Here is a 140,905-nt window from a genome sequence, read left to right as displayed (position 1 = left end):
ACTATCTCAATGGGTTCCACGTGGCTGAGGCTGCGATTAACTGCCACCACCCCTCGCGCACTGCCCGAATCTCAACTCCATCCGCCCCAGGGCTTGCGCGTGGGAAATCACCCGCCTGGCGCAATCTCTCTCTCGTGTCATCATCGACTCCTTCGTCCCGCCCCCAGCGGTGGAAGTGTTGTTTGAGCTATAAAAGTTCGAGGACGAGCCCACAGTCGACACTCAAACCCGAGGATAATTTGCGAAGAAGGACTTGAAGAGCGCTTGCTCGACACAAACTGCGACCACAGAACTCCAATGGCTGCTTTCACCTGCTTCATGGTGAGTACTCGCTCACTCACTCTCTCGCACACTCACTCACTGACCCACTAACTCACTCACGCACCCACTCACTCACGCACCCACTCACGCACTCACTCACTCACCCACTCACCCACTCACTCACCCACTCACGCACTCACTTACTCACGCACCCACTCACTCACTCACTGACCCACTCACCCACTCACGCACCCACTCACTCACTCGCGCACCCACTCACTCACTCACCCACTCACTCACGCACCCACTCACTCACGCACCCACTCACTCACCCACTCACTCACTCACGCACCCACTCACTCACTCACGCACCCACTCACACACTCACTCACGCACTCAGAAATACCAGAGACAACGTGGGCAGATGAGACGCGGTTTGAACGTGAACACTCAACGCGTCCGTCAAGAGGAGACGCATGCCGGACGGCGGCGGCGTGATTACCGAGGAACGGGCTGAGGTTGTCTGTTCCTGCCTCTGCGTTGTGCGCCACTCTCAATGCATCGGCAGCAGCCCAGCTGCGGCATCACCGCGCAATGTCTGTAACGACTTGGGACCGTCTCGTTGCTTTTAGATCAGAAACATCACGGGTCAAAAAGATTCGTGGTGTGTGGTAGATGTCTCTAACGACTTGGGACCGTCTCGTTGCTTTTAGATCAGAAACATCACGGGTCAAAAAGATTCGTGGTGTGTGGTAGATGTCTCTAACGACTTGGGACCGTCTCGTTGCTTTTAGATCAGAAACATCACGGGTCAAAAAGATTCGTGGTGTGTGGAAGATGTCTGTAACGACTTGGGACCGTCTCGTTGCTTTTAGATCAGAAACATCACGGGTCAAAAAGATTCGTGGTGTGTGGTAGATGTCTCTAACGACTTGGGACCGTCTCGTTGCTTTTAGATCAGAAACATCACGGGTCAAAAAGATTCGTGGTGTGTGGTAGATGTCTCTAACGACTTGGGACCGTCTCGTTGCTTTTAGATCAGAAACATCACGGGTCAAAAAGATTCGTGGTGTGTGGAAGATGTCTCTAACGACTTGGGACCGTCTCGTTGCTTTTAGATCAGAAACATCACGGGTCAAAAAGATTCGTGGTGTGTGGTAGATGTCTCTAACGACTTGGGACCGTCTCGTTGCTTTTAGATCAGAAACATCACGGGTCAAAAAGATTCGTGGTGTGTGGTAGATGTCTGTAACGCTACCACAGTTGCTTAGCAACGGACAAGACGCTACACCGCGCACCAGACATTGAGAGGAGGCGTGCGATGATGCCTATGGCACGTGCTGTGTTTGAACAGACATGGCGAGTAACTTAAATGCGTTAAGGGAAGTAGGGTACACAACAAGAACATGAACAATAATAGTTGGAGAAATTCAAAGTTAGATTTCCTGCGCATGTAATGATTGAACAAGAGACTGAATGTGGATGTGGGTTTGACCGGGGACATTCGAGGCTACCACGATCAGCGGGGCGAGGCAGCGATGTTCAGTTCCTCGGAAAGAAGTTGCAACAGCCGCAATGCGACGATCACAGAGAGAACTCCAACGTAGGAAGGCCGCCATCCCCGATGTCTTTGAGACAGGACGCGGATCACGGAGAGAGGGAGACTGTGATAGCTGTTGAGTGTTGTTTTAAACCACGATTGAGCCACATGCGTTAGATACTGGTAGCTTTGAGTGGTGGCACAGTGGTTAGCGCGCCGCGCTACGAACCCAGCCATCTGAGTTCGATTCCGGACCATGGCTAACATCATGCTCGAGAGAGTCGAGAGTGGCTCTCTCTGTGTGCTCCCCAAGCGGAGGCCCTTCCGCCAGCGTTGACGCGAGCCAGCCATTGCAGGGCCGCGCCTTTACGGTCACTGACCGTTGCTACTGCCCGCTCCCTCCTCCGCGCGTGCAGTCGGCGTCTCTGCTGCTGCTGGTCGCGTGGGCCGCGTGGGCCGTGCCCCGCGCGGCCGCCTCCCCGCTCGCCGACGGGCGGTGCCGCGCCGAGGTGCCCAACGAGCTGCTCGTCAAGCGGCTGCACGCGGTGCCCGAGCGCCTGCGCCTGCTCGAGGTGGCGCGGGCCGCCGCCGCCGCCGCTGGCTCAGGGCGCGGCGGCCACGGAGCGGCCGGCCACCACCACCACTCGTGCCCGCGATGGACCCACGGCATCGGGCAGAAGGCTCTGACGAGCGAGCGATCCCTTTCGCCGTGGACTTACCGGTGAGCGAGCCACTTTGCACGCACGCACACACAGGAAAGGAGTTGGGAAAAAAACATCCAAATGTAGGGCCACAGAACTCGGGCAATCGTCGGCGCCGGGTGTGGCTGCCTTCCCGCTTGCCAAATTCACTCTACAAATTACTCGAATGGGATTTCACAGATTAGCCTTGCGCTAGGAAAGAAACATTTTTTTTGCGCATGGTGGAGAAATGTTCAGGAGTTAAATGGCAATGTCGGCGCTTTCCGGCCACAACGAGAGGGCATCAGGAGAGCGTTCGTGTCGTGTTCCTCCTCCTTCGATGATGATGATGATGGTCCAGTTTGGCAAGAATGGCATTCTCATGTCGTGTCTTTAAGGCATCACTCTGCACAGTATCTCGATGGGTCTTTATGTTTCTATATAGGCATCTACCTCTGTGGTTCTCCATTAGGCTATATGTATCTCTGTGTATCTGTTTGTACCTCTATAAGGTTTACTATATGGTCAATAGTTTTAGATGCATGGCCACAACCCCTTTGTGCAGTGGATGTGGTGCAGTATTGGCCTCTTGATGATATTCTGATGCAGTGGATAGTTACACCTGCGAGTGGTAAGTGGGTGAGTAGGTGGGTGAGGAGGTGAATTGGTGAGTTCGTTGATGGCTACACCGGTGTCTTCGGGGGTTAGGAGGGGGAGGAATTTCCAAGCCATGGATGTGCGCGATGACATTCGGCCGTTGAATGACGGCGCCGATACCAAATGTACCAAACGATAATGAATGAATATCATCACCACAGCATTGACGATCGCCGGTGTGCTCCCCCCGCGTGCCCCGCAGGCTGAACCGCAAGGCGGACCGCGTGCCCGAGGTGCTGCCCGAGGCGGCCTGCCTGTGCGCCGGCTGCGTGGAGCCGCACTCGGGCCGCGAGACGCACAGCGTCGTCTCCGTGCCCGTCATGGGCCACGTGCGCGTGCTGTACCGCGAGCGGGCCGCGTGCGAGCCGGGCCACGCGCGCTACGAGGAGCGCTGGGAGGAGATCGCCGTGGGCTGCACCTGCGTCGTGCCCAGCCTGAGCGGTGCCGGCAACTGACGGGGACGGGGGCAGTGGAGGACGCGCGGCGGTGGTCGTGACAGCGCCGGCGACATCGACGACATCGGTAACATCGGCGCCAGCGACATTAGCAACGTCGACAACTCCGGCACCAGCAACAGCATCGGCAGCATCAAGCAGTAGCACATAAGGCCAAAGTCTCTGAACTTTAACACTGAGCCAACGCACGCGGTAAACATTGAACGTTGGGCCAACGTTGGTCCAAAGGTTCCAACCGCATGCCAATGTTTGCCCAACGTTGCACGTTTAACTGGGCAAACACGGGCTGCGTGTGCACGTTGGCACCAGCGCCGCAATGCATGGCGGTACACCCCCCAGGATTCTTTGCGGTGACGCTGCGGGCTGCGTTGTAAAATTTTCGGACCCAATTTTAGATCCGAGGCCAAATCTCGAGTTCTATTGGCAGAATCGAATGCGTTAACAATCATGAGAGCAATTGTGTACTCGTTAGAAGTGTGTATGTGTGACGTACATCGTGAGATATGTACGTAGTGTGCCCCAAGTATATTGGCATTTGTTTAAATAGAATGACAGCCACAATCTGAGTGGAGAAGACATGCGCTGCCAATGAGTATACACAGCGCCTGTCTGCTCCGCTCTGTGATTGTATTATCGCATGATAGCTGATGGTATCCTCTACACAGTACTAGTCTACCCGTCACGGTAGGCGTGGACACCGCTTTGAATCATCACGATGCGCTATGCACCGAATCTCGCGATTTAGAATCAATATTCTTTTCCCTTCCAAATTCGTATTTTTTTGTCCGCGATGGGTTGAGACGCGAGATGAGAAACCCCACGCAGCCACTAGAGGCCGCTAACGATCACCAGTGTTTAAAAACAAGATATTGATTCTCCAATCGAATAACTGAATCTCATCGGGGAGGGGGGACGCTTTTGCACGGCGTACTCGGTGCTGAATATCTGTCCACCCCGACCCGAGATGTGGGGTAGGTGGCATGGTGGGGGGGGGGGTGGGTCCCGGCTCTGTCCGGCTCTGTGAGCCGCTGAACACCGCCGCCGCCTGCCCGCTGTCTCGCTGCTGAGAGTGTCCACACTCTCTGCTGTCTCGCTGCCGAGAGTGTCCACACTCTCTGCTGTCTCGCTGCCGAGAGTGTCCACACTCTCAGCAGTTTCACCGATTCCAAGAGACTTCTCGGTGGCTGTGCCACTTCACAAAATGTCGTGCCATTTTGGCATCTCGCTTTTGCGTCAGCTCCGTCGAGGCCGTCAGCGTGCCACCACCGTGTGGTTGACTTATTTCACGCTTTCGGAGTTCGTGTTTCACTCTGTTGTTGGGTTTTAATCCCAGACGCCCGTGTTCACGAGTTGACGGAGCGCTGTGTATTCGGTGGGGGGGGGGGGGCACAGTTTGTGGAAGATAGCAAAATGTGGACATTTCCCCACTCGCTCTTGGTTAAAAATGTTTGTTTACAGGTAGCCGGTGGTCACGTGGTTTACAGGTAGCCGGTGTGCACGTGGTTTACAGGTAGCCGGTGTGCACGTGGTTTACAGGTAGCCGGGGTGCACGTGGAGTACAGGTAGCCGGTGTGCACGTGGTTTACAGGTAGCCGGGGTGCACGTGGTTTACAGGTAGCCGGTGTGCACGTGGTTTACAGGTAGCCGGTGTGCACGTGGTTTACAGGTAGCCGGTGTGCACGTGGTTTACAGGTAGCCGGGGTGCACGTGGTTTACAGGTAGCCGGTGTGCACGTGGTTTACAGGTAGCCGGGGTGCACGTGGTTTACAGGTAGCCGGTGTGCACGTGGTTTACAGGTAGCCGGTGTGCACGTGGTTTACAGGTAGCCGGTGTGCACGTGGTTTACAGGTAGCCGGTGTGCACGTGGCTGCTACTTCGAATCCAGCCCCGTGGAGGCAGCAGGGAGGGTTGGTGGATTCACGCCCAGACGTTGTTGTGAAACTCCATTCCCGGTACAGCAAAGTACAGGCGACTCTCCGCGCGTCCCTGCTCACTGGGATTGAGTGTTGCGCCTTTGCACCCCGTGGGGTCTTTTTCCCGAGTGCTCTGGTTGCCTCGCACTAATTAATTGGCTGAAAGAATTATTAATATGTAATAGAGGACCGCAGAACTTGGGCAATTGTTGGTGGCGCCAGCCTGGCTGTACGTGGTTCCTCGGCGATTGTGAGAGATGCAATTTGCTTAGAGCAGCGGAGTTGAAGAGCCCGGCTCTCGTGTGTGTGGCCACTTGGGTAGCTGGGTCACACGGTGTCCGGTGTCTTTGCCACGCAAGCAGTTTGCACTGAATTGTGGGTTCACTTACCACAAGTCCGCTGTAATTTAAGCAGGGAGTTACCCATCTACTGTTAAGTTTTTGTTAAAGGCTGTTGCTGGGTCATCATTGGCAAAAGGTGAAAAGCCAGGGGCTCACGAGCAAATGAGATTCATTCTCTCTGCGTGCTCTGCCCCGACCATTAATGAAATGCAATTTGGCACGCGGCTAAAATGAACATAATTTGGCATGACCTGCGAAGTGCCATGCGGCAACCTGGTTGCCCATTTATTTGAGGACAAATCTCCATAGTCGGTATTTCCCTGGTTAAATTCGTGGCTTCAACAATTGTCTGGCTGTCCTGGAATGTATTTTTTCACACGGTAACCCACAACGTGGAATGGCCTCGAGATCGGTCCTCGTTCGAGTAGTCGGCAGAAACGCTGATGAAAGAAACCGTGAATCGACAAATTCACTGTGACAGATGCGGGGAGACGATGCAATGACAGCGATCACGACTGGGATGTGGAATTGGTCCCACACACCAAGTGAGCAGGCCCTGGTTGATCCTGCCACGCTCGTCATTTGTGGCTTATATTGTCCAGGACGCCTTCTATTGTTGCACTGAGTATGCACTAAGCGTAATATATTACAATACATGCAAGTGTACTGTTAATAACTTATTTAACTTATTTGTTCACGGTTTCTAATTTATTATATGCTCATGGATTTAACTTAATAATATTTATTGCTAACTTATGTAAACGTTAAGGATGTGACTCTGGCCTACGTGGAGGTAATGGTTGTAATGTATTTAATAATATGCTCTCGGTTATATGACCAATAACTTATTTCTAAGCATGTAACTTATTAACGTAATATTTATTAAATTTATCCAACCACAGTCCTGCTTTCCTGCGAGTAACTTTTTCCACGCGGTTATTGAAACCACGTGGTTCGTGAGGTTGTGTGTTGTGGTTGTTGGGTGTTGTGGTTGTTGGGTGATGTGGTTGTGGAAACCACGTGGTTGTTGAAACCACGTGTTTCGTGTGGTTTGGTGACGTGGCTGTTGGGTGATGTGGTTGTTGAACCCAAACAGAAAGCACAAAGAATAAAAACAAAGCGATGTTAACGTCCTCGATGTTTGTCGGTGTTTGAGCTTCCACTGCGACGACGTCGCTCAGCGTCGCATCCCGAGCGCGGCAGGGCTGGTGGCGGCACCTGCGCCGCCAGCCACGAGGAGCCGCCTGGGTTAGAATCCCGACTCGGGTGCCTTTGTCAGTGGAGTTTGTATGATCTCCCCCTGTCCTGCAGTGAGAGTGAGTGGAGTTTGTATGATCTCCCCCTGTTCTGCAGTGAGTGGAGTTTGTATGATCTTCCCCTGTCCTGCAGTGAGTGTGAGTGGAGTTTGTATGATCTCCCCCTGTACTGCAGTGAGTGTGAGTGGAGATTGCATGATCTCCCCCTGTTCTGCAGTGAGTGAGAGGAGTTTGTATGATCTCCCCCTGTTATGCAGTCAGTGAGTGGAGTTTGTATGATCTCCCGATGTTCTGCAGTGAGATTGAGTGGAGTTTGTATGATCTCCCCCTGTCCTGCAGTGAGTGTGAGTGGAGTTTGTATGATCTCCCCCTGTCCTGCAGTGAGTGAGAAGAGTTTGTATGATCCCCCCCTGTCCTGCAGTGAGAGTGAGTGGAGTTTGTATGATCTCTCTCTGTCCTGCAGTGAGTGGAGTTTGTATGATCTCCCCCTGTCCTGCAGTGAGAGTGAGTGGAGTTTGTATGATCTCCCCCTGTTCTGCAGTGAGTGAGAGGAGTTTTGTATGATCCCCCCCTGTCCTGCAGTGAGAGGAGTTTGTATGACCTCCCCCTGTCCTGCAGTGAAAGTGAGTGGAGGTTGTATGATCTCGCCCTGTTCTGCAGTGAGAGTGAGTGGAGTTTGTATGATCTCCCCCTGTCCTGCAGTGAGAGTGAGTGGAGTGTGTATGATCTCCCCCTGTCCTGCAGTGAGAGTGAGTGGAGTTTGTATGATCTCCCCCTGTCCTGCAGTGAGTGGAGTTTGTATGATCTCCCCCTGTTCTGCAGTGAGAGTGAGTGGCGTTTGTATGATCTCTCTCTGTCCTGCAGTGAGTGGAGTTTGTATGATCTCCCCCTGTCCTGCAGTGAGAGTGAGTGGAGTGTGTATGATCTCCCCCTGTTCTGCAGTGAGAGTGAGTGGAGTTTGTATGATCTCCCCCTGTCCTGCAGTGAGTGTGAGTTGAGTTTGTATGATCTCCCCCTGTCCTGCAGTGAGAGTGAGTGGAGTTTGTATCATCTCCCCCTGTTCTGCAGTGAGTGAGAGGAGTTTGTATGATCTCCCCCTGTCCTGCAGTGAAAGTGAGTGGAGTTTGTATGATCTCCCCCTGTTCTGCAGTGAGTGAGTGGAGATTGTATGATCTCCCCCTGTCATGCAGTGAGAGTGAGTGGAGTTTGTATGATCTCTCTCTGTCCTGCAGTGAGTGGAGTTTGTATGATCTCCCCCTGTCCTGCAGTGAGAGTGAGTGGAGTTTGTATGATCTCCCCCTGTTCTGCAGTGAGTGTGAGTGGAGTTTGTATGATCTCCCCCTGTCCTGCAGTGAGTGGAGATTGTATGATCTCACCCTGTCCTGCAGTGAGAGTGAGTGGAGTTTGTATGATCTCCCCCTGTTCTGCAGTGAGTGAGAGGAGTTTGTATGATCTCCCCCTGTCCTGCAGTGAGTGTGAGTGGAGTTTGTATGATCTCCCCCTGTTCTGCAGTGAGTGAGAGGAGGTTGTATGATCTCCCCCTGTTCTGCAGTGAGTGAGTGGAGTTTGTATGATCTCCCCCTGTTCTGCAGTGAGTGAGAGGAGTTTGTATGATCTCCCACTGTTCTGCAGTGACAGTGAGTGGAGTTTGTATGATCTCCCTCTGTCCTGCAGTGAGTGTGAGTGGAGTTTGTATGATCTCCCCCTGTCCTGCAGTGAGTGTGAGTGGAGTTTGTATGATCTCCCTCTGTCCTGCAGTGAGTGTGAGTGGAGTTTGTATGATCTCCCCCTGTTCTGCAGTGAGTGAGAGGAGTTTGTATGATCTCCCCCTGTTCTGCAGTGAGTGAGTGGAGTTTGTATGATCTCCCCCTGTTCTGCAGTGAGAGTGAGTGGAGTTTGTATGATCTCGCTCTGTCCTGCAGTGAGTGGAGTTTGTATGATCTCCCCCTGTCCTGCAGTGAGAGTGAGTGGAGTTTGTATGATCTCCCCCTGTTCTGCAGTGAGTGTGAGTGGAGTTTGTATGATCTCACCCTGTCCTGCAGCGAGTGGAGATTGTATGATCTCCCCCTGTCCTGCAGTGAGAGTGAGTGGAGTTTGTATGATCTCCCCCTGTTCTGCAGTGAGTGAGAGGAGTTTGTATGATCTCCCCCTGTCCTGCAGTGAGTGTGAGTGGAGTTTATATGATCTCCCCCTGTCCTGCAGTGAGTGTGAGTGGAGTTTGTATAATCTCCCCCTGTTCTGCAGTGAGTGAGAGGAGTTTGTATGATCTCCCCCTGTTCTGCAGTGAGTGAGTGGAGTTTGTATGATCTCCCCCTGTTCTGCAGTGAGTGAGAGGACTTTGTATGATCTCCCCCTGTCCTGCAGTGAGTGTGAGTGGAGTTTGTATGATCTCCCTCTGTCCTGCAGTGAGTGTGAGTGGAGTTTGTATGATCTCCCCCTGTTCTGCAGTGAGTGAGAGGAGTTTGTATGATCTCCCCCTTTTTTGCAGTGAGTGAGTGGAGTTTGTATGATCTCCCCCTGTTCTGCAGTGAGAGTGAGTGGAGTTTGTATGATCTCTCTCTGTCCTGCAGTGAGTGGAGTTTGTATGATCTCCCCCTGTCCTGCAGTGAGAGTGAGTGGAGTTTGTATGATCTCCCCCTGTTCTGCAGTGAGTGTGAGTGGAGTTTGTATGATCTCCCCCTGTCCTGCAGTGAGTGGAGTTTGTATGATCTCCCCCTGTCCTGCAGTGAGAGTGAGTGGAGTTTGTATGATCTCCCCCTGTTCTGCAGTGAGTGAGAGGAGTTTGTATGATCTCCCCCTGTCCTGCAGTGAGTGTGAGTGGAGTTTGTATGATCTCCCCCTGTTCTGCAGTGAGTGAGAGGAGTTTGTATGATCTCCCCCTGTTCTGCAGTGACAGTGAGTGGAGTTTGTATGATCTCCCCCTGTCCTGCAGTGAGTGTGAGTGGAGTTTGTATGATCTCCCTCTGTCCTGCAGTGAGTGTGAGTGGAGTTTGTATGATCTCCCCCTGTTCTGCAGTGAGTGAGAGGAGTTTGAATGATCTCCCCCTGTTCTGCAGTGAGTGAGTGGAGATTGTATGATCTCCCCCTGTTCTGCAGTGAGAGTGAGTGGAGTTTGTATGATCTCCCCCTGTCCTGCAGTGAGTGTGAGTGGAGTTTGTATCATCTCCCCCTGTTCTGCAGTGAGTGTGAGTGGAGCTTGTATGATCTCCCTCTGTTCTGCAGTGAGTGTGAGTGGAGTTTGTAATGATCTCAGCCTGTCCTGCAGTGAGAGTGAGTGGAGTATGTATAATCTCCCCGTGTCCTGCAGTGAGTGAGAGGAGTTTGTATGATCTCCCCCTGTCCTGCAGTGAGTGTGAGTGGAGTTTGTATGATCTCCCCCTGTCCTGCAGTGAATGAGAGGAGTTTGTATGATCCCCCCCTGTCCTGCAGTGAGAGGAGTTTGTATGACCTCCCCCTGTCCTGCAGTGAAAGTGAGTGGAGGTTGTATGATCTCGCCCTGTTCTGCAGTGAGAGTGAGTGGAGTTTGTATGATCTCCCCCTGTCCTGCAGTGAGTGTGAGTGGAGTTTGTATGATCTCCCCCTGTCCTGCAGTGAGAGTGAGTGGAGTTTGTATGATCTCCCCCTGTTCTGCAGTGAGTGAGAGGAGATTGTATGATCTCCCTATGTCCTGCAGTGAAAGTGAGTGGAGTTTGTATGATCTCTCTCTGTCCTGCAGTGAGTGGAGTTTGTATGATCTCCCCCTGTCCTGCAGTGAGAGTGAGTGGAGTGTGTATGATCTCCCCCTGTTCTGCAGTGAGAGTGAGTGGAGTTTGTATGATCTCCCCCTGTCCTGCAGTGAGTGTGAGTTGAGTTTGTATGATCTCCCCCTGTCCTGCAGTGAGAGTGAGTGGAGTTTGTATCATCTCCCCCTGTTCTGCAGTGAGTGAGAGGAGTTTGTATGATCTCCCCCTGTCCTGCAGTGAAAGTGAGTGGAGTTTGTATGATCTCCCCTGTTCTGCAGTGAGTGAGTGGAGATTGTATGATCTCCCCCTGTTATGCAGTGAGAGTGAGTGGAGTTTGTATGATCTCTCTCTGTCCTGCAGTGAGTGGAGTTTGTATGATCTCCCCCTGTCCTGCAGTGAGAGTGAGTGGAGTTTGTATGATCTCCCCCTGTTCTGCAGTGAGTGTGAGTGGAGTTTGTATGATCTCCCCCTGTCCTGCAGTGAGTGGAGTTTGTATGATCTCACCCTGTCCTGCAGTGAGAGTGAGTGGAGTTTGTATGATCTCCCCCTGTTCTGCAGTGAGTGAGAGGAGTTTGTATGATCTCCCCCTGTCCTGCAGTGAGTGTGAGTGGAGTTTGTATGATCTCCCCCTGTTCTGCAGTGAGTGAGAGGAGGTTGTATGATCTCCCCCTGTTCTGCAGTGAGTGAGTGGAGTTTGTATGATCTCCCCCTGTTCTGCAGTGAGTGAGAGGAGTTTGTATGATCTCCCCCTGTTCTGCAGTGACAGTGAGTGGAGTTTGTATGATCTCCCTCTGTCCTGCAGTGAGTGTGAGTGGAGTTTGTATGATCTCCCCCTGTCCTGCAGTGAGTGTGAGTGGAGTTTGTATGATCTCCCTCTGTCCTGCAGTGAGTGTGAGTGGAGTTTGTATGATCTCCCCCTGTTCTGCAGTGAGTGAGAGGAGTTTGTATGATCTCCCCCTGTTCTGCAGTGAGTGAGTGGAGTTTGTATGATCTCCCCCTGTTCTGCAGTGAGAGTGAGTGGAGTTTGTATGATCTCGCTCTGTCCTGCAGTGAGTGGAGTTTGTATGATCTCCCCCTGTCCTGCAGTGAGAGTGAGTGGAGTTTGTATGATCTCCCCCTGTTCTGCAGTGAGTGTGAGTGGAGTTTGTATGATCTCACCCTGTCCTGCAGCGAGTGGAGATTGTATGATCTCCCCCTGTCCTGCAGTGAGAGTGAGTGGAGTTTGTATGATCTCCCCCTGTTCTGCAGTGAGTGAGAGGAGTTTGTATGATCTCCCCCTGTCCTGCAGTGAGTGTGAGTGGAGTTTGTATGATCTCCCCCTGTCCTGCAGTGAGTGTGAGTGGAGTTTGTATAAGCTCCCCCTGTTCTGCAGTGAGTGAGAGGAGTTTGTATGATCTCCCCCTGTTCTGCAGTGAGTGAGTGGAGTTTGTATGATCTCCCCCTGTTCTGCAGTGAGTGAGAGGACTTTGTATGATCTCCCCCTGTCCTGCAGTGAGTGTGAGTGGAGTTTGTATGATCTCCCTCTGTCCTGCAGTGAGTGTGAGTGGAGTTTGTATGATCTCCCCCTGTTCTGCAGTGAGTGAGAGGAGTTTGTATGATCTCCCCCTGTTTTGCAGTGAGTGAGTGGAGTTTGTATGATCTCCCCCTGTTCTGCAGTGAGAGTGAGTGGAGTTTGTATGATCTCTCTCTGTCCTGCAGTGAGTGGAGTTTGTATGATCTCCCCCTGTCCTGCAGTGAGAGTGAGTGGAGTTTGTATGATCTCCCCCTGTTCTGCAGTGAGTGTGAGTGGAGTTTGTATGATCTCCCCCTGTCCTGCAGTGAGTGGAGTTTGTATGATCTCCCCCTGTCCTGCAGTGAGAGTGAGTGGAGTTTGTATGATCTCCCCCTGTTCTGCAGTGAGTGAGAGGAGTTTGTATGATCTCCCCCTGTCCTGCAGTGAGTGTGAGTGGAGTTTGTATGATCTCCCCCTGTTCTGCAGTGAGTGAGAGGAGTTTGTATGATCTCCCCCTGTTCTGCAGTGACAGTGAGTGGAGTTTGTATGATCTCCCCCTGTCCTGCAGTGAGTGTGAGTGGAGTTTGTATGATCTCCCTCTGTCCTGCAGTGAGTGTGAGTGGAGTTTGTATGATCTCCCCCTGTTCTGCAGTGAGTGAGAGGAGTTTGAATGATCTCCCCCTGTTCTGCAGTGAGTGAGTGGAGTTTGTATGATCTCCCCCTGTTCTGCAGTGAGAGTGAGTGGAGTTTGTATGATCTCCCCCTGTCCTGCAGTGAGTGTGAGTGGAGTTTGTATGATCTCCCCCTGTCCTGCAGTGAGTGTGAGTGGAGTTTGTATCATCTCCCCCTGTTCTGCAGTGAGTGTGAGTGGAGTTTGTATGATCTCCCTCTGTTCTGCAGTGAGTGTGAGTGGAGTTTGTAATGATCTCAGCCTGTCCTGCAGTGAGAGTGAGTGGAGTATGTATAATCTCCCCGTGTCCTGCAGTGAGTGAGAGGAGTTTGTATGATCTCCCCCTGTCCTGCAGTGAGTGTGAGTGGAGTTTGTATGATCTCCCCCTGTCCTGCAGTGAGAGTGAGTGGAGTTTGTATGATCTCCCCCTGTTCTGCAGTGAGTGAGAGGAGTTTGTATGATCTCCCCCTGTCCTGCAGTGAGTGTGAGTGGAGTTTGTATGATCTCCCCCTGTCCTGCAGTGAGTGTGAGGGGAGTTTGTATGATCTCCCCCTGTTCTGCAGTGAGTGAGAGGAGTTTGTTTGATCTCCCCCTGTCCTGCAGTGAGAGTGAGTGGAGTTTGTATGATCTCCCCCTGTTCTGCAGTGAGTGAGAGGAATTTGTATGATCTCCCCCTGTTCTGCAGTGACAGTGAGTGAAGTTTGTATGATCTCCCCCTGTCCTGCAGTGAGTGTGAGTGGAGTTTGTATGATCTCCCCCTGTCCTGCAGTGAGTGGAGTTTGTATGATCTCCCCCTGTCCTGCAGTGAGAGTGAGTGGAGTTTGTATGATCTCCCCCTGTTCTGCAGTGAGTGAGAGGAGTTTGTATGATCTCCCCCTGTCCTGCAGTGAGTGTGAGTGGAGTTTGTATGATCTCCCCCTGTCCTGCAGTGAGTGTGAGTGGAGTTTGTATAATCTCCCTCTGTCCTGCAGTGAGTGTGAGTGGAGTTTGTATGATCTCCCCCTGTTCTGCAGTGAGTGAGAGGGGTTTGTATGATCTCCCCCTGTTCTGCAGTGAGTGAGTGGAGTTTGTACGATCTCCCCCTGTTCTGCAGTGAGAGTGAGTGGAGTTTGTATGATCTCTCTCTGTCCAGCAGTGAGTGGAGTTTGTATGATCTCCCCCTGTCCTGCAGTGAGAATGAGTGGAGTTTGTATGATCTCCCCCTGTCCTGCAGTGAGTGGAGTTTGTATGATCTCCCCCTGTCCTGCAGTGAGAGTGAGTGGAGTTTGTATGATCTCCCCCTGTTCTGCAGTGAGTGAGAGGAATTTGTATGATCTCCCCCTGTCCTGCAGTGAGTGTGAGTGGAGTTTGTATGATCTCCCCCTGTTCTGCAGTGACAGTGAGTGGAGTTTGTATGATCTCCCCCTGTCCTGCAGTGAGTGTGAGTGGAGTTTGTATGATCTCCCTCTGTCCTGCAGTGAGTGTGAGTGGAGTTTGTATGATCTCCCCCTGTTCTGCAGTGAGTGAGAGGAGTTTGTATGATCTCCCCCTGTTCTGCAGTGAGTGAGTGGAGTTTGTATGATCTCCCCCTGTTCTGCAGTGAGAGTGAGTGGAGTTTGTATGATCTCCCCCTGTCCTGCAGTGAGTGTGAGTGGAGTTTGTATGATCTCCCCCTGTCCTGCAGTGAGTGTGAGTGGAGTTTGTATCATCTCCCCCTGTTCTGCAGTGAGTGTGAGTGGAGTTTGTATGATCTCCCTCTGTTCTGCAGTGAATGTGAGTGGAGTTTGTAATGATCTCAGCCTGTCCTGCAGTGAGAGTGAGTGGAGTTTGTATAATCTCCCCGTGTCCTGCAGTGAGTGAGAGGAGTTTGTATGATCTCCCCTGTCCTGCAGTGAGTGTGGGTGGAGTTTGTATGATCTCCCCCTGTCCTGCAGTGAGAGTGAGTGGAGTTTGTATGATCTCCCCCTGTTCTGTAGTGAGTGAGAGGAGTTTGTATGATCTCCCCCTGTCCTGCATTGAGTGTGAGTGGAGTTTGTATGATCTCCCCCTGTCCTGCAGTGAGTGTGAGGGGAATTTGTATGATCTCCCCCTGTTCTGCAGTGAGTGAGAGGAGTTTGTTTGATCTCCCCCTGTTCTGCAGTGAGAGTGAGTGGAGTTTGTATGATCTCTCTCTGTCCAGCAGTGAGTGGAGTTTGTATGATCTCCCCCTGTCCTGCAGTGAGAATGAGTGGAGTTTGTATGATCTCCCCCTGTCCTGCAGTGAGTGGAGTTTGTATGATCTCCCCCTGTCCTGCAGTGAGAGTGAGTGGAGTTTGTATGATCTCCCCCTGTTCTGCAGTGAGTGAGAGGAGTTTGTATGATCTCCCCCTGTCCTGCAGTGAGTGTGAGTGGAGTTTGTATGATCTCCCCCTGTTCTGCAGTGAGTGAGAGGAGTTTGTATGATCTCCCCCTGTTCTGCAGTGACAGTGAGTGGAGTTTGTATGATCTCCCCCTGTCCTGCAGTGAGTGTGAGTGGAGTTTGTATGATCTCCCTCTGTCCTGCAGTGAGTGTGAGTGGAGTTTGTATGATCTCCCCCTGTTCTGCAGTGAGTGAGAGGAGTTTGTATGATCTCCCCCTGTTCTGTAGTGAGTGAGTGGAGTTTGTATGATCTCCCCCTGTTCTGCAGTGAGAGTGAGTGGAGTTTGTATGATCTCCCCCTGTCCTGCAGTGAGTGTGAGTGGAGTTTGTATGATCTCCCCCTGTCCTGCAGTGAGTGTGAGTGGAGTTTGTATCATCTCCCCCTGTTCTGCAGTGAGTGGGAGTGGAGTTTGTATGATCTCCCTCTGTTCTGCAGTGAGTGTGAGTGGAGTTTGTAATGATCTCAGCCTGTCCTGCAGTGAGAGTGAGTGGAGTTTGTATAATCTCCCCGTGTCCTGCAGTGAGTGAGAGGAGTTTGTATGATCTCCCCTGTCCTGCAGTGAGTGTGAGTGGAGTTTGTATGATCTCCCCCTGTCCTGCAGTGAGAGTGAGTGGAGTTTGTACGATCTCCCCCTGTTCTGCAGTGAGTGAGAGGAGTTTGTATGATCTCCCCCTGTACTGCAGTGAGTGTGAGTGGAGTTTGTATGATCTCCCCCTGTCCTACAGTGAGTGTGAGGGGAGTTTGTATGATCTCCCCCTGTTCTGCAGTGAGTGAGAGGAGTTTGTTTGATCTCCCCCTGTCCTGCAGTGAGAGTGAGTGGAGTTTGTATGATCTCCCCCTGTCCTGCAGTGAGTGGAGTTTGTATGATCTCCCCCTGTCCTGCAGTGAGAGTGAGTGGAGTTTGTATGATCTCCCCCTGTTCTGCAGTGAGTGAGAGGAGTTTGTATGATCTCCCCCTGTTCTGCAGTGACAGTGAGTGGAGTTTGTATGATCTCCCCCTGTCCTGCAGTGAGTGTGAGTGGAGTTTGTATGATCTCCCCCTGTCCTGCAGTGAGTGTGAGTGGAGTTTGTATGATCTCCCTCTGTCCTGCAGTGAGTGTGAGTGGAGTTTGTATGATCTCCCCCTGTTCTGCAGTGAGTGAGAGGAGTTTGTATGATCTCCCCCTGTTCTGCAGTGAGTGAGTGGAGTTTGTATGATCTCCCCCTGTTCTGCAGTGAGAGTGAGTGGAGTTTGTATGATCTCTCTCTGTCCTGCAGTGAGTGGAGTTTGTATGATCTCCCCCTGTCCTGCAGTGAGAGTGAGTGGAGTTTGTATGATCTCCCCCTGTTCTGCAGTGAGTGTGAGTGGAGTTTGTATGATCTCCCCCTGTCCTGCAGTGAGTGGAGTTTGTATGATCTCCCCCTGTTCTGCAGTGAGAGTGAGTGGAGTTTGTATGATCTCTCTCTGTCCTGCAGTGAGTGGAGTTTGTATGATCTCCCCCTGTCCTGCAGTGAGAGTGAGTGGAGTTTTTATGATCTCCCCCTGTTCTGCAGTGAGTGTGAGTGGAGTTTGTATGATCTCCCCCTGTCCTGCAGTGAGTGGAGTTTGTATGATCTCCCCCTGTCCTGCAGTGAGAGTGAGTGGAGTTTGTATGATCTCCCCCTGTTCTGCAGTGAGTGAGAGGAGTTTGTATGATCTCCCCCTGTTCTGCAGTGACAGTGAGTGGAGTTTGTATGATCTCCCCCTGTCCTGCAGTGAGTGTGAGTGGAGTTTGTATGATCTCCCCCTGTCCTGCAGTGTGTGTGAGTGGAGTTTGTATGATCTCCCTCTGTCCTGCAGTGAGTGTGAGTGGAGTTTGTATGATCTCCCCCTGTTCTGCAGTGAGTGAGAGGAGTTTGTATGATCTCCCCCTGTCCTGCAGTGAGTGTGAGTGGAGTTTGTATGATCTCCCCCTGTCCTGCAGTGAGTGTGAGTGGAGTTTGTATGATCTCTCCCTGTCCTGCAGTGAGTGTGAGTGGAGTTTGTATCATCTCCCCCTGTTCTGCAGTGAGTGTGAGTGGAGTTTGTATGATCTCACTCTGTTCTGCCGTGAGTGTGAGTGGAGTTTGTAATGATCTCAGCCTGTCCTGCAGTGAGAGTGAGTGGAGTTTGTATAATCTCCCCGTGTCCTGCAGTGAGTGAGAGGAGTTTGTATGATCTCCCCCTGCCCTGCAGTGAGTGTGAGTGGAGTTTGTATGATCTCCCCCTGTCCTGCAGTGAGTGTGAGGGGAGTTTGTATGATCTCCCCCTGTTCTGCAGTGAGTGAGAGGAGTTTGTGTGATCTCCCCCTGTCCTGCAGTGAGAGTGAGTGGAGTTTGTATGATCTCCCCCTGTTCTGCAGTGAGTGAGAGGAGTTTGTATGATCTCCCCCTGTTCTGCAGTGACAGTGAGTGGAGTTTGTATGATCTCCCGCTGTCCTGCAGTGAGTGTGAGTGGAGTTTGTATGATCTTCCCCTGTCCTGCAGTGAGTGTGAGTGGAGTTTGTATGATCTCCCTCTGTCCTGCAGTGAGTGTGAGTGGAGTTTGTATGATCTCCCCCTGTTCTGCAGTGAGTGAGAGGAGTTTGTATGATCTCCCTCTGTTCTGCAGTGAGTGAGTGGAGTTTGTATGATCTCCCCCTGTTCTGCAGTGAGTGGAGTTTGTATGATCTCCCCCTGTTCTGCAGTGAGAGTGAGTGGCGTTTGTATGATCTCCCCCTGTTCTGCAGTGAGAGGTGTTTGTATGATCTCCCCCTGTTCTGCGGTGAGAGTGAGTGGAGTTTGTATGATCTCCCCCTGTTCTGCAGTGAGAGTGATTGGAGTTTGTATGATCTCCCCCTGTTCTGCAGTGAGAGGAGTTTGTATGATCTCCCCCTGTCCTGCAGTGAGAGTGAGTGGAGTTTGTATGATCTCCCCCTGTTCTGCAGTGAGTGAGTGGAGTTTGTATGATCTCCCCCTGTTCTGCAGTGAGTGAGAGGAGTTTGTTTGATCTCCCCCTGTCCTGCAGTGAGAGTGAGTGGAGTTTGTATGATCTCCCCCTGTTCTGCAGTGAGTGAGATGAATTTGTATGATCTCCCCCTGTTCTGCAGTGACAGTGAGTGGAGTTTGTATGATCTCCCCCTGTCCTGCAGTGAGTGTGAGTGGAGTTTGTATGATCTCCCCCTGTCCTGCAGTGAGTGGAGTTTGTATGATCTCCCCCTGTCCTGCAGCGAGAGTGAGTGGAGTTTGTATGATCTCCCCCTGTTCTGCAGTGAGTGAGAGGAGTTTGTATGATCTCCCCCTGTCCTGCAGTGAGTGTGAGTGGAGTTTGTATGATCTCCCCCTGTCCTGCAGTGAGTGTGAGTGGAGTTTGTATAATCTCCCTCTGTCCTGCAGTGAGTGTGAGTGGAGTTTGTATGATCTCCCCCTGTTCTGCAGTGAGTGAGAGGGGTTTGTATGATCTCCCCCTGTTCTGCAGTGAGTGAGTGGAGTTTGTACGATCTCCCCCTGTTCTGCAGTGAGAGTGAGTGGAGTTTGTATGATCTCTCTCTGTCCAGCAGTGAGTGGAGTTTGTATGATCTCCCCCTGTCCTGCAGTGAGAATGAGTGGAGTTTGTATGATCTCCCCCTGTCCTGCAGTGAGTGGAGTTTGTATGATCTCCCCCTGTCCTGCAGTGAGAGTGAGTGGAGTTTGTATGATCTCCCCCTGTTCTGCAGTGAGTGAGAGGAGTTTGTATGATCTCCCCCTGTCCTGCAGTGAGTGTGAGTGGAGTTTGTATGATCTCCCCCTGTTCTGCAGTGAGTGAGAGGAGTTTGTATGATCTCCCCCTGTTCTGCAGTGACAGTGAGTGGAGTTTGTATGATCTCCCCCTGTCCTGCAGTGAGTGTGAGTGGAGTTTGTATGATCTCCCTCTGTCCTGCAGTGAGTGTGAGTGCAGTTTGTATGATCTCCCCCTGTTCTGCAGTGAGTGAGAGGAGTTTGTATGATCTCCCCCTGTTCTGCAGTGAGTGAGTGGAGTTTGTATGATCTCCCCCTGTTCTGCAGTGAGAGTGAGTGGAGTTTGTATGATCTCCCCCTGTCCTGCAGTGAGTGTGAGTGGAGTTTGTATGATCTCCCCCTGTCCTGCAGTGAGTGTGAGTGGAGTTTGTATCATCTCCCCCTGTTCTGCAGTGAGTGTGAGTGGAGTTTGTATGATCTCCCTCTGTTCTGCAGTGAGTGTGAGTGGAGTTTGTAATGATCTCAGCCTGTCCTGCAGTGAGAGTGAGTGGAGTTTGTATAATCTGCCCGTGTCCTGCAGTGAGTGAGAGGAGTTTGTATGATCTCCCCTGTCCTGCAGTGAGTGTGGGTGGAGTTTGTATGATCTCCCCCTGTCCTGCAGTGAGAGTGAGTGGAGTTTGTATGATCTCCCCCTGTTCTGCAGTGAGTGAGAGGAGTTTGTATGATCTCCCCCTGTCCTGCATTGAGTGTGAGTGGAGTTTGTATGATCTCCCCCTGTCCTGCAGTGAGTGTGAGGGGAGTTTGTATGATCTCCTCCTGTTCTGCAGTGAGTGAGAGGAGTTTGTTTGATCTCCCCCTGTTCTGCAGTGAGAGTGAGTGGAGTTTGTATGATCTCTCTCTGTCCAGCAGTGAGTGGAGTTTGTATGATCTCCCCCTGTCCTGCAGTGAGAATGAGTGGAGTTTGTATGATCTCCCCCTGTCCTGCAGTGAGTGGAGTTTGTATGATCTCCCCCTGTCCTGCAGTGAGAGTGAGTGGAGTTTGTATGATCTCCCCGTGTTCTGCAGTGAGTAAGAGGAGTTTGTATGATCTCCCCTTGTCCTGCAGTGAGTGTGAGTGGAGTTTGTATGATCTCCCCCTGTTCTGCAGTGAGTGAGAGGAGTTTGTATGATCTCCCCCTGTTCTGCAGTGACAGTGAGTGGAGTTTGTATGATCTCCCCCTGTCCTGCAGTGAGTGTGAGTGGAGTTTGTATGATCTCCCTCTGTCCTGCAGTGAGTGTGAGTGGAGTTTGTATGATCTCCCCCTGTTCTGCAGTGAGTGAGAGGAGTTTGTATGATCTCCCCCTGTTCTGCAGTGAGTGAGTGGAGTTTGTATGATCTCCCCCTGTTCTGCAGTGAGAGTGAGTGGAGTTTGTATGATCTCCCCCTGTCCTGCAGTGAGTGTGAGTGGAGTTTGTATGATCTCCCCCTGTCCTGCAGTGAGTGTGAGTGGAGTTTGTATGATCTCCCCCTGTCCTGCAGTGAGAATGAGTGGAGTTTGTATGATCTCCCCCTGTCCTGCAGTGAGTGGAGTTTGTATGATCTCCCCCTGTCCTGCAGTGAGAGTGAGTGGAGTTTGTATGATCTCCCCCTGTTCTGCAGTGAGTGAGAGGAGTTTGTATGATCTCCCCCTGTCCTGCAGTGAGTGTGAGTGGAGTTTGTATGATCTCCCCCTGTTCTGGAGTGAGTGAGAGGAGTTTGTTTGATCTCCCCCTGTTCTGCAGTGACAGTGAGTGGAGTTTGTATGATCTCCCCCTGTCCTGCAGTGAGTGTGAGTGGAGTTTGTATGATCTCCCTCTGTCCTGCAGTGAGTGTGAGTGGAGTTTGTATGATCTCCCCCTGTTCTGCAGTGAGTGAGAGGAGTTTGTATGATCTCCCCCTGTTCTGCAGTGAGTGAGTGGAGTTTGTATGATCTCCCCCTGTTCTGCAGTGAGAGTGAGTGGAGTTTGTATGATCTCCCCCTGTCCTGCAGTGAGTGTGAGTGGATTTTGTATGATCTCCCCCTGTCCTGCAGTGAGTGTGAGTGGAGTTTGTATCATCTCCCCCTGTTCTGCAGTGAGTGTGAGTGGAGTTTGTATGATCTCCCTCTGTTCTGCAGTGAGTGTGAGTGGAGTTTGTAATGATCTCAGCCTGTCCTGCAGTGAGAGTGAGTGGAGTTTGTATAATCTCCCCGTGTCCTGCAGTGAGTGAGAGGAGTTTGTATGATCTCCCCTGTCCTGCAGTGAGTGTGGGTGGAGTTTGTATGATCTCCCCCTGTCCTGCAGTGAGAGTGAGTGGAGTTTGTATGATCTCCCCCTGTTCTGCAGTGAGTGAGAGGAGTTTGTATGATCTCCCCCTGTCCTGCATTGAGTGTGAGTGGAGTTTGTATGATCTCCCCCTGTTCTGCAGTGAGTGTGAGGGGAGTTTGTATGATCTCCCCCTGTTCTGCAGTGAGTGAGAGGAGTTTGTTTGATCTCCCCCTGTTCTGCAGTGAGAGTGAGTGGAGTTTGTATGATCTCTCTCTGTCCAGCAGTGAGTGGAGTTTGTATGATCTCCCCCTGTCCTGCAGTGAGAATGAGTGGAGTTTGTATGATCTCCCCCTGTCCTGCAGTGAGTGGAGTTTGTATGATCTCCCCCTGTTCTGCAGTGAGTGAGAGGAGTTTGTATGATCTCCCCCTGTCCTGCATTGAGTGTGAGTGGAGTTTGTATGATCTCCCCCTGTCCTGCAGTGAGTGTGAGGGGAGTTTGTATGATCTCCCCCTGTTCTGCAGTGAGTGAGAGGAGTTTGTTTGATCTCCCCCTGTTCTGCAGTGAGAGTGAGTGGAGTTTGTATGATCTCCCCCTGTCCTGCATTGAGTGTGAGTGGAGTTTGTATGATCTCCCCCTGTCCTGCAGTGAGTGTGAGGGGAGTTTGTATGATCTCCCCCTGTTCTGCAGTGAGTGAGAGGAGTTTGTTTGATCTCCCCCTGTTCTGCAGTGAGAGTGAGTGGAGTTTGTATGATCTCTCTCTGTCCAGCAGTGAGTGGAGTTTGTATGATCTCCCCCTGTCCTGCAGTGAGAATGAGTGGAGTTTGTATGATCTCCCCCTGTCCTGCAGTGAGAGTGAGTGGAGTTTGTATGATCTCCCCCTGTTCTGCAGTGAGTTAGAGGAGTTTGTATGATCTCCCCCTGTCCTGCAGTGAGTGTGAGTGGAGTTTGTATGATCTCCCCCTGTTCTGCAGTGAGTGAGAGGAGTTTGTATGATCTCCCCCTGTTCTGCAGTGACAGTGAGTGGAGTTTGTATGATCTCCCCCTGTCCTGCAGTGAGTGTGAGTGGAGTTTGTATGATCTCCCTCTGTCCTGCAGTGAGTGTGAGTGGAGTTTGTATGATCTCCCCCTGTTCTGCAGTGAGTGAGAGGAGTTTGTATGATCTCCCCCTGTTCTGCAGTGAGTGAGTGGAGTTTGTATGATCTCCCCCTGTTCTGCAGTGAGAGTGAGTGGAGTTTGTATGATCTCCCCCTGTCCTGCAGTGAGTGTGAGTGGAGTTTGTATGATCTCCCCCTGTCCTGCAGTGAGTGTGAGTGGAGTTTGTATCATCTCCCCCTGTTCTGCAGTGAGTGTGAGTGGAGTTTGTATGATCTCCCTCTGTTCTGCAGTGAGTGTGAGTGGAGTTTGTAATGATCTCAGCCTGTCCTGCAGTGAGAGTGAGTGGAGTTTGTATAATCTCCCCGTGTCCTGCAGTGAGTGAGAGGAGTTTGTATGATCTCCCCTGTCCTGCAGTGAGTGTGGGTGGAGTTTGTATGATCTCCCCCTGTCCTGCAGTGAGAGTGAGTGGAGTTTGTATGATCTCCCCCTGTTCTGCAGTGAGTGAGAGGAGTTTGTATGATCTCCCCCTGTCCTGCATTGAGTGTGAGTGGAGTTTGTATGATCTCCCCCTGTCCTGCAGTGAGTGTGAGGGGAGTTTGTATGATCTCCCCCTGTTCTGCAGTGAGTGAGAGGAGTTTGTTTGATCTCCCCCTGTTCTGCAGTGAGAGTGAGTGGAGTTTGTATGATCTCTCTCTGTCCAGCAGTGAGTGGAGTTTGTATGATCTCCCCCTGTCCTGCAGTGAGAATGAGTGGAGTTTGTATGATCTCCCCCTGTCCTGCAGTGAGTGGAGTTTGTATGATCTCCCCCTGTCCTGCAGTGAGAGTGATTGGAGTTTGTATGATCTCCCCCTGTTCTGCAGTGAGTGAGAGGAGTTTGTATGATCTCCCCCTATCCTGCAGTGAGTGTGAGTGGAGTTTGTATGATCTCCCCCTGTTCTGCAGTGAGTGAGAGGAGTTTGTATGATCTCCCCCTGTTCTGCAGTGACAGTGAGTGGAGTTTGTATGATCTCCCCCTGTCCTGCAGTGAGTGTGAGTGGAGTTTGTATGATCTCCCTCTGTCCTGCAGTGAGTGTGAGTGGAGTTTGTATGATCTCCCCCTGTTCTGCAGTGAGTGAGAGGAGTTTGTATGATCTCCCCCTGTTCTGCAGTAAGTGAGTGGAGTTTGTATGATCTCCCCCTGTTCTGCAGTGAGAGTGAGTGGAGTTTGTATGATCTCCCCCTGTTCTGCAGTGAGTGTGAGTGGAGTTTGTATGATCTCCCCCTGTCCTGCAGTGAGTGTGAGTGGAGTTTGTATCATCTCCCACTGTTCTGCAGTGAGTGTGAGTGGAGTTTGTATGATCTCCCTCTGTTCTGCAGTGAGTGTGAGTGGAGTTTGTAATGATCTCAGCCTGTCCTGCAGTGAGAGTGAGTGGAGTTTGTATAATCTCCCCGTGTCCTGCAGTGAGTGAGAGGAGTTTGTATGATCTCCCCTGTCCTGCAGTGAGTGTGAGTGGAGTTTGTATGATCTCCCCCTGTCCTGCAGTGAGAGTGAGTGGAGTTTGTATGATCTCCCCCTGTTCTGCAGTGAGTGAGAGGAGTTTGTATGATCTCCCCCTGTCCTGCAGTGAGTGTGAGTGGAGTTTGTATGATCTCCCCCTGTCCTACAGTGAGTGTGAGGGGAGTTTGTATGATCTCCCCCTGTTCTGCAGTGAGTGAGAGGAGTTTGTTTGATCTCCCCCTGTCCTGCAGTGAGAGTGAGTGGAGTTTGTATGATCTCCCCCTGTTCTGCAGTGAGTGAGAGGAGTTTGTATGATCTCCCCCTGTTCTGCAGTGATAGTGAGTGGAGTTTGTATGATCTCCCCCTGTCCTGCAGTGAGTGTGAGTGGAGTTTGTATGATCTCCCCCTGTTCTGCAGTGAGTGTGAGTGGAGTTTGTATGATCTCCCCCTGTCCTGCAGTGAGTGGAGTTTGTATGATCTCCCCCTGTCCTGCAGTGAGAGTGAGTGGAGTTTGTATGATCTCCCCCTGTTCTGCAGTGAGTGAGAGGAGTTTGTATGATCTCCCCCTGTCCTGCAGTGAGTGTGAGTGGAGTTTGTATGATCTCCCCCTGTTCTGCAGTGAGTGAGAGGAGTTTGTATGATCTCCCCCTGTTCTGCAGTGAGTGAGTGGAGTTTGTATGATCTCCCCCTGTTCTGCAGTGAGAGTGAGTGGAGTTTGTATGATCTCCCCCTGTCCTGCAGTGAGTGTGAGTGGAGTTTGTATGATCTCCCCCTGTCCTGCAGTGAGTGTGAGTGGAGTTTGTAACATCTCCCACTGTTCTGCAGTGAGTTGGAGTGGAGTATGTATGATCTCCCTCTGTTCTGCAGTGAGTGTGAGTGGAGTTTGTAATGATCTCAGCCTGTCCTGCAGTGAGAGTGAGTGGAGTTTGTATAATCTCCCCGTGTCCTGCAGTGAGTGAGAGGAGTTTGTATGATCTCCCCTGTCCTGCAGTGAGTGTGGGTGGAGTTTGTATGATCTCCCCCTGTCCTGCAGTGAAAGTGAGTGGAGTTTGTATGATCTCCCCCTGTTCTGCAGTGAGTGAGAGGAGTTTGTATGATCTCCCCCTGTCCTGCATTGAGTGTGAGTGGAGTTTGTATGATCTCCCCCTGTCCTGCAGTGAGTGTGAGGGGAGTTTGTATGATATCCCCCTGTTCTGCAGTGAGTGAGAGGAGTTTGTTTGATCTCCCCCTGTTCTGCAGTGAAAGTGAGTGGAGTTTGTATGATCTCTCTCTGTCCAGCAGTGAGTGGAGTTTGTATGATCTCCCCCTGTCCTGCAGTGAGAATGAGTGGAGTTTGTATGATCTCCCCCTGTCCTGCAGTGAGAGTGAGTGGAGTTTGTATGATCTCCCCCTGTTCTGCAGTGAGTGTGAGTGGAGTTTGTATGATCTCCCCCTGTCCTGCAGTGAGTGGAGTTTGTATGATCTCCCCCTGTTCTGCAGTGAGTGAGAGGAGTTTGTATGATCTCCCCCTGTTCTGCAGTGAGTGAGTGGAGTTTGTATGATCTCCCCCTGTTCTGCAGTGAGAGTGAGTGGAGTTTGTATGATCTCCCCCTGTCCTGCAGTGAGTGTGAGTGGATTTTGTATGATCTCCCCCTGTCCTGCAGTGAGTGTGAGTGGAGTTTGTATCATCTCCCCCTGTTCTGCAGTGAGTGTGAGTGGAGTTTGTATGATCTCCCTCTGTTCTGCAGTGAGTGTGAGTGGAGTTTGTAATGATCTCAGCCTGTCCTGCAGTGAGAGTGAGTGGAGTTTGTATAATCTCCCCGTGTCCTGCAGTGAGTGAGAGGAGTTTGTATGATCTCCCCTGTCCTGCAGTGAGTGTGGGTGGAGTTTGTATGATCTCCCCCTGTCCTGCAGTGAGAGTGAGTGGAGTTTGTATGATCTCCCCCTGTTCTGCAGTGAGTGAGAGGAGTTTGTATGATCTCCCCCTGTCCTGCATTGAGTGTGAGTGGAGTTTGTATGATCTCCCCCTGTTCTGCAGTGAGTGTGAGGGGAGTTTGTATGATCTCCCCCTGTTCTGCAGTGAGTGAGAGGAGTTTGTTTGATCTCCCCCTGTTCTGCAGTGAGAGTGAGTGGAGTTTGTATGATCTCTCTCTGTCCAGCAGTGAGTGGAGTTTGTATGATCTCCCCCTGTCCTGCAGTGAGAATGAGTGGAGTTTGTATGATCTCCCCCTGTCCTGCAGTGAGTGGAGTTTGTATGATCTCCCCCTGTTCTGCAGTGAGTGAGAGGAGTTTGTATGATCTCCCCCTGTCCTGCATTGAGTGTGAGTGGAGTTTGTATGATCTCCCCCTGTCCTGCAGTGAGTGTGAGGGGAGTTTGTATGATCTCCCCCTGTTCTGCAGTGAGTGAGAGGAGTTTGTTTGATCTCCCCCTGTTCTGCAGTGAGAGTGAGTGGAGTTTGTATGATCTCCCCCTGTCCTGCATTGAGTGTGAGTGGAGTTTGTATGATCTCCCCCTGTCCTGCAGTGAGTGTGAGGGGAGTTTGTATGATCTCACCCTGTTCTGCAGTGAGTGAGAGGAGTTTGTTTGATCTCCCCCTGTTCTGCAGTGAGAGTGAGTGGAGTTTGTATGATCTCTCTCTGTCCAGCAGTGAGTGGAGTTTGTATGATCTCCCCCTGTCCTGCAGTGAGAATGAGTGGAGTTTGTATGATCTCCCCCTGTCCTGCAGTGAGAGTGAGTGGAGTTTGTATGATCTCCCCCTGTTCTGCAGTGAGTGAGAGGAGTTTGTATGATCTCCCCCTGTCCTGCAGTGAGTGTGAGTGGAGTTTGTATGATCTCCCCCTGTTCTGCAGTGAGTGAGAGGAGTTTGTATGATCTCCCCCTGTTCTGCAGTGACAGTGAGTGGAGTTTGTATGATCTCCCCCTGTCCTGCAGTGAGTGTGAGTGGAGTTTGTATGATCTCCCTCTGTCCTGCAGTGAGTGTGAGTGGAGTTTGTATGATCTCCCCCTGTTCTGCAGTGAGTGAGAGGAGTTTGTATGATCTCCCCCTGTTCTGCAGTGAGTGAGTGGAGTTTGTATGATCTCCCCCTGTTCTGCAGTGAGAGTGAGTGGAGTTTGTATGATCTCCCCCTGTCCTGCAGTGAGTGTGAGTGGAGTTTGTATGATCTCCCCCTGTCCTGCAGTGAGTGTGAGTGGAGTTTGTATCATCTCCCCCTGTTCTGCAGTGAGTGTGAGTGGAGTTTGTATGATCTCCCTCTGTTCTGCAGTGAGTGTGAGTGGAGTTTGTAATGATCTCAGCCTGTCCTGCAGTGAGAGTGAGTGGAGTTTGTATAATCTCCCCGTGTCCTGCAGTGAGTGAGAGGAGTTTGTATGATCTCCCCTGTCCTGCAGTGAGTGTGGGTGGAGTTTGTATGATCTCCCCCTGTCCTGCAGTGAGAGTGAGTGGAGTTTGTATGATCTCCCCCTGTTCTGCAGTGAGTGAGAGGAGTTTGTATGATCTCCCCCTGTCCTGCATTGAGTGTGAGTGGAGTTTGTATGATCTCCCCCTGTCCTGCAGTGAGTGTGAGGGGAGTTTGTATGATCTCCCCCTGTTCTGCAGTGAGTGAGAGGAGTTTGTTTGATCTCCCCCTGTTCTGCAGTGAGAGTGAGTGGAGTTTGTATGATCTCTCTCTGTCCAGCAGTGAGTGGAGTTTGTATGATCTCCCCCTGTCCTGCAGTGAGAATGAGTGGAGTTTGTATGATCTCCCCCTGTCCTGCAGTGAGTGGAGTTTGTATGATCTCCCCCTGTCCTGCAGTGAGAGTGATTGGAGTTTGTATGATCTCCCCCTGTTCTGCAGTGAGTGAGAGGAGTTTGTATGATCTCCCCCTATCCTGCAGTGAGTGTGAGTGGAGTTTGTATGATCTCCCCCTGTTCTGCAGTGAGTGAGAGGAGTTTGTATGATCTCCCCCTGTTCTGCAGTGACAGTGAGTGGAGTTTGTATGATCTCCCCCTGTCCTGCAGTGAGTGTGAGTGGAGTTTGTATGATCTCCCTCTGTCCTGCAGTGAGTGTGAGTGGAGTTTGTATGATCTCCCCCTGTTCTGCAGTGAGTGAGAGGAGTTTGTATGATCTCCCCCTGTTCTGCAGTAAGTGAGTGGAGTTTGTATGATCTCCCCCTGTTCTGCAGTGAGAGTGAGTGGAGTTTGTATGATCTCCCCCTGTTCTGCAGTGAGTGTGAGTGGAGTTTGTATGATCTCCCCCTGTCCTGCAGTGAGTGTGAGTGGAGTTTGTATCATCTCCCACTGTTCTGCAGTGAGTGTGAGTGGAGTTTGTATGATCTCCCTCTGTTCTGCAGTGAGTGTGAGTGGAGTTTGTAATGATCTCAGCCTGTCCTGCAGTGAGAGTGAGTGGAGTTTGTATAATCTCCCCGTGTCCTGCAGTGAGTGAGAGGAGTTTGTATGATCTCCCCTGTCCTGCAGTGAGTGTGAGTGGAGTTTGTATGATCTCCCCCTGTCCTGCAGTGAGAGTGAGTGGAGTTTGTATGATCTCCCCCTGTTCTGCAGTGAGTGAGAGGAGTTTGTATGATCTCCCCCTGTCCTGCAGTGAGTGTGAGTGGAGTTTGTATGATCTCCCCCTGTCCTACAGTGAGTGTGAGGGGAGTTTGTATGATCTCCCCCTGTTCTGCAGTGAGTGAGAGGAGTTTGTTTGATATCCCCCTGTCCTGCAGTGAGAGTGAGTGGAGTTTGTATGATCTCCCCCTGTTCTGCAGTGAGTGAGAGGAGTTTGTATGATCTCCCCCTGTTCTGCAGTGATAGTGAGTGGAGTTTGTATGATCTCCCCCTGTCCTGCAGTGAGTGTGAGTGGAGTTTGTATGATCTCCCCCTGTTCTGCAGTGAGTGTGAGTGGAGTTTGTATGATCTCCCCCTGTCCTGCAGTGAGTGGAGTTTGTATGATCTCCCCCTGTCCTGCAGTGAGAGTGAGTGGAGTTTGTATGATCTCCCCCTGTTCTGCAGTGAGTGAGAGGAGTTTGTATGATCTCCCCGTGTCCTGCAGTGAGTGTGAGTGGAGTTTGTATGATCTCCCCCTGTTCTGCAGTGAGTGAGAGGAGTTTGTATGATCTCCCCCTGTTCTGCAGTGAGTGAGTGGAGTTTGTATGATCTCCCCCTGTTCTGCAGTGAGAGTGAGTGGAGTTTGTATGATCTCCCCCTGTCCTGCAGTGAGTGTGAGTGGAGTTTGTATGATCTCCCCCTGTCCTGCAGTGAGTGTGAGTGGAGTTTGTAACATCTCCCACTGTTCTGCAGTGAGTTGGAGTGGAGTATGTATGATCTCCCTCTGTTCTGCAGTGAGTGTGAGTGGAGTTTGTAATGATCTCAGCCTGTCCTGCAGTGAGAGTGAGTGGAGTTTGTATAATCTCCCCGTGTCCTGCAGTGAGTGAGAGGAGTTTGTATGATCTCCCCTGTCCTGCAGTGAGTGTGGGTGGAGTTTGTATGATCTCCCCCTGTCCTGCAGTGAGAGTGAGTGGAGTTTGTATGATCTCCCCCTGTTCTGCAGTGAGTGAGAGGAGTTTGTATGATCTCCCCCTGTCCTGCATTGAGTGTGAGTGGAGTTTGTATGATCTCCCCCTGTCCTGCAGTGAGTGTGAGGGGAGTTTGTATGATATCCCCCTGTTCTGCAGTGAGTGAGAGGAGTTTGTTTGATCTCCCCCTGTTCTGCAGTGAAAGTGAGTGGAGTTTGTATGATCTCTCTCTGTCCAGCAGTGAGTGGAGTTTGTATGATCTCCCCCTGTCCTGCAGTGAGAATGAGTGGAGTTTGTATGATCTCCCCCTGTCCTGCAGTGAGTGGAGTTTGTATGATCTCCCCCTGTCCTGCAGTGAGAGTGAGTGGAGTTTGTATGATCTCCCCCTGTTCTGCAGTGAGTGAGAGGAGTTTGTATGATCTCCCCCTGTCCTGCAGTGAGTGTGAGTGGAGTTTGTATGATCTCCCCCTGTTCTGCAGTGAGTGAGAGGAGTTTGTATGATCTCCCCCTGTTCTGCAGTGACAGTGAGTGGAGTTTGTATGATCTCCCCCTGTCCTGCAGTGAGTGTGAGTGGAGTTTGTATGATCTCCCTCTGTCCTGCAGTGAGTGTGAGTGGAGTTTGTATGATCTCCCCCTGTTCTGCAGTGAGTGAGAGGAGTTTGTATGATCTCCCCCTGTTCTGCAGTAAGTGAGTGGAGTTTGTATGATCTCCCCCTGTTCTGCAGTGAGAGTGAGTGGAGTTTGTATGATCTCCCCCTGTCCTGCAGTGAGTGTGAGTGGAGTTTGTATGATCTCCCCCTGTCCTGCAGTGAGTGTGAGTGGAGTTTGTATCATCTCCCACTGTTCTGCAGTGAGTGTGAGTGGAGTTTGTATGATCTCCCTCTGTTCTGCAGTGAGTGTGAGTGGAGTTTGTAATGATCTCAGCCTGTCCTGCAGTGAGAGTGAGTGGAGTTTGTATAATCTCCCCGTGTCCTGCAGTGAGTGAGAGGAGTTTGTATGATCTCCCCTGTCCTGCAGTGAGTGTGAGTGGAGTTTGTATGATCTCCCCCTGTCCTGCAGTGAGAGTGAGTGGAGATTGTATGATCTCCCCCTGTTCTGCAGTGAGTGAGAGGAGTTTGTATGATCTCCCCCTGTCCTGCAGTGAGTGTGAGTGGAGTTTGTATGATCTCCCCCTGTCCTACAGTGAGTGTGAGGGGAGTTTGTATGATCTCCCCCTGTTCTGCAGTGAGTGAGAGGAGTTTGTTTGATCTCCCCCTGTCCTGCAGTGAGAGTGAGTGGAGTTTGTATGATCTCCCCCTGTTCTGCAGTGAGTGAGAGGAGTTTGTATGATCTCCCCCTGTTCTGCAGTGATAGTGAGTGGAGTTTGTATGATCTCCCCCTGTCCTGCAGTGAGTGTGAGTGGAGTTTGTATGATCTCCCCCTGTTCTGCAGTGAGTGTGAGTGGAGTTTGTATGATCTCCCCCTGTCCTGCAGTGAGTGGAGTTTGTATGATCTCCCCCTGTCCTGCAGTGAGAGTGAGTGGAGTTTGTATGATCTCCCCCTGTTCTGCAGTGAGTGAGAGGAGTTTGTATGATCTCCCCCTGTCCTGCAGTGAGTGTGAGTGGAGTTTGTATGATCTCCCCCTGTCCTGCAGTGAGTGTGAGTGGAGTTTGTATCATCTCCCCCTGTTCTGCAGTGAGTGTGAGTGGAGTTTGTATGATCTCCCCCTGTTCTGCAGTGAGTGAGAGGAGTTTGTATGATCTCCCCCTGTCCTACAGTGAGTGTGAGGGGAGTTTGTATGATCTCCCCCTGTTCTGCAGTGAGTGAGAGGAGTTTGTTTGATCTCCCCCTGTCCTGCAGTGAGAGTGAGTGGAGTTTGTATGATCTCCCCCTGTTCTGCAGTGAGTGAGAGGAGTTTGTATGATCTCCCCCTGTTCTGCAGTGATAGTGAGTGGAGTTTGTATGATCTCCCCCTGTCCTGCAGTGAGTGTGAGTGGAGTTTGTATGATCTCCCCCTGTTTTGCAGTGAGTGTGAGTGGAGTTTGTATGATCTCCCCCTGTCCTGCAGTGAGTGGAGTTTGTATGATCTCCCCCTGTCCTGCAGTGAGAGTGAGTGGAGTTTGTATGATCTCCCCCTGTTCTGCAGTGAGTGAGAGGAGTTTGTATGATCTCCCCCTGTCCTGCAGTGAGTGTGAGTGGAGTTTGTATGATCTCCCCCTGTTCTGCAGTGAGTGAGAGGAGTTTGTATGATCTCCCCCTGTTCTGCAGTGAGTGAGTGGAGTTTGTATGATCTCCCCCTGTTCTGCAGTGAGAGTGAGTGGAGTTTGTATGATCTCCCCCTGTCCTGCAGTGAGTGTGAGTGGAGTTTGTATGATCTCCCCCTGTCCTGCAGTGAGTGTGAGTGGAGTTTGTAACATCTCCCACTGTTCTGCAGTGAGTTGGAGTGGAGTATGTATGATCTCCCTCTGTTCTGCAGTGAGTGTGAGTGGAGTTTGTAATGATCTCAGCCTGTCCTGCAGTGAGAGTGAGTGGAGTTTGTATAATCTCCCCGTGTCCTGCAGTGAGTGAGAGGAGTTTGTATGATCTCCCCTGTCCTGCAGTGAGTGTGGGTGGAGTTTGTATGATCTCCCCCTGTCCTGCAGTGAGAGTGAGTGGAGTTTGTATGATCTCCCCCTGTTCTGCAGTGAGTGAGAGGAGTTTGTATGATCTCCCCCTGTCCTGCATTGAGTGTGAGTGGAGTTTGTATGATCTCCCCCTGTCCTGCAGTGAGTGTGAGGGGAGTTTGTATGATCTCCCCCTGTTCTGCAGTGAGTGAGAGGAGTTTGTTTGATCTCCCCCTGTTCTGCAGTGAGAGTGAGTGGAGTTTGTATGATCTCTCTCTGTCCAGCAGTGAGTGGAGTTTGTATGATCTCCCCCTGTCCTGCAGTGAGAATGAGTGGAGTTTGTATGATCTCCCCCTGTCCTGCAGTGAGTGGAGTTTGTATGATCTCCCCCTGTCCTGCAGTGAGAGTGATTGGAGTTTGTATGATCTCCCCCTGTTCTGCAGTGAGTGAGAGGAGTTTGTATGATCTCCCCCTATCCTGCAGTGAGTGTGAGTGGAGTTTGTATGATCTCCCCCTGTTCTGCAGTGAGTGAGAGGAGTTTGTATGATCTCCCCCTGTTCTGCAGTGACAGTGAGTGGAGTTTGTATGATCTCCCCCTGTCCTGCAGTGAGTGTGAGTGGAGTTTGTATGATCTCCCTCTGTCCTGCAGTGAGTGTGAGTGGAGTTTGTATGATCTCCCCCTGTTCTGCAGTGAGTGAGAGGAGTTTGTATGATCTCCCCCTGTTCTGCAGTAAGTGAGTGGAGTTTGTATGATCTCCCCCTGTTCTGCAGTGAGAGTGAGTGGAGTTTGTATGATCTCCCCCTGTTCTGCAGTGAGTGTGAGTGGAGTTTGTATGATCTCCCCCTGTCCTGCAGTGAGTGTGAGTGGAGTTTGTATCATCTCCCACTGTTCTGCAGTGAGTGTGAGTGGAGTTTGTATGATCTCCCTCTGTTCTGCAGTGAGTGTGAGTGGAGTTTGTAATGATCTCAGCCTGTCCTGCAGTGAGAGTGAGTGGAGTTTGTATAATCTCCCCGTGTCCTGCAGTGAGTGAGAGGAGTTTGTATGATCTCCCCTGTCCTGCAGTGAGTGTGAGTGGAGTTTGTATGATCTCCCCCTGTCCTGCAGTGAGAGTGAGTGGAGTTTGTATGATCTCCCCCTGTTCTGCAGTGAGTGAGAGGAGTTTGTATGATCTCCCCCTGTCCTGCAGTGAGTGTGAGTGGAGTTTGTATGATCTCCCCCTGTCCTACAGTGAGTGTGAGGGGAGTTTGTATGATCTCCCCCTGTTCTGCAGTGAGTGAGAGGAGTTTGTTTGATATCCCCCTGTCCTGCAGTGAGAGTGAGTGGAGTTTGTATGATCTCCCCCTGTTCTGCAGTGAGTGAGAGGAGTTTGTATGATCTCCCCCTGTTCTGCAGTGATAGTGAGTGGAGTTTGTATGATCTCCCCCTGTCCTGCAGTGAGTGTGAGTGGAGTTTGTATGATCTCCCCCTGTTCTGCAGTGAGTGTGAGTGGAGTTTGTATGATCTCCCCCTGTCCTGCAGTGAGTGGAGTTTGTATGATCTCCCCCTGTCCTGCAGTGAGAGTGAGTGGAGTTTGTATGATCTCCCCCTGTTCTGCAGTGAGTGAGAGGAGTTTGTATGATCTCCCCGTGTCCTGCAGTGAGTGTGAGTGGAGTTTGTATGATCTCCCCCTGTTCTGCAGTGAGTGAGAGGAGTTTGTATGATCTCCCCCTGTTCTGCAGTGAGTGAGTGGAGTTTGTATGATCTCCCCCTGTTCTGCAGTGAGAGTGAGTGGAGTTTGTATGATCTCCCCCTGTCCTGCAGTGAGTGTGAGTGGAGTTTGTATGATCTCCCCCTGTCCTGCAGTGAGTGTGAGTGGAGTTTGTAACATCTCCCACTGTTCTGCAGTGAGTTGGAGTGGAGTATGTATGATCTCCCTCTGTTCTGCAGTGAGTGTGAGTGGAGTTTGTAATGATCTCAGCCTGTCCTGCAGTGAGAGTGAGTGGAGTTTGTATAATCTCCCCGTGTCCTGCAGTGAGTGAGAGGAGTTTGTATGATCTCCCCTGTCCTGCAGTGAGTGTGGGTGGAGTTTGTATGATCTCCCCCTGTCCTGCAGTGAGAGTGAGTGGAGTTTGTATGATCTCCCCCTGTTCTGCAGTGAGTGAGAGGAGTTTGTATGATCTCCCCCTGTCCTGCATTGAGTGTGAGTGGAGTTTGTATGATCTCCCCCTGTCCTGCAGTGAGTGTGAGGGGAGTTTGTATGATATCCCCCTGTTCTGCAGTGAGTGAGAGGAGTTTGTTTGATCTCCCCCTGTTCTGCAGTGAAAGTGAGTGGAGTTTGTATGATCTCTCTCTGTCCAGCAGTGAGTGGAGTTTGTATGATCTCCCCCTGTCCTGCAGTGAGAATGAGTGGAGTTTGTATGATCTCCCCCTGTCCTGCAGTGAGTGGAGTTTGTATGATCTCCCCCTGTCCTGCAGTGAGAGTGAGTGGAGTTTGTATGATCTCCCCCTGTTCTGCAGTGAGTGAGAGGAGTTTGTATGATCTCCCCCTGTCCTGCAGTGAGTGTGAGTGGAGTTTGTATGATCTCCCCCTGTTCTGCAGTGAGTGAGAGGAGTTTGTATGATCTCCCCCTGTTCTGCAGTGACAGTGAGTGGAGTTTGTATGATCTCCCCCTGTCCTGCAGTGAGTGTGAGTGGAGTTTGTATGATCTCCCTCTGTCCTGCAGTGAGTGTGAGTGGAGTTTGTATGATCTCCCCCTGTTCTGCAGTGAGTGAGAGGAGTTTGTATGATCTCCCCCTGTTCTGCAGTAAGTGAGTGGAGTTTGTATGATCTCCCCCTGTTCTGCAGTGAGAGTGAGTGGAGTTTGTATGATCTCCCCCTGTCCTGCAGTGAGTGTGAGTGGAGTTTGTATGATCTCCCCCTGTCCTGCAGTGAGTGTGAGTGGAGTTTGTATCATCTCCCACTGTTCTGCAGTGAGTGTGAGTGGAGTTTGTATGATCTCCCTCTGTTCTGCAGTGAGTGTGAGTGGAGTTTGTAATGATCTCAGCCTGTCCTGCAGTGAGAGTGAGTGGAGTTTGTATAATCTCCCCGTGTCCTGCAGTGAGTGAGAGGAGTTTGTATGATCTCCCCTGTCCTGCAGTGAGTGTGAGTGGAGTTTGTATGATCTCCCCCTGTCCTGCAGTGAGAGTGAGTGGAGATTGTATGATCTCCCCCTGTTCTGCAGTGAGTGAGAGGAGTTTGTATGATCTCCCCCTGTCCTGCAGTGAGTGTGAGTGGAGTTTGTATGATCTCCCCCTGTCCTACAGTGAGTGTGAGGGGAGTTTGTATGATCTCCCCCTGTTCTGCAGTGAGTGAGAGGAGTTTGTTTGATCTCCCCCTGTCCTGCAGTGAGAGTGAGTGGAGTTTGTATGATCTCCCCCTGTTCTGCAGTGAGTGAGAGGAGTTTGTATGATCTCCCCCTGTTCTGCAGTGATAGTGAGTGGAGTTTGTATGATCTCCCCCTGTCCTGCAGTGAGTGTGAGTGGAGTTTGTATGATCTCCCCCTGTTCTGCAGTGAGTGTGAGTGGAGTTTGTATGATCTCCCCCTGTCCTGCAGTGAGTGGAGTTTGTATGATCTCCCCCTGTCCTGCAGTGAGAGTGAGTGGAGTTTGTATGATCTCCCCCTGTTCTGCAGTGAGTGAGAGGAGTTTGTATGATCTCCCCCTGTCCTGCAGTGAGTGTGAGTGGAGTTTGTATGATCTCCCCCTGTCCTGCAGTGAGTGTGAGTGGAGTTTGTATCATCTCCCCCTGTTCTGCAGTGAGTGTGAGTGGAGTTTGTATGATCTCCCCCTGTTCTGCAGTGAGTGAGAGGAGTTTGTATGATCTCCCCCTGTCCTACAGTGAGTGTGAGGGGAGTTTGTATGATCTCCCCCTGTTCTGCAGTGAGTGAGAGGAGTTTGTTTGATCTCCCCCTGTCCTGCAGTGAGAGTGAGTGGAGTTTGTATGATCTCCCCCTGTTCTGCAGTGAGTGAGAGGAGTTTGTATGATCTCCCCCTGTTCTGCAGTGATAGTGAGTGGAGTTTGTATGATCTCCCCCTGTCCTGCAGTGAGTGTGAGTGGAGTTTGTATGATCTCCCCCTGTTTTGCAGTGAGTGTGAGTGGAGTTTGTATGATCTCCCCCTGTCCTGCAGTGAGTGGAGTTTGTATGATCTCCCCCTGTCCTGCAGTGAGAGTGAGTGGAGTTTGTATGATCTCCCCCTGTTCTGCAGTGAGTGAGAGGAGTTTGTATGATCTCCCCCTGTCCTGCAGTGAGTGTGAGTGGAGTTTGTATGATCTCCCCCTGTTCTGCAGTGAGTGAGAGAAGTTTGTATGATCTCCCCCTGTTCTGCAGTGAGTGAGTGGAGTTTGTATGATCTCCCCCTGTTCTGCAGTGAGAGTGAGTGGAGTTTGTATGATCTCCCCCTGTCCTGCAGTGAGTGTGAGTGGAGTTTGTATGATCTCCCCCTGTCCTGCAGTGAGTGTGAGTGGAGTTTGTAACATCTCCCACTGTTCTGCAGTGAGTTGGAGTGGAGTATGTATGATCTCCCTCTGTTCTGCAGTGAGTGTGAGTGGAGTTTGTAATGATCTCAGCCTGTCCTGCAGTGAGAGTGAGTGGAGTTTGTATAATCTCCCCGTGTCCTGCAGTGAGTGAGAGGAGTTTGTATGATCTCCCCTGTCCTGCAGTGAGTGTGGGTGGAGTTTGTATGATCTCCCCCTGTCCTGCAGTGAGAGTGAGTGGAGTTTGTATGATCTCCCCCTGTTCTGCAGTGAGTGAGAGGAGTTTGTATGATCTCCCCCTGTCCTGCATTGAGTGTGAGTGGAGTTTGTATGATCTCCCCCTGTCCTGCAGTGAGTGTGAGGGGAGTTTGTATGATCTCCCCCTGTTCTGCAGTGAGTGAGAGGAGTTTGTTTGATCTCCCCCTGTTCTGCAGTGAAAGTGAGTGGAGTTTGTATGATCTCTCTCTGTCCAGCAGTGAGTGGAGTTTGTATGATCTCCCCCTGTCCTGCAGTGAGAATGAGTGGAGTTTGTATGATCTCCCCCTGTCCTGCAGTGAGTGGAGTTTGTATGATCTCCCCCTGTCCTGCAGTGAGAGTGAGTGGAGTTTGTATGATCTCCCCCTGTTCTGCAGTGAGTGAGAGGAGTTTGTATGATCTCCCCCTGTCCTGCAGTGAGTGTGAGTGGAGTTTGTATGATCTCCCCCTGTTCTGCAGTGAGTGAGAGGAGTTTGTATGATCTCCCCCTGTTCTGCAGTGACAGTGAGTGGAGTTTGTATGATCTCCCCCTGTCCTGCAGTGAGTGTGAGTGGAGTTTGTATGATCTCCCTCTGTCCTGCAGTGAGTGTGAGTGGAGTTTGTATGATCTCCCCCTGTTCTGCAGTGAGTGAGAGGAGTTTGTATGATCTCCCCCTGTTCTGCAGTAAGTGAGTGGAGTTTGTATGATCTCCCCCTGTTCTGCAGTGAGTGAGAGGAGTTTGTTTGATCTCCCCCTGTCCTGCAGTGAGAGTGAGTGGAGTTTGTATGATCTCCCCCTGTTCTGCAGTGAGTGAGAGGAGTTTGTATGATCTCCCCCTGTTCTGCAGTGACAGTGAGTGGAGTTTATATGATCTCCCCCTGTCCTGCAGTGAGTGTGAGTGGAGTTTGTATGATCTCCCCCTGTCCTGCAGTGAGTGTGAGTGGAGTTTGTATGATCTCCCTCTGTCCTGCAGTGAGTGTGAGTGGAGTTTGTATGATCTCCCCCTGTTCTGCAGTGAGAGTGAGTGGAGTTTGTATGATCTCCCCCTGTCCTGCAGTGAGTGTGAGTGGAGTTTGTATGATCTCCCCCTGTCCTGCAGTGAGTGTGAGTGGAGTTTGTAACATCTCCCACTGTTCTGCAGTGAGTTGGAGTGGAGTATGTATGATCTCCCTCTGTTCTGCAGTGAGTGTGAGTGGAGTTTGTAATGATCTCAGCCTGTCCTGCAGTGAGAGTGAGTGGAGTTTGTATAATCTCCCCGTGTCCTGCAGTGAGTGAGAGGAGTTTGTATGATCTCCCCTGTCCTGCAGTGAGTGTGGGTGGAGTTTGTATGATCTCCCCCTGTCCTGCAGTGAAAGTGAGTGGAGTTTGTATGATCTCCCCCTGTTCTGCAGTGAGTGAGAGGAGTTTGTATGATCTCCCCCTGTCCTGCATTGAGTGTGAGTGGAGTTTGTATGATCTCCCCCTGTCCTGCAGTGAGTGTGAGGGGAGTTTGTATGATATCCCCCTGTTCTGCAGTGAGTGAGAGGAGTTTGTTTGATCTCCCCCTGTTCTGCAGTGAAAGTGAGTGGAGTTTGTATGATCTCTCTCTGTCCAGCAGTGAGTGGAGTTTGTATGATCTCCCCCTGTCCTGCAGTGAGAATGAGTGGAGTTTGTATGATCTCCCCCTGTCCTGCAGTGAGAGTGAGTGGAGTTTGTATGATCTCCCCCTGTTCTGCAGTGAGTGTGAGTGGAGTTTGTATGATCTCCCCCTGTCCTGCAGTGAGTGGAGTTTGTATGATCTCCCCCTGTTCTGCAGTGAGTGAGAGGAGTTTGTATGATCTCCCCCTGTTCTGCAGTGAGTGAGTGGAGTTTGTATGATCTCCCCCTGTTCTGCAGTGAGAGTGAGTGGAGTTTGTATGATCTCCCCCTGTCCTGCAGTGAGTGTGAGTGGATTTTGTATGATCTCCCCCTGTCCTGCAGTGAGTGTGAGTGGAGTTTGTATCATCTCCCCCTGTTCTGCAGTGAGTGTGAGTGGAGTTTGTATGATCTCCCTCTGTTCTGCAGTGAGTGTGAGTGGAGTTTGTAATGATCTCAGCCTGTCCTGCAGTGAGAGTGAGTGGAGTTTGTATAATCTCCCCGTGTCCTGCAGTGAGTGAGAGGAGTTTGTATGATCTCCCCTGTCCTGCAGTGAGTGTGGGTGGAGTTTGTATGATCTCCCCCTGTCCTGCAGTGAGAGTGAGTGGAGTTTGTATGATCTCCCCCTGTTCTGCAGTGAGTGAGAGGAGTTTGTATGATCTCCCCCTGTCCTGCATTGAGTGTGAGTGGAGTTTGTATGATCTCCCCCTGTTCTGCAGTGAGTGTGAGGGGAGTTTGTATGATCTCCCCCTGTTCTGCAGTGAGTGAGAGGAGTTTGTTTGATCTCCCCCTGTTCTGCAGTGAGAGTGAGTGGAGTTTGTATGATCTCTCTCTGTCCAGCAGTGAGTGGAGTTTGTATGATCTCCCCCTGTCCTGCAGTGAGAATGAGTGGAGTTTGTATGATCTCCCCCTGTCCTGCAGTGAGTGGAGTTTGTATGATCTCCCCCTGTTCTGCAGTGAGTGAGAGGAGTTTGTATGATCTCCCCCTGTCCTGCATTGAGTGTGAGTGGAGTTTGTATGATCTCCCCCTGTCCTGCAGTGAGTGTGAGGGGAGTTTGTATGATCTCCCCCTGTTCTGCAGTGAGTGAGAGGAGTTTGTTTGATCTCCCCCTGTTCTGCAGTGAGAGTGAGTGGAGTTTGTATGATCTCCCCCTGTCCTGCATTGAGTGTGAGTGGAGTTTGTATGATCTCCCCCTGTCCTGCAGTGAGTGTGAGGGGAGTTTGTATGATCTCACCCTGTTCTGCAGTGAGTGAGAGGAGTTTGTTTGATCTCCCCCTGTTCTGCAGTGAGAGTGAGTGGAGTTTGTATGATCTCTCTCTGTCCAGCAGTGAGTGGAGTTTGTATGATCTCCCCCTGTCCTGCAGTGAGAATGAGTGGAGTTTGTATGATCTCCCCCTGTCCTGCAGTGAGAGTGAGTGGAGTTTGTATGATCTCCCCCTGTTCTGCAGTGAGTGAGAGGAGTTTGTATGATCTCCCCCTGTCCTGCAGTGAGTGTGAGTGGAGTTTGTATGATCTCCCCCTGTTCTGCAGTGAGTGAGAGGAGTTTGTATGATCTCCCCCTGTTCTGCAGTGACAGTGAGTGGAGTTTGTATGATCTCCCCCTGTCCTGCAGTGAGTGTGAGTGGAGTTTGTATGATCTCCCTCTGTCCTGCAGTGAGTGTGAGTGGAGTTTGTATGATCTCCCCCTGTTCTGCAGTGAGTGAGAGGAGTTTGTATGATCTCCCCCTGTTCTGCAGTGAGTGAGTGGAGTTTGTATGATCTCCCCCTGTTCTGCAGTGAGAGTGAGTGGAGTTTGTATGATCTCCCCCTGTCCTGCAGTGAGTGTGAGTGGAGTTTGTATGATCTCCCCCTGTCCTGCAGTGAGTGTGAGTGGAGTTTGTATCATCTCCCCCTGTTCTGCAGTGAGTGTGAGTGGAGTTTGTATGATCTCCCTCTGTTCTGCAGTGAGTGTGAGTGGAGTTTGTAATGATCTCAGCCTGTCCTGCAGTGAGAGTGAGTGGAGTTTGTATAATCTCCCCGTGTCCTGCAGTGAGTGAGAGGAGTTTGTATGATCTCCCCTGTCCTGCAGTGAGTGTGGGTGGAGTTTGTATGATCTCCCCCTGTCCTGCAGTGAGAGTGAGTGGAGTTTGTATGATCTCCCCCTGTTCTGCAGTGAGTGAGAGGAGTTTGTATGATCTCCCCCTGTCCTGCATTGAGTGTGAGTGGAGTTTGTATGATCTCCCCCTGTCCTGCAGTGAGTGTGAGGGGAGTTTGTATGATCTCCCCCTGTTCTGCAGTGAGTGAGAGGAGTTTGTTTGATCTCCCCCTGTTCTGCAGTGAGAGTGAGTGGAGTTTGTATGATCTCTCTCTGTCCAGCAGTGAGTGGAGTTTGTATGATCTCCCCCTGTCCTGCAGTGAGAATGAGTGGAGTTTGTATGATCTCCCCCTGTCCTGCAGTGAGTGGAGTTTGTATGATCTCCCCCTGTCCTGCAGTGAGAGTGATTGGAGTTTGTATGATCTCCCCCTGTTCTGCAGTGAGTGAGAGGAGTTTGTATGATCTCCCCCTATCCTGCAGTGAGTGTGAGTGGAGTTTGTATGATCTCCCCCTGTTCTGCAGTGAGTGAGAGGAGTTTGTATGATCTCCCCCTGTTCTGCAGTGACAGTGAGTGGAGTTTGTATGATCTCCCCCTGTCCTGCAGTGAGTGTGAGTGGAGTTTGTATGATCTCCCTCTGTCCTGCAGTGAGTGTGAGTGGAGTTTGTATGATCTCCCCCTGTTCTGCAGTGAGTGAGAGGAGTTTGTATGATCTCCCCCTGTTCTGCAGTAAGTGAGTGGAGTTTGTATGATCTCCCCCTGTTCTGCAGTGAGAGTGAGTGGAGTTTGTATGATCTCCCCCTGTTCTGCAGTGAGTGTGAGTGGAGTTTGTATGATCTCCCCCTGTCCTGCAGTGAGTGTGAGTGGAGTTTGTATCATCTCCCACTGTTCTGCAGTGAGTGTGAGTGGAGTTTGTATGATCTCCCTCTGTTCTGCAGTGAGTGTGAGTGGAGTTTGTAATGATCTCAGCCTGTCCTGCAGTGAGAGTGAGTGGAGTTTGTATAATCTCCCCGTGTCCTGCAGTGAGTGAGAGGAGTTTGTATGATCTCCCCTGTCCTGCAGTGAGTGTGAGTGGAGTTTGTATGATCTCCCCCTGTCCTGCAGTGAGAGTGAGTGGAGTTTGTATGATCTCCCCCTGTTCTGCAGTGAGTGAGAGGAGTTTGTATGATCTCCCCCTGTCCTGCAGTGAGTGTGAGTGGAGTTTGTATGATCTCCCCCTGTCCTACAGTGAGTGTGAGGGGAGTTTGTATGATCTCCCCCTGTTCTGCAGTGAGTGAGAGGAGTTTGTTTGATATCCCCCTGTCCTGCAGTGAGAGTGAGTGGAGTTTGTATGATCTCCCCCTGTTCTGCAGTGAGTGAGAGGAGTTTGTATGATCTCCCCCTGTTCTGCAGTGATAGTGAGTGGAGTTTGTATGATCTCCCCCTGTCCTGCAGTGAGTGTGAGTGGAGTTTGTATGATCTCCCCCTGTTCTGCAGTGAGTGTGAGTGGAGTTTGTATGATCTCCCCCTGTCCTGCAGTGAGTGGAGTTTGTATGATCTCCCCCTGTCCTGCAGTGAGAGTGAGTGGAGTTTGTATGATCTCCCCCTGTTCTGCAGTGAGTGAGAGGAGTTTGTATGATCTCCCCGTGTCCTGCAGTGAGTGTGAGTGGAGTTTGTATGATCTCCCCCTGTTCTGCAGTGAGTGAGAGGAGTTTGTATGATCTCCCCCTGTTCTGCAGTGAGTGAGTGGAGTTTGTATGATCTCCCCCTGTTCTGCAGTGAGAGTGAGTGGAGTTTGTATGATCTCCCCCTGTCCTGCAGTGAGTGTGAGTGGAGTTTGTATGATCTCCCCCTGTCCTGCAGTGAGTGTGAGTGGAGTTTGTAACATCTCCCACTGTTCTGCAGTGAGTTGGAGTGGAGTATGTATGATCTCCCTCTGTTCTGCAGTGAGTGTGAGTGGAGTTTGTAATGATCTCAGCCTGTCCTGCAGTGAGAGTGAGTGGAGTTTGTATAATCTCCCCGTGTCCTGCAGTGAGTGAGAGGAGTTTGTATGATCTCCCCTGTCCTGCAGTGAGTGTGGGTGGAGTTTGTATGATCTCCCCCTGTCCTGCAGTGAGAGTGAGTGGAGTTTGTATGATCTCCCCCTGTTCTGCAGTGAGTGAGAGGAGTTTGTATGATCTCCCCCTGTCCTGCATTGAGTGTGAGTGGAGTTTGTATGATCTCCCCCTGTCCTGCAGTGAGTGTGAGGGGAGTTTGTATGATATCCCCCTGTTCTGCAGTGAGTGAGAGGAGTTTGTTTGATCTCCCCCTGTTCTGCAGTGAAAGTGAGTGGAGTTTGTATGATCTCTCTCTGTCCAGCAGTGAGTGGAGTTTGTATGATCTCCCCCTGTCCTGCAGTGAGAATGAGTGGAGTTTGTATGATCTCCCCCTGTCCTGCAGTGAGTGGAGTTTGTATGATCTCCCCCTGTCCTGCAGTGAGAGTGAGTGGAGTTTGTATGATCTCCCCCTGTTCTGCAGTGAGTGAGAGGAGTTTGTATGATCTCCCCCTGTCCTGCAGTGAGTGTGAGTGGAGTTTGTATGATCTCCCCCTGTTCTGCAGTGAGTGAGAGGAGTTTGTATGATCTCCCCCTGTTCTGCAGTGACAGTGAGTGGAGTTTGTATGATCTCCCCCTGTCCTGCAGTGAGTGTGAGTGGAGTTTGTATGATCTCCCTCTGTCCTGCAGTGAGTGTGAGTGGAGTTTGTATGATCTCCCCCTGTTCTGCAGTGAGTGAGAGGAGTTTGTATGATCTCCCCCTGTTCTGCAGTAAGTGAGTGGAGTTTGTATGATCTCCCCCTGTTCTGCAGTGAGAGTGAGTGGAGTTTGTATGATCTCCCCCTGTCCTGCAGTGAGTGTGAGTGGAGTTTGTATGATCTCCCCCTGTCCTGCAGTGAGTGTGAGTGGAGTTTGTATCATCTCCCACTGTTCTGCAGTGAGTGTGAGTGGAGTTTGTATGATCTCCCTCTGTTCTGCAGTGAGTGTGAGTGGAGTTTGTAATGATCTCAGCCTGTCCTGCAGTGAGAGTGAGTGGAGTTTGTATAATCTCCCCGTGTCCTGCAGTGAGTGAGAGGAGTTTGTATGATCTCCCCTGTCCTGCAGTGAGTGTGAGTGGAGTTTGTATGATCTCCCCCTGTCCTGCAGTGAGAGTGAGTGGAGATTGTATGATCTCCCCCTGTTCTGCAGTGAGTGAGAGGAGTTTGTATGATCTCCCCCTGTCCTGCAGTGAGTGTGAGTGGAGTTTGTATGATCTCCCCCTGTCCTACAGTGAGTGTGAGGGGAGTTTGTATGATCTCCCCCTGTTCTGCAGTGAGTGAGAGGAGTTTGTTTGATCTCCCCCTGTCCTGCAGTGAGAGTGAGTGGAGTTTGTATGATCTCCCCCTGTTCTGCAGTGAGTGAGAGGAGTTTGTATGATCTCCCCCTGTTCTGCAGTGATAGTGAGTGGAGTTTGTATGATCTCCCCCTGTCCTGCAGTGAGTGTGAGTGGAGTTTGTATGATCTCCCCCTGTTCTGCAGTGAGTGTGAGTGGAGTTTGTATGATCTCCCCCTGTCCTGCAGTGAGTGGAGTTTGTATGATCTCCCCCTGTCCTGCAGTGAGAGTGAGTGGAGTTTGTATGATCTCCCCCTGTTCTGCAGTGAGTGAGAGGAGTTTGTATGATCTCCCCCTGTCCTGCAGTGAGTGTGAGTGGAGTTTGTATGATCTCCCCCTGTCCTGCAGTGAGTGTGAGTGGAGTTTGTATCATCTCCCCCTGTTCTGCAGTGAGTGTGAGTGGAGTTTGTATGATCTCCCCCTGTTCTGCAGTGAGTGAGAGGAGTTTGTATGATCTCCCCCTGTCCTACAGTGAGTGTGAGGGGAGTTTGTATGATCTCCCCCTGTTCTGCAGTGAGTGAGAGGAGTTTGTTTGATCTCCCCCTGTCCTGCAGTGAGAGTGAGTGGAGTTTGTATGATCTCCCCCTGTTCTGCAGTGAGTGAGAGGAGTTTGTATGATCTCCCCCTGTTCTGCAGTGATAGTGAGTGGAGTTTGTATGATCTCCCCCTGTCCTGCAGTGAGTGTGAGTGGAGTTTGTATGATCTCCCCCTGTTTTGCAGTGAGTGTGAGTGGAGTTTGTATGATCTCCCCCTGTCCTGCAGTGAGTGGAGTTTGTATGATCTCCCCCTGTCCTGCAGTGAGAGTGAGTGGAGTTTGTATGATCTCCCCCTGTTCTGCAGTGAGTGAGAGGAGTTTGTATGATCTCCCCCTGTCCTGCAGTGAGTGTGAGTGGAGTTTGTATGATCTCCCCCTGTTCTGCAGTGAGTGAGAGGAGTTTGTATGATCTCCCCCTGTTCTGCAGTGAGTGAGTGGAGTTTGTATGATCTCCCCCTGTTCTGCAGTGAGAGTGAGTGGAGTTTGTATGATCTCCCCCTGTCCTGCAGTGAGTGTGAGTGGAGTTTGTATGATCTCCCCCTGTCCTGCAGTGAGTGTGAGTGGAGTTTGTAACATCTCCCACTGTTCTGCAGTGAGTTGGAGTGGAGTATGTATGATCTCCCTCTGTTCTGCAGTGAGTGTGAGTGGAGTTTGTAATGATCTCAGCCTGTCCTGCAGTGAGAGTGAGTGGAGTTTGTATAATCTCCCCGTGTCCTGCAGTGAGTGAGAGGAGTTTGTATGATCTCCCCTGTCCTGCAGTGAGTGTGGGTGGAGTTTGTATGATCTCCCCCTGTCCTGCAGTGAGAGTGAGTGGAGTTTGTATGATCTCCCCCTGTTCTGCAGTGAGTGAGAGGAGTTTGTATGATCTCCCCCTGTCCTGCATTGAGTGTGAGTGGAGTTTGTATGATCTCCCCCTGTCCTGCAGTGAGTGTGAGGGGAGTTTGTATGATCTCCCCCTGTTCTGCAGTGAGTGAGAGGAGTTTGTTTGATCTCCCCCTGTTCTGCAGTGAGAGTGAGTGGAGTTTGTATGATCTCTCTCTGTCCAGCAGTGAGTGGAGTTTGTATGATCTCCCCCTGTCCTGCAGTGAGAATGAGTGGAGTTTGTATGATCTCCCCCTGTCCTGCAGTGAGTGGAGTTTGTATGATCTCCCCCTGTCCTGCAGTGAGAGTGATTGGAGTTTGTATGATCTCCCCCTGTTCTGCAGTGAGTGAGAGGAGTTTGTATGATCTCCCCCTATCCTGCAGTGAGTGTGAGTGGAGTTTGTATGATCTCCCCCTGTTCTGCAGTGAGTGAGAGGAGTTTGTATGATCTCCCCCTGTTCTGCAGTGACAGTGAGTGGAGTTTGTATGATCTCCCCCTGTCCTGCAGTGAGTGTGAGTGGAGTTTGTATGATCTCCCTCTGTCCTGCAGTGAGTGTGAGTGGAGTTTGTATGATCTCCCCCTGTTCTGCAGTGAGTGAGAGGAGTTTGTATGATCTCCCCCTGTTCTGCAGTAAGTGAGTGGAGTTTGTATGATCTCCCCCTGTTCTGCAGTGAGAGTGAGTGGAGTTTGTATGATCTCCCCCTGTTCTGCAGTGAGTGTGAGTGGAGTTTGTATGATCTCCCCCTGTCCTGCAGTGAGTGTGAGTGGAGTTTGTATCATCTCCCACTGTTCTGCAGTGAGTGTGAGTGGAGTTTGTATGATCTCCCTCTGTTCTGCAGTGAGTGTGAGTGGAGTTTGTAATGATCTCAGCCTGTCCTGCAGTGAGAGTGAGTGGAGTTTGTATAATCTCCCCGTGTCCTGCAGTGAGTGAGAGGAGTTTGTATGATCTCCCCTGTCCTGCAGTGAGTGTGAGTGGAGTTTGTATGATCTCCCCCTGTCCTGCAGTGAGAGTGAGTGGAGTTTGTATGATCTCCCCCTGTTCTGCAGTGAGTGAGAGGAGTTTGTATGATCTCCCCCTGTCCTGCAGTGAGTGTGAGTGGAGTTTGTATGATCTCCCCCTGTCCTACAGTGAGTGTGAGGGGAGTTTGTATGATCTCCCCCTGTTCTGCAGTGAGTGAGAGGAGTTTGTTTGATATCCCCCTGTCCTGCAGTGAGAGTGAGTGGAGTTTGTATGATCTCCCCCTGTTCTGCAGTGAGTGAGAGGAGTTTGTATGATCTCCCCCTGTTCTGCAGTGATAGTGAGTGGAGTTTGTATGATCTCCCCCTGTCCTGCAGTGAGTGTGAGTGGAGTTTGTATGATCTCCCCCTGTTCTGCAGTGAGTGTGAGTGGAGTTTGTATGATCTCCCCCTGTCCTGCAGTGAGTGGAGTTTGTATGATCTCCCCCTGTCCTGCAGTGAGAGTGAGTGGAGTTTGTATGATCTCCCCCTGTTCTGCAGTGAGTGAGAGGAGTTTGTATGATCTCCCCGTGTCCTGCAGTGAGTGTGAGTGGAGTTTGTATGATCTCCCCCTGTTCTGCAGTGAGTGAGAGGAGTTTGTATGATCTCCCCCTGTTCTGCAGTGAGTGAGTGGAGTTTGTATGATCTCCCCCTGTTCTGCAGTGAGAGTGAGTGGAGTTTGTATGATCTCCCCCTGTCCTGCAGTGAGTGTGAGTGGAGTTTGTATGATCTCCCCCTGTCCTGCAGTGAGTGTGAGTGGAGTTTGTAACATCTCCCACTGTTCTGCAGTGAGTTGGAGTGGAGTATGTATGATCTCCCTCTGTTCTGCAGTGAGTGTGAGTGGAGTTTGTAATGATCTCAGCCTGTCCTGCAGTGAGAGTGAGTGGAGTTTGTATAATCTCCCCGTGTCCTGCAGTGAGTGAGAGGAGTTTGTATGATCTCCCCTGTCCTGCAGTGAGTGTGGGTGGAGTTTGTATGATCTCCCCCTGTCCTGCAGTGAGAGTGAGTGGAGTTTGTATGATCTCCCCCTGTTCTGCAGTGAGTGAGAGGAGTTTGTATGATCTCCCCCTGTCCTGCATTGAGTGTGAGTGGAGTTTGTATGATCTCCCCCTGTCCTGCAGTGAGTGTGAGGGGAGTTTGTATGATATCCCCCTGTTCTGCAGTGAGTGAGAGGAGTTTGTTTGATCTCCCCCTGTTCTGCAGTGAAAGTGAGTGGAGTTTGTATGATCTCTCTCTGTCCAGCAGTGAGTGGAGTTTGTATGATCTCCCCCTGTCCTGCAGTGAGAATGAGTGGAGTTTGTATGATCTCCCCCTGTCCTGCAGTGAGTGGAGTTTGTATGATCTCCCCCTGTCCTGCAGTGAGAGTGAGTGGAGTTTGTATGATCTCCCCCTGTTCTGCAGTGAGTGAGAGGAGTTTGTATGATCTCCCCCTGTCCTGCAGTGAGTGTGAGTGGAGTTTGTATGATCTCCCCCTGTTCTGCAGTGAGTGAGAGGAGTTTGTATGATCTCCCCCTGTTCTGCAGTGACAGTGAGTGGAGTTTGTATGATCTCCCCCTGTCCTGCAGTGAGTGTGAGTGGAGTTTGTATGATCTCCCTCTGTCCTGCAGTGAGTGTGAGTGGAGTTTGTATGATCTCCCCCTGTTCTGCAGTGAGTGAGAGGAGTTTGTATGATCTCCCCCTGTTCTGCAGTAAGTGAGTGGAGTTTGTATGATCTCCCCCTGTTCTGCAGTGAGAGTGAGTGGAGTTTGTATGATCTCCCCCTGTCCTGCAGTGAGTGTGAGTGGAGTTTGTATGATCTCCCCCTGTCCTGCAGTGAGTGTGAGTGGAGTTTGTATCATCTCCCACTGTTCTGCAGTGAGTGTGAGTGGAGTTTGTATGATCTCCCTCTGTTCTGCAGTGAGTGTGAGTGGAGTTTGTAATGATCTCAGCCTGTCCTGCAGTGAGAGTGAGTGGAGTTTGTATAATCTCCCCGTGTCCTGCAGTGAGTGAGAGGAGTTTGTATGATCTCCCCTGTCCTGCAGTGAGTGTGAGTGGAGTTTGTATGATCTCCCCCTGTCCTGCAGTGAGAGTGAGTGGAGATTGTATGATCTCCCCCTGTTCTGCAGTGAGTGAGAGGAGTTTGTATGATCTCCCCCTGTCCTGCAGTGAGTGTGAGTGGAGTTTGTATGATCTCCCCCTGTCCTACAGTGAGTGTGAGGGGAGTTTGTATGATCTCCCCCTGTTCTGCAGTGAGTGAGAGGAGTTTGTTTGATCTCCCCCTGTCCTGCAGTGAGAGTGAGTGGAGTTTGTATGATCTCCCCCTGTTCTGCAGTGAGTGAGAGGAGTTTGTATGATCTCCCCCTGTTCTGCAGTGATAGTGAGTGGAGTTTGTATGATCTCCCCCTGTCCTGCAGTGAGTGTGAGTGGAGTTTGTATGATCTCCCCCTGTTCTGCAGTGAGTGTGAGTGGAGTTTGTATGATCTCCCCCTGTCCTGCAGTGAGTGGAGTTTGTATGATCTCCCCCTGTCCTGCAGTGAGAGTGAGTGGAGTTTGTATGATCTCCCCCTGTTCTGCAGTGAGTGAGAGGAGTTTGTATGATCTCCCCCTGTCCTGCAGTGAGTGTGAGTGGAGTTTGTATGATCTCCCCCTGTCCTGCAGTGAGTGTGAGTGGAGTTTGTATCATCTCCCCCTGTTCTGCAGTGAGTGTGAGTGGAGTTTGTATGATCTCCCCCTGTTCTGCAGTGAGTGAGAGGAGTTTGTATGATCTCCCCCTGTCCTACAGTGAGTGTGAGGGGAGTTTGTATGATCTCCCCCTGTTCTGCAGTGAGTGAGAGGAGTTTGTTTGATCTCCCCCTGTCCTGCAGTGAGAGTGAGTGGAGTTTGTATGATCTCCCCCTGTTCTGCAGTGAGTGAGAGGAGTTTGTATGATCTCCCCCTGTTCTGCAGTGATAGTGAGTGGAGTTTGTATGATCTCCCCCTGTCCTGCAGTGAGTGTGAGTGGAGTTTGTATGATCTCCCCCTGTTTTGCAGTGAGTGTGAGTGGAGTTTGTATGATCTCCCCCTGTCCTGCAGTGAGTGGAGTTTGTATGATCTCCCCCTGTCCTGCAGTGAGAGTGAGTGGAGTTTGTATGATCTCCCCCTGTTCTGCAGTGAGTGAGAGGAGTTTGTATGATCTCCCCCTGTCCTGCAGTGAGTGTGAGTGGAGTTTGTATGATCTCCCCCTGTTCTGCAGTGAGTGAGAGAAGTTTGTATGATCTCCCCCTGTTCTGCAGTGAGTGAGTGGAGTTTGTATGATCTCCCCCTGTTCTGCAGTGAGAGTGAGTGGAGTTTGTATGATCTCCCCCTGTCCTGCAGTGAGTGTGAGTGGAGTTTGTATGATCTCCCCCTGTCCTGCAGTGAGTGTGAGTGGAGTTTGTAACATCTCCCACTGTTCTGCAGTGAGTTGGAGTGGAGTATGTATGATCTCCCTCTGTTCTGCAGTGAGTGTGAGTGGAGTTTGTAATGATCTCAGCCTGTCCTGCAGTGAGAGTGAGTGGAGTTTGTATAATCTCCCCGTGTCCTGCAGTGAGTGAGAGGAGTTTGTATGATCTCCCCTGTCCTGCAGTGAGTGTGGGTGGAGTTTGTATGATCTCCCCCTGTCCTGCAGTGAGAGTGAGTGGAGTTTGTATGATCTCCCCCTGTTCTGCAGTGAGTGAGAGGAGTTTGTATGATCTCCCCCTGTCCTGCATTGAGTGTGAGTGGAGTTTGTATGATCTCCCCCTGTCCTGCAGTGAGTGTGAGGGGAGTTTGTATGATCTCCCCCTGTTCTGCAGTGAGTGAGAGGAGTTTGTTTGATCTCCCCCTGTTCTGCAGTGAAAGTGAGTGGAGTTTGTATGATCTCTCTCTGTCCAGCAGTGAGTGGAGTTTGTATGATCTCCCCCTGTCCTGCAGTGAGAATGAGTGGAGTTTGTATGATCTCCCCCTGTCCTGCAGTGAGTGGAGTTTGTATGATCTCCCCCTGTCCTGCAGTGAGAGTGAGTGGAGTTTGTATGATCTCCCCCTGTTCTGCAGTGAGTGAGAGGAGTTTGTATGATCTCCCCCTGTCCTGCAGTGAGTGTGAGTGGAGTTTGTATGATCTCCCCCTGTTCTGCAGTGAGTGAGAGGAGTTTGTATGATCTCCCCCTGTTCTGCAGTGACAGTGAGTGGAGTTTGTATGATCTCCCCCTGTCCTGCAGTGAGTGTGAGTGGAGTTTGTATGATCTCCCTCTGTCCTGCAGTGAGTGTGAGTGGAGTTTGTATGATCTCCCCCTGTTCTGCAGTGAGTGAGAGGAGTTTGTATGATCTCCCCCTGTTCTGCAGTAAGTGAGTGGAGTTTGTATGATCTCCCCCTGTTCTGCAGTGAGTGAGAGGAGTTTGTTTGATCTCCCCCTGTCCTGCAGTGAGAGTGAGTGGAGTTTGTATGATCTCCCCCTGTTCTGCAGTGAGTGAGAGGAGTTTGTATGATCTCCCCCTGTTCTGCAGTGACAGTGAGTGGAGTTTATATGATCTCCCCCTGTCCTGCAGTGAGTGTGAGTGGAGTTTGTATGATCTCCCCCTGTCCTGCAGTGAGTGTGAGTGGAGTTTGTATGATCTCCCTCTGTCCTGCAGTGAGTGTGAGTGGAGTTTGTATGATCTCCCCCTGTTCTGCAGTGAGTGAGAGGAGTTTGTATGATCTCCCCCTGTTCTGCAGTGAGAGTGAGTGGAGTTTGTATGATCTCTCTCTGTCCTGCAGTGAGTGGAGTTTGTATGATCTCCCCCTGTCCTGCAGTGAGAGTGAGTGGAGTTTGTATGATCTCCCCCTGTTCTGCAGTGAGTGTGAGTGGAGTTTGTATGATCTCCCCCTTTCCTGCAGTGAGTGGAGTTTGTATGATCTCCCCCTGTTCTGCAGTGAGAGTGAGTGGAGTTTGTATGATCTCTCTCTGTCCTGCAGTGACTGGAGTTTGTATGATCTCCCCCTGTCCTGCAGTGAGAGTGAGTGGAGTTTGTATGATCTCCCCCTGTTCTGCAGTGAGTGTGAGTGGAGTTTGTATGATCTCCCCCTGTCCTGCAGTGAGTGGAGTTTGTATGATCTCCCCCTGTCCTGCAGTGAGAGTGAGTGGAGTTTGTATGATCTCCCCCTGTTCTGCAGTGAGTGAGAGGAGTTTGTATGATCTCCCCCTGTTCTGCAGTGACAGTGAGTGGAGTTTGTATGATCTCCCCCTGTCCTGCAGTGAGTGTGAGTGGAGTTTGTATGATCTCCCCCTGTCCTGCAGTGAGTGTGAGTGGAGTTTGTATGATCTCCCTCTGTCCTGCAGTGAGTGTGAGTGGAGTATGTATGATCTCACCCTGTTCTGCAGTGAGTGAGAGGAGTTTGTATGATCTCCCCCTGTCCTGCAGTGAGTGTGAGTGGAGTTTGTATGATCTCCCCCTGTACTGCAGTGAGTGTGAGTGGAGTTTGTATGATCTCCCCCTGTCCTGCAGTGAGTGTGAGTGGAGTTTGTATCATCTCCCCCTGTTCTGCAGTGAGTGTGAGTGGAGTTTGTATGATCTCCCTCTGTTCTGCCGTGAGTGTGAGTGGAGTTTGTAATGATCTCAGCCTATCCTGCAGTGAGAGTGAGTGGAGTTTGTATAATCTCCCCGTGTCCTGCAGTGAGTGAGAGGAGTTTGTATGATCTCCCCCTGCCCTGCAGTGAGTGTGAGTGGAGTTTGTATGATCTCCCCCTGTCCTGCAGTGAGTGTGAGGGGAGTTTGTATGATCTCCCCCTGTTCTGCAGTGAGTGAGAGGAGTTTGTGTGATCTCCCCCTGTCCTGCAGTGAGAGTGAGTGGAGTTTGTATGATCTCCCCCTGTTCTGCAGTGAGTGAGAGGAGTTTGTATGATCTCCCCCTGTTCTGCAGTGACAGTGAGTGGAGTTTGTATGATCTCCCGCTGTCCTGCAGTGAGTGTGAGTGGAGTTTGTATGATCTTCCCCTGTCCTGCAGTGAGTGTGAGTGGAGTTTGTATGATCTCCCTCTGTCCTGCAGTGAGTGTGAGTGGAGTTTGTATGATCTCCCCCTGTTCTGCAGTGAGTGAGAGGAGTTTGTATGATCTCCCCCTGTTCTGCAGTGAGTGAGTGGAGTTTGTATGATCTCCCCCTGTTCTGCAGTGAGTGTAGTGGAGTTTGTATGATCTCCCCCTGTTTTGCAGTGAGAGGAGTTTTTTATGATCTCCCCCTGTTCTGCAGTGAGTGTGAGTGGAGTTTTTATGATCTCCCCCTGTCCTGCAGTGAGTGGAGTTTGTATGATCTCCCCCTGTTCTGCAGTGAGAGTGAGTGGCGTTTGTATGATCTCCCCCTGTTCTGCAGTGAGAGGTGTTTGTATGATCTCCCCCTGTTCTGCGGTGAGAGTGAGTGGAGTTTGTATGATCTCCCCCTGTTCTGCAGTGAGAGTGATTGGAGTTTGTATGATCTCCCCCTGTTCTGCAGTGAGAGGAGTTTGTATGATCTCCCCCCGTCCTGCAGTGAGAGTGAGTGGAGTTTGTACGATCTCCCCCTGTTCTTCAGTGAGGAGTTTGTATGATCTCCCCTTGTTCTACAACGAGAGTGAGTGGAGTTTGTATGATCTCCCCCTGTTCTTCAGTGAGGAGTTTGTATGATCTCCCCTTGTTCTACAACGAGAGTGAGTGGAGTTTGTATGATCTCCCCCTGTTCTGCAGTGAGAGGAGTTTGTATAATCTCCCCCTGTCCTGCAGTGAGTGTGAGTGGAGTTTGTATGATCTCCCCCTGTCCTGCAGTGAGTGGAGTTTGTATGATCTCCCCCTGTTCTGCAGTGATTGAGTGGAGTTTGTATGATCTCCCCCTGTCCTGCAGTGAGAGTGAGTGGAGTTTGTATGATCTCCCACTGTTCTGCAGTGAGAGGTATTTGTATGATCTCCCCCTGTTCTGCGGTGAGAATGAGTGGAGTTTGTATGATCTCCCCCTGTTCTGCAGTGAGAGTGAGTGTAGTTTTGTATGATCTCCCCCTGTTCTGCAGTGAGTGTAGTGGAGTTTGTATGATCTCCCCCTGTTCTGCAGTGAGAGGAGTTTTTTTTATGATCTCCCCCTGTTCTGCAGTGAGTGGAGTTTGTATGACATCCCCCCGTCCTGCAGTGAGAGTGAGTGGAGTTTGTATGATCTCCCCCTGTTCTTCAGTGAGGAGTTTGTATGATCTCCCCTTGTTCTACAACGAGAGTGAGTGGAGTTTGTATGATCTCCTCCGTCCTGCAGTGAGAGTGAGTGGAGTTTGTATGATCTCCCCCTGTTCTTCAGTGTGGAGTTTGTATGATCTCCCCTTGTTCTACAACGAGAGTGAGTGGAGTTTGTATGATCTCGCCCTGTCCTGCAGTGAGAGTGAGTGGAGTTGGTATGATCTCCCCCTGTCCTGCAGTGAGAGGAGTTTGTACAATCTCTCCCTGTCCTGCAGTGAGTGTGAGTGGAGTTTGTATGATCTCCCCCTGTCCTGCAGTGAGTGGAGTTTGTATGATCTCCCCCTGTTCTGCAGTGAGAGTGAGTGGAGTTTGTATGATCTCCCCCTGTTCTGCAGTGAGAGGTGTTTGTATGATCTCCCCCTGTTCTGCGGTGAGAGTGAGTGGAGTTTGTATGATCTCCCCCTGTTCTGCAGTGAGAGTGAGTGGAGTTTGTATGATCTCCTCCTGTTCTGCAGTGAGTGGAGTGGAGTTTGTATGATCTCCCCCTGTTCTGCAGTGAGAGGAGTTTTTTTTATGATCTCCCCCTGTTCTGCAGTGAGTGGAGTTTGTATGACATCCCCTGTTCTGCAGTGAGTGGAATTTGTATGATCTCCCCCTGTTCTACTGTGAGTGGAGTTTGTATGATCTCCCCATGTTCTCCTGTGAGTGGAGTTTGTATGATCTCCCCCTGTCCTGCAGTGAGAGGTGTTTGTATGATCTCCCCCTGTTCTGCGGTGAGAGTGAGTGGAGTTGGTATGATCTCCCCCTGTCCTGCAGTGAGAGTGAGTGGAGTTTGTATGATCTCCCCCTGACCTGCAGTGAGTGAGAGGAGTTTGTATGATCTCCCCCTGTCCTGCAGTGAGAGTGAGTGGAGTTTGTATGATCTCCCCCTGTTCTGCAGTGAGAGTGAATGGAGTTTGTATGATCTCCCCCTGTTCTGCAGTGAGTGGAGTGGAGTTTGTATGATCTCCCACTGTTCTGCAGTGAGAGGAGTTGTTTTATGATCTCCCCCTGTTCTGCAGTGGGTGGAGTTTGTATGACATCCCCCCGTCCTGCAGTGAGAGTGAGTGGAGTTTGTATGATCTCCCCCTGTTCTTCAGTGAGGGGTTTGTATGATCTCCCCTTGTTCTACAACGAGAGTGAGTGGAGATTGTATCATCTCCCCCCGTCCTGCAGTGAGAGTGAGTGGAGTTTGTATGATCTCCCCCTGTCCTGCAGTGAGTGTGAGTGGAGTTTGTATGATCTCCCCCTGTCCTGCAGTGAGTGTGAGTGGAGTTTGTATCATCTCCCCCTGTTCTGCAGTGAGTGTGAGTTGAGTTTGTATGATCTCCCTCTGTTCTGCCGTGAGTGTGAGTGGAGTTTGTAATGATCTCAGCCTATCCTGCAGTGAGAGTGAGTGGAGTTTGTATAATCTCCCCGTGTCCTGCAGTGAGTGAGAGGAGTTTGTATGATCTCCCCCTGCCCTGCAGTGAGTGAGAGGAGTTTGTATGATCTCCCCCTGTTCTGCAGTGAGTGAGTGGAGTTTGTATGATCTCCCCCTGTTCTGCAGTGAGTGTAGTGGAGTTTGTATGATCTCCCCCTGTTTTGCAGTGAGAGGAGTTTTTTATGATCTCCCCCTGTTCTGCAGTGAGTGTGAGTGGAGTTTGTATGATCTCCCCCTGTCCTGCAGTGAGTGGAGTTTGTATGATCTCCCCCTGTTCTGCAGTGAGAGTGAGTGGCGTTTGTATGATCTCCCCCTGTTCTGCAGTGAGAGGTGTTTGTATGATCTCCCCCTGTTCTGCGGTGAGAGTGAGTGGAGTTTGTATGATCTCCCCCTGTTCTGCAGTGAGAGTGAGTGGAGTTTGTATGATCTCCCCCTGTTCTGCAGTGAGAGGAGTTTGTATGATCTCCCCCCGTCCTGCAGTGAGAGTGAGTGGAGTTTGTACGATCTCCCCCTGTTCTTCAGTGAGGAGTTTGTATGATCTCCCCTTGTTCTACAACGAGAGTGAGTGGAGTTTGTATGATCTCCCCCTGTTCTTCAGTGAGGAGTTTGTATGATCTCCCCTTGTTCTACAACGAGAGTGAGTGGAGTTTGTATGATCTCCCCCTGTTCTGCAGCGAGAGGAGTTTGTATAATCTCCCCCTGTCCTGCAGTGAGTGTGAGTGGAGTTTGTATGATCTCCCCCTGTCCTGCAGTGAGTGGAGTTTGTATGATCTCCCCCTGTTCTGCAGTGATTGAGTGGAGTTTGTATGATCTCCCCCTGTCCTGCAGTGAGAGTGAGTGGAGTTTGTATGATCTCCCACTGTTCTGCAGTGAGAGGTATTTGTATGATCTCCCCCTGTTCTGCGGTGAGAATGAGTGGAGTTTGTATGATCTCCCCCTGTTCTGCAGTGAGAGTGAGTGTAGTTTTGTATGATCTCCCCCTGTTCTGCAGTGAGTGTAGTGGAGTTTGTATGATCTCCCCCTGTTCTGCAGTGAGAGGAGTTTTTTATGATCTCCCCCTGTTCTGCAGTGAGTGGAGTTTGTATGACATCCCCCCGTCCTGCAGTGAGAGTGAGTGGAGTTTGTATGATCTCCCCCTGTTCTTCAGTGAGGAGTTTGTATGATCTCCCCTTGTTCTACAACGAGAGTGAGTGGAGTTTGTATGATCTCCCCCGTCCTGCAGTGAGAGTGAGTGGAGTTTGTATGATCTCCCCCTGTTCTTCAGTGTGGAGTTTGTATGATCTCCCCTTGTTCTACAACGAGAGTGAGTGGAGTTTGTATGATCTCGCCCTGTCCTGCAGTGAGAGTGAGTGGAGTTGGTATGATCTCCCCCTGTCCTGCAGTGAGAGGAGTTTGTACAATCTCCCCCTGTCCTGCAGTGAGTGTGAGTGGAGTTTGTATGATCTCCCCCTGTCCTGCAGTGAGTGGAGTTTGTATGATCTCCCCCTGTTCTGCAGTGAGAGTGAGTGGAGTTTGTATGATCTCCCCCTGTTCTGCAGTGAGAGGTGTTTGTATGATCTCCCCCTGTTCTGCGGTGAGAGTGAGTGGAGTTTATATGATCTCCCCCTGTTCTGCAGTGAGAGTGAGTGGAGTTTGTATGATCTCCTCCTGTTCTGCAGTGAGTGGAGTGGAGTTTGTATGATCTCCCCCTGTTCTGCAGTGAGAGGAGTTTTTTTTTATGATCTCCCCCTGTTCTGCAGTGAGTGGAGTTTGTATGACATCTCCTGTTCTGCAGTGAGTGGAATTTGTATGATCTCCCCCTGTTCTACTGTGAGTGGAGTTTGTATGATCTCCCCCTGTTCTCCTGTGAGTGGAATTTGTATGATCTCCCCCTGTCCTGCAGTGAGAGGTGTTTGTATGATCTCCCCCTGTTCTGCGGTGAGAGTGAGTGGAGTTGGTATGATCTCCCCCTGTCCTGCAGTGAGAGTGAGTGGAGTTTGTATGATCTCCCCCTGACCTGCAGTGAGTGAGAGGAGTTTGTATGATCTCCCCCTGTCCTGCAGTGAGAGTGAGTGGAGTTTGTATGATCTCCCCCTGTTCTGCAGTGAGAGTGAATGGAGTTTGTATGATCTCCCCCTGTTCTGCAGTGAGTGGAGTGGAGTTTGTATGATCTCCCACTGTTCTGCAGTGAGAGGAGTTGTTTTATGATCTCCCCCTGTTCTGCAGTGGGTGGAGTTTATATGACATCCCCCCGTCCTGCAGTGAGAGTGAGTGGAGTTTGTATGATCTCCCCCTGTTCTTCAGTGAGGGGATTGTATGATCTCCCCTTGTTCTACAACGAGAGTGAGTGGAGATTGTATCATCTCCCCCCGTCCTGCAGTGAGAGTGAGTGGAGTTTGTATGATCTCCCCCTGTCCTGCAGTGAGTGTGAGTGGAGTTTGTATGATCTCCCCCTGTCCTGCAGTGAGTGTGAGTGGAGTTTGTATCATCTCCCCCTGTTCTGCAGTGAGTGTGAGTGGAGTTTGTATGATCTCCCTCTGTTCTGCCGTGAGTGTGAGTGGAGTTTGTAATGATCTCAGCCTATCCTGCAGTGAGAGTGAGTGGAGTTTGTATAATCTCCCCGTGTCCTGCAGTGAGTGAGAGGAGTTTGTATGATCTCCCCCTGCCCTGCAGTGAGTGTGAGTGGAGTTTGTATGATCTCCCCCTGTCCTGCAGTGAGTGTGAGGGGAGTTTGTATGATCTCCCCCTGTTCTGCAGTGAGTGAGAGGAGTTTGTGTGATCTCCCCCTGTCCTGCAGTGAGAGTGAGTGGAGTTTGTATGATCTCCCCCTGTCCTGCAATGAGTGTGAGTGGAGTTTGTATGATCTTCCCCTGTCCTGCAGTGAGTGTGAGTGGAGTTTGTATGATCTCCCGCTGTCCTGCAGTGAGTGTGAGTGGAGTTTGTATGATCTCCCCCTGTTCTGCAGTGAGTGAGAGGAGTTTGTATGATCTCCCCCTGTTCTGCAGTGAGTGAGTGGAGTTTGTATGATCTCCCCCTGTTCTGCAGTGAGTGTAGTGGAGTTTGTATGATCTCCCCCTGTTTTGCAGTGAGAGGAGTTTTTTATGATCTCCCCCTGTTCTGCAGTGAGTGTGAGTGGAGTTTGTATGATCTCCCCCTGTCCTGCAGTGAGTGGAGTTTGTATGATCTCCCCCTGTTCTGCAGTGAGAGTGAGTGGCGTTTGTATGATCTCTCCCTGTTCTGCAGTGAGAGGTGTTTGTATGATCTCCCCCTGTTCTGCGGTGAGAGTGAGTGGAGTTTGTATGATCTCCCCCTGTTCTGCAGTGAGAGTGAGTGGAGTTTGTATGATCTCCCCCTGTTCTGCAGTGAGAGGAGTTTGTATGATCTCCCCCCGTCCTGCAGTGAGAGTGAGTGGAGTTTGTACGATCTCCCCCTGTTCTTCAGTGAGGAGTTTGTATGATCTCCCCTTGTTCTACAACGAGAGTGAGTGGAGTTTGTATGATCTCCCCCTGTTCTTCAGTGAGGAGTTTGTATGATCTCCCCTTGTTCTACAACGAGAGTGAGTGGAGTTTGTATGATCTCCCCCTGTCCTGCAGTGAGAGGAGTTTGTATAATCTCCCCCTGTCCTGCAGTGAGTGTGAGTGGAGTTTGTATGATCTCCCCCTGTCCTGCAGTGAGTGGAGTTTGTATGATCTCCCCCTGTTCTGCAGTGATTGAGTGGAGTTTGTATGATCTCCCCCTGTCCTGCAGTGAGAGTGAGTGGAGTTTGTATGATCTAGCACTGTTCTGCAGTGAGAGGTATTTGTATGATCTCCCCCTGTTCTGCGGTGAGAATGAGTGGAGTTTGTATGATCTCCCCCTGTTCTGCAGTGAGAGTGAGTGTAGTTTTGTATGATCTCCCCCTGTTCTGCAGTGAGTGTAGTGGAGTTTGTATGATCTCCCCCTGTTCTGCAGTGAGAGGAGTTTTTTTATGATCTCCCCCTGTTCTGCAGTGAGTGGAGTTTGTATGACATCCCCCCGTCCTGCAGTGAGAGTGAGTGGAGTTTGTATGATCTCCCCCTGTTCTTCAGTGAGGAGTTTGTATGATCTCCCCTTGTTCTACAACGAGAGTGAGTGGAGTTTGTATGATCTCCCCCGTCCTGCAGTGAGAGTGAGTGGAGTTTGTATGATCTCCCCCTGTTCTTCAGTGTGGAGTTTGTATGATCTCCCCTTGTTCTACAACGAGAGTGAGTGGAGTTTGTATGATCTCGCCCTGTCCTGCAGTGAGAGTGAGTGGAGTTGGTATGATCTCCCCCTGTCCTGCAGTGAGAGGAGTTTGTACAATCTCCCCCTGTCCTGCAGTGAGTGTGAGTGGAGTTTGTATGATCTCCCCCTGTCCTGCAGTGAGTGGAGTTTGTATGATCTCCCCCTGTTCTGCAGTGAGAGTGAGTGGAGTTTGTATGATCTCCCCCTGTTCTGCAGTGAGACGTGTTTTTATGATCTCCCCCTGTTCTGCGGTGAGAGTGAGTGGAGTTTGTATGATCTCCCCCTGTTCTGCAGTGAGAGTGAGTGGAGTTTGTATGATCTCCTCCTGTTCTGCAGTGAGTGGAGTGGAGTTTGTATGATCTCCCCCTGTTCTGCAGTGAGAGGAGTTTTTTTTTATGATCTCCCCCTGTTCTGCAGTGAGTGGAGTTTGTATGACATCCCCTGTTCTGCAGTGAGTGGAATTTGTATGATCTCCCCCTGTTCTACTGTGAGTGGAGTTTGTATGATCTCCCCCTGTTCTCCTGTGAGTGGAGTTTGTATGATCTCCCCCTGTCCTGCAGTGAGAGGTGTTTGTATGAGCTCCCCCTGTTCTGCGGTGAGAGTGAGTGGAGTTGGTATGATCTCCCCCTGTCCTGCAGTGAGAGTGAGTGGAGTTTGTATGATCTCCCCCTGACCTGCAGTGAGTGAGAGGAGTTTGTATGATCTCCCCCTGTCCTGCAGTGAGAGTGAGTGGAGTTTGTATGATCTCCCCCTGTTCTGCAGTGAGAGTGAATGGAGTTTGTATGATCTCCCCCTGTTCTGCAGTGAGTGGAGTGGAGTTTGTATGATCTCCCACTGTTCTGCAGTGAGAGGAGTTGTTTTATGATCTCCCCCTGTTCTGCAGTGGGTGGAGTTTGTATGACATCCCCCCGTCCTGCAGTGAGAGTGAGTGGAGTTTGTATGATCTCCCCCTGTTCTTCAGTGAGGGGTTTGTATGATCTCCCCTTGTTCTACAACGAGAGTGAGTGGAGATTGTATCATCTCCCCCCGTCCTGCAGTGAGAGTGAGTGGAGTTTGTATGATCTCCACCTGTTCTTCAGTGAGGAGTTTGTATGATCTCCCCTTGTTCTACAACGAGAGTGAGTGGAGTTTGCATGATCTCCCCCTGTTCTGCAGTGAGTGGAGTTTGTATGATCTCCCCCTGTCCTGCAGTGAGAGGAGTTTGTATAATCTCCCCCTGTCCTGCAGTGAGTGTGAGTGTAGTTTGTATGATATCCCCCTGTCCTGCAGTGAGTGGAGTTTGTATGATCTCCCCCTGTTCTGCAGTGAGAGTGAGTGGCGTTGGTATGATCTCCCCCTGTTCTGCAGTGAGAGGTGTTTGTATGATCTCCCACTGTTCTGCGGTGAGAGTGAGTGGAGTTTGTATGATCTCCCCCTGTTCTGCAGTGAGAGTGAGTGGAGTTTGTATGATCTCCCCCTGTTCTGCAGTGAGAGGAGTTTGTATGATCTCCCCCCGTCCTGCAGTGAGAGTGTGTGGAGTTTGTACGATCTCCCCCTGTTCTTCAGTGAGGAGTTTGTATGATCTCCCCTTGTTCTACAACGAGTGTGAGTGGAGTTTGTATGATCTCCCCCTGTCCTGCAGTGAGTGGAGTTTGTATGATCTCCCCCTGTTCTGCAGTGATTGAGTGGAGTTTGTATGATCTCCCTCTGTCCTGCAGTGAGAGTGAGTGGAGTTTGTATGATCTCCCACTGTTCTGCAGTGAGAGGTATTTGTATGATCTCCCCCTGTTCTGCGGTGAGAGTGAGTGGAGTTTGTATGATCTCCCCCTGTTCTGCAGTGAGAGTGAGTGTAGTTTTGTATGATCTCCCCCTGTTCTGCAGTGAGTGTAGTGGAGTTTGTATGATCTCCCCCTGTTCTGCAGTGAGAGGAGTTTTTTTTATGATCTCCCCCTGTTCTGCAGTGAGTGGAGTTTGTATGACATCCCCCCGTCCTGCAGTGAGAGTGAGTGGAGTTTGTATGATCTCCCCCTGTTCTTCAGTGAGGAGTTTGTATGATCTCCCCTTGTTCTACAACGAGAGTGAGTGGAGTTTGTATGATCTCCCCCGTCCTGCAGTGAGAGTGAGTGGAGTTTGTATGATCTCCCCCTGTTCTTCAGTGTGGAGTTTGTATGATCTCCCCTTGTTCTACAACGAGAGTGAGTGGAGTTTGTATGATCTCGCCCTGTCCTGCAGTGAGAGTGAGTGGAGTTGGTATGATCTCCCCCTGTCCTGCAGTCAGAGGAGTTTGTATAATCTCCCCCTGTCCTGCAGTGAGTGTGAGTGGAGTTTGTATGATCTCCCCCTGTCCTGCAGTGAGTGGAGTTTGTATGATCTCCCCCTGTTCTGCAGTGAGAGTGAGTGGAGTTTGTATGATCTCCCCCTGTTCTGCAGTGAGAGGTGTTTGTATGATCTCCCCCTGTTCTGCGGTGAGAGTGAGGGGAGTTTGTATGATATCCCCCTGTTCTGCAGTGAGAGTGAGTGGAGTTTGTATGATCTCCTCCTGTTCTGCAGTGAGTGAAGTGGAGTTTGTATGATCTCCCCCTGTTCTGCAGTGAGAGGAGTTTTTTATGATCTCCCCCTGTTCTGCAGTGAGTGGAGTTTGTATGACATCCCCTGTTCTGCAGTGAGTGGAATTTGTATGATCTCCCCCTGTTCTGCTGTGAGTGGAGTTTGTATGATCTCCCCCTGTTCTCCTGTGAGTGGAGTTTGTATGATCTCCCCCTGTTCTACAGTGAGAGGAGTTTTTTTTATGATCTCCCCCTGTTCTGCAGTGAGTGGAGTTTGTATAACATCACCTGTTCTGCAGTGAGTGGAATTTGTATGACCTCCCCTGTTCTGCAGTGAGAGGTGTTTGTATGATCTCCCCCTGTTCTGCGGTGAGAGTGAGTGGAGTTTGTATGATCTCCCCGTGTTCTGCAGTGAGAGTGAGTGGAGTTTGTATGATCTCCCCCTGTCCTGCAGTGAGTGGAGTGGAGTTTGTATGATCTCCCACTGTCCTGCAGTGAGAGTGAGCGGAGTTTGTATGATCTCCCCCTGTCCTGCAGTGAGTGGAGTTTGTATGATCCCCCTCTGTTCTGCGGTGAGAGCGAGTGGAGTGTGTATGATCTCCCTCTGTCCTGCAGTGAGAGGAGTTTGTATGATCTCCCCCTGTTCTGCAGTGAGAGGAGTTTTTTATGATCTCCCCCTGTTCTGCAGTGAGTGGAGTTTGTATGACATCCCCTGTTCTGCGGTGAGTGGAATTTGTATGATCTCCCCCTGTTCTGCTGTGAGTGGAGTTTGTATGATCTCCCCCTGTTCTTCTGAGTGGAGTTTGTATGATCTACCCCTCTTCTGTGAAATATCCGAATGGCCGCTTTGCTTCGTGACATCTTTGCACCAGCACAAAGGCAGTCCAGCAGTGTGGACTCATCCCCATCGGTCCCTTCTGTATGGGATAGAGTGTTGTCCCCTCGCACGCGTATGTTTTCTCGAGGTGCTCCGGTTTCCTCCCACACGTATCAACATTGGCTGAAAGCATCTAAATATATGGACACCTCCGTATTGTCAGGCAGTTGCAATAATGATGCTGTTATTTTAAAAAAACTTATTTTATTCGTAGCACAATTGGGATTATACTTGAGGAAAATATATAATAAAGATTATTACTGTCGAAATGCTATGCTACAGATGCACTCTGCAAATCCACGGATCAAGTTTAAGACGAATTGATAGAGCACCTTCACTCAAGGCGCTTGACAGAGCTCACACAACGGTGCCACAGAATTAATGGGATGATGAAGTGGGCAGGCCGTACCAGGCTTGAGGAATGAGTGACAGCGAAAGAGCGCAACTCCGAGATCACGGAAGTGGAGGGGAGTGATGGAAGAGAATGTGCAGAACTGGACAATTTGTAAATCGAGAACAGGATATTAAAGGGACGTTCACCTTTTAGAAAGCTCGGCAACTTTTTAGGCAAATTTCGAGAAAAGGTGACAGAAGCCTAGGGAAGATAAAGACGCAAGGAGTCCGTGATGAGAGGCAGCGCGGAGAGAGGCGACAATGAACGGAGCAGCAGCCGCAAGATGACGCGGGGACAGAGTGCTCGTTGTGAAGGGTCACACACGGGGGACTGACAGAGGAGTGTTGCTGCACAGCTCTCGTGTCGATCCATTGATGTACGAGGGCCTCCGTCCCCAATTGCCATGCCAGTTGAAATTAATAAGCCGAAACTAACCCAGTCGTGCCTCGGACGCTCAGCGAGTCGCAATTCGTGGGAATGCAAGTGCTCGTCGTCCCCATGGAGATTCGTCGCTTCGCGGGAACGTGGAATTTCCACCGCTGGCTCAGGCCACCGATGGGAGGAGCCTCCACCACCCTTAGCTCGATGGAGCTGGGTACCAGACGCCCCGATCTCTGACACAAGAAGTTGCCACACCGTGTTTTATTAGTCAGTTCATTAATTTGTTTTATTCTGAAAAAAACCACTACAGTAATTTTCAGTGATACAGGTATTAACCGATATGGGTTTTTTTTTTAAACACCGGATTATTTCAACAAATTCTGCATCAAAAACAGGCGCAGTTACACAAATGCATTAATGCCTAAGCCCTACAAAACTATTTTTCGCTGCAAAACAAATATTTATTTTAATACTTAAGCCATTACAAAGAAACGAAAATGTTAAAAATAATCTTTATTATTGATTTAATGGAGGCCGCGGTTAATTTTTATTATTTTTTATATTTATATACTTTCAGGAAGACCATACTGCACAGTTAGAACAAGTCCCACGTTCCCTCCACCGGATTAGAAAAACTCTGGAGAACCTCTCGCCGTCAACTCCTAGAGGTCCCCCGCTACGGATACAGCAATGGAACGTTCTTGTCGAGCAGCCTCCGGGCGGGCGGGTGGGCAGTGTACCTGTTTCATCTCACTTTGCAGCCCAAAGTGGAGCCTTAAAAAGCTATTCTAGAAGCCAGATCATGAACACCAAAGTCTGTTTTGCGGTTAAGGACACTGACAAGTCTTAAGTCCTTCTTCGTGTTTTTTTCCTCGCCCAAAAATATATATATTCTGTAGAGAGATGTGACGATGGGCATAGCGCAGTGTTCAGTTCTGCCCGGAAAACACCAGCGACGGGCGTAGAGCTCAGCTTTTGTTGTTCCGCTCGGTGCGATTCAAAAATCAGGGAAAGAAAAAAATGTACTTGCAGCAAAAACTTCATTCCGGCAACAGCAGCAGCAGCTCCATACAACAAATAAAGCCTGCGTGTCCATGCGTTCCTTCCGCGTCGTTTATAAATTGACAGCGCATCCCCAACGTATGGAGCGCAATTACTGTACAGGACAAAGCACCTTCCTTTATTAGGGTAAGACTGGCCTTTTGTAAGAAAATAAAAAAAGGGGGAGCCACCTCCTCCATTTATTTAATCGGGTCTTGCAAAAACGCGGACTCTTTCCCTCGGAATTCTGACGCTTTCTCAAAAGACGCAAACTCTCGTCGCTGCCGTCCCACGTGAGCGGGCGCATGGCAAACACAGCAGGGGGAGGGGGGGGGGCAAACGCCGTCGGCAGAGCCGGCGCCCAAACGGCCTGCGAAAGAAACTGGCGAGTCGATACATTGGGGCGGGGGCTAACGAGTCGATACATTGGAGCCCGGCGTTTGCGCCTCGTCGTTCCGAGCCCCACGTCTTGAGAGAGACCGACCCACCCATGAACGGGAACGTTCGCCACGTCATGCGGGGAGAACGTCACTGCGCTGGGCTAGGGCTGCACGCAGGTTTCACTTCGACGTGCCTCCTCCTCGTGTCGCAAAGAACAATGGCGAGCGGGGGGGGGGGTTAGCGGTGCCTCCGGCGGGCTGCAGGGAGCTCGACCGCACCAGGCCAGAATAAACCAGACCAGGCCGGAATAAACCAGACCAGAGCCAACCAGACGAGGTCAGGCTACACTAAAGTGGGTCAGACCAGAATACTACCAGGTCAAACCGGACCTAGCTAGAACAAACTAATATTGGTCTGACCAGAGTAGATTGATCAAAGCCAAGCCCAGACTAAACTAGGCATAATTAGGCCGATCAATCACCAGAATCACCCAAACCAGACCCAGGCAGATGGTACAGATGATGCCACACACCAGGCCAGGGTGGACAAAACTGAACAATGCCAGCCCTGTGAAGATGGCCAAATCAGATCGAGTACAACTGGGTCACAGAATCAGACAAAATGGAGCCACTTTAAGACCAGATCTGGACGCCCCACATAGGAGGACCAAACGATATCAAACCAGACCAGGTGAGGCGAGGTCATATTTTGCCACACCAGACAGGATCTTATCTGAATCAGACCAGCTTAAAAAGGGTAAAATCAGACCAAGTCTGGCTAGACCTAACCAGTCCATTCTGGGTCAGGACAGATCCAGCCACATCATATCGAATCTGACCAGACCAGTCCAGCGCCACCATAAAACAAATAGGCAAAGTCAGTCTAAACTACATCAGATCGGATGTATCCACGTGCAGATCAAAGAAGGCCAGGCCAGGGCACAGCAGGGCCAGGCCAGGCCACAGCAGGACAGGTCGAGAGCGTGTCGTCGGGCCGGGCCGGGTTGGGCCAAGCGAGCTCAGAAGACCTCGGCGTACTGCCCCTCCTTGGACTCGGAGTTGGTGCGCGTGCGGGCACGCGTGCGTCCGTCTTCGCCCGAGATGCTGGAGCTCCGCGAGGCCGTCCGTGACCGGGAGAGCCGTGTCAGCATGGCCGACGGCACTGCAGGCGCGCGGTGGGTGGCGGGGAGCGAGCGGGGGGAGGAGGGAGGGCACGAGAGGGAGCAGGGGAGGGAAGGAGACGGAAGGAGGAATCGGAGGAGGGGGGAGGTAGGGCACGGGGCGAGAGACGCAACGGGTGGAAACAAGGGGACACGACGGGCCGAGGATCACAACGAGTGGAGGAAATGCAGGCAGCACACACGCGGGAACACGGGTACGCGAGCGGCATGCAGGCGTGGTGCATCACGGGGCACGGCAAGCGCAGGAGGCGTCGTGCTCGCCGCAGGCCGGCCGCGGCGGACGGCCGTCGAGCGGGCGGGCGGCAGGCCGGCTCTGTTCAAGGCTCCACCGGATGCGCGCGGCTTCCCGCAAAACGGTGGCGTCCACCGAGACACCGTTGTTGGGACGCGGCTAGAAGAGCGGCGATCACACGAGCGTGCGTGCCGGCATCGCTCGTCAGATTGTTTAGGACAGCGGCTCTTGTACGCTGGTGTTCAAAATTTAAACGCTGCAGCATTAAACCACTGGAAGCCCAATCGGCTCCGAAGATGGAAAATTGTCCCTAACGCAAGGCGATTTTTTACTTTGCTATTGCGCAACATGTTAAGCAGTAATCTGGCAGCGTAGACAGGATAACAATTTAGAATTTATTGCTGGGAGCGGTGGTCTGACACCGGCACTTCTGGCAGCCGGCGTTAAGAGGTTCACGTAGATTTAATTTGTATGCGTCGAGACTCCCGTTACCCTTAAAGCGTCAATGAAACAAGTACCACTGCGGGAAGTCAACGGAAGTTGTCTCATGGCTAAAGCTGCTGTCACCACCACAGAAATGTGGAGTGTACACCACTGGCGGCTGCCACGGGGATAAACACTGCCCACCGTTGGTCGGGAAAGAGACGGTCTCGCTGCCTGCCGATGTTTACCGAGTGGAGTTGGCTATGGTGCGAGGCTACGGTGGCGAGTCCAGACCGCGAGGATACGGTGTACGCAAAGCGCCTGGGAGCAAAAGCAGCGGCGTGAAGCAGTCACGCTTGCTGGCCGGGCACCGGGTGCGCCATTCGGCCCATGCCAAACTCGGCGACTGCGAAGCCGTGCGGCCCAGACAACGACAATCACACAGGCGGCGGCGTTCGGTTAAACTGAAAATAAAAACACACCCACCGTGTTGAACCGCCAAATAAAAACACACCCACCGTGTTGAACCGCCAAATAAAAACACACCCACCATATTGAACCGCCAAATAAAAACACACCCACCGTGTTGAACCACCAAATAAAAACACACCCACCGTGTTGAACCGCCAAATAAAAACACACCCACCGTGTTGAACCACCAAATAAAAACACCCACCGTGTTGAAGCACCAAATAAAAACACACCCACCGTGTTGAAGCACCAAATAAAAACACACCCACTGTGTTGAACCACCAAATAAAAACACATCCCCGTGTTGAACCACTACGCCGCCCGTAGGAGGTCACAACGTTTCTCCTGCTGTGTCTCTCATCACGCTGCTCCGCTTCAGACATTCGCTCCCATCGTCGTTTCTGCCAAGCTCTGTGTAAAAACCCTCCCTCTATTAAAGTAATGTGTTGTTATACATATAGTTTTTTACAATGATGTGCAGTTTGTTGTTGGCCGCTTGATGTGTGACGTATTTGGGACTGTACTTGATAAGTCATTCGAAAAGTTACAAATTGAAAAAATTCCACTACAGAGCTCAACCAGCTGCACACGGCGGACCGTGCACAGCAGCAGGGCCATCGGTCCTCCGAGTGTCCGGCCTCGCTGGCCAACCGGAGAGGCCTGCAAGCGGCGACGTCTCCACTCAAGAGACGGTACCATCATGCGTGGGCATGGGTCCGGTAACCAAAATAACGTGAAGAGCCATTTTTGTTTTATTCGGTAAAAAACACAAAAAATTTCACGAGCTGCATTGCCTGTGAACACGAGACGGTGGTCTTTAATAAATAACGTCACGAAGCAGTCCTTGACGTGCGGCTCGGGAGAAGCAGGTTACTGACCCCTGTTCATCAGGGTGGGGTTATCACCCCCTCGCCCAACGACCCATTATCGGGCCTGTCAACAAGACGACGCCTCCACGGCTATTCCGTTAATTAAACGGAAGACGCGACCGTGAAACGCAAGCCGTGAAATCCCCCGCAATTCCACAAGCCGGGAGAGCAAGGCGACACCGAGTTGGCGTCTGGGACGCGTCTCCCTCCGAGCGACGCGACGGCGATGGGCGGCGTGCGAGCGAGCGGGACGCGGCTCCTCCGAGCCGTGTACTTACTGTAGCCCATTCCTTGGACGAAGTATTTGAAGGCTTCTGTGAGTTTGGCCGGCTGTAGGTCAACCACAAAGAGACATCGATCGTCAAGTCATGAAAAGGCGACATCCAAAACCCGGCGGATTAAAGCCCCTACACCGAATCAATACTTTGTGTTCATTGCGGTGAGAATACCCTCCCACCGTTGGGAGCCCCAGGGCCTAGCTTCACAGGCTGCAGATTAAATCACTTTTGAGTGGGAGGGCAGAATGGGGGGCTCAATAATGTCAAATTAAATCCCAACTAAGTTCGGCAGTGCGTGCGGTGAGACCGACGCAGCAGCCAAGGGCGAAGGGGTTCAGCCCCGGCCGTGCGACGGCTCGTGGCGACTTCACCGTCTCTCCGCTCCCGCGCCCTTCGCCAACCAGCGCCGACCGTCGTGGTGAAGTATGGTCAAATAACCCCCTTCGTGACACGCACGGCGTGGGAGTGTCCCCATTCAAGCAGTAGATTCCCAACAGGGCTCAACGGGTACACAAATAACGTGTTCGTTTTTATCACGGGACCATTATTGCCAGTATCAAAATATAAGAATTGGTTTTACCTTTTCTAGCAATAAAACAGCTGTTCAGATGTTCAAACACCAAGCAGAAACCTGTTGCAGGGAATTGGACCAGATAACACCAAAAGGCGAAACGAGGCTCAGAAGAAAGCTCTCTGGTGTGGACCAGTCAGTTGCCAAGACAATGCAAATATTGCCAGAGCATGGTGTTTTTTTACATGTTCACCACAAATGTGTGGTTAATGTAGACACGATTCCTTGCAAAAGGGTTATTATTTGGTGTTTTAACATCTTAAAACCTGTTTATTGACAAAAGGAAAAAACAATTGTTATGTGTTCGTTTTTGCAGTTGGATGGCATGAATTACATCCGTTGCGAAAGTGTTGCCTGGTGTGGTGTGGCCAGAATGAGCGTGCAATCATGGCGGAGAGATGATACCTGGACACACTGGGGCAGGCCTCCGCAGTCGGACATCTGAAACGACAAACAAACACCCCGTCAGAAAAACCTTCATCGATGCAGCAAACCACTTCACACTTCCGAGCGCCGCGACTTTAACTTTTTCACACGGTTGGCACAGTCGGGAATGCAGGCGGTGGGCATCTGTCAGCCACCACACTACTCGAGGACCGCACAGCTTGGGCAATTGTTGGCACCGGCTCGTCAACCAACACAGCCGGAGAACACTGCCCCCCCCCCACCGCCAACAAAGCCCCCAGGGCGACGATCGAGCGCTGCGACGCGGTGAAACGGGACGACGCCCCGGTCGTTAGGTCGTCGCTACTTTCTCGCGCAAAGTAAAAACACGTGGTTTGAGCCAAAAATCTCTTGCATCATCGTTACCTTGAGGAAGGACGTCTGGGTCGGGTCCAGCTTGGAGTTGCACTCAACCTGCACGCCGCAGAGACGGGGAGGGGGGTGGGGGGTGGGGGGTGAGGTCACGCGTCTCCACCTCGCGTGCGGCGGTCGTTAGCGCGCTTCTGTGCCACGAATCCGGTGACCGGGTATAGCGCAGCGCCGTATAAAATCGTATCAACGGATGGACTGGAGGTCACCGCTCTGAAGCCCACTGGGCCCATTTGCAAAGAGGTTTACAGCGACGTTTAGGCCAGAGCGGTGGCGCGGTGGTTCGCGCTTTGAGGCGCGAACCCGGCGACCCGAGGTCGATTCCCGACTGCTGCCAACATCGGCGGCGAGATTGACATCTCAACGGGACCCGGGTGACGGCTTGACCAACGCACGCACTGCCGAGCGTGGTGAAGCATGATCGACCAGCTCGCACTGTCGACACGACGCGGGGGGAAGGGGGGGGGGGGGGGGGCTTCGTGAACGGCTGCGGCTCATCAGGAGGAGAGAAAGAACCCCGAGGAGCCCGGGATGGAGAGAGCCAGCCGAGCGACGAGCGAGACGCCGGCCGTGCACGTCGCCACCCAGATGCCCGCTTACCACAGCGTCCACCATCGGCGAGGAGTCTCCAACCACCAGCATCACAGGACACCTGCGGGGGACAAGGGATTGGGCGTCAACGGGGGGAGCGGCGAGAGGCCGCGCCGACGCGATCGGCATTGTCGAGTTCGGCGCCACGGCGCGGCCGACTGCTATCCAATAACCTCCGGGGACCCGCACGGAGAGGGCCGGCCCCCTCATCCAGCAGTGGACAAACGGGGCTGCCGTGCCACGCTCGCGCCGCAACCGATGGGGCAAAGACCACATCGCTTCAGTAAATTCGAGTGCTCGCAGAGCATCCGACAGTCGCTGCTCAGAGATCGGCCGCTCCGGGAGCTGTGCTGTCACCATCTTCTCTCAAGGAACCACGCGTCCCCTTAAATCGCTTTCCCTTAAGCCGCGTTCCCTAAAGCCGCGTCCCCTAAAGCCGCGTCCCCTAAAGCCGCGTCCCCTAAAGCCGCGTCCCCTTAAGCCGCGTCCCCTTAAGCCGCGTCCCCTAAAGCCACGTCCCCGACGCTCTGCCACTTAGCAGGGAAGCGCCAACATCGTCAGTGCCGCCCCCGCGCCACTTCTCTGCCCATGACTGATCTCCGGGTCGCTCTGACCTATGGCACCTTGATATTTTGGATCAAAAATGTCTTTTTATTTTAATTAAATAAGAGATTTCATATATATGAAAGCTTTAGCTCTGCGGGCTGCAGACACTGCAAACTAAATGTCAAGGGGGACGAGTCATGTGACCACCGGGATGCGTGGGGACGCTTTTTTCCAGCGGCTGCTGCCACAAGGGAAGCCGTAGCTCCGATAGCCGTGCAAGCGCTCTCTCTCTCTCTCTCTCTGTCCCGCCACGCCGGCTCTCGCGGTTCAGCATCGAGATTCGATTTTGGCGGTGCGATGTTCAGGACTCGTACCCCACGGTCACCCTTGGTTATCACTGTGGGAGCGTTAAGCCGGAAAAAAAGATAACAAGCGCCGCCCCGTTTCGCGGTGCCCGTTTAAAGATGCCGTGACGTTATTGGAAAATGAGCAGGTCGTTGTGCGGCAGTGTAACGGTTCGAAAAATTAAAACCCACAAATTACTCAATAGGGATCGTATCAAGGAACATCGCCCCCAAGTGTGAAACTCAGCCAGGATCCTCATGCAAAAGAGTATCGAGACTCGATGAAGCATTTGAGGGTAACCAAGCGGAGTAGCAGCAATTATAATAATAGTCAGGTGCCGACTTACTTGAGAGTCTTAGCCGGCTGCCCCAGCGATGCTTTCCCCAGGTCCAGGTCTCTCCGGCTACAAAAGCAGAATTGAGAGGGGGAGGGGGGGGGGTGAGGAGGAACCCAGTTCGGGAAACCGGGACAAGAAAGAGTGGTGAGGTGGGGGTTCATGGAGGGGTCGTGACGCAAGGGGGCTGTGTGGAGGAATGCGCCTGCGAAGGAGCCCAAAGGCTTCGGAATCGTGGCGAGCGGATCATGCATCGCGAGACGCCCACCTGCAGGAGGGCGGCTGAGCTAGAAAGTACAGCAAGTAGGTTCTGCCACCTATACGTAGGGGTTTTGGAGAGTCATGTCCTCACTTGTGTGGGATTTCATAGTTTCTTTCCAGATCCCGCGAAAGACAAATCAACGATATTTTTGTTGAAGCAAAAGTCCGAAATTTTGCATCACGTGACCGTGAAGAGCGACGGCATGCGTCGCGGTGTCATGTCGTGTGTGTCGTGGTGTGGCGTGCGTTGCGGTGTCGTGGTGTGGTGTGCCTTGCAGTGTCGTGCTGTGGTGTGTCTTGCGGTGTCGTGGTGTCGTGCTGTGGTGTGTCTTGCGGTGTCGTGGTGTGGTGTGCCTTGTAGTGTCGTGGTGTGGCGTGTGTTGCGGTGTCGTGGTGTCGTGGTGTGGTGTGCGTTGCGGTGTCGTGGTGTGTCGTGGTGTGTCGTGCGTTGCTGTGTCGTGGTGTGTCGTGGTGTGTCGTGCATTGCTGTGTCATGGTGTGTCATGGTGTGTCGTGGTGTGGCGTGCGTTGCTGTGTCGTGGTGTGTCGTGGTGTGGCGTGCGTTGCTGTGTCGGGGTGTGTCGTGGTGTGTCGTGGTGTGTCGTGGTGTGTCGTGGTGTGTCGTGCATTGCTGTGTCATGGTGTGTCATGGTGTGTCATGGTGTGTCGTGGTGTGGCGTGCGTTGCTGTGTCGTGGTGTGGCGTGTGTTGCGGTGTCGTGGTGTGGCGTGTGTTGCGGTGTCGTGGTGTGGCGTGTGTTGCGGTGTCGTGGTGTGGTGTGTGTTGCTCTGTCGTGGTGTGGCGTGTGTTGCGGTGTCGTGGTGTGGCGTGTGTTGCGGTGTCGTGGTGTGGCGTGCGTTGCGGTGTCGTGGTGTGGCGTGTGTTGCGTTGCGGTGTCGCGTGTGGGCTGGGGCCTGCACCTGTTGTAGGCATTGACGAAGAGGGACAGGTTCTGCTGGTTGATCTCCTCCAGCATGTGCTGCTTGTAGGTCTGCATCAGGTCTGCATTGTTGCTCAGCTCCGACTGCAAGCGCACGGTGCACGGATGAGGCCGGTACAAGCATGGGGAGGGGGAGCGGAAGAGCGTGGGGGAGAGCGTGGGGGAGAGCGTGGGGGAGAGCGTGGGGGAGAGCGTGGGGGAGAGCGTGGGGGAGAGCGTGGGGGAGAGCGTGGGGGAGAGCGTGGGGGAGAGCGTGGGGGAGAGCGTGGGGGAGAGCGTGGGGGAGAGCGTGGGGGAGAGCGTGGGGGAGAGCGTGGGGGAGAGCGTGGGGGAGAGCGTGGGGGAGAGCGTGGGGGAGAGCGTGGGGGAGAGCGTGGGGGAGAGCGTGGGGGAGAGCGTGGGAGGAGCCTCACCTGGCTGAAGTGATGAGAGAGGACGGTGTCAGTCAGGGTGTTGGTCAGGTTGGTGATCTGCAGAGACGAACCCAAAAAGAGTCGCGAAACTCCCCCATCGTCATCATCGCGACTCAAACACGAAACGTGGCGATGCCGAGCTACTCCCCAGGCCGCCCTGGTTAATACCGCGGTGGCGGTGGTCGCGTGTAGGGCCCGTAGGAACGCCGCACGCCGCAGCGCTTCACGGCGGACGTGAGAGATAACACAACGTCATTGTAAACAAGAAGCCGTTTGCATGCCCAGTGTCGTGGTCCAAATTTGCCACTTTTACCAAAAAATATAGCCGCTAATTACTCGATTCAGATCGCGCACAGCAGCAACATCGGCCCCCAAAGGACAAAATAATCGCTGACTGTCCCTGCTAGACGCAGCAGCAGCTCCTCCCTTCGTGACGATAGCCTCCCGATAAGCGCGAGAGCGCCACCACCAAGCGTACTCCATTAGTATTATCATAATCAATTATTATTCCGCGAACGACGAGGTCAATATCGACAGGGACACCAATCGGTGGTATATTGATGGGCGTGGGCGACGATGAGAAACGCCGTGACCAGGACAACAATGGCGTAGACGAGGAAGGCGATGATGATGATGATGACGGGGATTGGGAGGAGGCGCTCCCCTCTCACCTTGGACGCTGCCCAGTCGAACCAGCCCTTGGCGTGCGGCTCGATGTTGATGAGCACCAGGCCCTCGACCAGGCTCGGGTTGTTCATCTGCGATCGCCGCCACCACCACACGCAGACAGAGTCCGGCCGTTACACGTCGCTACACACACGTGCCTGTATGTCTAACTTCTTTTGGACCGTACGTAGCCAACCGTGTAAAATCAGAGGTGATATACATATATACACAAGCAGTATATAGAGATTTGTTCATGAGGCCATCCACATATACAAACACAGACAATTTCAACCGAGAAGATGGATTCTGGCTTAGTAACCATTGGAAAGATGTTATCAACCATTTCGGTTCTTAATTGATTGTATTTTACGGTGACCTTCAGACCGCAGTCCATTCGCTGGCACTGCCTCTTAATACCTCTCACACCACGGTTAATGGTATGGTTTATAGCATGTGGTATAATAATAAATAGTATAACATTGCAATGTTTAACATAATTCATAAGGCAATATATAGTATCGTAATTGCATAGTGAATATACAGCAGTGTGGTATATAGTTGGGTTCATAGAATAAGACAGTGTAATGTTACAAGTCTAATATTTTATAGTCTAAAGTATAGGGTAGTGTAAAGTAACGCGTTGTATAATTCAAAGGTGGAATTTGTCTATGGATATGATGTTGTACCATGTAGTTTAGATTGGAAGGTATAATATTGTATAGTAGTCCAGTTTATAGCATAGTTATAAACACAACACAGGACAGAGCAGCGCACCTTGGCTGTTCTGCTTTTTTCTGTGCCCAGCTCCGGAGGTGGGGCTGGTAACATGCTAATTCATATGTTAGCTCCGCCCACACAGCTTAAAAGACGTGGTCCTTGCTTGACAGTGTTCATTCAAGCTCTGTCTTCTGGACAGACCTGTTTCTTCACCTGAAGAAGGCTACTTGTGTTGTGGCCGAAACGTCGTGAGAATTTTACTTTATTGTTTTATTTTTATGATTTTATTTCCATTCTACGTGACTTTACCGAAAGGACCAAGAAGATGAAGCAGTATATATACACAAATTATTACTATCAGCCACGATCTATCCACTGCTGGATGAAGGTCCTCCCCAAGCCGGCAACATCGCAAACGACGGTCTCGCGATGCAACGCTGCCACCGGGACCATGGCACCACGCCACCGAGAGACGCGGGCCGAGTCCGTGGTTGTGCACCCTGGCAGAAGCAGCCGGATCTACCAATCGGTGTCCGGCGTCCGCAGGGCACCACCCCCACCCCCCCTTGCCGTCCTCGTGACAGTTGCCTCCTCGCGATCTCTACAGGAGTTCGTCAGGGGCTTCTCCTGCTGCTAACGAATGTGAACAGGGGACACCACGTGGGTTGGGTCTCTCACCGGTCCCTGCCATGGTGCTCATGCATCGAGGCTCTGCACCGTTTTCATTTCAGGTGTCACAGCCTCTCTTTCCCCACGCCCCTTCCTCTCTCGCTTTCCTGGAGAGACGTAGCTCTACGATTATCATCTTGCTCCTTCTACTTTAAATCTCTGTTCCGCTACGAGATGGCGAGTCGTGGGTAGCAGGGCTCTATGGCGGGGGGAGGGAGGGGGTCAGGTGTCCGCTCCCTCAGCGGCCCGTGGGGGGGAACTGTCAACACGAGAAGACGAAATAAGAAATCACGCGGTGAAAAAGCGTCGTCGGCAGAGGCCGTTTTTGTTCCGGCTTTGGCGTGCGACAGCGCCAATAATAAACAAAGTGGCCACCATACTCTTGGTTCTTTCGGTAAAGTCACGTTGAAGGGAATTAATAAAATAATAAAATATATATAAAACAATAAAATTCTCACGACGTTTCAACTGCAATACAAGCAGTCATCATCAGGTGTGAAAACCAACGGCAAGAACATTTGAAAGAAGTGGTGGTTTGTATTTATTTAGTTTTACACGTTAGCACCACGGATAGCGATTTGACAGTTTGTTTAGATGGACGAGTCCATCTACGTTCGGAAAAGAGGAGGGGGGAGACGAAAAATTAATGTATGCTGTCTGAAAGCCACCGTAAGCGTGAACAATCAATTAAGACCCGAAATGGTTTATCAAATCCTTCCAATGATTGCTAAGCCAGAATCCATCTTCTCGGTTGAAATTGTCTCTGTGTTTGTTTATGTGGATAGCCTCATGAACGAATCTCTCATGGTAGCCAGATGGCTTGCAAATAACCTCTGTCTTGGAGAAGTCAATGTCACGTGAGCCCACTGAATTATAACAGTGATCTGCCACGGCCGAGGTGTTGGTCCTACCGTGTTTAAGGTCTGCTTTGTGTTCACGAATGCGGCCCGAGACATGTCATTTGGTTTCTCCAATTTAACTACAACATATACAAACAGAGACAATTTCAACCGAGAAGATGGATTCTGGCTTACAAATCATTGGAAGGATTTGATAAACCATTTCGGGTCTTAATTGATTGTTCACGCTTACGGTGGCTTTCAGACAGCATACATTAATTTTTCGTCTCCCCCCTCCTCTTTTCCGAACGTAGATGGACTCGTCCATCTAAACAAACTGTCAAATCGCTATCCGTGGTGCTAACGTGTAAACATAAATAAATAAATACAAACCACCACTTCTTTCAAATGTTCTTACCGTTGGTTTTCACACCTGATGATGAAAGCTTGTGTTGCAGTCGAAACGTCGTGAGAATTTTATTGTTTTATATATTTTATTATTTTATTGTTTCCCTTCAACGTTACTTTACCGAAAGAACCAAGAGTATGAATCACTGCAGTCACGAAAGCTTTAAATCAAAAGTGGCCACCGCTCGTGAATTCCGCGCATCCCGACAGGCGGAAAGAAACGTGGCTGTAAATGGTGACTGTGCGAGGTACGACCAGCTGCAGAAATCCGCGACAGCAGCAGCGGATGCTGCTTTCGAACGTTCTCACCCAGGCAAAAAACCGTGCACCCCTTCCGAGGGGCGCTCCGGCACTACCCGTCCTGGAGGTCTCGATAAATACGCGACACGAACAGAGGGACTAAGTGCAATGCGCGCGAGCACGCAGAGACGCGCGCAAGTGCATTTACACGTGCACCCCGCTCGGTCTCGATGAAAACCAAAGTGGCACGATTAAGGCCGTGTCACAAGTGTCAATTATTATTATGCGGGGCAGGTGTAGTTATAGTGAGCGCCTATAACGGTCAATGATGCGGCACGAGCTTGGCCAATCGTTGAGGGCTCACGGCCTGGCTGCCTTCCAACTCGTCTGTGGTTCCTCCGAATATTTCTCTCTCCCTCTACAAGAGCGAGCGACTCCTGCGTTATAAATTTAAATACTCACGGCCATCCGCGCCAGCACGTATGAGCCTGCGCCCACTCCAATCCCAATGATGCTCTTCAGGCTGCGGAGATTCCACGCAAAATGAAGCACACACGGGGTCAGAGCAGAGTTCAATGACCAGCAGCGGTTCAACAGCGGCGGAAGCCACTGCCGATGACGAAATCGACAACGAACGACGATTAGGCCACTAAAGCGTAGAGATCGGAAGAAAATCGTCTCCGCTTCCTCTTTTGTGGCCAATTACCCGGGCGGTGGTTGCCCTCACGCCCTTCCTCCCGAAGGCAGGAAACCCCCAACCAGCCACATCCATTATTGTTTCCCTTCAACGTGACTTTACCGAAAGAACCAAGAATATAAGCCACGTCCAGCGCGATGGGGCAGGCCGCGCCGGTGGTGTCACAAAAACCACCCATCACCTCCCGTCCAACGCCACACGCGGGACCAGCGGCGAGACTTTCAACTTTCCGCCGCCAAACTTCCCCAACTGTATTCGTGCTATCCGATTGGTCGATCAGCCAAAGCGATAACCGCGTGATTTTGAGATGCACCGCAGTGCTGCTCGGCACGACGTCCGCCGTTTCGATCCACGTGCCGGGTGCGGCCTCTAGATACCGGATTCAACTTTGCGACAAGTTGGGGCATCGTTGGCAGACGCCACGCGGCGACGGGATCGTGACGTGGAGCTGGTGGTAGCGCGTCCGCCGCTTGTTGCGATATTGTCATTTTTCGACACTAGGGAGGGTTTTGACCGACGCCGGTCACACGGCAGCATTCCGACGTTGTCCACACGGAGCTCGGACGCGCTCGAGGCGAGGGGAACGAGTCCGTGGAGATGAAGACTCCTCACCTGAAATGGGTCATGACCCCGGGCAGCATGTCGGCCAGCTGGTCCATGGACGGGTACTGGTACCTGGCCATTCAGGACAAGACATCGGTTACACTTGCAGAAAAAAAAATGGCCGTGCGGCCGAACAATAAAGCTTTTCCCAATCTACAATCACGCTGCACCGGCCCGATCCAGAGGGGAGTGGATCGGGGAGCCGGAATCAAATGTTTGACGAGCTTAAGAGGTTAACGGTCTCCTAGTGACTTGGCTCTGCAAATATGGTCATCGCCCTCGGTTTTAACGGGCCACATGCGGACCTGGAAGAAGGTTCACGATCGGGGCGTTCACTCCAACAGGGATGACGACAACTTGAATGCGGCCATTGAAAAAACACACAATAAGCTGAATGCATCGCAGCATCCGCGTAGATTCTGTGTTTAGCGTGTTAGTCACACCACGACTGCCCCAATTCTCCGCAGCTCCGCGCCTGCGATTTCTTGTTCGCGTCTAAATCGGTGACAATTTGCAGCTTCGTTTGCAGCGATCAACTCTCTCTCTCTCACTGCTCACGAGACGACGCCACGGTTGGCTCTGGGAGTGGTGCACAAAGCAGTGCATAAAAACAGACATGAAGGTGCTACTCTGAAGGGCGGCAGGCTCATTTGGGAATAACACATTTTTTTGTTATTTTACCCAATCTTAGCCCAACCTGGCTCCATGGCGTCGTACCAAGACACTGAGATTTAACTCGGCCGTGTCAGACAACAGCCCAAGGACATAACAGAACTGCTATTGATATGCCGTCAAACGACCTCTGGTCGGCAGGAGGAAGTACTTTGTTACTCGCTCTGCACGTGAGCGTCATGTCCATCGCACGACATGAGAACTGACAATTAATTCTCAGAGGTGGTGGAACCAAATTTAATGCGCCCGTTTCGTTTTTTCTGCGCGCAGTCATTCGCGACCGGGCTGAGACCTTCAACTCGCTGCACTGAGAACCCAGGGGTTTTTCCTCGGTCACGACGGTTCCACTCTCTGGAGCTCGGAGCGACGGCCGCCTCCTCCTGAACAAGGAAATGGAATAGGAGGGCGCGACAATTACCCCTGCGGGAACAGCGGCGCCCCCGGCTGCTGGCCCGGAGCGTCGATGTGGTAGACGGCGAAGTTCTTGATGATCTCCTGCATGTCCTCGTAGTTGAAGAGGGCGTTGAAGCACGATTTGTCTGCCGGGAGAACGAGGACGAGGAGGTGACGATTACACCGTAACAACCCGATGACAAACGACAAGACCCACCGGACGAATGGCAACCGCGACATTCGCATCGAGAGATGGAGGCGGTGGATTTATTAAGGCCGACGACGAAGACGACGACACAAGAGGTTAGAATTTTAGTTTACGGCTAAATCATCCGTGATTTACCCAATCTCGTCAGTTCGTAGGGCTGGATGACGACGTGTCAGAGAGCGGGTGGCCAAGAGAGAGAGAGAGAGACCGACCAAACCACGGACCAGGATTCAAACTCACAACCACCCCCATCCCCACCCCCCGATGCTCCAACCTCAGCGCTGCCTGACCACATATTCCTATGGGGCTCGGAATCGGCTTAGGCCCACCTGCAGCCAGGAGGAGACCATCAAAAAAGGCCTTACTATATCGCTCAGTAAGGCCTTACCTGGTAAAATACAAATTGTTTTGTTTGTTTGGGTGTTGCTGCTGCTGCCACCAGGGTGTGGGGCCATCGTGGTCTTTCCCAGGATCGTCCCTCTTGCCCACGGCAGTTGCCGTCTGGAGAATTCTGTTAATCTTCCCGGCGACATCAGAAGTCGCACTATTTTTCACCTCGGGTAAAAATAATAATGCGTTTCCGCATAGTGCTCCACCCCCTCTTCAGGTATCGCGAGATGCTCCCCCCTCCCCCCCCTTGCTGTTATAACGAGTCCCAGTGTTCTTGTAGCTCAGAGGTTAGAGAACCCACCGCTCCTCGGTTTTGGCAGCGTGCTGGCAGACAGCGGTCCTCCCAGGCAGATTGTCGCGGCTTCGAATCTCTCCAAAGTCAATAAAAAGAGCGTCAATCTATGACAAATGAACAGGGATGGACCCATCGGGCGATGTATGCCCAACATTTAGTTGTAAAATTTATAGCCCCTTTTTAATCCACTGCTGGGAGTTGTTTGACCATACTTCACCAAGATGGGTTGGTGAGTTAGGGGGGGGCGGGGCAGGTGACATCACTTGCCACCGATGTTCAAGAGAGCAATAAAATCGAACTTGTGCCACTGGGCTCCGAGCACAGTGCGCCGGACTGCTGCCCTGGGATGAACGTCTCCTCGCATTGATTTGGGGCCACGTTGACCAGAGGGCAGTTCCACTCGGCTGGCAGCACCGAGGAACCATGGACAGGAGCTGGCTCGGCGGGTTGTAGCCTGTGCCAGTATATTTAGTAGGTGGCACGGGATATAAATAGACTTGTACACAGACACACACACGAGCATCCATGTACAAGCACGCTCTCGTTACACAAAAACAAAACCGAAAACCGGAGCCACAAGCACAGCTGCAGTGGCTCCCAATCTCAACAACAGCAGCAGCACGGTGGAATGGGTCGCACTCATCTGTTGACTGGTTGCCAGGGTCAAGTGGTGTAAATTCCACATTCCCATGACGGTGTCCGGTATCTCCATTCGCTAAACACGAGAGCGAAGTCGGTGCTTCTACCGGGTTGGAAGCCTACTTGCCGTTGCCGCTAGCTACGAGCACCCAGGAGGCGTGTGGGCACGTGTGGCTGTCCCGTACGCTTCGTCGCTTCGTCGTCACCGCGCTCCACGAGAAGCATGCATGCAGCACGGGTTTTCCCCGTCCGTCAGCAAACTGGCTCGGAGCGGAATTCGCTTGCTGAACAGAATGTCTCTCCCCCTGCAGCCGTCAGGATAGACCCCCCCCCCACGACCTTCTCCACCTGACGACAGAATCTGTCAAAAACAACAGGAGCTCAATAACCGCAAGCTCGAGTCCGCTCGGTGGGCTCCTGTTTATCCGCATTGGTGTGGCGGGGGGGGGGACTGCTATGGATCTTACAAACCACCTTCATTCACGCATTCTGCTTCTCCTATCCGAGCGGTAAGCGCAGTGCATCACGGGCAATAGGATGAACACCCCTCCCCCCCGCTCCAATCCCTCCTTCCCATCCGCACCGTAGCGCCAAACAATCGGATAACCTCGGCGCGTGGATAAGGGAAGGTGGCGGCATGCCGGGCGCGCAGATGAACCTCGTTGGGTTAACTTGCAGACGTCTCGCCAAAGAAATGCGGTGTGCCAGGTTTCATTCATGCCTCTTCAGCTGCAACGAAGCTGCCCTGGCAACTCGATGGGGGGCGGGTTCAAAAGTGCCCGCAAGACAGCTGCTATTTACAGGAAAAGATGGGAATCCTCCATGGAAAAAAAAAATCCCAGACGAGAAAGCGGTTGTGAGCAGACCGCCGAAAAAAAACGAAGACGAGCCTAAACCCACGTGTGCCGCTGGACGGGAGGTGGTGGGCGGGGCTTTGCGACGCCATCATCCGCGGCGCCATACCGGGCCTGGCCGGGAGAGGCGGCCGCCGAGTAAACCGCGTAAAGCCACCGCGACGAATCGGCTTAACTGACCAAGCACTCCGGCTCTCCGAACGAGCACGGTGGCCACCGTTCACGGAGCATGCGCTCCCCCCCCTCTCGCTCCCTCGCCACACTCCCCAGGCCAGCATGGGCGGACGTGGAGCTTTACCCAGCTGCGTTTACAGATCAGGGCGAATTTCGCCAGCATTTAAGCAGCTGCGCACAATGCATTGTGTTGCTGTTACGCGAATGGAATTAAGGGGGCCAAACCCACGGGACGATACTCCTTCCCTGTGACAATCGGAGGGAGAGGGAATTACCCCGGGGTGACGACCGGACGTCCCGACCGGGAGGCGGGCGACAGGAATTCCCGCAATGCGGCCGGCATTCAGGGCACAGATTCCTGAGAGCGCCAGATTGAGCGGTGGGTCCACTCGGGGTGGGTCCACTCGGGGTGGGTCCACAGAGCACAACAAATGCTCGCGAGCGCTCTCGGCTAATAAAAAATATATCTATACCATGTATATAAAATTATATAGCTGCAATTTGTTGCACAAGCCACGGAAGCCAAAACCGGAGCAGCTCGAGTGGCGCGGGAACGCCCCCCTCCCTCTCAGTTGCAGACCCCTCACCCTCACCCCCCCACCCTCCCCACCACCCCTCACCCCCCCACCCCTCACCCTCTCCCATCACCCCCCCCTCACCCTCCCCGCCACTCCCCCGCGCCCACCACTGCGTTTCTGCGATCGGGACGTCCCCGCTATCCGCCGCATAAAAATTAAAAATACACCACGGCGGGCAGCTGTGTGTGTGTGTGAGCCGCGGGCAGCTGTGTGTGTGTGTGAGCCGCGGGCAGCTGTGTGTGTGTGCGCCACTAAAACTCTTGCAGATGTTAAACCGGGGCGGCCGTCTCCAGTAGTTTTTGGACGGTTTGTTTACACTGTACGAGCGAAGCCTCCTCTGCCAACGCGCTCGCTTCATCTCTCACTGTCCCCATGTGTTTTTACTCTCAAGTGCTGGGATTGTGCAGAGGAGACACGCGGGGCTGTGTGTCTGTGTGTATACAAGTCGGTTGTGGGCGTAAAGTTGTTTGAAGCCAATTTCCTCCACCCCCCCCCCCACCGAATGGATACGGGTGCCACTACAATCGGCCAATCACGCGGCCCGATGCTGGATTAGTTTTATAGCATGTCGTAAACACGGACAACACGCTTCGCTTTAAGTCGCTCCACTGGCCTCAAAATGTCAAAAGTATTAGTTTTTTAAATGACAAAAATGTTTTTCTTTTCAAGTTTTCGACAACGCATGCCACTGCAAGAGGGCCATCGACTCACGGATGACAGTACGGATTAGGAATTCTCCCCGGATATCAGTTTGTGGATGAGGACTGGCCGAACAGTCGGCGAGCTGCTCACCACGTGGCCACACAACCACCCGACGATGCCAACGACGGCAATAAATACGACGGTAGCGATGATGGCGGTAGTCACGACATTAAGTGCTATCATGATGATGGTGGCAGCGGTGGTGGTGGTGTTTACGCAGTGACCGGTGGACGGTGGCATGCACGCAGAGAAAACGGCGGCGCGCTTCATGACTAATGTTGATGATGTTCACGTTGACGAGGATGAAGATCCTAGTTTGTGTTGGCAATTATGTTTGGCCAGTCACTTAAGTGCTGCATGTGGCACGGAAACAGCGAGTGTCTGGAAAAAAACCTGCTCATAAGGGGAAAAACACTGCAAGCCCCACCACCAAAAGACAAGTGAACAACTTATTTGCCATGCTGCTACCTACCTCCTCCTGGCCATCTCTTTCACGTGCAACGACATAAACGAGCCGTTCTGTGGCGCCAGTGGGTGTACTATACCTAGGGGCTCACTAGAGGGCAGATTCCGGATGTCACGGAGGTCGGGTCAGGACACGACAGTCTGGGTGAACCCGCGAGAGCACGTGACTGGACGAGGGGGCATGGGGACCCCCAGGAGGAGGTGAGCAGGCCACGTGATGTGGAACCAGAACCTCTGCAAAGGATCGAGAAGGGGCGTGACCAGGGGCGGAGCTATAAGCTGAGTCCCAAGAGGGGGCGTGGCTGTTCGACCCTAGAATGAAGCCGCCGCCGTATCCGATGCTCGCTCTTCGGTCTCCGCACACGACGACAGGACGGCGTGTCGGCTGTTTCGGTTCAACCGTAGAGTGATTCCGTTCAAGTGGTTAGGTGGCTAGGAACGGTGGCCACCACCTCACGTAGTTGGCCCGTAATGTACATAGTTACCCGGGATATACATAGTTAACCTTGGAACGTTGAGCAGTGTTGTTCGTGTTAGTGAATAAACGTGTTGCCTCCAAGTCTTGGCGTGCGCCTGAATAGAACCCACTACATCTACACATGTACCGATGGTAACTTTCATCCTCACTCTATACGAGTTCAATTTAAAATGTGCAATTTTATTAAGGGATGGTGTGTTGTCTTGGTGCGGTCTGGGACTCTTTTTGTTGTTGGTTTGCCGCCTTGACCAAGTTTGGGAATTGATGTGTTTATGCAACTTGAACTTATGCACTTTACATATTTAATTTATTTTCAGTGGCGTGCTTACCTGTCCCACACGTTTGCACCCCTATCGTATTTTTGTAATGTTTGTTCTTATAACTTTCTGACCTTCTGCTGCTGAATATCTGTGAAAAAGAGATTGGTAGCTCATCGGATTTCTCCAGGATAAAAGAACAAATATTCTGCTCTCGTAGTCCCACGGGGTTCGCGGTGACCACGACATCCGCACGATGCACTCGGTCCACGGTGGGGGCGTGCGGCCACTCACGGTTCAGGCCGATGTCGTGGTAGGTGAGGATTGCGGGGCGGTTGCCCTTGCCAGAGCCGCGTACGGTCACGTGCAACAGGCCGTACCCCGTCTGGATGTCGTGCTCCTGCACGCGCGCCACATCGACGCAAAAACAAACGACGGCCGCTAAAGACACAACCATGCGGGGTGGGGACTCCACCCAGGCGTGTCCACAATCACTCCACTGCTGGATGAAGCCCACCCCCCGCCCACCCCCCGCCCACCCCCCGCCCACCCCCCGCCCACCCCCCGCCCACCCCCCGCCCACCCCCCGCCCACCCCCCGCCCACCCCCCGCCCACCCCCCGCCCACCCCCCGCCCACCCCCCGCCCCGGGTGGCATAGGTCGGTCCAGGTGCAGGCGGCAGCCCAGTGATTTAACGGGCTTCTCCTGGTGCGTTGCGTGCGTACCTTGCTCTCAACATCGATGAAGGTTTCTGCAGAGACTTCACCTTCCTGCAGGCGGATCGGGGGGGGGGGGGGGTCGACAGAGAGGTCGAAGGTCAAGGCAGGAAGAGCGCCGAGTCATCCACCGGCCTCAAGTGTCGCCTACCATCGAACCCGGGTGGCTGCGACCGACAGCAGTGCTACCGCTGCTCACAATCAAGGCCAGATTGCAAAGTCGCGGCTCGGCTCTGGCTTAGCGTACAGGAACAAACGATGACGCCGTGGGGCCACATCGTGTGTTGAAGGCTCGCTGGCAGTAGGCCACCGTCTCAGCCGCCCGGTGCCTCTCTCCACGGTGCAAGCGTTCGACCCCAGCCCTGCCTCCAGTATTTCTGGAGGACAAATTTATCCAACAGACGCCCCCCCGTTATAGCCTTTAGGAGACCGTTTGGGGCAAGTGCCATTAGCGAGTAGCACCTACGAAGGCCGGCAAGGCTGGCACCACGCCCGGCAGTGCACGATCCAGGCCGGTTGCATGGGCGCAGCCACTCACCGCGGTCTCGGGGATGACGGGCACGGGCGTGGGGACGTTCTCCACCAGCAGTGGCTTCGCCTCGGTCAACTGGATGTCCTGAAGCTCGGACGCCATCGCTTCTGCCAGCTCGGGTGAGAGGGCTGCTGCCGAGGGTGGTGCTGGCACTGCTCGTGGATCTCGTGAAGCCGCTCCTGCCAGGAACAAGAAGCCCGGCGCGATGCGCCGTTAGAAAAACCACGGGCGAGGGCGGAGCGCAGGCTCGGCCGCCTTTAGATAGACGACCGATAATTACAATGACCGAATATGCAGCACCTGGGGATTTGAGTCACGAACTAGCAACCGCAAGGCAGGTTTCTGTAACAGTCATCCCGAGGGAGGGAGCAGTGTGTGACAGAACACGAACGGTAAACACGCATGTCACCACTCCGCGTGTACACGTGTCCGCAGCGGTCCCGCGGGATCTATTAAGCCGGCGCGCTACAGTGCGCTAATCAAGCAGGTGAGAAGTGGAGAGGGAGCTCTAAACTTAGAGCGCGGTATTCTAGGAGCGAGCTACATTCAGATCCATCACCATTGTACAGGAGCGTCAAGTCCCACCGACCACTGTCTGGGTCACTCGTAGTAATAATACCAATCATAACGACGACGATTTCAACTTGTAACACGGCTCAAAGAGAGCGAGCAACTCTGAGGCATCAGGAGGAAGCACAGACGAGCGGGAGCGCAGCTACGCAGTGAAACGATGCTACCAACAATTGCCCAAGCTCTGCAGTCCTATATATATGGTAAGGTGATATTGGAGAATTCCTGAGCATTTTTAAGTTGGTAGACAGGAGGTGGCACGTGACTTGGCAGGAGTCACAGCCGTAGCTGGATACTAAATGTGGTGTGCCAGGGTCCAGAATTGTTATCATTATTCTTTTTTTCCCCAAGGGTCGCCCAACCCGGACTCGCCCGGCTGGAATGAATCCCCGGGCGTGGCGTTTTAACTCTGCGCGTTGGGGGGATTTAGGCATCGTTATCGTCTGGACACAATTGTGACATCGAAAACACGAGAGCAGCAGACACACAAACACCATGACAACGGGAGAGAATTGCTCACAGAATGAACCGTTGAGAATTGTGGAGAAAGAATTGCTGAGAATGAATGTGACGAACCAGAATGTCCCCACCACATGCCTCATCATTGACCCGACCGCAGAACCCCCCCCCTTCCCCCCCCCCCCCGGGCCTCTCTCCATTCCAGATTAGACCCTGCCTGGAAACCAACAGCACCAAGCCAAACCGAATAACCCGTAGCACCCGTGGCACACGCGGATAGAGCCCCCAGTGGCAGCGTGGAAAGCAAGCGCAGACCGTAGTGGAGCACATGAGCTGGCGTGGAGCACGAACATTCAGCAGAGGGATTGAAGGACCTCTCCCCCCCTCATCCGCGTCCCCTACCCCCGGAGCTGCCTGGTGAATATCTGAAACTCTGCCGGCGAATGATCAAAGCGAGCAGTGACATTACTCCGTGGTGCAGGGTTTGAGATATGGACTCGCACACAGACCCATGGACTCGCATGCAGTGGCATAATTATGTGGGCCACGCTTGGAGTGCTGACGACTGCTGTCGCACCGCGGGCAATTCTTAACTTCCCGTGATTTGTGTCAGAGATGGATTAACATAACGAGGCTCGGCACGACAGTGGCACTGTCGGGAAAATAACACCATCGCTACCACCGCAAGGCACAAGAGACGACGAGAGGAGCCGCGCCAGAGAACTTCTAGCAGCTTCCGAGCAAGCGGCCTTGGCGGCCCCCCTGCTCTCCCAACCCCCCGCCCCCCGCTCGTGCCAGCGAGTCGCTCGGGAACCGTGCGTCGCACCGCAAACGTTTCTGGCGGACAAAACAAGAGGCCTCATTTTGCCACACACGTCCACTCTCCCGGAGCGACGCGGCGGTGGCGAGGCAACGACCGTGCGCTGCCTGCCAACATCCACGCCCGCCCGTCTATTATTGTTTCTTTAGAAGTAAAAAAAAATTGCCGCAGTATTTTTTGTCCCCCCCGACCCTTCCATCAAAGTTGTTTTTTTCGTCTTCACAAAAATCGGCTCCAATTCAGGCATCGCCAAGAGCCCTCGGGGAATTCTAACAGAACGAAGCCTCTCAAAAGGCTTCTCACAGCGAGCGAGGCCGAGTAGCGGGGGCTGTTTTGTTTACAGAAAACAATTAAGTGCACCGATATCTGAGAATCACTATTCGCCGATTGAAAAATAAAAAGCTTTTTTTTTAATAATTTCAGGAAGAGACCTCGTAAACAAAGCCGTGCCGGCAGCACCCACGGTGAAGTCGCCCCAGGAGCCAAAGCAACCGTCGGCAGTCCGACCGCCCCAGCGGAGGGAAACTCCACATTCCCATGCCTCGGGTGTGCCCATCCTACACAACAACCACCGCGGACTTGCCACTACTCTTGTAGAGACCCCGAGTGGATGATGATGGGCTAGACCTATACACCAGCTGGGATGTGAACTCGCAACCTTCTCGTTACCGAACCCGAATATTTACAACGGGCATCTTCACGATCAACAGTGACCGCCGAGGTCTTGTTCGTGCAGCTGCCATTGCTGCAGAGCAACAACTTTTGCGGAGGTATAACACCGAGCGCACGGTAGAGAACCCCACCGCACCACCGCAGACTCCATCGCAGAGACATTTCTGCCATTTTTAGTCCGCAAAGCCAAACGTGTGCGTGCGTCCCTGTGGCAGGCTCTGGCAGGCTGTGGCAGGCTGTGGCGGTCACGGCGACTGTCAAGCGAATTTCACAACGATGAATCGATGACGTCGCATAGAGAGAAGGGCGACGAACTATGGCGACAGCAGCCAGACAGAAAAAGTTACAGGTTGCAGATTTCGCTTCAACTTCATTACTTTATTCAAATAATGCCATTGGTCAGGCATTCCAATGCATACGATTGTCATTATATCCTACTGAAATTATAATGAATGTTGCACGGTGGTCCCTATTCCATGCTCAGGCCTGCTGAGCTTGTGAGGCCTGACTAGACCAGGCGCATTATGGACGATTTGGTCATGGATGCTGCGGGGCTGCATTGTCAGCAGAGGAGTGGCGTAGCCAAACAAACAGTTGTTGTACTGTACTACGCTGCAACGGCTTGACCAACCCACAAAGACTAGCGTGAGGTATGGTCACACGAAGCCCAAACCCCCCATCACGAGCCACAAGGTGTGGGGAAGGCCCTCATCCAGCAGTGGAGAGACAGAAAGGGCTACGTGTGACCGACGCGACATGGGGATGAGGACTTCGTCCAGCAGTAGATTATTTACAAAGGGTCGTTAAATATTATACTGTCATTCATCGCCAACAAAGCAGACCTTCTAAGGGTGTCCCCATGGCGGACTCAGCATGCAAAATATATACGATCACATTCCATCCATCGCCCATTCGCAGACACCACCACTCACCCGACCCTGTACAGACTTTGCCAACACTCAATCACCGTTCACCCACTTGCGACCAGCTGCCTACACCGCCCACCCGCACGAGCGTGCGACGAGGCGCCAGGTCTACCAAGCGGTGCAACCGCTCGCTGCCACTCGCGTGTTTCACACCTAGGTCAACAGTCGGCAGGTCATCGCTTGCACATGGGTGTACGGCCGACGACGCTCGCGTTCGGAACGAGCCCCTGCCGGGATCTGTATGGCGAAGATTGCTCAAGTCAACGCTGTGACCGACAGACTGTCCTACGCACGCATCCCATTGGCCGTGCAGAGCCACCTGCCCCTCCCATCGCCCCGCCCCTTCCCCAAATGGCCCCACCCCGTTGCACCTGGGCATTAATTAATTAATTTATGACATCAACTCGAACGATTTTGAGTTGAAGGGCTGTGGAGACCAGTGCCGGATTCTCCTAAAAGTAGCTACACATGTAGCCGCTACGGGCCCCACGCACTTTCAAGGTCCCCGCAATAAATGCTTTCAAGCTATCAATTCTGTACTCTACCAGTTCAGCGATTCTGCACTTGCTCCATTACTATAGTACTATACCGCCTTCAACTTTTATGAACGACTGGGTGTTTAAGGTTAGCGATTTGTTGTATTATCTGGCTGTATAGCAAATGAAAAAAAAACAATGACTTTACTATGCAAGTTAAAAATGCATGCGTTTTAATAGTTATGTTTTTATATATATATTTAGGGCCTCTTTATAACATATGCTACAGGCCCCGCACTAGCTTCATCGGGCACTGGTGGAGACGACGCCCCCGGTGCAGGGCAGGAGCAGCAAAGGGAGACCGAGGGGTTGAGATGGGAGGATGCGGTGGAGCAAGATACGAAGACCGCGGAGATGGACACAGAAGAGGCACAGAACGGAAGCTCATGGAGGAAGAAAATCTAAGCAGCTGCCCGCCCCCATGCAGACACCGGACTTGTGGTTAAAAAGTAAATATTCAAAATATCGAACACAGAGCGCTGTCCAAGAACATTCATGAACGACGTCAATTGTAACGATGTCACAAAAAGCCTGGAAAAAAAACCACGTGGCACAGTCAATAGCAAGAACACTTCTCATTGTAGTTATCCATCACCACCACACGGCCGTCCGCCATCGCCACCGTCGCGCCCATCTCAAACATCGACGGCAGCGGGGGCGGCAGCGGACGGCGACGACCGTCACTCTCTCGTCGCCACCGCGGTCGAAGAGCAGCGGCCACCCCTGGCAACGAAGGCGGCGGAGGCGACGGCAGCGAAGATCGTCGGCAGGAGCGTGCCGCGCACGCCCAACGATGTTTGTGCTGCCGAGCGGGGAGCTTTCGGCTTAACCCCGGAGGGGCTTTGCTCCTACGCAAGCCCCTAGATCCACGGATAATCTCGGATAATAGGATGAATGTTGCTGCCAACACTGACCTAAAAATTAAAAGTTAAGCGACTGTTGCCATCGGTGGCATACAAAGAGGAACGCAAAAAAACATCCACGTTTGTCAAGTGATGCGCGTAGCGGGCTATCGATGCAGAATTCATCGAGCTGCCCTTCTCAGACATTCCAGTTAAAAAGGCTTCTTGAACTCCCAACTATTATTACTGTTACTCTATAGAGCGCACACTCGACTCAAGTTGCAATCATGGTGCTGTTATGTCTGGGATGCAGCACCCAGTTTCCCTCCTCACCGCAACGGTTAAGATACGGGGTGAAACGGCGACGACGATCCAGCATTCGCCGATCCCACTCGTCGACCGGCGGTCAGTGCCCTCTCCTTGCGACTCGTCTATTGATACAACCAGACGGTTACTGTAACCGTGAACTACACTCCCAATCCCGTGGGTCGGGAGAGAAATTGGTACCACAAAAAGAGAGCGCTGTACTGTGTGCGGGCGCTTTTAATATCCTGTTCAACCATTTTTGACCTCGGCACGGTATGTGCCACAGGAGGTGTGTGCACAGACAAGCGTGCATGCCGAGCGGAATTTGGATGTGCCAATTTGTTTTCATTTTCCCAATTACTGTACACAGGTTAGCGGTGCTTATCGTCGCCATATCACAAACGAAAAGGCACTTTCACAATTCGAAACCCTGCAGCGAGCAGTGCACCGCCATGTGCCAGAGACACCCAAGATATGCTGCCTAAAAAACAATTATATACAAGGCCCTTCTCTTCTGACATTGCCCGAAACGTCACGTGTTACATGTCATTTTATTTTAATTTAATGCCACTGTACCTGAATGTGTGGAGTTTTTTTTGTTCTCTCTGCTTACACACCACTGCCAAAGCAGCAGCATTATCACAAATAAATAAGTCTTGATATATTTATTTCATTTTTTCAAATGACTCCCCGTTAAGCTTTCAAAACGATGTCTGTTTGCGAGCACCTATTAAGGCTTGTGGAGTGGAGCAGCGGCATGGCGGGCAGCATTGCGGCTACGAACCGACCGAGCGAAATTCAATTGCTGGCTGCGGTAAATATCAGCGGCACGGCGAGCGGCCTCAGGTTTTTCCAGTTTACCAACCTACACCGACCAGCGATACCACGTGGTGAGGCCTTCATCCAGCAGTGGCTTTGACAAGGGGCTGTGAATTATAATTACTGTCAAAATTATTACTATTCAGGCTTGCACGTCACGCGACCGTAAGAAACCAGCAATTAAGCACGTCCAACCATTCGCCTTTGTGCGTCAACCATAGCCTGGCATCCATTTTAGTCCGAGTCGACCCAGAGGACACCCAAATAAATAAATAAATAAATGGGCAACGTGCCAACGACGACACCGGCACAAGTGAGCACGACAGCGTGCACTCTCACGTAGAGGCCAGCGCTCGCAGCGCTGGCGACAGGCGTCGCAAGAAATAAAGGGACTACTTTCGCCGTGGCGTGCAAGAGTAAGAGAATGTAATCTCTCACCTTCATTCACTGCGATGCCAATTAGAGCCATTGCCCAAGATGCTTACCCCTACCACTGCATAGCATTTTGTCAAGAGGGAGGGAGTGTGGCGTGGGTGGGTTACTAACGGATATTCCGTAGATGGAAGCAGAAGCTTGGAGAGATGTCCAAGGCGTGCGGTGCTTGGGATTAACGGACATTACGTGACGGGGAGCAACACAGGGATCGGAGAACGTACACAGGAGAGGCGCGCGACACCGACCTGGGGAAGAGTGAGCTCGCTCCGGGCGGGACGCGGCACGCCTAGAAGGGACGGGATCAACGACGACGGAGCGCCAGTCAACGGACCAAACGCTCGCCCAGGGAGGATTCGCACCGCGGAGCCGTGAACATCGAGCTCCTGCGCGCAGGAGCTCGACGGCACGCTGCCGCTGGAGGCAACGAATGCTTTGGAAGGACTTCAACCGGCGGTGGATTGATCTTGGACGACGATAATGATTGCACTGTATGCGATGTAATTAGTTAATTCAGCAAGCAGGCAAATAACCTTCCAGATACAAAACGATAACAATTTGAGTTTCACGGAGCCGCCCTCCTTTGCCGGGGGGCTTCTCAGGGCACTTTAACATCAAGCCTCAAACATCTGAAAGGTAATTCCCACCCCCCCCAGCAGCAGCTCTCCCTGCGCATTACAAGGTGACCCGGCACCTGGCCTGCCAGTGCGCCGATCGCTGCCGCTGTGCCTAATCCCATTCGGGCGGTAACAATTAGCGCTCGCGCCCACCAAACAAACGACGACCGCAACCTGGGAGCAATGCTAACAATGTGTGGAAATTAGCTCCCCGCATCCTGTACAAGGGTCTCCCTGGGAGCTCTCTCGGCTCAGCAATGCCCCCGCTGCCTCTGTCCATAGCTCAAGCGCTCTGGAACGTCGCAAGTACACAATGCGAGCGCCAAATACAACCACAATGAACAAAGCCCCTGTTATTTATTTTCCAAAGCAGATGACTGTATTGATGTTTATGCAGCAGCTGCGCTATGGGCAATCCATTTAATACGTATGCAAAAATCCATTTAATACGTACGCAAAAATCTGTCAAAACTTGACTCCTCCACCCCTCCCTGTAGGCACGCGTACTTTTTACACCCCCCCCCCCCCCAGAATCCTATAGAATGGCCGATATTTAATCCACGCAGAAACGACCAAGGATTAATAATATTGCAAACAGATAGTCCACTGCCGGACTAACTCATTTGAAGGCCAATGTAGACGATGTATTATCGAGGCTTCACCCCCTGCCCCTGCATGCGTCCTAGATGGATGGCCCCTAGTGGGTGGCTGAGTGGCGTAGCCATTGAGGGTGCAGGCGGTACAACTGCACTCGAGGATCGTGGATAAGCAGCGGCCAAGGCGCAAGAATACAACGTCGGAGTGTGCGGGGGGGGGGGGGCACCATTTCATTCCTTGCACCAGGGCCGGTGCCAAACCACGCGGCCAAGCCACTGCGGTGGTCGCAAAGACTTAAAAATTAAAGGTTTTAGCGCTCCAGAGCTCGGCTCGCCTTGAAGCGAACGTGCCCAGTGGCCGCGGCTGTACAGACTGGAGTGGGCGTACGGGTTTTAGAAACAGGCTTCCGTGAAATGTGGAATAGGCAACTGAACTCGAATGGCTGCGTTCCCACGACGATTAGGAACTCGACCCGGAGCCGTGCCGTCGCTGGGACGGCCGGGGCATGGCTGGGCTCTCCCAAACCCGCGGCTCCGTGAGCCCAGTCTCTTTCACCCCCAAGCCCCCCCTTCCCCCACCCTCCTTCCTTTTACAACCGGAAGAAAATAATGGTAGCTTTAAAATAAAAAGTTTGTTCAAATGAACTATTTATTTTACCAGGCAAGGCTCACTGAGCTATATAGTTACTTTTCATAAGCTACCTGGCCGCAAATGATAGCTCAACGAAGTGGCTTATGTGGAAAATTGTTGCAGCCAAATACTCCGAACGCACGTTGATTCTAAATGTGGAGGGGAAAAACCGAAGGACTCGGAGAAAAATCCACGCAACCACAGGGAGACATGCAAACTGTAAATATATAGGCGTCATTGTTGGGATCGAACTCATGACCCTCCTGTGTAACAGGAGAGGTAGTTAACACAAATAATGTCCCCCCCCCTCCCGGTGGGATTGTAATTGTTCTCATGGAGTTGCGTCCTCACGAGCCGAAGAACCCAGTCGAATCCGTCGCAGAGCAGCGCGAGCTTCCTCCTGTTAGATAACGTACCCACGGAAGCGGAGATCATAGAGCTACCTCCGAGATCCCTTCATCCAGTGACCTCCACACACAGTGGAGGGCAGCACATTCCTACCCGACAGCGAGGTCCTTCGCATGACAGGCAAAAAACGGTATATTTTTTGTTTAGTCTCACAGCTGAAATTTAGCCAAATTCAAATGCAGAACAAACCGGGATGCGATCAGAGGGTTTGTTTTTTTAATGCGATGGGGTCCATTGGTGACCGGGCCGTATCCTCACGTTTATGCGATCTTTGCCATGTTTCATAAATATAAAAACACGGCCCTGCAATGGAGAAAAAGACGATTGCTTGTGTTGCGATCGAAACGTCGTGATAATTTTTATTATTTTTACGTGGCTTTGCCGAAAGACCCAAAGAATATGAATTCCTGCAGTCACGAAAGATTTAAGTCAGGATTTAATTGTATTTATGCTGTAAACAGGCCCCCACACGGCCGCAAACTGTAAATCGATGGTAAACAAAACTCAAGGCTTATAGCGCCGGCAAAGCAACCGTGAAGTAGCGTGAAATGTTCAAGACGAGCTCCTCTGGGTTTGCCCACGAGAGACCAAAACAAGAGCGAACTGGCTGAGTGTGGTGTTGTGGCAGCTGAGGGGGAACACGCACGCACGCGCACAGAGCACACACACGCGCACAGAGCAAGGAAGAGGAGGAAACGGAGGGAGATTGGCCCCGACGCTACCACGACGTAAGAAACCCAACCACCACTCAATCGCGAGAACCCCGCAAACCTACAAACCCCCCCCCACCACGCCCACATCAGCAATGGCTAAACGGTCGCAAAATTATTCCACTCCACATTCGTGCGCTCGCATGGACGGCACCCACGCCGCCGTCATGCGCGCTTCTACCGCGGCTACACGTGTGCGCTCGCACCGTTGCAGTAAAGCACCCAATCTTATCAGATCTCGGAAGTCAATCAGGGCTGAGTCTGATTGGTCCACGGATGGTTGATACTTGGATTGCCTGGGTAATACCAGCTGTTGTAGGTATGAGCTGGGAGGTGGCCAAGAGGCGACAGCACCGATGCTTATGCAACCACTGCAGCCACTCAATTAAGGCAGAGTCTACCTCGGGGAGCCTCACGACCTGTTTAGGTATTGAATACTGGTGTTGGCTGAGGGCAAGAATCCAACTCGGGTCGCTGGGCTTGTTGTGGACCAACCACGACCACTCCTCAACAAAGGGCTCGCATTACAGTACATATTACATTGGAATAAGCACACAGACAAACGCGCACGAACACATACACATGCCACAAGCACACACACGCAGGCCACACACACACTGCAGTCCAAACACGCAGGAGTGAAACGCGCGTGCACACACACACGCACCAACAACACGTGGCCACTTGGCCGCACATTGCGAACCCAACGTCAGGAAAAAAAACGGCCGGACACAAAACTCTGCGGCTCGACTCTCTCCCGAGCGCCAACTTCCCTGAAGCTGGGAAACCGAGCAGAGGCAGAGCATCAGCGCAACAGCATCAGGGCACGGAATCCCATGGTGCTTCGGGGTGGGGCCGGGCTTATGCGGGAGGTAGGGCTATGGAGGCACCGATGGTGGAAACCGGTCCAGGGTTTTGCTTGCGTTGAACCAATGCCGCTGAAATTGCATTGCTCGCTTATTTATTGTGGTAGGGTTGGCTTGGTCGGCTCGCTTGGTTGAACCGTGAGCAAAAATAGGAGAGAAAACCACAGAGTAATCGAATTCCTGAGCCCGCAGCTCTGTCTGCGCTCTGGTTTGGCGATGACAAAAGACAAAATGCACTTTTGAACTCCGTGGCATGTTTTCGTTTTGGAGGAACTGTCCAGGCAGTCCTCCAATTCCCTCACTTGTGCATACGGCCACACGCACCCCCCCGATTGCTCTGTAGTCAAGGTTCCGTGGAGTTCAGTGGAGTAACTTTGCCGATAACAGGAGCCGATAGCGACATCCCCTCTCATCCACACGTTGTCCCATTCGCGCACAGCGACGGCTACAGTACTTAATTGCAGAAGGCTCTTCTCTACTCGCAACTGTTATGAACACACGTTCACCACCCTGCATAGTAATGATCAATTAAATGCACAGAAGAGTCCGTATGCGAGAGGGAAGGAGTGAGTCTAACCTGGCCCCCCCACAATGCGTGGCCGCGGCCACGCACGGCGGAGACGTCACGAGCGCCAGACTTGCGAATGGTCCCTGGCGATGGCTGCGAGTGGGCCAATGACGGATAGGATGCGTTCAGTATCCCCCCCCCCTCCCCGTGTCACGGATAAGAGGAACTCTCCTGGATTGTAATTACAGTAGACCTAATCTACATGGCATCTAGTGATGGCTACTGTGCGTTAAAAAAAATCTCTCGCTCTTTGCGTTATTGTGGAGCGTTGTGTGTAAAAGATCTCCGTTCAGGGTCTCCACATATATACAAACGGTTTGTTAACCCACAGAACCCAATTGGCTTTCCAGACCAACGTCATCTCGCAACATCGCGTTCCGTCATCAGCGCAATGGGAATTCACGTCACCGCGTTTTGGGGAGAAACAGAGGGACTCAAACTTGTCAAAAATGCCGAGGGTGTTTCATTTAGTCAGATCCGACCACCACCCACGGGCACCAACACCCACAGTGGCTGCAACCACCGACCCCACGCCATCTCGCCAAGGCCCTGCTGGCTCGCCGCCCCTTCAGGGGAATCGGCGGCCCGCACGCGCCGCACACGGGCAGCGCATATTTCCTTACATTCCTACTTATTTTGAAGACTGAGAGAAAACTCCACCCAGTGAAGCTACGGCAGCCAGTTCAAACTGAATCTCTCTAGCTTCAACCTGCACGCTACCCCACGGCCCATCCCTTCACATCCCTGCCTCCCCCACCCCCTCTCTCGTCACACGCAAAACCCAGGTTTGGGGGGTGATGGTGGGGGTGAGCTGCCACAGCACAGTTAGGTGACATTCTGGGGCCGGGGTTAGAGTGAGTGGGGCAAGCGGGCCGAGACTGGACCGCGAGCGATGCTGGCTCAGATTGCGTTACCAGACAGCCGATCTCCCCGGCCTGGGTCACGGGGCTCTGAGGGGGGGGGGGGGGGGCAGAGCCACCGATGATAGAGAAGACATTCCATCGAGCCGTGGGTCGCGATAGCCGCCCGCGATCCAAAAACACGATTCCCGCGGTGGGCAAACTCGGGAACCAAGGTGCGCGCGGTGGTGGCAATATTCTCACCGTTGGTAGCTCCGACTCTACATTCCTATGGTGGAGCAGTCTAACTAGGTTGTTATTCACTTCATTGTTGCGATTCCAAAATAGGAGTGGCGTCTATCCACTGCTCACTTCCCACAGTGTGGTAGCTATTTCACCGATACCACGGGGACGTTGATTGTGTTTACTAAAAAGACAGCGGTATCAAGGCAGCCGTTGAGGCAGGCTCTAGACGTTTCTCGCTGCGAGCTGTTGGCAATCCTGTGGCGACCCAGGGCCCAGAACACAGCAGCCGTAGAGGTCTTCTTGAGGTGGAACTGCTGCCACACTCAACCTTGTGAGCCGAGTCAGAGTGCCATCTACGACCAACATCGGTGGCGAGTGACATCTGAACAGATCCTACCGCTCTTCCAACTTGCCCAACACGCATTAACCAGCGTGGTGAAGTATAGGCAAACAACTTTGGTCACCGACACCACATAGAGGCCTTCGTCCAGCAGTGGATTTGCAAAGGGCTGTAAACTATTATTAATAATATTGGCCCTGTGAGCTGCCGAGTGAATAGCCGCTTGTTCCCGATTTTTTACGAACAGTTTGAGCACAATTTCTTAAAGCCGTTAGCCCTAGCCAGATGCTTTTCATCAAAGACATTCAGCCGTGATCGATCTGCTGCTGGATGACAGCCTCCACACCACAAGCCATTGCCATACACTCGCGGTTCCGTGATGCAAAGATCCTACTTAGCTCATTTGCATCATACGATTTACTCAACGTTTTACACAGAAATTAAATTAAATCCCTCAACCGTGGAGCGGTCCGATCGTACAGGCTGCTTAAATTAAACGTCAATTAGTCACCATTCGACATCAGTGACGGTGGCAGGGCCGACACCGATGAAACCAACTGGGAGACGGATCCGGAAAATCGACCGCGACGACGAATCCCGGCAGCAGTGCGAGACCTCTCCGTTACCGAGAGCTGGGAAATAACTTAATCTCTTTGGCAGGCCACCATGCACGGGATGGCACCAAATGGTTCATCGCGCTCCGACTGTAGGCATCCACCATGAGGCTCTAACGCCTCGACAGACAACAGGTCACTACCGAGTGCACGGGAATTAGACCCAGGTGTTGCCAGGTCAAGACATATCCCCCCCCCCCACCACCCTCTAGTATCCGATGAGTGCAGCTACAATGCTCAGAGTGACGGATAAATAAATTAAATAAACCGGAGACGGTTTATTTAAAGGCGGCGTGTAATCGTACATGGGCTCTCATCGTCCCGAGGTCGACATTCCCGCCGCCCCCCACCAGCCACCCGTAAACACGGGCGGTGGCAGCAGTCATCGAGTGAGCAGCGCCACTTATTTCATTATTTGTCCAGACCCCCCCCCCCCCCCCGCACCCCCACCCTAAACCGAGAGGTCTCCGTACATCGTGGCTCCATGTTCCGGCTGCAAAAACAACCGACAGTGTCCAATTTGCACAAACATTTTAACGCATTTGGCAAACGGGGTTGCGTGCAGAGGCGATAAGCTTATCTCTCCACCGAGGTGGGTTTACACCGGAGCTCCGACTTGCCTCAAGCGAACGCCACGCGCCACCCACCTTGCGCAAAACAAAATCCTGCCACCGCAACGAGTCCACACGTCGGGGGTGGGGGGGGGGGGGATCAATCTGCACAGCTGCGCTGCACGCAGCCGACCCTCGCTCGTGACGACGCGGAGGATGCGTCCGTCTCCGCAACAGGTGACGTACACACGTGGGAGGGTGGGGGGCGACGTGATTCTGGTTGCACAACTCCTCGCTCCGGCGTGGACAAAGCGGCGGCACGCGACGGCGGAGCTGCGCGAATTTGAGAGAGATTCCTTTGGTTTCGCCGCCAATCGCCCCGGATTCAGAGTCACGTGATGTGCGACAGCCGCATCCGGTACCTTGGGCTCCTTTGCTTTGGGATCGCGCAAAGACTCACCAAAGCAGAAGCGAATGCTTGTTAAAAGCTACCTCTCTTCGATCCCTTCCCTTGAGGCAATGGGGGGGGGGGGAAGGGGAAGGAGATACAATGGCCCAGGGATGGCTTGGGTCAGATTTCCGATGGATGGGAAATGTGGTATAAGTAGAGGGCAAAGTTTCACCTGACTCGGCAGCCAGGACAGTCCCCCTCTGGATTAGAACTTAAGGATAGGGCTTAAGAGACGGAGTGTACGCGAATAAACAAGGAGCATACTGCGAGTAAACCAAAAATCAGGTCGGGCGCAGAGAGGAGTCCGCCTGTAGGAGTACAACAACATGGCGCAACACGGGGCAATGGCGTGAAAACATCGTGCACGCCCGCACCCCAGCAGTCCGGAGCAAAAACACAAACTCATCTGGAAGGCGGTGGGCGACCTGTGCACGTGCGCACAAACATGGCACGCGAGGCAGCGTGGTGGGGATGGTTGCTGCTGCGAGCGGTAAACCAGGAGGCGGCTGCGGTAGCGTGGGGGCAAGCGGCGAACGCTCCCCCCCACCACGAGCGTGGCAGTGGCTGGCACCTCCCTCGCCGCACGCCGTGTTTCAAGGTCCCCCCAACCCCCGTGGCCCCCCCCACCCCCCAACGCCGCAGACGATGCGGCGGCCGACTAAACGGCGAATGCGGGCGACATCTCGGCGCTCTGACGGGGCGACCCCCTGCCATGCCTATGGAGCGAGGTCAGAGATCCATGCCGGGTCTTTTGTTTATTTTAAGCTTGTGTTTTAAGGACCCTCCCATTCGTTTTTTCAGATGGTGGTGGCGTGTTGGCCGGCACGTTGTCCGACGTTTTGCTCCTTGCGCCGTGGAAGCTTTTTGGAAGACAACGGTGGCAAATCTGCGTAGGACAGCGGTGGGCCGAACCCTCACCCAGGGCCGGATGGGCGAACGACGCACGTCAAAGAGGAGAAGGGTTAAACAGCAAAGCTCGTGGCCCGCAGCAAGCGTTGCACGTGCAAGGTTGAGGGGAGCTCCTTGCGGGCCTTCACCTCACGCGTAGCAAGGGGCACTCCAGAGTGGAGAGGTAGCCAGCTACGCTGACCGCTTAAACACCAGGGAACTTTGAAAGTTCAATGTTTATACGACGATTATGAATGTGGTGGAGTGGTCAAACAACCCCCGATGGCCAACACAGCATAGGGGAGGGCCTTCATCCAAGTCAGTGGTGGAAATTCCACATTCCTGTAGGCGGTGCTCAGTCTCTCCATAAGTCAACCTCTGTTGATTTTGCGCAAAGTTGGGACTCGTTTCACTGGATCCTGGGGAGGGCGTGATGGGAAGCAGCGGTGGCGTAGTGCGGTTGTCATGGGCCCTGGAGCAACCAATTCCATTGGGCCCCTTCCCTCTATATTCCCTCCCTCCTCCACTCTTCCTAGCTCAGCTTGTGGGCCCCATTGCAGCTGCACAAACTGCACTCTCCGTAGCCACGCGGGCCACTGTTATGAACGGCGGCTGTTAAAAAGAGAGCACTGTACTGCTGTGTGCGAGTGCTTTTAATATCCTGTTCAACTATTTTTGACCTCGGCATGGTATGTGCAACAGGAGGTGTGCACAGACAAGCGTGCATGCCGAGCAAATTTGTATGTGCCAATTGTTTTTAATTTCACAATTACTGTACACAGGTTAACGGTGCTTATCGTCGCCATATCACGAAAAAAGGCACCTCCACTCTGCAACAAGCAGTGCATCACCTTGTGTCAGAGCCTTAAAAAGAAAATTATATATCAAGGCCTTTCCCTTCTGACATTGTCCCAATAAATTTTGATTTAAAGCTTTCGTGACTGCAGGGATTCATATTCTTGGTTCTTTCGGTAAAGTCACGTAGAAGGGAAACAATAAAATAATATTACATATCTTCTTATTTTAAGGCCACTGTTACTGACACACAAAGTGTTGAGTTTTTTTTTTGTTATCTCTGCATGTGCACCACTACCACGACAGCAGCAGCACCACCAGATGATTCGTGTTGGAGAGCGGCCCTCAAACCACAAGGTCAAACGACTACTTCCCAAGGTCGCTTTGCGAGGCCACGCTCTTCACGCCCAGCACCACACCTTTTTCCTCTACCCCACAAAGACGGTTCTCGTGACACATCGGCCACGCCCACCATTTTAAGTTGCAGAGCTGGAATAAACCACATTAAGCGGAAAAAAAAAACTAATTTAATTACTGTAGTTTTTGACCGAGCTGAGACCATCGACTGCACTTGAAAAGCCGGTTTTGTCACGTGCAGGTGAAACCCAGATTCAAAGTCAGGATCTCTCAGCGGTGCCGGCTCGGCGCTATGTGGCCAATTATCCCACAAGGCCATCCCCTGCAGAGCAATGCTTTTATCCTTACAAATTACAGAAATTGGCTGTCAGAGTCCCAATGTGAGACAAGGAAATATCGTTGTGGAATGATCTCTTTAATCAGCAGTTATAATGATGATGATGTCGACTTGTAGCGCACCGCCGTCATACAGTATTCACTCGCTCTCGAAAAGAGACTGAATGACTCGCAGCGGGCATGAGGAGCAGCAGGCGGAACCACAGAGTCTGGGAACCGGTTTTATAACGACGGCCCCCCCGAAACCCAGAGTCCAATCTTAGAAAGGCCAAGTAAAAACGGCGACAGGTGGGCCCGGCTCGTCGCGATCGCCAGGCGTGGTCACCGCCCGATTAACCGGGCACTCCGCCCAGTGCCACGGGCAATCACGGAGAATTCGGGAAACTGTCATCAATGCCCGGGCCGGCACGTACACAGCGCTGGAGCGGAATTGCTTACGGGAGCCTAAATTAACAAATCGGCGACGTTTCGGGCAAGGGCCCTTGTTCATGGCGCAGGGCCATTGTCCGCACGGCGTCAGACCTCTGCACGTGCGATCGCCCCTCCCCCAAGCCTCTCGGCTCACGAACCGCCACCTCCACCGCCAACGTGCGGAGCGCGCAGAGCGGGCCGCACAGCAGGCGAGTGGTGGCATGCTGCTTCCGTGCCATATTTATAAACGTGCTCATTAGCGCCGCAACACCCAGCGGTAATGCTCTCAAGAGCGCTCCTTGCATCGCGCCATCCTATCACTCCAACACCCCCTTACCGCATCAAATCAGATGTACGTATGTAGAACTTATTTTTCAACGTACGTAGCCAACCGTGATAATTGGATGTGCAGGGGAAGGACACACTAAACACAAAAAGCAGTTCTAAAAAAATGAGTTTACATGTGTATACATAACACGGAAATAGCTGCGAAAATAAACAAAATATCTACCACCCTGTTCTCACATGTGCCGCTGGAGGAGCGGTCATGGGTGGAACTTGGTGACGTGATCTGCCGCGTCACACTTGGCTGTGGCTTGTTGGGTGGGGGAGGGTTGGGGGTTTCCCTCCTTCGAGAGGCAGAATGTAGGAGCCGCCACCATGTTTACATAGGCTCGAGTAATCGAACACAAAGTAGTCGATTACCAAATTTTACTCCCAGCTCTATCAGATTGTGACGACTGCTGCTGCAGTTGCTGCTGCACTGAAGAGGCCAGCACTGGGGTTGGTCGGGCTGCCTTTGTAGTTTGAGGCCAAACTGCCACGAGCAAAGAGAGTCGACAAGTACAAACGAGACCACCGCTGCTGCTGCCGCCATCCACCTGAGATCTACCGCCTTTGCTATGCCTTTCTCTCTCTCCCTTCTCTCGCACACCAACTCCTGTCCTGGGCCATAAACTCCACATCGTCCATCTTACCAAGTGTTGGTAAGAGGCCCTTGCAGTGACAGAAGTTGCCAAGAGCACGCGACAACAGAAAGACGCCGTTTTCCCAGGTCGAATATTATTATAGTATTATTCCCCTCTGGGACCTAATTAGTGCCGAGATGGCGCTTGCGAAAAACGTCTGCAGGCCTCACGTGGCAGTGGGCCGAATGAAATTACGTCATGGGCCTTATCTAGCCCATAGGCCTTACGGGCCAACCCACTTTGCCCTGCCCAAAAAGCACCATCCCCATCCTGGGTCCCTCACTCCTCCCTCCCCGCCCCTCTCCTTTTGGCTCCACCGTTAAAATCTCCCACCTCGTCGCGAGAGAATCATTCAGCCGCCTGCCGCTCAAATTAATCAGGTCACGACAGGCAGGGGGCCCCTGTGGAATCTCAATGCAACCCTTGGCTCATAATGGCTCGCAACGTACGGCAGCCTCGTGGCTGCGCGGTACCGCGCCCTCGTGCCTGCAGCCTCTTGCGGTCACGCCGTCGCTTTACCAAGCGGTTGTGTGGATTCCTACAAGTAAGTATTTATTGATGCACGCTGCCGTGCAGCCACACCGGTGTTGCAACCCAGAGGTGGCCGGTCCGAACTCCCCGAAGAAGTCGTTGCAACAATAGCGCACGTTTCTTCAATCCCCCCCCCACCCCCGCGCTACCGCCTCTGGCCATCCGGCAGAACAAACGGCAACACGGCAGCTAGTCGATCGGCTGATCGCAGGTGGTGGGGTAAAGCGTGGGTAACGCCCACCTTTTTCCAAGACGTCTTGCCGGCAGCGTGGAAGAGTAGGCCAAATACTCTCCAGAGGGGCTTCTCTGGAGCTCCCTCTAGCAGAAGATCCTTCCGCCAGCAGTGGCGCGAACAGGAATTTGCAGGACTGTGCATCCGACGTCACGGACACGCCGTGCCCGCCGTCTCGCTTGACAACCACGTCCTCCTCGAGGCGAGACGCGCACAGCCACCGTGGCGGCGCCCCGAGGCAGCGCCCCGAGGCAGCGCATCCATCCACCCTGCGTGGACCACAGCGAGCACTTGGGCTTGCAGCGTTGTTGGCGCGCGCATCGACCCCCACAACGCCAACAGTGCTCGAGCAACGACAGCGCCAGCCAAGCGGGCCGCCTTGCGCCGCCCTGGGCATCGGGCGCGGCCACGCGGCTTCGCCTTGCACCGACACCTCCACCATACCATGGACGCTTGACAACGTCGCTATCCTGTGTCACTGAGCTCTCATCTCTCTCTCTCAAGGTCTCCCCCAGTACCTCTCCTGCACCCTGATCATTCCGCTGACCACGGCAACAGACCACGTCCGATATTCCTGCTCGTCGCACCCGGAACCGGCACCGTTCCTGGTCAAGCGGCGATTCCCCGAAACTGCACCGGCAGCGGTCTGGAATTCTCTCGCACTGCATACACAGCAGCAGCATCATCCACCTCCAAGCAGCAGCTCAAGGCCCAAGCACCTATAACGAGTGCATGTTATTAGTATCATTACCTGTGCAGCCGGGCATACGAGGGACTTAGGCTGCGCTCCTCCAAGTTCGCGCGAACGAGGTTTTCCCAATTCGTGAAATGTGCGTGCGCTCTAAATTGTTGTCCATTACGATTATTAATTACAAATGAATTAATGTATTTTGCTGCCAATGTGGCGATGCCGCCGACATAACGCCCAGAGCCAGGAGCACTCCCTCCATGGCGTGAACACGCGTGAACATGCGTAAATCACGGCAAATGTCACGCGGTTTATGGGTGCCTCACTGTGCAGCCTGCCTCCGCACCTGCGTGCTCCTTGTACACAAACGGAAGCGGGCACAGTGGCTCGGGCATTGCAAGCCAACAGTGGAGGTTACTACACACTTCCTCGTGACCACCCGGGTTGATGCTTGCCACGCCATGCACGCTGTCAGAGTATCATCCAATTACGCACAATCTGGGAAAAACCCTAAGCTGGATTCAGCCCGGACACCACTTGGACAGGCGGCCACTGTGTACATCTAAAGAGATAAGCAGACAAATAGGTCTCCTTCGTACGTCTCGTTTAAGTCAATCTAGGAGAGGCCCAGCACCGTATTAGATATTCACCACCATGAGAAATCGACAGGGTTCATAGTACAGTGTTCTAACCACTATACTACCAATCCTTGACCAGCATGAGACGCACACAGACACATAGACAAAGATCCCCGTATAGTCTTAACAGACTGTTAAGGACGGTATGCTGTTAGCAAGTAGCACCTTGAAGGCCGGCATGGCATACGAGGGAGTGGGTGGCCAGCACCACGCCCGGCCGCCTTTGTCTCCTTAGTGGCGATGTTTATACACCATACCAGGTTTTTATCTGGATGCCAAGTCGACCTAGGGGAGGCCCAGGACCGATTAAGATAATAATCGGTGTTGGCCGTGAGCGGGAATCGAACTTGCGTCGCAGGGTTCGCAGCGCGGCGTGCTGACCACTACCGCACACGCGCGCACACACGCACACACGCACACACACGCACACACGCGCACACACGCGCACACACGCGCACACACACGCACACACACGCACACACACGCACCCCTTGCGTCCAGGGGTAGGAGGAGGAGAAAGTGAGCGATGAAAATGCCGAGCTGGCAGCTTCACGTTGCCTGGGTGGGCGGCCGCGGCCCGCCCAGGCAAGCCGGCCAACCGTACCCTAGTTTGCAAGCTTCTCTCCCCTAGCGGGCACGCGGGGGTCGTTTCACCGGTGTGCGGGGGGGGGGGGGAGCGTTCGATCGGAGGCGTTGCAACGGGGATGCTGGTGCGATGGTCAGCACCGCTGGACTCGCGATCCATAGGTCGCCGGGTTCAACGGGTTCGCCACGGTCGGTTGATCGGCAGGCGACGTGCGCGAGGCAAAGTGTGGCATAGTCGGTCAATGGCACAGCTGCACCGGTCCCTTTCTACACAAGGCCGCCCTGGCTCAACCACAGAGGCCACGTGGTGGCGCGGCCGCTTGACATGTCAACCTTCTGGCCACTCCGCGGAAATGGCAAAAAACGATTAAGAGCTTAATGACATGGAGTGAACCGCGCAAGCACCACAAATGCACTCGTACGCGGAGAAAAACACGACAGAAATTAAATCAGCCATGCATTATTCACGGAGGCATTACTGCGCGAGATGGCGACAAATTAATTATTGATGCGGACAATTACTCAGAGCTCGATTCTAGGCACTGCCGGTGCAATTACAGACGTCAAAAAAATTGAAACCCCAGTGACGTTAAACAACATTAACGACGTTTTAAACCTCGCAACTTAACCTGACAACCGCTGATAACAATTCAATTACGCGCGTCTAACGTGGGGCGGCCATCGATTGCGGAATCTCAATTCCCGCGAGTGACGCAGGTGGAATAACAAATAAAATCTACCATCGAAGATTCGCATTCAGGCACCACCCAGGGTTTAAAACGCAGGCCCTTTAGAAGTCCATGAGCCCAGACCAGATGCCTCACTTGCTGGTACCACCCGATTACCACCACTTTAGCAGTTCCAATTTATTTATGTGGCCAGTTTTCTAGAGACTGAACACCACTTTCTCAAGAACCGCTTTGTGTTAAGTTTGCTGCCCTTCCCCCGCATCTCCGATGAGCATAGTAGGCTACGTACGGTGCAAAAGAATAACAGTGAATTACGTGACGACTTGTAGCGAGTTAACTCGTTAGGGGGGATCTGACCCAAGGTGCTGGCCGAATCAAAACAAACATCCCCCGTATAGCCTTTAACAGACTATTGGGGACCCCGTATAGCCTTTAACAGACTATTGGGGAAAGTGCTGTTAGCAAGCACCTATGAAGGCCGGCACAACAGACGAGGGGGTGGGTGGCCTTCTCCAAGCCCGGCCGCCTTTGTCTCCCCAATGCTGATGTTTACACACTGCACCAGGCATTCATTTGAGGCCGAGTTGACCTAGGGTAAGGGCCCAGAACTGCTTCAAATATTCACCGCTGTTATTAGTCACGAGTGGGAATTGAACTCGGGAATCCGGGTTCGTAGCGAGACGTGCTAACCACTGCACTACCGGCTCCCCATACACACACACGCACCCAGTAACACACGCACGTGTGATTTGCGCTCGTACGCCCACATTGCATACGAAAGTTGTCGTAAACAAGGGTATTCCATTGCCACCCTTGCGCAAAATCAATACTGACATGGACAATGGTGCGTCGGTAAGCTGAGTGGTTGAGTTTGGCATGTCACTTGAGCAATTTTGCAGTTTATGAAAGTTATACAGCCCGTGCTGAGGTGGACATAAGACATCGAATCCCGGGCGTGGCTATAAGGACCCGAAATGTCATCGTCATATCCTCACTATTGTGTTATTGATGAACGTGTTGTGTTTTTTTTTTATATAAGGGTCTGTTAGCCTTCATCAAATCTCGTCAGGTATCCTCGGAGAACCAGACAGACGGACGGATGGATACGATTACCTGGCACGGCAATTCCACACGGTTCCTTAAATAACCTGGATGGGGGGGGACACCCAGGGCGGCCGTCCTATAGTTGTACAACACTCAAAATGGGCTCGTGTAATCGAGCCGACGGAACATTTAGGATGGTAGATCGCCGTACACGCCGAGATCGGTTCAGATAAACACCCGCATGGGCAGCAAAGTGCCTGCAAGGAAGCAGTACATGAAGTAGGAAGCTGGGATTAACTGTGTGCTGGGGTTTTGTGTTTTTCCTTGGTAAGTATGGGTTTTCTCTGGGCAGCTCGGTTTCCTTCCTTGCAATGAAAGCGCTAAAAAAAATGGGATTGGTCAAACACCCCACGCAGGACAGTCCTGAATAATAAAGCCTCGACAAGCACTGCACAAGTAATTAAATGCAAACAAAAAATAAACTTTGAAGAGCCAACCGACAGTGACGGGCGACGGCAATAAACAACGAGGGAGTTGCAAAACGCCGACACAAAAACTGTGAATGCCGTGTGCCGCTCAGCACAAAGAGACGCGTTTAAAGTTGGTTCAAACAGAACCGCTGACAGAGCCACGGATCCAAAGTTCAACAACGGTGCATGACAGGGTCCGTCCAAAAAAATGCAAGCGAGCAGACAGACCAGAAAGTGCCGACTACGAAGTATGACGCGTCTTGGCTCTCGGCGAGAAGACACTGCTCGGCTGGCAGAGCAGTGCAGATGGCAGGGCAGAGTTCAAATCCTGGCCAGGGTCAGCTCGACTATCACCACCACCAACAACAACAACAAGTGCCGTTACTGTTTTACTCAGCTCAACCAAATCAGCAGCACGTGGTGAGTTCACACACCCCCTTGGTGAGAGGCCAACTGTGCTTGTTTAAAATGGCCTCGTCTTGACCACTGGAATGTGGAATTGCTATTGCTTCAAGAATAGCAAAAGGGCCAATTTTTAAATCTGGACACGTACGTTACACAATTCGGGATCTCAGCTAAAGGCAAGCACGCGTCGTGGGTTTTTGGTTTAGGCCATGAAACCATCTGGCCAGATGTGTCCCTATGACTCTCCACCATCCTACGGGGCAAAACGAATTATATTGGTCACGTATAGTGGAAATTGTCAGTTTGCATGAGCACGTCCGACACCCTGGTCATTGTATGGGCACTATCTCCCATGTCGTTGAAAGGTGGACAAATTGCTTACATCCGAATCGTAGTCGTAATGGGCTGGCGTACCTCGCTTAAGTAAAAAGCCACTGTCCGTCGCTTTTACGAAGATTATTCAAAACCTTTCAAGTGTCTGCAATGGCGGAACGGACATCTGGAGCCAAGCAAGCAGACGTGGCGTTCACCACGATACCAGGGTTGGCAGAAGAGTCGGTGGTGCCCATTAGCCATAAGAAGTCACTACAAATCGGCATCTTAATTGCTCAATCAATCTCTGAGCCACCTCCCTCCCTTCATCCACGATTCATGGGCCCCAACCCAGGACAATGAATAATTGTGCATGCAGGAAGGATACAAGAAACCCCTTCAGTGAGCGCAGAAACTCGCGGGCTGCATACCAAACTACCCCTTTTTAAAAAAAGGCAAAATAAAATTAAATAAACTAGACGCTCAGAAAGAAATAAAACAAAAGGAATTCGGGGCGCAAACACCGCTACGTGTTTCAGCTCCGGTTGGGGTCTCTAGGCGGCTTGTGGATGGATGGGCCTGCGATCGGTGAGCGCGGGAGGATGACGGCCTCCTCCCCGATGGGCACCATGTGGGCTCCCCGTGGGTCTCTTATCACCCCCACCACCGCTGCGTATACGGTTTCGAAGGAGGGAGCGGCGACTTATTCACAGCGCTCAGGAGTGCGAGCGGCCAACGTCCGCTTTCCGTGGGCTCCTTTCGTCACACGCGCCACCCCAAAAGCGGGAGGAGTAGGAGGCGGCGGCAAGATGAGTGGGGATGATGTCAATGCTGACGAGCGCCAGGGCACTCGACAACGAGAGGAATGGTTGCGTTGTAGGGGGAAGAGCAAGCTGGAGGAAAGCCGCACGGGAGAGACAGCAACACGTTAGCAGAGGATTCCGAGGCCACTACTGTAAAATAACTCCTCAAAGATGGAAGAAATGGGGTTAGGCATTTGCCCAGCAGTGGGCAACAACAACCACCTTGGCCGTGTGGCGATTGAATGAGAATTTTTTTTTAAAAAATGTATGTCACCTTGCCGATCAACCTATATGGCTCTGCAAAGTAAAAATTCAGATCGTGAGTTCAAACACCAGGTCGGAGTGCCATCCAACTCGGACCTACAGAATAAGTACCGCTACTCTGCGATAAGCCAAGACAAGTGCCCACGAGGGTGGCCTGGCCCACACGTTGCAGGACCATGGAATTTCCACAGCTGCAACCTGCACGTAAAAATCTATTTGCGAATTTATGATCCACGCAAAAATGTATTTATATGCACATGATCGTGTTAGTTTTACAATAATGTGGAAAACAAAACTGTACCAACAAGATGGCTAAAATGGGAAATGATAAACGAGACATTAAAATGGTCCAAGAGATAAAAAAAAATCAAATCTTGAATCGACCCATGCCCTCCGAATATTGAGAACACATTGAACGGCTGACAACTGTGTTGGATCGTTGAGGCTGCGTGGGGAACACGGTGGAAGAATCTCGGCGGCGGCATTGTTGACGACTTCACTGCCCCGTGTTTACAACACAGAGGCGAGTGTTGCCAACTTGGGACTCATCTTACGATGGGGGTGCAGGGAGAAAGCAGCGAGACGCTGGTCGGGGAGGAAGGGCGAGAGAAAGGCTCGCACGGGAATGAAAAGCGTAGTTGTGTCGTCGCATCCGTAGCGTTAGCAACGCGCTGGATGATCGCTTTTATGCAAACTGTGGGGGGCGGGGGGGGGCAAGGCGGAGGGAGAGATTCGTGAGGAGAATTATACTGAGGTCTGGGCACCATGTTTTGTGTAAATCTACGAGACGAGAGGATTCTTTATCCCGGTTATTTTTTGTTCCCCCCCCCTCCGCTTCCGATCAGGAGCCAAGAATTTTGCCATCGCGCCACGCGAACGAATTCCAAATATTTTTCTGAAAATATATTATACAATAAAGTGGAACGTCTTCTGCTTTTCGACTGTATTTATAATAAGCCTTGTTGCGGTGACTGCACGTGAAGTGTTACATTCTGAATGGAAATCATGCTATACTACTGTCCTGTAATTACAGCATTACTGTATTATCGTATTAGTACGGCCAAGCGTGAGATGTGAATCAATCAAAGTGCCTAATTGGGGCACTTATCATCAAGCCAAACCCACACTGCTTAGACATGGTAAAGTATGGTTAAACAAACACTACGACCGATAAAACATCCACAGGCCTTCATCCAGCAGTAGATTGACAATGGGCTGAAAATTAGTTTCATTATTTCACGTAATACAAATAAGAACCAAGAGCAGCCACGTTTGGACATACGGACCCCGCAAGGGATTGTGCCGAAACAAGGGGATGTGGAGTGGCCAGAACAAAGCTTGGTGCCGTCTTTGTCTCCCCAGTCGCGGTGTTTACACACAGCAGCAGCAGCAGCAGCAGGTACCCGTGGAAGACGGAGTCAACCAAGGGTTTGGCGGCTCAAAACAGGTTCAGACGCCGATGTTTAAATCACCCTGGACGTGCCCAGACCTGTCAGCTCTGGGGAGCCAAGCAGGGTTCAACCTGGTTAGTAATTTGACGGGAAACTACTGCCTGGGAATACCGGCTGGTGCAGGCTTGGGTGGAAAGGTGGCCAAGGAGAAGGATTAGCAATGGATTATTGAATGTATTTGTGGCGCTACGAGTATGAATCCCTCTGGAGTATGGGTGTTCTCTGGGTACTCTGGTGCGTGGGTGGCAACCACATTCTCATGAATGGACCTGGCCAAACGTCCCAAGCGAGGCCTCTCTTGAGGAGACCAAGTGAGCCATTCGTGGGTAAAGACCATCGTGGAAATTATTGTATTGCACTGTACCCATATTACTCATGGCCAGGAATTTAACCTAGCTCACCAGGACCGTGGCACAGTGCGCTAACCACTGCTCCTCCTAATACTGTACATGCACACCCCATACATTTCACATTCACTGCGTCAAGCGTGCAACATGCTGTACCGAGTTTTACGTTTAATAACTAAGTTTATTGACCTTTCACCATGCCCTAGGGGCTAGGCAGTAGGTTGTCGAAGTTTAAAATAAAACAGCCTTTTGTCAATCCGCTGCTGGACGAATTCCTCCCCATGCCAAGCCAGTCATGGAGGCGACAGAGCCGAGGGTGTGCCCAGGCCCAGTTCAGATAGGCAACTCGCCGCCGATGCCGATGTTGGCAGTGGCCTGGAATCAAACTCGGGTGGCCAAGCTCCACGGTGGCGAAATGCGCTCCAAACCATTGTGCCTCCATCGCTGCCCAGTCCCACGGTAAAAACAGAAAACCAATTAAACGATCACACAGATAAAAAAAAGGAATAAAAATATAGTCCAGCTTTCAAAAATGCATCCCACACTCAAGAGAAAAATAATATTAATGCACGGTCAGAACTTTTTTCCCAAATCAACGACTTTGGAGGGCATGAAAAGCACAGAGGGGTATTCTCAATTCATATCAGGGTCATGTTCTCAAAACTCTGAATTGTTATCGGTTAACGCAATGGACTTGCAATCTAAAGGTCGCCAGTCCAATTTGACCTCCCGGCCAAGCAGTTCAGAATCAGACTCTTTATTTCGGCTGGAGGAATCCAATGAGCGATGAAGCTCTTTTGTTCATTAGTTGAAACATTTAGGCACGTTTATGAAATCCCCCTATCCTGGCACTCTGTCCATTTGGCAGTATAAATGGGTACGGCACCACAGAGACCACGTGTGGTGGGGATAAGTGTCACTATATCTTCCAATACGTTTGGCCAGTGGAAGAGTAGGCCAAAATTAGCCCTCCAGAGCTACCTGTATAATGGAAGCAGGGCTGCACCATTGGCCCTAACTGTTAAGGCAGGAGAAAGTCGGATATGCGAGCGAGATGCTAGCTTCCTCAAGAAGGAAGCTTTATTATTGAGTCAGTCCAGGCTTATTTACATCTGGCTTTATTGCATTACAGCAGCGGCAACCCACCCAAGGACCTCGTGCACTTGCATGGTGACGTCATCTATTATGTAAACAAACCCACACGACTCGGCAGCCAAGATCTAGAGCAGGGGAAAGTCAAATCTCCTTAAGATCCAGAATAGAGAGAGGGGGGGGGGTAGTGAATATCTGCGAGCCAGCGCCGAACGCTCAAGCCGGCAGATTCGTTTGCGGTTTCGTGCGACGGTCGCCACAGCGTGGATATCTCGGGATGATGGGGGTGGTGGTCGTGGTGTGGTTGTGATGGTTATGTTGACGGTCGTCTTTGGTGCTGGCGATGGTGTAAGTATGGATGTGGAACTTCCTTCGCACCGTACGTGGCCAACCGTGCTAAATCGGGAGGTGCGGGGGAAGGTGGTGTGGATATAATATTTGAACCGTTCCTGGGACTCACCTAGGTCCGCTCGGCCTCAAATAAGTACCTGGTGCGATGTGTAAACATCAGCATTGGTGAGACAAAGGCGGCCAGCCGGGCGTGTTGTTGAACGGCCACTCACCCCCTCGTGTGCCATGCCGGCCTTAATAGGTGCTCGCTAACAGCATTGGCCAAAACAGCCCGGTAAATGCTAAAAGGGGGATCTTTGTGTCCGATGTTGATGTGCCTATCGTGGTGCCGCTTACGTGACGATACGCAGATGGGGGTTGTTGTTGTGTGGTGGCAGTTCTGATGGATGTGCTTTGGTATGAAAGGTGCAGGGTCAGACAAATACAAAAAACAAAGATCCCCCGTATAGACTAAACAGACTGTTGGGGCAAGTGCTGTTCGCGAGCAGCACCGAATGAAGGCCGACATCGCACACATGGGGGTGGGTGGCCAGCACCACGCCCGGCCGTCTTAGACCAATAAACACATACACAGGATCACACACAGTCACACAAGCACATCAACTCGCACAAACAGTCTCACACACACAGTCACACACACACGCATAATAAGCGCAAACTCTCTCGCACCCTGCAACACAAACTCACACCCAAAATTATCGCTAAACAAAAATAACCGTTCGACTGTAAATAGATAAACTGTGGGACACAAATCACACTTAACTCAGCACACACACACAAATCACACTTAACTCGGCACACACACATGGATAACCCCGCACGTACACGCAAACTCACAACGTGGCACACAAAACTCACAATCGCACAAAAAACAAACTCACAAACTTACAAACTCACACACGACACGCACACTCGTACACCCGCACACAAACTCACAATCGCACACAAGACGTACACACACACACACTCTCGTACACACACACTCTCGCATCCACACCGCAATTTATCGCGAACCAAAAATAACTGTGCTAAATAAATATAAAAATATAAAAACTCCACGCCACGCCAACCCCGACTCGGTCAACACGCGCCCATTTAAACGCCTCCTCCTCCCCGCCTCTCTCCACCTTTAAACTCACGCCACCCTGAGCTGCGACATCACCATCGTCATCACCACCATCATCATTACCACCACCACCATCATCATCACCACCACCACCATCATCACCACCACCACCATCATCACCACCACCATCATCATCATCATCACCACCACCATCATCATCATCACCACCACCACCACCATCATCATCAGCACCATCACCATCTACTACCGTGCCCACGCCCAGTCACATCGCTCGTGCCGTCTCAAACCATTAACTATATTTTGCATGTGGCCCCCCGCTTAGAGTCCGACGATAACAAGCGGCAACACAATCCGTAATGTCATACTTTCTATTGTTCGTGATGCAGTTCGTAACGGTGGAATAACAAAGATGTCCCCCCTCCCCCCCACGTGGCCTTCATTCGTGTCGGGGCAGGGGAGGGAATGAGAGGCGACGCGTGAGATGAGTGAGAGAGGACGCGTGAGATTAGTGAGATGAGTGAGAGGCGACGCGTGAGATGAGTGAGAGAGGACGCGTGAGATGAGTGAGAGAGGACGCGTGAGATGAGTGAGAGGCGACGCGTGAGATGAGTGAGAGGCGACGCGTGAGATGCGTGAGAGGCGACGCGTGAGATGAGTGAGAGCGGACGCGTGAGATGAGTGAGAGAGGACGCGTGAGATGCGTGAGAGGCGACGCGTGAGATGAGTGAGAGAGGACGCGTGAGATGAGTGAGAGGCGACGCGTGAGATGAGTGAGAGAGGACGCGTGAGATGAGTGAGAGAGGACGCGTGAGATGAGTGAGAGAGGACGCGTGAGATGAGTGAGAGGCGACGCGTGAGATGAGTGAGAGAGGACGCGTGAGATGAGTGAGAGGCGACGCGTGAGATGAGTGAGAGGCGACGCGTGAGATGAGTGAGAGGCGACGCGTGAGATGCGTGAGAGGCGACGCGTGAGATGAGTGAGAGGCGACGCGTGAGATGAGTGAGGCGACGCGTGAGATGAGTGAGAGAGGACGCGTGAGATGCGTGAGATGAGTGAGAGAGGACGCGTGAGATGCGTGAGATGCGTGAGATGAGTGAGAGAGGACGCGTGAGATGAGTGAGAGAGGACGCGTGAGATGCGTGAGATGAGTGAGAGAGGACGCGTGAGATGCGTGAGATGCGTGAGATGCGTGAGATGAGTGAGAGAGGACGCGTGAGATGCGTGAGATGAGTGAGAGAGGACGCGTGAGATGCGTGAGATGAGTGAGAGAGGACGCGTGAGATGAGTGAGAGAGGACGCGTGAGATGAGTGAGAGAGGACGCGTGAGATGCGTGAGATGAGTGAGAGAGGACGTGTGAGATGCGTGAGATGAGTGAGAGAGGACGCGTGAGATGCGTGAGATGAGTGAGAGAGGACGCGTGAGATGCGTGAGATGCGTGAGATGAGTGAGAGAGGACGCGTGAGATGCGTGAGATGCGTGAGATGAGTGAGAGAGGACGCGTGAGATGCGTGAGATGCGTGAGATGAGTGAGAGAGGACGCGTGAGCTGCGTGAGATGAGTGACTGTAACGGAGCCACCCTGGGCCACCGTGCCCTTCCCCAGAGTTGCTGGCACGCGCGAGCGCACGACGCGCAATGGACGGGGCAATGGCGTTGCCCTCTCTGTCGACAACCCCTCGGCTGGAGAACAACCTGCTGCTGCCGACCTGTGTGTGTGTGTCTGTGTGTGTGTCTGTGTGTGTGTCTGTGTGTGTGTCTGTGTCTCTGTGTGTGTCTCTGTGTGTGTCTCTGTGTGTGTCTCTGTGTGTGTCTCTGTGTGTATCTCTGTGTGTGTCTGTGTGTGTGTGTCTGTGTGTGTGTGTCTGTGTGTGTCTCTGTGTGTGTCTGTGTGTCTGTCTCTGTCTGTCTCTGTGTGTGTCTGTGTCTCTGTGTGTGTCTGTGTCTCTATGTGTGTCTCTATGTGTGTCTGTGTGTGTCTCTGTGTGTGTCTGTGTCTCTGTGTGTCTGTGTGTGTGTCTCTGTATCTGTGTGTGTCTCGTGTGTGTGTCTATGTCTCTGTGTGTGTCTCTGTCTCTATGTGTGCCTCTATGTGTGTCTCTATGTGTGTCTATCTCTGTGTCTCTATGTGTGTCTATCTCTGTGTCTCTATGTGTGTCTATCTCTGTGTGTGTCTCTGTATCTGTGTGTCTCTGTATCTGTGTGTCTCTGTATGTGTGTCTATGTGTGTGCGTGTCGGTTCACATTCCCGCTCACGCCCAATAAGAGCGGCGAATATTTGAACCGGTATTGGGCCTCCTCTAGGTACACTCGGCCTCAAATGAATACCGTACCTTGCTGTAACACGGAGGCTTTCGCGACCAATATCATCCAGGTTTGTGGGGGGGGGGTAGATCGCGTTAGATCGCGTAAATTTACGCGATCTAACGTAAATTTACGCGATCTAACGTAAATTTACGCGATCTAACGTAAATTTACGCGATCTAACGTAAATTTACACGATCAAACGTAAAAAAAACACTTTTGGACCATACCTTGGGTGAGGTGTAATTACAAACAAAAAAACATTTGTACTGGAAAGACAAAGGCGGCCGGGAGCGGTGATGGCCACTCCCTTCGTGTACCACCCCGGCCTTAATAGGTGCTCGCTAACTTTGCCCAACAGCCAGTTGAGGCGACACTGCGCGTCTTTGTCGTGATGTAAATCGCGAATGTATTTATTGTTTACAATAAGCAATCACAACCGTCAATTAGCACAACAACAATGACGGGCTTGCATGGCTTATAACCTTTGCTTATAACCCTCAACAAAGGACCGTGTCAATTTAAACAAAGGGACACATGAGACAAACAATGATACGTGTTGCTCCGACTTGTACCATCGTAACGCATTCTGCATAGCACTGTTGTTCACACATTAACTACACACACACAGTTTAAATTGTCCTCAATCGTGAGGTTATATCACTGTAGTTTAACACACACACACCTATATACTACGCGTACACATGTTACATGCTCAATGTTATATAGGCTCACGACGGATACATTACTTACATATCGCCCTGTTACACGCAAACATACGAACAGTGTTCGATTCTCAAGTCTCAACAATGTATAATATTAACACACATATCATTGCACTTACGTACATACACATCATTACGTACATACGAACAATTAATGTTAAAATCTGTAGTCTCATAACACATTAATATATAATGTACTGTTACACACACACACAAGTTACATACAATTCCTACTCGATGTTGCCGCTATAATATCGCACCGTATCGTGCGTAGCGCCACAAACACGACGGGGGATGGAGAATGGCTCCATTAGCATGCAGACATCAACTTACGGGTCTCGTTATTATACATCGGCGTGTGTCTCTAGCCTCTACGGTGGTTCTCTTGTTAAGGTGAGAGAGAGAGATATGGAGAGAGATGGAGACACGGACGTGTGTTTACCGTGGAGGTATCGCTGCGAAGTTGCTTCCCCTCTCGGAACTTGCTCTGATCTGTTGCTTCTTCTGTTGTTTTGCAAAATTTAACCAGCAGCTGGGGCTGGGCGAGACCATTCAGTGGCGCGGGAGCGGGGGGGTAGGTGGTGGTGAAGGCTGGGGGGTTGGGGGACGGCTCAGCCACCACACGTGCGAGGCCCAGTCCATTGCGACCGCGAGTTTATAACGAGAGGGCAGCGGGGGGGGGGTTGCTGTAAAAACAACCCCCCCCCTGCTGATTGTGTTGGCACGCGTTGGTACATCCCAACAATTTTTTGCTTGCCCGTGTTGCGAATGTGTTTGTGTGGTTTCTTTGGGCTCCGTGTGTGCGCATGTTGCAGAGCATCTTTGTGAATCCACTGCTGGATGAACAGGGCATTTCCTCACTCATATGCGGGTCATTGAGGGTAATTTGACCATACTTCACCATGCTGGTCAAGTTACCCTTCATGCTATAAAACGTTATTATTATACTGACGTATATTTTTGTATGTATCTCATGCCTATAGTTGCTCGTGTATTTAAATAAGCATGTGGATTGTTTTTTTTAAATGTTGCTCTGTATTAAGGAAAGCAAGTTGTGTTGTGCAATCGGCGGGTGGATGCACACGTGACGGTGGTTGGGTTTGGGCTGGTTACAAACATGTGGTGGAAGAGGGGGAAAAGTGGAATGCGGAGCCGCATTCTCTGGAGCGTGGAGTCCGATTTCCGGAGCGTGGAGTCACAACTACCGATGTAACTTCCACGGATTTCTACATCACAATGGGACATGCATTTAATCGATGTAACTTCCACGGATTTCTACATCACAATGGGACATGCATTTAATCGATGTAACTTCCACGGAATTCTACATCACAATGGGACATGCATTTAATCGATGTAACTTCCACGGATTTCTACATCACAATGGGACATGCATTTAATCGATGTAACTTCCACGGATGTCTACATCACAATGGGACATGCATTTAATCGATGTAACTTCCACGGATTTCTACATCACAATGGGACATGCATTTAATCGATGTAACTTCCACGGATTTCTACATCACAATGGCACGTGCATTTAATCGATGTAACTTCCACGGATTTCTACATCACAATGGGACATGCATTTAATCGATGTAACTTCCACGGATTTCTACATCACAATGGGACATGCATTTAATCGATGTAACTTCCACGGATTTCTACATCACAATGGGACGTGCATTTAATCGATGTAACTTCCACGGATTTCTACATCACAATGGGACATGCATTTAATCGATGTAACTTCCACGGATTTCTACATCACAATGGGACATGCATTTAATCGATGTAACTTCCACGGATTTCTACATCACAATGGGACATGCATTTAATCGATGTAACTTCCACGGATTTCTACATCACAATGGGACATGCATTTAATCGATGTAACTTCCACGGATTTCTACATCACAATGGCACGTGCATTTAATCGATGTAACTTCCACGGATTTCTACATCACAATGGGACATGCATTTAATCGATGTAACTTCCACGGATTTCTACATCACAATGGGACATGCATTTAATCGATGTAACTTCCACGGATTTCTACATCACAATGGGACGTGCATTTAATCGATGTAACTTCCACGGATTTCTACATTACAATGGGACATGCATTTAATCGATGTAACTTCCACGGATTTCTACATCACAATGGGACATGCATTTACTCGATGTAACTTCCACGGATGTCTACATCACAATGGGCCATGCATTTAATCGATGTAACTTCCACGGATTTCTACATCACAATGGGACGTGCATTTAATCGATGTAACTTCCACGGATTTCTACATCACAATGGGACATGCATTTAATCGATGTAACTTCCACGGATTTCTACATCACAATGGGACGTGCATTTAATCGATGTAACTTCCACGGATTTCTACATCACAATGGCACGTGCATTTAATCGATGTAACTTCCACGGATTTCTACATCACAATGGCACGTGCATTTAATCGATGTAACTTCCACGGATTTCTACATCACAATGGGCCATGCATTTAACCCAAGGAGCACACAGACTCACACATCTATCTTGCACGTGTCCCTGGCAAGCAATGCTTTCTCTGTGTACATGACGGAACGTTGTACATGCACAGCTCTTATTGTTACTCCACTGCTGGATTAGGGGGGAGGAGGAGGGGGCTCTCCCCACGCCACGCCGGGGGAAGTATGGTCAAGATCACGTCACTCAGTACACCTGTACCTGGTCACTCACTACACCTTGTCACTCACTACACCCTGTCACTCAGTACACCTGTACCTGGTCACTCACTACACCTTGTCACTCACTACACCTTGTCACTCACTACACCTGTACCTGGTCACTCACTACACCTGCACCTTGTCACTCACTACACCTGTACCTGGTCACTCACTACACCTGTACCTGGTCACTCACTACACCTGTACCTGGTCACTCACTACACCTGTACCTGGTCACTCACTACACCTTGTCACTCACTACACCTGTACCTTGTCACTCACTACACCTGTACCTGGTCACTCACTACACCTGTACCTGGTTACTCACTACACCTGTACCTTGTCACTCACTACACCTGTACCTGGTTACTCACTACACCTTGTCACTCACTACACCTGTACCTGGTTACTCACTACACCTGTGCCTGGTCACTCACTACACCTGTACCTGGTCACTCACTACACCTGTACCTGGTCACTCACTACACCTTGTCACTCACTACACCTGTACCTTGTCACTCACTACACCTGTACCTGGTTACTCACTACACCTTGTCACTCACTACACCTGTACCTGGTCACTCACTACACCTGTACCTGGTTACTCACTACACCTGTACCTTGTCACTCACTACACCTGTACCTGGTTACTCACTACACCTTGTCACTCACTACACCTGTACCTGGTCACTCACTACACCTGTACCTTGTCACTCACTACACCTGTACCTGGTTACTCACTACACGTGTACCTGGTTACTCACTACACCTGTACCTGGTTACTCACTACACCTGTACCTTGTCACTCACTACACCTGTACCTTGTCACTCACTACACCTGTACATCACAACAGCGTCAGCTTGATTCATGAATCGGCATTCACTGAGACACTTCGGTGACCGCAACCCAGGGGCGGTCAGTGGCCTCCTCGCCTCTCTTCTGCCGCTGCCACCGCGAGTTTTGGCCCCGTGAGTGTCGCTCGCCGATGCCTCCACTCGTGGTGACGCTGCCGTCTACCAGGCTGACCAGAGCCGGGTTATCCGAGTAGCAAAGGTAGCTACGTATGTAGTAGTAGCTACCATATGTATAGTAGTAGTTACCACATATGTAGTAGTAGCTACCACATATGCAGTAGCTACGTATGTGGTAGCTACTACATATGTGGTAGCTACTACAACAACACACTCACTTACCCACACACACTCACCCACCCACACACACTCACCCACCTACTCACACTCACCCACCCACACTCACCCACCCACACACACCACTCACCCACCCACAGACACTCACCCACCTACTCACCTATTCACTCACGCCACTCCGTCACCACACTGCAGGTTACAACACGTGTCTCTCTCTCTCTGATGGTTCTCGAGCACTGTTCCACTGTGTAATTCTTTCCCATCGTCTATTTACCCAAGTTCTTACAACATGCTCATTTAAAAAAATGTTAAGTATGAATTATTATCTCAGCTTTAATTGTGCTGATTGTTGCTCTCCACTTGGTATTGTGTGCCTTAGGGCCCTGCGCTCAGAACCATGATAAACAAGTATATTGGAGGATCCTGGCTGCTGATGAGACCCAAGAGGTCAAACCCGGTTCAGAGTTTGCACGTTTCATTTATATTTGCTTGTATCTCTGTAGTGTCATCCTAATAACCCAAGGGTTGATGTCCATGACAGACAATTTTCATCTTTAACTATCTTCAGCGTATGTGTGTTGAACTACTTTCGCACCGTACATAGCCAACCCTGCTAATCGGAGGTGCGTCTCTCTCGGAGAGTTACGTCCCACCGTCTCACATTGTCCCGACAATCGATCCGTTTCATTGCTCTCCGACTTGCTTCCCTTGCGGAGACAATCACCATTGTCACAGCACGGCAGGCGACACACACGAGTTTTATCTCGTTCGTGCTGGTGACGGCCAGGTGACCAATTGTTCAGCAGCCCTTTGGAGACGCGCGCGCGTCTTGATGCGGGGCTGCAGAGCAGCGGTGCACAGCACGGACAGCGCAACCCCGCAGACTCGGCAATCACACGCACCAGCAGCACCACCATTGCAGAGAGATGCTACGACAACAGGGCTATCTCCTAAAACGTCGCCTATACATTTTCATATGTTTATTTTGGTCCATTTAGGACAGAATGTGTCGATTTTTTTTCATTTTAATTGTGGGTCGGAGAGTCTCTCTGCCGTTCCAGATGACTACCAACCTACCGGTCCGGGCTATACATCCCCATAGTGCAAACCCCTGTAAACGAGTCTTGAGATTTTAGTAGGACTTTTGTGTTGCACGCCCCTGCCATCTAAACCATTCTACGGTGTCACCAGGGTATTTTTACTCTGTTATGCAATTTGCGTAAAGGCGCTATAAATAAATATAAAAATACGATCAGATATCAAGTAACGCACGTGACCGTTTTTGCATTCATCTCTCTCTCTCTCTCCCATTTTATTGTTGTTGTTGTTGTCGGGTCCCTGCGTGCGCACCACTAAAGCTGGACCCTTGTGTAAGAAGCCAGGGGGCCACCCCCGCCTCCTACCCCCATCACTCCCTGTCACCGCTGGCTCGTCAAGCTGCCGCCTCGGAGTCCACCGAAGGCGCAGCCACTGCGAGGCTGAGACAGCCGTGCGCGCTGGGATGCCGCGGAACTGGGGGCACCACCACCACCGCCACCACCGCCACCACCACCGCCACCACCACCGCCACCACCACCGCCACCACCACCGCCACCACCACCACCGCCGCCACCACCACCGCCACCACCACCGCCACCACCGCCACCGCCACCACCACCACCACCGCCACCACCACCGCTGCCACCACCGCCGCCGCCACCACCACCACCGCCACCACCGCCACCATCGCCACCACCACCGCCACCACCACCACCGCCGCCACCACCGCCGCCACCACCGCCACCACCACCACCGCCACGACCACCACCGCCACCGCCGCCACCGCCACCACCGCCGCCACCACCACCACCGCCACTTTACAAACAGCGGAGGGGGGAGGGGCGGAATGATTTTGCAATCGTGGGGGGGGGCATGAAGACACGCGGGGGCCGGGATCGAGATCGCGTCGTAGATGTGACGCAGTGAGAGTTGTCTGTGGGAAGGAGCTGCGGTCGAGGGGGACGGGACAAGGGGTGGCTTAGCCATTTGCCCATCTGCCCGGTGGTTGGGGTCAACTGTTTACGATGTCATGACCAGGTCACTGTCTGGCGTGATGCGTGGAGCTGCAGCATCGAGGGGAACGTTTTGTTGGAGCGAAGAGGTCAGGCGATCAGGCAGGGCTGAGAGATGAATTGCGGCAGCATCTCAGGACTGCGATGAGTGATTGTGGCATCGTAGCATCGGCGCGGAGAGGTCTTCACTCAACAGTGGATAGAGCGTGCCCACTGCTGCTGCTGCTGCAGCTGATGTCCATGGGCGTGAGCTGTTGCGATGCATTTGTGGGGCACCTGCTTGTGCGAAGGTGACCTTGGAGAGGGGAAAGACTCGGTAATGAGTTCTGTACAGCAGGTCAATTAAGCTATTCATTCTTCAATAACAAGGACATTGCCCCAAACTAAGCAACAAGCCACGATGTTTGTGTGAACTTTGAGATGACCCCCCCCCCCCCCCACGGAGCGATACGAATCTCCATCGCGTTTATTGCGAGAGTCGTTTATTCCACCGCGTCTCAGTGTTTTTGTGTTTCACGGCCCAGGGTTCATCGAGTTCATCACACCACGGGGCCAAAGTCACCTCCAGACTGCGCGCTCACCTGAGGTGACTCAAGCGGCCGATCCATGGGGTGGTGGAGAAAACGCCCCCCACGAGCAAGGCCATAAAGAATCAAACGAAAGTTCGGCACGCCGGGGCTCGGGAGCTCGGGGGCGACCCCGTCGTGTGACCCAACTTCTCATGGGTAAACACACAAAAACCCACGCCCCTTCACAAAAAGGGCGTTTTATCACTTTCCGTGCACGTTACCCGCTGTGACATATCAGTGTCCCACGAACGAGGGTGGCGACATGTTAACTACCTCGCCTGGTCGTGGGTTCGATCCCGACCTTTGACGCTTGCTGTACATTCAGAGTGTGAATGTTTCCTCTACCCGTGGTCGCGTGGATTGTTCTCTTGAGGCCGTCCCGGGTTTTCCTTTCACGTTTAGAAACATGCGCGGAGAGAATTTAGCTGCGATCAATGTCCACGTGATAAGCCGACAGGCTGTGACTGACAATCATTTGTGGCCAGGTTGCTTGTGAAAAAGATCCGTATGGCTCAGTGGGCCTTACCTGGTAAAAAAAATGTAAATAGTAATTTTTTTATTGTTTAGTTTTTAAAGAAAATGGGAACCAATGCGGGAAAAGTGCGCTGAAGACCAGTATCGAGAATCGCGCTCTTGGAATGAAATGTTCACCGAGAGACGCGGAGAGAGAGAGAGAGAACACGCCACTTTGGGAACGTTGCGTCGAGGTGGAGACATCGCACTGATTGCCGGGTATCAGTGCGGCTCTCACCCCGCGAGGATATTGACGGCTGACATTGCAGGTCGACTTGGGCAGGACACGTTACGAGAGGGGGGCAGTGCCCCCCCCCCCCGTGAGCAAGGGTTGACCCCACAGATGTGAGACGTTACATCCAGATCGACGCGTGCGTGTGAAAGCGGTGGCGTAGCGGTTAGCGCCGCGCTGTGTTGCGAACCCGGCCACTCGAGTTCGATTCCTGCTCGCGGTCAACACCAGTGACGAATATCTGAACTCGTCCTGGGCCTCCCCTAGATCTACTCAGCCTTAAATGATTACCTGGTGCGGTGTGCAAACACTGCGCTGCTGGTGTAGGAGCTGTCGTGTTTGATGCTCGGGGGAAGAAAACCCCACTGAGCAAGGGGAACGCACGCGGCGATCGGCAGAGATGACATCGCATCGACTCATCAGAGAGCTCGGGCAGAATACGGCGCTGGATGGTGGCGGGCGGTGAAGGGTAAAGGTGGAGTGGAGAAGACTAAAGGTGGAGTGGTGAAGGGTAAAGGTGGAGTGGTGAAGGCTAAAGGTGGAGTGGTGAAGACTAAAGGTGGAGTGGTGAAGACTAAAGGTGGAGTGGTGAAGGGTAAAGGTGGAGTGGTGAAGGGTAAAGGTGGAGTGGTGAAGGCTAAAGGTGGAGTGGTGAAGACTAAAGGTGGAGTGGTGAAGACTAAAGGTGGAGTGGTGAAGACTAAAGGTGGAGTGGTGAAGGGTAAAGGTGGAGTGGTGAAGGGTAAAGGTGGAGTGGTGAAGACTAAAGGTGGAGTGGTGAAGACTAAAGGTGGAGTGGTGAAGACTAAAGGTGGAGTTGTGAAGGGTAAAGGTGGAGTGGTGAAGACTAAAGGTGGAGTGGTGAAGACTAAAGGTGGAGTGGTGAAGACTAAAGGTGGAGTGGTGAAGACTAAAGGTGGAGTGGTGAAGGGTAAAGGTGGAGTGGTGAAGACTAAAGGTGGAGTGGTGAAGGCTAAAGGTGGAGTGGTGAAGGGTAAAGGTGGAGTGGTGAAGACTAAAGGTGGAGTGGTGAAGGCTAAAGGTGGAGTGGTGAAGACTAAAGGTGGAGTGGTGAAGACTAAAGGTGGAGTGGTGAAGGGTAAAGGTGGAGTGGTGAAGACTAAAGGTGGAGTGGTGAAGGGTAAAGGTGGAGTGGTGAAGACTAAAGGTGGAGTGGTGAAGACTAAAGGTGGAGTGGTGAAGGGTAAAAGTGGAGTGGTGAAGACTAAAGGTGGAGTGGTGAAGGGTAAAGGTGGAGTGGTGAAGGGTAAAGGTGGAGTGGTGAAGGGTAAAGGTGGAGTGGTGAAGGGTAAAGGTGGAGTGGTGAAGACTAAAGGTGGAGTGGTGAAGACTAAAGGTGGAGTGGTGAAGGGTAAAGGTGGAGTGGTGAAGGGTAAAGGTGGAGTGGTGAAGGGTAAAGGTGGAGTGGTGAAGGGTAAAGGTGGAGTGGTGAAGGGTAAAGGTGGAGTGGTGAAGGGTAAAGGTGGAGTGGTGAAGACTAAAGGTGGAGTGGTGAAGACTAAAGGTGGAGTGGTGAAGACTAAAGGTGGAGTGGTGAAGGGTAAAGGTGGAGTGGTGAAGGGTAAAGGTGGAGTGGTGAAGACTAAAGGTGGAGTGGTGAAGACTAAAGGTGGAGTGGTGAAGACTAAAGGTGGAGTGGTGAAGACTAAAGGTGGAGTGGTGAAGGGTAAAGGTGGAGTGGTGAAGACTAAAGGTGGAGTGGTGAAGACTAAAGGTGGAGTGGTGAAGGGTAAAGGTGGAGTGGTGAAGACTAAAGGTGGAGTGGTGAAGGGTAAAGATGGAGTGGTGAAGGGTAAAGGTGGAGTGGTGAAGGGTAAAGGTGGAGTGGTGAAGACTAAAGGTGGAGTGGTGAAGACTAAAGGTGGAGTGGTGAAGGGTAAAGGTGGAGTGGTGAAGGGTAAAGGTGGAGTGGTGAAGGGTAAAGGTGGAGTGGTGAAGACTAAAGGTCGAGTGGTGATGACTCGCTGGGGATGGAGGTTTTGTTGTGGTTGTTGTTGTGCGACTCGGTGGGGAAGGAGGTTTTGTTAAGGTTGTGAAACGTGATTCATAAGAAGGAATAAGACAAAATAACAACTTTACCAACAACAAATTTGTGCTCATGTTGGTGCGCTCATCTCCTGCCAAAGGGATGGGCTGTGCGGGGTCCGTATGTCTGGAAGCGTTGTGCAACGTTCACCCAAAATAATCATTTAAAAAAAATACAAATCTGGCGAGCCGGAGTGAAAGCTTGGGCAACACCCTACAGTAAATATAATGAGTTCAATAATACAAAACGTATTAAGTGCTGCCACGGTAGGATTGTGGGTTACATCTATAATAAACAGAAATGTATCTGTCGTCACAACATTGCATTTTATTTGTCGTTAACATTTCAGTGTGGACTCAGTGTGGTGTGTACTCAGTGTGGTGTGTGTACTCAGTGTGGTGTGTGTACTCAGTGTGGTGTGTGTACTCAGTGTGGTGTGTGTACTCAGTGTGGTGTGTGTACTCAGTGTGTACTCAGTGTGGTGTGTGTACTCAGTGTGGTGTGTGTACTCAGTGTGGTGTGTGTACTCAGTGTGGTGTGTGTACTCAGTGTGGTGTGTGTACTCAGTGTGTACTCAGTGTGGTGTGTACTCAGTGTGGTGTGTACTCAGTGTGGTGTGTGTACTCAGTGTGGTGTGTGTACTCAGTGTGTACTCAGTGTGGTGTGTACTCAGTGTGGTGTTTACTCAGTGTGGTGTGTACTCAGTGTGGTGTGTACTCAGTGTGATGCGTGTACTCAGTGTGGTGTGTGTACTCAGTGTGGTGTGTGTACTCAGTGTGTACTCAGTGTGGTGTGTACTCAGTGTGGTGTGTACTCAGTGTGGTGTGTGTACTCAGTGTGGTGTGTGTACTCAGTGTGGTGTGTGGACTCAGCGCTCTGTGTGGACTCTGTATGGTGTGGACTCTGTATGGACTCAGCACTCTGTGTGGACTCAGCACTCTGTATGGACTCTGTATGGACTCAGCACTCTGTATGGACTCAGCACTCTGTATGGACTCTGTGTGGACTCTGTATGGACTCAGCACTCTGTGTTGACTCTGTGTTGACTCTGTATGGACTCAGCACTCTGTATGGACTCAGCACTCTGGACTCAGCACTCTGTATGGACTCAGCACTCTGTATGGACTCAGCACTCTGTGTGGACTCTGTGTGGACTCTGTATGGACTCAGCACTCTGTATGGACTCAGCACTCTGTATGGACTCAGCACTCTGTGTGAACTCTGTGTGGACTCTGTATGGACTCAGCACTCTGTGTGGACTCAGCACTCTGTATGGACTCTGTGTGTGTTTTTCCCAGCAGCTATCAATGAGGCAGGCGATTTCAGGACCGGTGCCATCTTCTCGCCCTCTCGTGAGCAGAGGGAAGACCTCTGAAACAAACGCGGCCGGGTGGCACAATGGGTCTGCCCCCCACCCCCCCCACACGCGGCTGCCCCTCTCCTGTGGGGCAGCATGGACGGCGCCGAGGGTCGCGGCGTGGCCAGCGACAGAGCCCCCCCCCCGCCCCCCACTGACCGTGCACCGTCAAAGCCCCCCCGTGACAAATCCCCAACGCGCCCCTTCACTTCCAGATTCCACGTCAAGAAGAAGAAGACGAAGCGAAGCGTCACGATGACAGCCTCTCTCAGCGAGCGTCAGACATTCCTCCTGATTCTCGATCGTCATCATCGTCGTCATCATCATCATCGTCGTCATCATTATCATCGTCATCATCGTCGTCATCGACATCATCGCGCGGCGCTTTCAGGTGCGCTGCTTCTGCGGCCGTCTGGAACGCTCTTCCCTTCCGATAGTGGGAAGCCACCAGAGCCACGTGCACTTTTACACCGTCGCCTCGATTGAAAACTCTTTCCTGTCCTACTGCTATTTGTGTTTAGTTTGTTGTCCTTCCCCCGCGCCTCAGATTAGCCACGGTTGGCTACGTAACGACGCGAAAGAAGTTCTACGTACAGACATCATCAGCGGCAGACAATCGAAGCCAACTTTCCGCCGCTGCCGGCTTCTCACAAAGACGACGAAGACGACGACAGGGCTGCTCGTGCGGAACCCGGCACGTTCGGGTAACGGCGCAACGCGTTGCACCTCCGTGATGCAACCCATCGCCCCCCCCCCACTCGCCGTGACTCCCATTCGTATGCCGGCGTCAAAGTCCATTAAACAACCAGCTTGAGGTGCGTGCTGCAACGTCTGGCGAACAGCGGTACTCTGCGTCGCACGCAGCTACGGGGGAGAGGTGGCCCCGAGCCTCCTCGCCTGGGTGACTCGTTAATGTGGCCAGCGCGCATTATGGATCATTACAGAGCACTGATTCATTTTAATCATTAGTGCCCCCATCATAATGGCCATGTCGTGATGCTGGGATTGTGCGTGCACTCATGGTAACAGGGTTATTTGCATTGTGCCAGCATCGTTTTACAATTTTCCCGTTAATACAAAGGGGTTTATTCCGTAGTAATACATCGTTGTTGTTGTTGAAGGCTTTGTGTAGGTACTCTACTATTCGTGTAATTATTCATCTGCCTATTAACAAACTGAGTCTTTAGAACAACATTAAAAAAATGTAATTCTCATTGAGTTAAGCGCGGTCTACAACTCCTAACCTTGTCCCTCTGGTCTGTGTGTTTATACGCTATGATGAAGGGCCTTCGCCCGAAACGTCGCCGATTAAATACAGGGTGCTTAAAATGTTTTTTACACTTATATGGGACTTTCGTTTTTAATGGAAAAAGAACGGATACTACTACACTGTAACATGATAACAAATGTAATGTTAATAACTTAAAAAGTCAAAGAGTCTCCACTTATTCGTCATCATTGTCAACACGTGGCTGTAATCTTCTCCAAGTAGTCTCCAGAGCCAAGGGGCAGCACATTTATCGTGGCATTGTTAGAAATTCTCAGAAGTGTGCACACTAACACACTCACACGTCCCCACTCACTCACTTACACGTCCCCACTCACACACTCACCCGTCCCCACTCACACACTCACACGTCCCCACTCACACACTTACACGTCCCCACTTACACACTCACACGTCCCCACTCACACGTCCCCACTCACACGTCCCCACTCACACACTCACACGTCCCCACTCACACGTCCCCACTAACACACTCACACGTCCCCACTCACACGTCCCCACTCACACACTCACATGTCCCCACTCACACGTCCCCACTCACACACTCACACACTCACACGTCCCCACTCACACACTCACACGTCCCCACTCACACACTCACACACTCACACGTCCCCACTCACACGTCCCCTCTCACACACTCACACGTCCCCACTCACACACTCACACGTCCCCACTCACACGTCCCCACTCACACACTCACACGTCCCCACTAACACACTCACACGTCCCCACTCACACACTCACACGTCCCCACTCACACACTCACACGTCCCCACTCACACACTCACACGTCCCCACTAACACACTCACACGTCCTCACTAACACACTCACACGTCCCCACTCACACACTCACACGTCCCCACTAACACACTCACACGTCCCCGCTCACACGTCCCCACTCACACACTCACACGTCCTCACTAACACACTCACACACTCACACGTCCCCACTAACACACTCACACGTCCCCACTCACACACTCACACGTCCCCACTAACACACTCACACGTCCCCACTCAGACTCTCACACGTCCCCACTCACACACTCACACACTCTCACACGTCCCCACTAACACACTCACACGTCCCCACTAACACACTCACACGTCCCCACTCACACACTCACACATCCCCACTCACACACTCACACGTCCCCACTCACACACTCACACGTCCCCACTCACACGTCCCCACTCACACACTTACACGTCCCCACTCACACACTCACACATCCCCACTCACACGTCCCCACTCACACACTCACACGTCCCCACTAACACACTCACACGTCCCCACTCACACGTCCCCACTCACACGTCCCCACTCACACACTCACACGTCCCCACTCACACGTCCTCACTAACACACTCACACGTCCCCACTCACACGTCCTCACTAACACACTCACACGTCCCCACTCACACGTCCCCACTCACACGTCCCCACTCACACACTCACACGTCCCCACTCGCACTGGGCCTGTGCTCGGAGCACGTGCCTCGCACTGGGCCTGTGCTCGGAGCACGTGCCTCGCACTGGGCCTGTGCTCGGAGCACGTGCCTCGAACTGGGCCTGTGCTCGGAGCACGTGCCTCGCACTGGGCCTGTGCTCGGAGCACGTGCCTCACACTCGGGCAGCTGGGAGTTCAACCGCTTGTTGACCATGGGCCCAGCTGCCAATTCCTCCGTGGTTCAATCGGCGCGCGCGTGCCACTCCCCGTCTCTCCGTGTTTCTTTGCTCACTTGTCAGTCGTCGTTCCTTGCTCTCAGTCGCACGTTCATTTATAATCTTCAGACCTATCTCGTCTGCCCGAAATTCACACTCCCTCTATCCAATTGTGTCCTTGAATGATTAACCAATTCTGTTTAGCGCACTCGATGTTAAGTTACACTGCTCTGTGATCGTTATTATTTGTATTCTTTGATTGTTTGACATGTTGATGATTTCCCATTCCAGTCGTGTACACACGTCCAGTCAAGAGTTGTAAGCCAGACTCGAAGTTAATCTGCAGAGGTGAATGTGTAGGTTCTGCTATCGCGAGCCACGTTTATTTAACACAGTGCAGTCCGCACAGGTCACCCCCAAACGCGTTCCCTCTGCGAGCCCGTTAATCAGTGACCAATAATAGATTAACCCCAGCGATAAACATTAGCCAATTGTTTACTCTGGGTATTAAAATAAAGAGAATGTTTGGCAACGCTTTAGCAAAATATTACCGTGTGTAATTAATCATTATTGTTACTCGTGCAGAATATTCACACATGAAACCAAGAGAAAAACACTTTTTTATGATGGAAAAATATAAGCTCAGTGTAATCTTCAGCAAAAAAATGCGCTCGTACAAGATTGTCCACAATCTCGTTTGTTTTTCAACGTTCCTGCGATTTGCTGACGCACCAAATCAGTTGGCATCTTTGTCCCCATGACAATCTGACTCGATTGTTTCTGCCGCCGAGTGGTGGAGGGTTCTGCTTAAAGGAATTGAAATTTGGTACCCCCATTATAATCCGACTCAAAATAAACAAATAATGAATCATAATAATCATCATGTTTTTATTTTCACGGAAGCCTAAGTATGAAATTACTTTCCTATTGCTCGACTTCAAGTTGCTTTGTTCGTTTAGCCGGTTGAGAACTCACGAGATGTAGATTCGAGTCTCATTTGCAAGCGCCACCTGGGACACCAAAGTGACAAGTGAGTGGCGACGCTGTAGATGGAGTCAAGTCACGTGGTCGGTCATGAATAACATGACCACGTCACACACATCACACACACTTTGCACACGATGAACACACGATGAACACACGATGAACACACGATGAACACACGATGAACACATGATGAACACACGATGAACACACGATGAACACATGATGAACACATGATGAACACATGATGAACACATGATGAAAACACGATGAACACATGATGAACACATGATGAACACACGATGAACACATGATGAACACACGATGAACAGACTATGAACACTTGATAAACACACGATGAACACTTGATGAACACTTGATGAACACACGATGAACACACGATGAACACACGATGAACACATGATGAACACACGATGAACACACGATGAACACACGATGAACACATGATGAACACACGATGAACACATAATGGACACATACTGGACACACGATGAACACATGATGAACACACGATGAACACATAATGGACACATACTGGACACACGATGAACACACGATGAACACACGATGAACACACGATGAACACTTGATGAACACATGATGAACACACGATGAACACACGATGAACACACGATGAACACATAATGGACACATACTGGACACACGATGAACACACGATGAACACACGATGAACACACGATGAACACTTGATGAACACATGATGAACACACGATGAACACACGATGAACGCGTGACGCGTCGAGACGAGCCGATGCGTCCGTCAGCAGCCTGAACGTCGATGGTTTGGTTCTGATTCCTAAAACTGCGGAACCGAGACTCTGAGTGGCACTCCTCCCGGAACGTCGTGCACAGGGGATGCCGCACCAGTGCCCCTGAGCGTCTGGCGCAGCGAGACCCTAAGAGGAGTACCCCGAGAAACCCCACGTGGGGTCACGCTCAACAATTCATGCGGATAGGTTGGAAACCAACTTGCTACACTGCCCTCTGCTCATTACACAGTAGCCGAGCGGAATGGAAGTCTCAGGCTTGAAATGATCTCTGTGCGATCCACCAATCCCACCTCCAGTACACTGCCCGATCGTCCTTCACAGCACAGAACCATTGGACTTGTCACATCGACTCAGTGCCCGTTCTACAGATACGAAGGAGGAGGCATCAGCATCGTCGTCGTCATCACAGCGATGCGACACTCTGATACTCCATACGCAATCATGCGGCGCATTAACGACGAGGGGGTTGGAGGTTGACTACACACACGACGAGGGGGCTGGAGGCTGACTACACACACGACGAGGGGGCTGGAGGTTGACTACACACACGACGAGGGGGTTGGAGGTTGACTACACACACGACGAGGGGGTTGGAAGTTGACTACACACACGACGAGGAGGCTGGAGGTTGACTACACACACGACGAGGGGGCTGGAGGTTGACTACACACACGACGAGGGGGCTGGAGGTTGACTACACACACGACGAGGGGGCTGGAGGCTGACTTCACACACGCGGAGTGGAAGCGGCGAGCACGTGTTCCCACTTCAGCGTCACAGTTCGGCCTTTGTGACGTCGCCCACCGCGTCTGGCACTTGCCGGGTTCGGGAATTCTTTGACATGGGGGGGGGGGGGGGGGAGTTCACCGGCGGCTTTAGCGGGCGGAGATTTGTCGCGGCGGAGCAGGCGCCAAGGTCGCGGGGTCAAAGTCGAGCCGGGACGAGGGAGGGCAGGCACCGCGAGACGACGCCGCCGCCGCGCGTGCTCGCCCCCCATCCGTGTCAAGACACCGGCGGGAGGCGTGCGCCACGGGCAATGGCCTCGAGCTTTGTGGATTTGTCATCAGAAGCATTTGGAACGAGCAAGCTGCACGGACCGATTAGCAGCAACGTTGCAGTGAAGATCAAGCGGCTGGAATGCGGACAGAATAAAGACTGCGCAACGTCTTCCATCGCTCGAGCGAGCTCTTCTCGCTTGGTGGCCCTGATGCTGCCGTGGTGGGGATTCCACATTCCCGTGGCACGGTGTGGCGACTGATATCGCGACACGGGACCACAGCGCTTGGGCGATCGTTGACGTCCGGGTCTGGCTGCTCTCCCCACTCGCGAAAACCGTGAGCGAGTTACAAACCCCACGGCGTTGGAGATGCAATATGCACGAACGACACCGCGATATGTCAATGATACAACATAAACAACATCATCATCATCATTTCGATTTAAAGCTTTCGTGACTGCAAGGATTCATCTTCTTTGGTTCTTTCGGTAAAGTCACGTAGAATGAGAATAAAATAATAAATTGATATTGTGTTATTTTATTTTATCAATTTATTATTTTATTCTCATTCTACGTGACTTTACCGAAAGAACCAAAGAAGATCATCATCATCCTCGACGACGACGCTCCACCAAGTCATGCTCGGCTGGAGCGGTGGAGCAGTGGGTCCGTGTACCGCGCGCGATGAACCCAGTGACCTGCCCGTGCCTTTGGCTCCTGGCCACGGCTGACATTGGTGGCGAGTGATTACCTCCCAGGGGCCCTGCATGGGGCCTCCCTTCCTCCGCAACCCGCACGCGGCAGCGCGGCCGTGCGGCGTGGCCACATCCAGAGATGCCCCCCAGTCGCAGCGCAGCCTGGGCGGCGTGCGGACAACATCCGGCGATTGAATGACAAAGGATTGCATCCTGTAGCTTCATTATTCTATAGACCCGCTCGTTCAACAGCGTAGGCTTTCGCAACCAACATCGTGGCTACAAGTAGATGTTCGGGTCATGTTGCCGCGTGAGTCAAACGCGTGTCGTACACCCTCCGCCACCCGACACGGCTAATTAACAGTTATGGCCGTGATGACCAGACACTGCCAATGCGTTATTTCTCCTTCCACCTCCAAATGTCCACTCCCCATTCCGCGTCCTCGGTCAACCCCGAGCTGTCCCCAGCGTGAGCCGCACAGCCGTCACAAAGCTGTCACGCTTGTTCCTCACGTGACAACTTCATGCATTGGCCGTGTCAGGTGGTGGGGGGGGTGTACAACACACGCGCTACTCACGCGACGTGAGCCAAAACACCCACTTGTGAATCTCGCGGTACCCATCTTGTGAAGCCAGAAGCGGGTTTCTGATCGACTGGGGTCGACTGCACGACAGAAGAATGTCAACTCAGCTCACAAAGCCTCTCGCTGGCGATGAGAGTCGGGCACACTCAGCGCACTGCCGCCTCGGGCACGAGAAACAAACTGGAACCGTGGAGAATGAGCCGGGGATGAGACGTGGGTGGCTGTCGGTTACGCAGCGTGGTCCGTGCCGTCGGAGACAAAGGCGCGGATGAAGTCTCACAATCGGACTATTTCTTCATACCGCAGGAGAAATCCGATGAGCTATAAAGATCTTTTTCACAGATGTCCACTCTGGCCGGGTCCAAACGTCACAACAACGACTCCACATTCGGGAGGTGCACACGGGGCAGCGGCGCGACCCGCACCACTCACTGCTGCTGCCCCTGTAGGGCCGACTGCATGATGCGGAGCGGTGGTCAGCGAACTGCGCCGTAACCCCAGTGACCTGCGATGAGCGGGCACGGTCAAAGTGCACGGCGAGTGATGTCCGAAACCAAGTCCGGCATTCCACCTCCCACCAGCTGTCCGCGAAGCCACACTGACCAGTGTGGTGAAGTATGGTCAAACAAGCCACGTGTGCAAGGGAAGTGGCTACTACACCGCACCGTGGCCTCCAGAGTCTCCCTCGCCCCGCCCCTCCCGCTCTGTGTTGTCGAGCCGTTGCTAGGCGCGATGCCCGACGTTTCGGCCCGCGTGCTACACGGAGCTTCTTGAGGAACTCGGTAAAGGAGGCTCTCGGCACGTGGACCGACATATCTGAATTCGGTTACTGAACAAGCTTCCACAGCAAAACGTCGGACACCGTGCATAACAACGCACGGCACGGCCAGCAAGCGCATCGGGGAGATCAGCGCTATAAGCCGAATATCCGATGAGCGCGGTTGGCTACGGTACGGTGCAACAGAAATTCAGCATACAACAGACATGCATACAACCGCACGGCGCGCTACGCGGCCTCAACAAAACGAGCAGCTGTTTGTGCATCGCGTGCACACCTTGGTGCGGCGCGCATGAACGAGTCTGGTTGTCGGCTCTTTGCTCCGGGTTTTTATTGCGGGTCAAAAGGTCGTGCCGTGTCAGCAGAAACTGACCCTGGCACACGGGAAGCCAAAACAACCAGCGCCAGATTGTGCAACGGGAATTCCGAAACCGTGCCAAGTAGAATTAAATTTGATTTTTTTAAAAAAATTGTATATTCAATATTCCGACTCGGTGCTCGACTCGCGAAGGATTTGGCCCGGCCTGGCGAGGCGATGAGAGTACTGAAAGTCGCGAGATCAACTCCTGGTCGCTCGACAGCCTGGCCCATCATCTCCCCACGGTCAGTAAATTATTGTTGTACTCTGTAGGTGGCCAACGGCAGTGTGTTGTTCTTTAGTGAGACTGGTCACCACCATGATAATGTGGAATTTCCACCGCCGGCTCAGGGCCACCAAAGGCGACGGGTATCACACGACGCTCGTGAGAAAAGGGGGCACTGTTTCCCAGACGTGTGTTGTTGTTGTTTTTACATGGGGGATGGCCGCTTAGTGGCTCGTGCACTGTCGCGCTATAAACCCCGTGACCTGAGTTGAATTCCCTCCCACAGCTCACATCAGTGGCGAGCAATATCTGAAATGTCTCCTCGGTGCTACCAACCTGCACAGACCAGCGTGGTGAAGTATGGTCAAACAACCCCTATGAGCGACATACCTTGTGGTAATGATGGGGGCGGGAGGGGAAGGGGGGTAAGGAGTGGATTGAAAAAGTGTCTGTGATGACTATAAATGTAATCCACCTCGTCGTGTACCCGATGCGTCCCTTGCCAAAGTCACGGCGGACTTTATTGAGGAGCTCGCGGAACAACGGCCAAGTGAGCGTCAACAGCTCACTCTAAGGTGCGGCTCGGTCCCCCAAATACATCCAGAGGTTGCCTCTCGCGTGGCTGTGGTGCTCACGTCTCGGGCGAGACACGCGGAATCGGAGGCGGCCTGGCGGGCGAGATACGCGGCGTGTTGTCGCGGGTAGTCCCGGGGAGAGCAGTGCTGGCGACGGGTCCCGGGGAAGACGATCGGTCTCGTTGATTTACAGCGAGGCTCCACAAATAACCCCGCAGTTAAACCTCGAGGGGCCCCCTCCCACGCGGAGATGAGTTTATCCCAGTGCTGTTGGCAGCACATCCGAGGCGTGACCTTGCATTACCGATTATTCGTAATTCCATTCTTGCGCATGACAGAAATATATCCAGGGGCTAGATGCCAATGTGGAGGTCTCCTGGCCACGGCGAGAGGGCTTCAGGAGTGAGAGAGTTGGGTTTACCACAGGGTCCATAGTTTGGGTTGCATGGCTAAAATCACACCACTACTGTGGCTGGTCTTTAATTTTCCATTCATGGAGATGCGCGCATTGGCCTGGCGTTGATGTTCTGATGCGGTTGATGGTTCCACCACCAGTGTCTTCGAGGGGGAGGAATGTCAAAGCTAGGAGGAGGTGCAATGGTTTGGTCTCGAACGGATAATTAGCAGAGTAGTCGATTACTTAAGTAATCGGATTGCAATTAATCTCTAGTTCTGTTAGACAATGTCATTCAGACTTCAGGGTCAGTCCAAAGTGTTAGCAGAGTACAGACCAATATGTAACGCTTCCTTCCCATAACCACATCTCCGCGTAAGAAGTAAAACCATTTTTACACGACCCATCGGCCGCGTGGCCCTCTGGGAGTGCATCTTTATCAGCAGGATTGGTTTATAACAGAGCATAACTATGGCATCGGTTTCGAAATTCAGTGTCTGATCAGCAGCCACAGTCGATGGTTCCAGATTCCGGTGAGCTGCAGAGACGTGGATAGGCCGAGGACAACTCTCTGTGAAGAACTTGTCCTCGATTCCACGCGAGATTACGTAACGCGCACTACCACCACCGCCACAACAACAACGGCAACATCAATCAGCGTCGCTGTGGAGATCGCTGGGTTCGGCGCCCATCGCGCTCACTGGCGCGCGGATTCGCGATGAGCGGCGACGAACGATAAGCGAACTCTGCAGATACATCGACCGTCCGCACGCAACGATGTTCGACGAACGTTGTTTTGTCTTTGCGACAATGGACCCCGAGCTCAAGCGAGCAAGCCGGGTGCGGTGGTTGGGGGCGGTGGGGGGGCAGGCGGGGGGAGGTGGGATGTCGAAGTCTGGCGGCGCTGGGGCCCTGTGGTGGCATCCTGCGGCTGCCGCTGCGCTCTGCGCCGGCTGTAAATCGCTTCCAGCTCGGCTGTAAAACCGCTACCCCGTGGGGGGGGGGGGGGGGGGGGGGGGGGGCGGGCGAGTGGGGGGGGGCGGCTTCCGCGTCTCCTCGCTCGCAGCCCGAACAAAGCAGAGCCCTGTTCTGTTCTGCGAGCGCTGCGGCATCAGAATAAAAACCCCGCAGCAACAGCAACACCGCCACCACTCACTTCACACGCATCGCGTTCGTGGCGGGGAAGTAATAAATAAAGCAACAACTCTCCCGTTCTCGCTGGTGCCCTTGAGAGACGCTTTTTAACTCTTTGAAGTGTACAAAATAAACGAAACTTGAACGGACACACACCACCATCACGCTGTAATGACCCGGACAACAATCAGGGCTGCGATGCTCGCTCCTGTCACAAAGAGGCGACGCGAGCTGGGATAACGACACTCAACAACGGGTGTCAAGGTCAAGAGGTCATCGCGGCCACTGACTTTGATGCGACGGTGCCTTGCCATGGCTTCCTGATGCCAGTTACAGCCCGGCTTTCAAGGGGCGCACTCGCAGTCTCTCTCTCATCAGCAGCGCCAGCGTCTGGCTTCAGGTCTTCCGCTTGGTCTGTAGGTGCCCCTGTGGGTGCCCCTGTAGGTGCCCCTGTGGGTGCCCCTGTGAGTGCCCCTGTGGGTGCCCTGTAGGTGCCCCTGTGGGTGCCCCCGTGGGTGCCCCTGTAGGTGCCCCCGTGAGTGCCCCTGTGGTGCCCCTGTAGGTGCCCCTGTAGGTGCCCCTGTGAGTGCCCCTGTGGGTGCCCTGTAGGTGCCCCTGTGGGTGCCCCCGTGGGTGCCCCTGTAGGTGCCCCTGTGGTGCCCCTGTGGGTGCCCCCGTGGGTGCCCCCGTGGGTGCCCCTGTAGGTGCCCCTGTGGGTGCCCTGTAGGTGCCCCTGTGGGTGCCCCCGTGGGTGCCCTGTAGGTGCCCCTGTGGGTGCCCCTGTGGGTGCCCCTGTGGGTGCCCTGTAGGTGCCCCTGTGGGTGCCCCCGTGGGTGCCCTGTAGGTGCCCCTGTGGGTGCCCCTGTGGGTGCCCCTGTGGGTGCCCCTGTAGGTGCCCCTGTGGTGCCCCTGTGGGTGCCCCTGTGGTGCCCCTGTGGTGCCCCCGTGGGTGCCCTGTAGGTGCCCCTGTGGGTGCCCCCGTGGGTGCCCCCGTGGGTGCCCCTGTAGGTGCCCCTGTGGGTGCCCCTGTGGGTGCCCCTGTGGGTGCCCCTGTGAGTGCCCCTGTGAGTGCCCCTGTATGTGCCCCTGTAGGTGCCCCTGTGGTGCCCCTGTAGGTGCCCCTGTAGGTGCCCCTGTGGGTGCCCCTGTGAGTGCCCCTGTGGGTGCCCTGTAGGTGCCCCTGTGGGTGCCCCCGTGGGTGCCCCTGTAGGTGCCCCCGTGAGTGCCCCTGTGGTGCCCCTGTAGGTGCCCCTGTAGGTGCCCCTGTGAGTGCCCCTGTGGGTGCCCTGTAGGTGCCCCTGTGGGTGCCCCCGTGGGTGCCCCTGTAGGTGCCCCTGTGGTGCCCCTGTGGGTGCCCCCGTGGGTGCCCCCGTGGGTGCCCCTGTAGGTGCCCCTGTGGGTGCCCTGTAGGTGCCCCTGTGGGTGCCCCCGTGGGTGCCCTGTAGGTGCCCCTGTGGGTGCCCCTGTGGGTGCCCCTGTGGGTGCCCTGTAGGTGCCCCTGTGGGTGCCCCCGTGGGTGCCCTGTAGGTGCCCCTGTGGGTGCCCCTGTGGGTGCCCCTGTGGGTGCCCCTGTAGGTGCCCCTGTGGTGCCCCTGTGGGTGCCCCTGTGGTGCCCCTGTGGTGCCCCCGTGGGTGCCCTGTAGGTGCCCCTGTGGGTGCCCCCGTGGGTGCCCCCGTGGGTGCCCCTGTAGGTGCCCCTGTGGGTGCCCCTGTGGGTGCCCCTGTGGGTGCCCCTGTGAGTGCCCCTGTGAGTGCCCCTGTATGTGCCCCTGTAGGTGCCCCTGTGGTGCCCCTGTAGGTGCCCCTGTAGGTGCCCCTGTGGTGCCCCTGTAGGTGCCCCTGTAGGTGCCCCCGTGGGTGCCCCTGTAGGTGCCCCTGTGGGTGCCCCTGTGGTGCCCCCGTGGGTGCCCCTGTGGGTGCCCCTGTGGGTGCCCCTGTAGGTGCCTCTGTGGGTGCAATGCCCGGGGCAGTCGCCTGCCCTTCCTCCACCCTGCCCACACGTGCCACCCATCACGAAAAAACCACGATCTTCCTAATTACGTCCAAGATGCTTATTGCCGTGTCTTTACTCAACCTCCAAGTCGCTGCACGCGTCCCACTCAACGCGATCACCTCTCTCCGATCAGGTCGAGGATGCTCTCTCCTGGCACGACATTCCGAGCACCCTCCGCGTGCAACCGTGCGCGCAAAGGCTTCTCTCCCAGCAGCGACGTTGAAGTCACGCTCTCTGACCCCCCACGAGAACACAGACACCACGTGGCCGTCTCAACGCGTCAACATTAAACAAAGCAAACGCGGCACTGGGCGATGATGCTGCTGCTGCTGCTGCGTTGGCAGTGGTACACAAGCAGAATCAACAACAACTCAACACGTTCCGTGTCAACAACAACAACACCGTGTGTGTCCTTCAGAAGAACAAATATATAGTCGGCGACGCTTCAGGCAATGTGCCTTCTTTCAGAGTAGCATAGAGAGGCCACGGAAGGCATTGTGGGCGGTGCCAGCGCCCTGCCGCGTAGCTGCTGTTGTTCTTGCCTCCCGCTCGTTAGTGGTCCCTCCTCTTGGTGTCCTCTCTCTCTCTCTCCGAGTCGTCCTCTCTCTCTCCGAGTCGTCCTCTCTCTCTCTCTGAGTCGTCCTCTCTCTCTGAGTCGTCCTCTCTCTCTGAGTCGTCCTCTCTCTCTCTCTGAGTCGTCCTCTCTCTCTCGCTCTGAGTCGTCCTCTCTCTCTGAGTCGTCCTCTCTCTCTGAGTCGTCCTCTCTCTCTGAGTCGTCCTCTCTCTCTCTGAGTCGTCCTCTCTCTCAGTCGTCCTCTCTCTCTGAGTCGTCCACTCTCTCTCTCAGTCGTCCTCTCTCTCTCGCTCTGAGTCGTCCTCTCCCTCTGAGTCGTCCTCTCTCTCTCTGAGTCGTCCTCTCTCTCTGAGTCGTCCTCTCTCTCTGAGTCGTCCTCTCTCTCTGAGTCGTCCTCTCTCTTTGAGTCGTCCTCTCTCTCTCAGTCGTCCTCTCTCTCTCTGAGTCGTCCTCTCTCTGAGTCGTCCTCTCTCTCTGAGTCGTCCTCTCTCTCTCGCTCTGAGTCGTCCTCTCTCTCTCGCTCTGAGTCGTCCTCTCTCTCTCGCTCTGAGTCGTCCTCTCTCTCAGAGTCGTCCTCTCTCTCTGAG

At 52.3% G+C, this 140,905-nt stretch overlaps 2 protein-coding genes across 3 annotated transcripts; one reads left to right on the top strand and one right to left on the bottom strand.

Annotated features, from left to right (window-relative positions):
- The first annotated feature begins 18 nt into the window (after nt 1-18).
- Nucleotides 19-6,748, top strand: LOC142905423 (interleukin 17-like protein). The gene is made up of 3 exons (XM_076052045.1): nt 19-321; nt 2,218-2,522; nt 3,341-6,748. The coding sequence occupies exons 1-3, from the start codon at nt 298-300 to the stop codon at nt 3,591-3,593; spliced, it is 582 nt and encodes a 193-aa protein (XP_075908160.1). The 5' UTR covers nt 19-297; the 3' UTR covers nt 3,594-6,748.
- A 56,650-nt stretch (nt 6,749-63,398) lies between these two features.
- LOC116954100 (protein NDRG3-like) lies at nt 63,399-117,174 on the bottom strand. Of its 2 annotated transcripts, XM_076052064.1 has the most exons (17): nt 117,053-117,138; nt 103,367-103,626; nt 85,027-85,199; nt 84,498-84,542; nt 84,067-84,172; nt 78,758-78,878; nt 77,677-77,739; nt 76,830-76,890; nt 73,500-73,586; nt 72,829-72,885; nt 72,396-72,499; nt 71,227-71,283; nt 69,999-70,050; nt 69,396-69,443; nt 68,991-69,026; nt 68,015-68,066; nt 63,399-65,722 (listed from the first exon to the last, which is right to left on the bottom strand). In XM_076052064.1, exons 3-17 carry the CDS (start codon nt 85,120-85,122, stop codon nt 65,580-65,582), a joined length of 1,128 nt encoding a protein of 375 aa, XP_075908179.1. In that variant the 5' UTR covers nt 85,123-85,199; nt 103,367-103,626; nt 117,053-117,138; the 3' UTR covers nt 63,399-65,579. The 2 variants fall into 2 exon arrangements, with proteins under 2 accessions (XP_075908179.1, XP_075908180.1); XM_076052065.1 differs by lacking the exon at nt 103,367-103,626 and having other exon boundaries at nt 117,053-117,174.
- Nucleotides 117,175-140,905: the final 23,731 nt, after the last annotated feature.

Source organism: Petromyzon marinus, chromosome 54 (assembly GCF_048934315.1).
Source record: "Petromyzon marinus isolate PM22_M1 ecotype Great Lakes invasive population chromosome 54, UKy_Petmar_22M1.pri1.0, whole genome shotgun sequence".
Classification (NCBI taxonomy): domain Eukaryota; kingdom Metazoa; phylum Chordata; class Hyperoartia; order Petromyzontiformes; family Petromyzontidae; genus Petromyzon; species Petromyzon marinus.
Note: the sequence above shows the minus strand (reverse complement) of the source record. Positions and strands in the feature narration are given on the sequence as shown.

What these genes read in the sequence shown, in the direction of transcription:
- LOC116954100 (XM_076052065.1), bottom strand. Translation starts at nt 85,122, where the DNA reads ATGGCGTCCGAGCTTCAGGACATCCAGTTGACCGAGGCGAAGCCACTG. An exon ending in TCATCGATGTTGAGAGCAAG is followed by an intron (nt 84,173 to 84,497) that starts GTACGCACGCAA and finishes GCGCGCGTGCAG; the next exon opens with GAGCACGACATCCAGACGGG. An exon ending in CCCAGACGTCCTTCCTCAAG is followed by an intron (nt 69,027 to 69,395) that starts GTAACGATGATG and finishes TTGTCGTTTCAG; the next exon opens with ATGTCCGACTGCGGAGGCCT.
- LOC142905423 (XM_076052045.1), top strand. Translation starts at nt 298, where the DNA reads ATGGCTGCTTTCACCTGCTTCATG. An exon ending in CTGCTTTCACCTGCTTCATG is followed by an intron (nt 322 to 2,217) that starts GTGAGTACTCGC and finishes CCGCGCGTGCAG; the next exon opens with TCGGCGTCTCTGCTGCTGCT. An exon ending in CTTTCGCCGTGGACTTACCG is followed by an intron (nt 2,523 to 3,340) that starts GTGAGCGAGCCA and finishes CGTGCCCCGCAG; the next exon opens with GCTGAACCGCAAGGCGGACC.